At 40.2% G+C, this 144,179-nt stretch overlaps 2 protein-coding genes and 1 pseudogene across 4 annotated transcripts; 2 read left to right on the top strand and 1 right to left on the bottom strand.

Moving 5' to 3' along the window:
* Positions 1–28,624: 28,624 nt before the first annotated feature.
* LOC103108646 (large ribosomal subunit protein uL14-like) lies at positions 28,625–33,913 on the top strand (annotated as a pseudogene).
* Positions 33,914–37,470: 3,557 nt separating this feature from the next.
* On the bottom strand, positions 37,471–42,777 carry OXSM (3-oxoacyl-ACP synthase, mitochondrial). Of its 2 annotated transcripts, none has more exons than XM_060180443.1 (3): positions 42,409–42,777; positions 40,790–42,009; positions 37,471–39,723 (listed from the first exon to the last, which is right to left on the bottom strand). In XM_060180443.1, the coding sequence occupies exons 2-3, from the start codon at positions 41,767–41,769 to the stop codon at positions 39,321–39,323; spliced, it is 1,383 nt and encodes a 460-aa protein (XP_060036426.1). In that variant the 5' UTR covers positions 41,770–42,009; positions 42,409–42,777; the 3' UTR covers positions 37,471–39,320. The 2 variants fall into 2 exon arrangements, with proteins under 2 accessions (XP_060036426.1, XP_007517150.1); XM_007517088.3 differs by having other exon boundaries at positions 40,790–41,909.
* A 10,326-nt stretch (positions 42,778–53,103) lies between these two features.
* On the top strand, positions 53,104–133,042 carry NGLY1 (N-glycanase 1). 2 transcript variants are annotated; one of them, XM_060180441.1, is made up of 12 exons: positions 53,105–53,382; positions 66,342–66,456; positions 75,046–75,291; positions 84,072–84,237; positions 97,406–97,628; positions 100,895–101,016; positions 103,219–103,364; positions 105,736–105,846; positions 107,250–107,414; positions 117,557–117,742; positions 131,562–131,739; positions 132,645–133,042. In XM_060180441.1, the coding sequence occupies exons 1-12, from the start codon at positions 53,252–53,254 to the stop codon at positions 132,815–132,817; spliced, it is 1,962 nt and encodes a 653-aa protein (XP_060036424.1). In that variant the 5' UTR covers positions 53,105–53,251; the 3' UTR covers positions 132,818–133,042. The 2 variants fall into 2 exon arrangements, with proteins under 2 accessions (XP_060036425.1, XP_060036424.1); XM_060180442.1 differs by lacking the exon at positions 107,250–107,414 and having other exon boundaries at positions 53,104–53,382.
* Positions 133,043–144,179: the final 11,137 nt, after the last annotated feature.

Raw genomic sequence — 144,179 nt, 5'->3', positions numbered from 1 at the left:
AGGTTGGACCAATTGACATTCCCACCAGCAGTGCAGGAGGGTTCCTTTGACCCCACACCCTCTCCAGCATTTGCTGCTGTTACCTTTTCTGATGTGTGACATTCTCACAGGAGTGAAGTGATATCTCATTGTTGTCTTGATTTGCATTACTCTGACAATCAGAGACTTGGAGCATTTTTTCATGTGTTTCTCGGCCTTTTGGATCTCTTCTGTGGTGAATATTCTGTCCAAGTCCTCCCCCCATTTTTGGATGGGGTTATTTGTTGTCTTGTTGTTGAGTCTGGTAAGCTCTTTATATATGTTGGTTATTAAACTCTTATCTGATGTATGGCATGTAAAGATCTTCTCCCATTCTGTGAGGGGTCTCTTGATTTGGGTAGTGGTTTCTTTTGCTGTGAAGAAGCTTTTTAATTTGATGTAGTCCCATAGGTTTATACTTGCCTTAGTCTTCCTTGTAATTGGATTCGTTTCATTGAAAATGTCTTTAAAATTTATGCGGAAAAAAGTTCTTCCAATATTTTCCTCTAAGTATCTGATAGTTTCTGGTCTAACATCCAAGTCCTTGATCCACTTGGAATTTACTTTTGTATTTGGTGAAATACAGTGATTCAGCTTCATTCTTCTGCATGTTTCAACCCATTGTTTCCAACACCATTTGTTGAAGAGACTCTGCTTTCCCCATGTAATAGTCTGGGCCCCTTTGTCAAAGATTAGATGTCCATAGGTGTGGGGCCTCATTTCTGGGCTCTCAATTCTATTCCACTGGTCAGTGAGTGTGTCTGTTCATGTTCCAGTACCAAGCAGTTTTGATGACAATGGCCCTATAATATAGTTTGAGATCTGGCAGTGTGATGCCTCCGGTTCTGTTCTTTTTTCTCAAGATTGTTTTGGCAATTCTAGGTCTTTTCTGGTTCCAGATAAACATTTGTAGCATTTGTTCTATTCTCCTAAAAAATGTGCTTGGGATCTTGATGGGGATAGCATTAAATTTGTAGATGGCTCTGGGTAATATATTCATTTTGATGATGTTAATTCTTCCAACCCATGAGCATGGAATATCTTTCCATTTCTTTGTGCCTTTTTCAATTTCTTTGAGTAGTGACTCATAATTTTCAGTATACAAGTCTTTCACTTCTTTGGTTAGGTTTATTCCTAGATATTTTATTGTTTTTGTTGCTATAGAAAAAGGAACTGATTTCTGGATTTCAATTTCTTCTAACTTAGTGTTTGCATAGAGGAATGCCACTGACTTTTGAATGTTAATTTTATAACCTGACACATTACTGTATTGCCTGATGATTTCCAAAAGCTTCTTGCTAGATTCCTTAGGTTTTTCCATGTATACTATCAATCATGTCATCTGCAAATAAGGAGAGTTTGACTTCTTCTCTTCCAATCTGTATTCCTTTAATTCCTTGCTCCTGCCTGATTGCTATGGCAAGAACTTCCAACACTATGTTGAATAGTAATGGTGATAGTGGGCAGCCCTGTCTAGTACCTGATCTGAGGGGAAATGCTTCCAGTTTTTCACCATTGAGTATGATGTTGGCTGTAGGTTTGCTATATATAGACTCCACTATCTTCAGGAATTTTCCATCTATTCCTGTTTTTTGTAGTGTTTTGATCATAAAGGGATGTTGTATTTTGTCAAAGGCTTTCTCTGCATCTATTGATATGACCATGTGGTTTTTGGTCTTGCTTTTGTTGATGTGGTGGATCACATTGATTGATTTACGTATATTAAACCAACCTTGCATGCCTGGGATAAACCCCACTTGGTCATGATGGACAATCTTTTTGATATACTGCTGTATCCGGTTGGCTAGAATTTTATTCAATATTTTCGCATCTATGTTCATCAGAGATATTGGTCTGTAGTTTTCTTTTTTGGTTGTGTCCCTGTCTGCTTTTGGTATCAGGGTGATGTTGGCTTCATAGAAGCTGGCAGGGAGTATTCCAGTGTCTTCAATCTTCTGGAAGACTTTTAAAAGTAGAGGTATTAGTTCTTCTTTGAAAGTTTTGTAGAATTCATTTGTAAAACCATCTGGTCCAGGACTTTTATTTTTGGGAAGATTTTTGATAACTGTTTCAATTTCATTAGCTGTGATGGGCCTGTTCATGTTATCCACTTCCTCTTTACTTAGTTTTGGAAGTTGGTAGGTATCTAGGAAATCATTCATTTCTTCCAGGTTCTCTAACTTGGTGGCATATAGTTGTGCATAGAAGCCTCGCATGATATGTTGAATTTCTGCAGTGTCTGTTGTGATATCTCCTCTTTCATTTACTATCCGATTTATTTGGGTCTTCTCCCTTTTTTGTTTTGTGAGTCTGGCTAAAGGTTTGTCGATTTTGTTTACTCTTTCAAAGAACCAACATTTACTTTCATTGATCTTTTGTATGGTTTTCCTATTCTCAATGTTATTTATTTCTGCCCTAACTTTAGTAATTTCTGTCCTTCTGGTTGCTTTAGGGTTCCTTTATTGTTCTTCTTCTAGGTCTTTAAGATGTGCAATCAGGCTGTTTATTTGTGCCTTTTCTTGTTTCCTAATGTGTGCTTGTATAGCTATGAACTTCCCTCTTAGGACTGCTTTAGCTGTGTCCCAAATATTTTGATAGCTTGTGTCTTCATTTTCATTGAACTCTCGAAACATTTTGATTTCTTCCTTGATTTCCTCTTTGACCCAGAAGTTGTTAAGAAGTGTACTGTTGAGCTTCCACATTTTGGCACTGTTACTAATCTTTTGTTGATTGTTAAGTGTTAGTTTAATTCCACTGTGGTCTGAGAAGATGCTTGGGATGATTTCAGTGCTCTTGAATAGGCTGATGCTGTCTTTGTGGCCTAACATATGGTCTATCCTTGAGAATGATCCATGTGGATTTGAGTAAAATGTGTATTCCGGTTTCTTGGGATGAATGACTCTGAAAATGTCCAATAGTTCTAGTTTATCTATCTCTTCATTTAGCTCCCTTATGTCTTTACTGATTTTCTGCCTGGATGATCTGTCAAGTTGAGATAGTGGGGTGTTGAAGTCCCCTACTATGATTGTGTTACTGTTAATATATTGCTGTAGCTCTTTCAGTAGAAGTTTGATGTATTTAGATGGTTTCTCATTGGGTGCATAGATATTAATCATTGTTAAGTCCTCTTGATTGACTGATCCTCTGAGCATTAAGTAGTGTCCATTCCTATCTTTTTTAATCTTATCTATTTTAAAGTCTATCATGTCAGATATGAGAATAGCTGTTCCTGCCCTTTTTTGTGGGCCATTGGCTTGAATGATAGTTTTCCATCCTTTCACTTTAAGTCTGTGTTTGTCTTGTTGCGTTAGGTGAGTTTCAGCAAAAGTCTTTCTATGGAAATCAGTCCCCTTCCTGTTAGAAGGAGCTGCCATGCTCTGAGCAATTACACTGACCCGCTTTTCTTTACAGTAAATCCTGCCAGCTGCAAAACATTCTGTAGAAAGTACAGTATAACATACAAATTAAAACAAATATTTTGATAATTGCTATGCCTTAACTCGGACAGAGAGGATACGCAGTTGACGAAAATTGTAGGTATCCAGGGTCACATTACTTAATTAGCTTAGACAGAATACACTAATAATTTTCCTCTTAACAGGCCGTGCTTTAATTTTTCTCTTACAAATTTATTCTTCTCCCATTCTTGAAGTTAGACTGAATGCTAATTTTCTCCCCAGATTCAAGTGGAAGCTGCAGAATGTGATACCGTTCTTCACAACCAACTGCTGCACATACAACTTCTACTGAAAGGATTTTCCTTATGTCCTTAGAGTTCACCCATTGATTCTAATACACTGCATATTTATTTTATGCATCAAGTACTGCTGATAAAAAGTTTGATGATGGGGGTAGGGCAGTAGCGCAGCAGGGCGCAAAGCCCAAGGACCAGTGTAAGGATCCCTGTTCGAGGTCCCGGCTCCACACCTGCAGCAGGGTCGCTTCACAGTGGTGAAGCAGGTCAGCAGGTGTCTATATTTCTCTCCCCCTCTGTCTTCCCCTCCTCTCTCCATTTCTCTCTGTCCTATCCAACAACAACAGTATCAATAACAACAACAATAATAACTACAACAACAATAAAACAAGGGCAACAAAAAGGAAAATAAATAAATATTTTTTTAAAATTTTTCAAAAGTTTGGTGATGATTGTCTTTCCTTTATGTGTAGTCTTCAGCAATTCTTTTAATCACAGTGCTCTCAAATTTCAATAATGTATTCATCAAAGGTATAAGGTCTAGGTCTAAAGGTTTGATTTTCTTGTTTAGTTTTGCATATAAACTTAGAAATATTCCAGTACCTGTTGAAAGGTGTATTCTTTCTCTATTGAACTCTCCCTATTCCTTTGTCAAATATCTAGACAAGTTTATTTCTGAGCTCCTTCTTCCATTGCACTTGCACATGGTAATCTACGTACCTGATCTGTCCATAATACCATGCTATCAGTTGCAGTGCAAGAGAGATTTACTAATATACATTCCCAACAACACTGTTTTACTTTGGCCTTTTCTCCACATCCAACACTGAATGTTACCTCCGTTTTTTTTTATTGATTTTTACCAGGGGTATAGTTCTGCAATAAATGCAGCAAACTTGAATGCCAGAGGTCCCAGAGACCCCAGTTTCAATTCCTGGAACCATTATTAAGTTAGAGCTAAACAGAACTCTGGCCTCTCTCTCTCCCTCTCTCTCTCTCGTAAATCCTTTATTTTTTGTCATTATCAAGGATTCATCATTCTAGGTTGACTGTTTCAGAAAGAGAGAGAGGCAGGTACAAAGGCAAAAATGAAAGGGTGAAAAAGATCACCGCAACAAAGCTTCCTGAGTCACACATTTGGTAAAGCAGCTCCCTATCAAAGTGAGCTCTTCTGCTGGCTCTAACATAAATAAATCTAAAAAAAAAAAAAAAAAAAAAAAGTCTTATTTAGTATATTAGATTCTGTACCGACTGAGACCAAAACTTTCTATTTTAAAAATACCTGCTCGTGGTCCAGGAGGTAGCACAATGGATAAAGCATTGGACTTTCATGCATCAAGTCTTGAGTTCAATCCCTGGCAGCACACATACCAGAATGATGTCTGGTTCTTTCTTTCTCTCTATCTTTCTAATTAATAAATAAACAAAATTAAAAAAAATAAAATACTATTTTAAAAATACCTTCTCACTGTAATATATTTGGTTGGACATTTTTAATGATTAATCAATATTGTTTATATATCAGACATTAACATTTTGTTACTGATATTGCAAATAGCTCTTTTCAGTTTATTGTATAGAAATTCATTTATATGTAGCCAATGCTGTCTTTCATGATTCATGTATAAAAATCTTACTTCTAGGTATTTTGTTGTTGTTGATGTCGCCATTGTTAGATAGGACAGAGAGAAATCGAGAGAGGAGGGAAAGACAGAGAGGGGGAGAGAAAGACAGACATCTACAGACCTGCTTCACCACATGTGAAGCGACTCCCCTGCAGGTGGGAGTCCAGGGCTTGAACCCACCAGTCCTTGTGTTTTGCAGCATGAGTGCTTAAACCGCTGTGCTACAGCCCGACTCCAAGGTTTTATTTTTAATTTAGAAAAGCCTTTGGCATCTACCAAGTGTCTAAGATTCAAATTATAAATCTAATTATAACAAACACCTGCAACCTATGGTTTACATATTTTCATTTGAAGTTCTCAACATTCTAACTTTCTCGTTGGCTTTTGTGGTGTTGTTTGGATTTTTGTTTGTTTGGTTTTGTTTGGGGGGATTGTTTGTTGTTTGTGTTTTGTTGTTTTTGTTTTGCAATGCCTGAGGCCAAACTTAGGATCTTAAAATATGCTGTACTGCTAATTTACCTCCTGGCCCAATATTGTCTTTCGAGTGGCATATAGAATGAATTAGATGAAGAGCTCAAACCCAGAACTTCAGACATGCAAAATGGACTTTGTCACTGAGCCATCTCCTAGATCCCTAATTTTCTGAATGTGATCAGATACCTAATTATATAGCTAATACATCACCTCATTTCACCTCCACATGTTGTTCTAACTATATGGGAAATATACATCAGAATGAAGTGGAAAAGTTCAAACAAAAATTCATAACTGGGAGTCGGGCGGTAGCACAGCCAGTTTGGCTTTGTATGTTAACTCTTTTCAGCCACCAGGTTCCAGATGCTAGCATGATGCCAACCAGACTTCCCTGGACAGACAACTCCACCAATATGTCCTGGAGCTCCGCTTCCCCAGAGCCCCACCCCACTAGGAAAAGAGAGAGGATCAACCAGTCAACGCCCATGTTCAGTGGGGAAGCAATTACAGAACCCAGACCTTCCACCTTCTGCATCCCACAATGACCTTGGGTACATACTCCCAGAGGGCTAAAGAATAGGAAAGCTATCAGGGGAGGGGAGGGGATATGGTGTTCTGGTGGGGAATTGTGTGGAGTTGTACCCCTCTTATCCTATGGTTTTGTCAATGTTTCCTTTTTATAAATTAAAAAAAAGAAAGAAAATCAATGTAGTAAGGAAAGAATTACAAGAGATAGCATGGAAATGAGAGACAGATAATCTTGTGGGCATTGGTAACGATTAGGATTTTTTTGTTTGTCTTTTTTTAACACAGTACTGTTCTACTCTGATTTATGGCAGTGCTAGAGATTAAGTCAGGGAGCTTAGGAATCTCAGGTATGAAAGTTATTATTATTATTATTTTTTGCATAACCATTATGTTATCTCCTCTGCCCAGTAAGGGTTTTCTTAAAGGGGACTTTTGGCAAAAATCTGCAAAGAGGCTTTAACTATGTCCTGCTTGATTTCTCATTATCTTGAGTGATTCTGACTCAGCGAGTAATCTACTGATTCAGCAGCTTCTTTTGCAACTTGCAGAAACCGCTAAGCCTCACTTCTTATTTTAGTCACTGCCCAGTCTATGCAAGCTCTCATCTCCTTTGTGCTGGGTCATAACTGGTGATAAAATGTACTCCCTGCCTCTGCCCAGAATTCTTTTTGAAGCTGATCTAAGATATTCCCCAAGTATGATTCACACATTTTTATTTTGATAGTTTTATTGGTGATTTTAATGATGGTTTACCAGAGTATATGATTACAGGGGTAAAACTATACACAAAAATAACCACCATAGTTCTTATAAAAATCTCAGAGAGTGTTTGACGCTATTTTTTCCAAGCTAAAGTGTCTTTTTCTTTCTTTATGTCCCCCTGCCCTCTCAATTTCTCTGTTCATGTTTCAGCACTCTACATTGCACATAAGAGTGAAACCACGCAGTAGTTGTTTTTGGCCTATTGCTTTGGTAACATGAACCATTCTCATTGATGTGAGGTAGTATATCATTGTGGTTTTCTCTCTTAACAAGCTAAAAGAAGTATTTCTTCATATGTATATAGGCCGTATGTATTTCTTTGGATATTTTGCCCACCTTTTTGTTTTTTGGGAGGAGGGGGTTGTTGTTTGTTTAGGCTGTTGAACTGTATGAGGCTTTTTTTAAAGTTTATTTATTTTAATTTTTATTTACTTATTGGACAGAGGCAGAGAAAAATTGAGAAGGGACAGACAGAAAGACATCTGCAGCACTGCTTCACCACTTGTGAAGCTTGTGAAGACCAGGGGCTTGAACCCAGCTCCTTGCACATTGTAATGTGTACACTTAACCAGGTGTGCCACCACTTGGTCCCTATGAGTTCTTTATAAATACGTTATAAATTCCTTGTCAGATGTGTAATGTGCAAATATCTCTCCTAGTTGCTAGGTTTCCTGTTCATCCTTAAAAAGAGTTTGCTTTTGATGTGTAGAAGCTTTATATTTGATGTAGTCCTATCCATCTAATCTTCTTGTAGTGTCATTTATCCATAGGAATGAGTTTCTAAATGCATCCTTGACATTCGGGTCTCAAAGGGTCTCACTGCTGTTTTCTTCTGTGTATTTTAGTTTCCCGTCTAATTTCCAGGCCTTCATCCATTCTGACCTAATAGTGATGTATGGTGTCAAGTAGCAGTTCAGTTTTATTTTCCTAATGTGGCTGTCCAGTTTCCCCATCACATTTACTACAGAGACCTTCTTTCTCCCCACTTAATGATTTTGGCCCTTCTGTCATATAAGTAAGCTTACTTCTTTGCCATTTGAAACTGGAGTGCATCCTGTAGTAGTGTTTTCAGGTTTTCCATGTTCCTAGCAAGTGAATATTTAAGGTTATGGGCTTCTAATTTTTCCATGTTGAGTTGAGAGCTTTGTATGTCTTCAAATGTCCAATAATGTACTATCTGAATCCATTCTATGATAGCTCTTCTGATTCTGGAGCACTAGATAGCTAGGTCTTGTGTTGATTTGAGTGGAACTGCTATTTTCCTAGTTTTAACTATTTATTTTGGTTTCTGTTATTGGTCAGCAGGCAGTGCTCAGGTTCTCCACTGAATGTGAGTTGTGTGGGAGGGAAGAATTATTAAGAGGTGTAGTATTATGGTATAGGATGTCCCTTACACAGAGCTCTAGTCTGCAGATGTGAAGGAAGGACTCCAGATTCCTGTTCTTATTAAGGCTGTTTACTGAAAGCGGGAACTCTGCTGTGAATTCAATCACTTTTCTCATTGGAAGAACTGTCCAACCCCATTCACCAGTCTCTAGTGACTGGGACAGGCTGGAGTTTGGTTAATTTTCCAGTGCCTCAAGGAAACAATGTTCAGTTTCCCCAGATGCCCCTCTGTTCACATTCCTGCAGCCTCCATAGATCTGAACTGAGCTACATATTTTGAGCTACATTTCCTGGGCCACAGAGTTTTTGAACACAGCAAATTAAAAGCAATTGCTGGCACAGTGCCTGCCAGCAATGTAACACCTTGTGTTAAGTCTTATGTTCTTCCCTTCCTGTTACCAATGTACACACACCTTCATCCAGTGATGATTTTTTTCCTTATGAGAAATCCCAGCTTGGTGAATTTGTTGAGACATTATATTTTAGTACTTGTGGTGGGGGTAAGCAATTTCCCAGGTCTCCATTACCTTTGTCCTGAAAGTCCACAGATTCACACATTCTTAATTTTTCCACTTAGGGGAGTCAGCATCAGTACAGGCATCCACAAGTATAAGAGGCAGAAGTCAATTAGTAAGTACTCCCCTCTTGCCTCACCCCTAGAATATAATTCTCAAATGCATTTCATAAGGTACATACAAAGTCTCACTGAAGTGTGGTCCGGGAGGTGACACAGTGGACAAAGCACTGGATTCTCAACCATTAGGTCCTGAGTTCAATCCCGAGCAGCACATGTACCAGAGTGATGTCTGGTTCTTTCTCTCCTCCCATCTTTCTCATGAATAAATAAATAAATTCTTATAAAAAAAAGTCTCACTAAATCCAACACAAGATACCTATAGCATTCTGTCAATTCAGTAATGAACCCTGGTATTGGTATTTCTTCTTTCTGTTTCGCTCTTCTATCCTCCATTGTGAACCCCTGATCCCTAGGGTTCCTAAGTAAAAGAAGTATACAAAAATCCATTATCGCCAAGATCTGTTTTAAGGAAAATTCAGCCTGAAATACCTCCCTTCTCATTTTAACTATGTCCTTATTTCTCTAGAGTGGAGTCCTCAGAAAGTGTTGCTTGCCTGAAATTTCACAATTCCTCACACTTGTCTGGACTTGATTGCTATCAATCAATATACCAAGGGCAAACGCTAGAAGAAGAAGAAGTCAATATACCCTAGCTAGCCCTTCAGTCCTTTCCAGTTCCTAGAAATCTTTTATTCACTCTTGGCCCTGTCTGTTCTCCACAGCCAGAAAAACTAGCTTAGAAAATAGGTGGCCAACAGATTATGAAAGATCTTGAGTTTCATGCCCAGAAATTATAGGCAGAAGAGATTCACTGGCTATGTCTTATCAGGGGAGCATTGTGATCACATTTGAGAGTGAGGAACCAGAATCTAGATCGGAGGAAGAAAGCCTGGAGCCATGAACATTAAGAACAAAGAAAGTTGGTAAATAATTTTTCCCTAAAAAATGATCACTTGCAAATAATTCTGGGCATAAAGAACTTGGGGCTAAGAATAAGAACCGTTGAGTCACTTGAGGTCTTATGTAGAGCTTGGTTGCTCTGAAATGAGGGCTGGTGTAAATACAAAGGAAGGAAAATGTGAAAGCTTGATGATGTGAGCAATGTGGCTGAATGGAAGGATTCTGGGTAAAGAGGCGGGTGGGGGTACACAGCATAATGGTTATGCAAAGAAACTCTCCTGCCTGAAGCTCCAAGTCTCAGGTTCAATCCCTTGCACCATCATAAGCCAGACTGAGCAGTGCTTTAAAAAAAAAAAAAAAAGAGGCATGCCAACCAGACTTCCTTGGACAGACAATCCCACCAATGTGTCCTGGAGTTCCCCTTCCCCAGAGCCCCAACCTACTAGGGAAAGAGAGGCAGGCTGGGAGTATGGACCGACCAGTCAACATCCATGTTCAGCGGGGAAGCAATTACAGAGCCAGACCTTCCACCTTCTGCAACCCACAATGACCTTGGGTCCATACTCCCAGAGGGATAAAGAACAGGAAAGCTATCAGGGAGGGGATGGGATACGATGCTCTGGCAGTGGGAACTGTATGGAGTTGCAACTCCCCCCCTTATCCTATGGTCTTGTCCATGTTTCCATTTTATAAATAAATATTTTTAAAAATACGCCAGTCCCATAAAGTTCATAGGAAGTTATCAAAAGTTCAGTCCAATAAAATAAACAATTACCAGCGGAGACATAGGTTACTACTGGCTGTAGAGGATTCTTTTTTTTTTCTTTCTTTTTTTTTTCCTCCAGGGTTATTGCTGGGCTCGGTGCCTGCACCATGAATCCACCGCTCCTGGAGGCCATTTTTCCCCGTTTTTGTTGCCCTAGTTGTTGCAGCCTCGTTGCGGTTATTGTTGCCATTGTTGACACTGCTTTGTTGTTGAATAGAACAGAGAGAAATGGAGAGAGGAGGGGAAGACAGAGAGAGGGGGAGAGAAAGATAGACACCTGCAGATCTGCTTCACCGCCCGTGAAGCGACTCCCCTGCAGGTGGGGAGCCGGGGGCTCGAACCAGGATCCTAACGCCGGTCCCTGCGCTTTGTGCCACGTGCGCTTAACCCACAGCACCACCGCTCGACCCCCTGTAGAGGATTCTTAAAGAGTTTACCAGCTAGTTGAGTCACACGTGTTCAGTTCCCAGGAGCGGCAGCCATGACATGATACCAGGAGCACCTCAGCCAAGGTCTAACCCAGAGAAGAAACAGCAGCCAGAGAGGTGACTTCTGATTGGCTGCGCTTTTAAGTCTAGTCAGTCCACCCACAACAAGTCTAGCAGATGGAGACTTGTCTCAAATGGCCTCCCCCAGGGCTCTGTTCTGGCTCCTACGCTATTTAATATTTACATCAATGACCTCCCAGAAACTTCTTCAAGGAAGTTCATCTATGCCATGACATCTGCTGTGCAACTCAGGCATCCAAGTTTGACATCCTCGAGGAAACACTCACGAAAGACATGTCTCTGATATCTGATTACTGTAAAAAATGGCGACTAATCCCTAGCACTGCAAAAACGGTATCATCTGTTTTCCATCTACACCATGCCTCGGCCTCACGTGAGCTTAATGTGCAGCTTGGCGATACGAGAATCCGGCATGAAGCCCAGCCAGTCTATCTTGGCGTTACTCTCGATCGCACCCTGTCATTTCACGAACATCTCATAAAAACTGCAGCAAAGGTGGGCGCGAGGAATCACATCATTGCAAGACTGGCCAGCTCCTCATGGGGCGCGAGCGCTTCCACACTACGATCATCCTCTCTGGCATTATGCTATTCCACTGCAGAATACTGTGCCCCAGGATGGTTCCGTAGCCCCCATGTCCACTTGGTCGATTCCAAATTATATTCCTCCATGAGGATCATTTCTGGAACCATCCGTTCCACCCCGGTCCCATGGCTGCCAGTTCTTAGCAACATCGCCCCACCAGATATTCGTCGGGATGCGGCATCATCTAAGTTCATTTCCCACGTCTACGCTCGACCGGACCTGCCAATATACACGGATATCTTCGCCCACCCTGTCCAACGCTTGACGTCTTGTCATCCAATCTGGTCCCCTACACCTACACTGAACTTCTCTGTTCCAGTCTCTTGGAAACAGAGCTGGCAGTCAGCTGAGGTCAAGAACAAACACCTCATCACAGACCCCTGCAAGCGTCAACCCGGCTTTGACCTAGCACGTTATGATTGGGCCCTCCTCAATTGCTATCGAACAGGCCATGGCCGTTGCGCCGCTATGTTCCATCGCTGGGGAGCCAGAGACGACCCGAACTGCCCCTGCGGCTCCAGACAGACTATGACCCACATAGTCAACGACTGCCACCTCTCCAGATTCAAAGGAGGTCTCGAAACTTTACATCAGGCTCAACCTGATGCTGTTGACTGGCTACAGAAGAAGGGCAAACGCTAGAAGTTCCCAGGAGCAGCAGCCATGACATGATACCAGGAGCACCTCAGCCAAGGTCTAACCCAGAGAAGAAACAGCAGCCAGAGAGGTGACTTCTGATTGGCTGCACTTTTAAGTCTAGTCAGTTCACCCACAATGCTTTGTGCATTTGCACAAAGGGATCCACCCAGAGTCCACTGTGCGCTTGCACAGATCACTGTCTGCTCTGTGGCCAGGGTGACGTCAGCCAACAGCTGTGTCCTGCTTCCTACGGTTGGCGGGTATACTGCCTCACAACAAGAATGGGTGAAAACTTTCTATTAAGTCAACATAAATATTAAGATGACCCATGGGCACAGGACTAGAAAAGTGAGACAAGAGTTGTGAGAAGGGGGTCCGGCGATAGCGCACGTGGCACAAACTGCAAGGACAGGAACAAGGATTCCAGTTTGAGCCCCCAGCTCCCCACGTGCAGGGGAGTCGCTTCACAGGTGGTGAAGCAGGTCTGCAGGTGTCTATCTTTCTCTCCCCCTCTGTCTTCCCCTCCTCTCTCCATTTCTGCCCTATCCAACAACAACGATAGCAATAACCAATAATAATAACAACAACAATGATGAACAACAAGGGTAACAAAAAAGGGAAAAATAGGGGCCTGGCAGTGGCGCACCTGGTTGAGCGCACAAGTTACAGTGCACAAGGACCCAGGTTCGAGCCACCTGCAGGAGGAAAGCTTTGCAAATGGTGAAGTAGGGCTGCAAGTGTCTCTCTGTCTCTCTCCCTCTCTATCTCCTCTCCTCCTCTCAATTTCTGGCTGTCTCTATGCAATATATAAACAAAGATAATTTTAAAAAAAAAAGGAAAAATAACCTCCAGGAGCAGTGGATTTGAATGCAGGCACCGAGCCCCAGCAATAACCCTGGAGGCAAAAAAAGAAAAAAAAAAGAGTTGTATCTAAATGTACTTACAATATAGTTCACTGTAGTCAGAAACTAAATCACATAGCCTTTTGTAGGATGACAAGCATGTTAAAAAATATCAGTATATCTTTAAGATAATTTAAAAAATGCTATATATATATATATATATATATATATATATATATATATATATAGCACCTGGTTAAGTGCTCACATTACAATGCACAAGGACCCAGGTTCAAGGCCCTGGTCTCCACCTGCAGGGGGAAAGCTTCATGAGTGGTGAAGCAGGTCTGCACGTGTCTCTCTGTCTCTCTCCTTATCTCCTCCCCTTTCATTTTCTCTCTGTCTATATCCAATAATAAAAATAAATAATTAAAAAATACATTTGGTCCAGTGATCCAGGTGCAAAGTATGAGAAATGGCATAAGAATCCCAGTTTGAAAAAACAATCCCAGTTGGAGTCCCCAGCTCCCCACCTGCAGCAGGGTTACTTCACACGTGGTGAAGCAGGTCTGCAGGTGTCTTTCTCTCTCCCTCTCCGCCTTCCCCCCCTCTCAATTTCTCTCTGTCCTATCTAACAATAACAATAATAATAGCAATAAGGGCAACAAAGTGGGATAAATGGCCTCTAGGAAAAGTGGATTCATGATGCAGGCACTGAGCCCCAGCAATAACCCTGGGGGCAAATTAAATGAATAAATAAATTTTGTCCATCATTTTGGTAAGTTTTTTGCACTCATAGTAATATAACTTTTACTTTCTCTTTCTACAATTAAATATGGAAACACCTGAATATTTATTATTTTTATTATTAAAATGTTTTTCATGTATATGAAAGATAGTCAAAATAAATGCAAAAGGCAAAGAAAGATAGGAATGAGGTCTAGAAAGAACCAAAGAGGTTATTGCTTGATTTGTTCTCTTGCTGATAAATAATTACATTGGATATAGATATCCCTTCAGCAAAACTTAGTGTTTTTTTTCTTTTTTTTTTAATTTCTTTATTGGGGAATTAATGTTTCACATTCAACAGTAAATACAATAGCTTGTACATGTATAACATTCCCCAATTTCCCATATAACAATACAGCCCCCACTAGGTCCTCTGTCATCCTTCTTAGACCTTTATTCTCCCCACCCACCCACCCCAGAGTCTTTTACTTTGGTGCAATACGCCAATTCCACTTCAGGTTCGACTTGTGTTTTTTTTTTCCCCATCTTGTTTTTCAACTTCTGCCTGAGAGTGAGATCATCCCATATTCATCCTTCTGTTTCTGACTTATTTCACATAACATGAAATTTTCAAGGTCCATCCAAGATCAGGTGAAAATGGTGAAGTCACCATTTTTTACAGCTGAGTAGTATTCCATTGTGTATATATACCACAACTTGCTCAGCCACTCATCTGTTGTTAGACACATGGGTTGCTTCCAGGTTTTGGCTATTACAAATTATGCTGCCAAGAACATATGTGTACACAGATCTTTTTGGATAGGTGTGTTGGGTTCCTTAGGATATATCCCCAGGAGAGGAATTGTAGGGTCATAGGGTAGGTCCATTTCTAGGCTTCTGAGAGTTCTCCAGACTGTTCTCCACAGAGGTTGGACCAATTTACATTCCCACCAGCAATGTAGGAGGGTTCCTTTGACCCCACACCCTCTCCAGCATTTGCTGCTGTTACCTTTTCTGATGCATGACATTCTCACAGGAGTGAAGTGATATCTCGTTGTTGTCTTTATTTGCATTTCTCTGACAATCAGAGACTTGGAACATTTTTTCATGTGTTTCTTAGCCTTTTGGATCTCTTCTGTGGTGAATATTCTGTCCATGTCCTCCCCCCATTTTTGGATGTGGTTATTGTCTTGTTGAGTTTGGCAAGCTCTTTATATATGTTGGTTATTAAACTCTTGTCTGAGGTATGGCATGTAAAGATCTTCTCCCATTCTGTGAGGGGACTCTTGGTTTGGATAGTGCTTTCTTTTGCTGTGAAGAAGCTTTTTAATTTGATGTAGTCCCATAGGTTTATATTTGCCTTAGTCTTCTTTGTAATAGGATTCATTTCATTGAAGATGTCTTTAAAATTTATGCGGAAAAGAGTCCAATATTTTCCTCTAAGTATCTGATAGTTTGTGGTCTAACCTCCAAGTCCTTGATCCACTGGTTTTTTTTTTTTTCTTTAAGATTTATATACATAATGCGAAAGAGAGACAGAGATATCATACTGGCCATATGCAATGCCAGGAATCAATCTCAGGGTCCCAAGTTTATCACCTTGGCCACTAAAATTAATTTATTGCCTTGAAAAGATCCAGAAAGCTATATCAGAGTTTTATAAACTCTGAATCAATACAAACACCAATAAAAACATGATCAAGTGGTCTGGCTAAGGCACTAGACTCTCAAGCATGGGGTCCTGAGTTCAATCCCCGGCAGCACATGTATCAGAGTGATGTCTGGTTCTTTCTCTCTCTCTCCTATCTTTCTCATTAATAATTAAATAATATCTTTAAAAAAAAAAAAAGGTCAAATTCTACTATACCCTTTTTCTGGTGTCACTTTAATACTATTATACTATTCAGACTCTCTCTCTCTCTCTCTCTCTCTCTCTCACTTTTCCTGGCATACAAAATCAAGTGTTTAATGTTTACTTATCCATGAGCTGGGTGTGTGTTTCCAGTGATCTTGCTGGACTCACATGTCAGTGAGTTGACTGAGTGACTCTGATTTAGTCAATTGGGGATGTTCTGCGTTTACTAAACTAGAACCAACAGGCTTTACTAGGAATGCTCTTGACAACACTAGACACCCATCTGCAAAAGCACTTTTCAAGACTCAACTTGCAGTATACTTTTAACATCCCATCCACCAATGCACGTTATCTTACGTGTGGGCTGGAGACATTACAAATTACTCACAGGGGCCAGGCAGTGGTGCACCTGGTAGAGCACACGCATAACAAATGTTATTACACAGGCATTACAAGGAAACAGTGCTGAAAAGGACAAACTGCAATAAGGAGGAGGGGGTGGGGTCTTTGGTGGATTCCACCACACGTTATTTTTAAGAACTTATACAAGGAAATATTTTGCAAGATAAAAATACAAATTTATGGGAGTTGGGCGGTAGTGCAGCGGGTTAAGCGCAGGTGGCGCAAAGCGTAAGGACTGGCATAAGGATCCCGTTTCCAGCCCCCGGTTCCCCACCTGCAGGGAGTCACTCACAAGCGGTGAAGCAGGTCTGCAGGTGTCTGTCTTTCTCTCCACCTCTCTGTCTTCCCCTCCTCTCTCCATTTCTCTCTGTCCTAACCACAATGACATTAATAACAACAATAATAACTGCAACAACAATAAAAAACAACAAGGGCAACAAAAGGGAAAATAAATAAATATAAATCTAATAAAATATATAATAAAAATAAATTTTAAAATATACGGAAGAAAATAGTAGAATTTGCTATCAGACTTCCCTTGTTTTATTTCAATACACATCTCCAGCAATGCACAATAATGCTACATAGCTTTCTGTCTTGGATTGGTTTTCCTGTATATTAGCTGCCATTGTAAAATTATTTTTTTAATTTTTTATATTTTTTATATTTTTATTTATTTATTTTCCCTTTTGTTGCCCTTGTTTTTTATTGTTGTTGTAGTTATTATTGCTATTGATGTTGTTGTTGGATAGGACAGTGAGAAATGGAGAGAGGAGGGGAAGACAGAGACGGGGAGAGCAAGATAAGACACCTGCAGACCTGCTTCACCGCCTATGAGGCGACTCCCTTGCAGGCGGGGAGCCGGGTCTCAAACTGTGGCCCTTGTGCTTCTGCCATGTGCGCTTAATCCGTTGCGCTACTGCACGACTTCCTATTGTAAAATTATTACGCTTCCCACACAGAGACTAAAATTCCGAACAATGGTACTGACGATTTTCTCTATAACTCACTGGTTCTTCAAAGCAATTGGATTTTCTACCCGAATCAAATTAATTGTTATTGTTACAGAAGTTGGAATGCATCTGGCAGTTTGAACAGAATACACTGTGTGCTTTGCTTTCCTTTTCATATATCACATTCTCCAAAACCAATCAGCATCCTATACTCTTCCTGCAGAAATAGCTACACACTATACTTGTTTACTGTGAAAAAGTCATTGGGCTTACATATCCCTTAGTCACAAAAATCTCATGAACTGTGAGGGTTCAGGTTTGGGGAAGGAGAGAAGTGGGGGTGGTACTTTGTTACCACAGGTCTGCTCCAAGCTCTGTAGGATCTGGGAAAGTAATACTGTGATATAAGGCAGCCCAGGGTGGGCAGTGCCAGATGTAGAAAAAATAAAAATAAAAAGATGCCCTGGCCCTTCAGCTTAAATGTCGATCAACAGATGACTAAATACAGAAGTCGTGGGACTTGTATTCAGTGGAATACTGTTCTGCAATTAAAAATGTGATGTTGTGGGGAGTCGGGCTGTAGTGCAGCGGGCTAAGCGCAGGTGGCGCAAAGCACAAGGACCAGCATAAGGATCCCGGTTCGAACCCGGCTCCCCACCTGCAGGGGAGTGGCTTCACAGGCGGTGAAGCAGGTCTGCAGGTGTCTATCTTTCTCTCCTCGTCTCTGTCTTCCCCTCCTCTCTCCATTTCTCTCTGTCCTATCCAACAACGACAAAAACAATAATAACTACAACAATAAAACAAGGGCAACAAAAGGGAATAAATAAATTAAATAAATATAAAAAAATGTGATATTGTGTTTTCTGGGGACAAAGTGGATGCAACTGGAAGGAATTATACTTAGTGATGTAAGGAGGTGAAAGACAACTGCCATGTGGTTTTGCACATAAGCAGAATATAGGGAATTGACACACATGAACTTGAAAATAAACAAGTGGCCAAACTGCAAAGTCTTTAAGACTTTGTGAGAATTATGGTGGTTATCAGTGGGGGAGGGGCAGAGGGGAGGACAGAACTTTAGTGATTGGTGCAATATGGAATTAGACTCCTTTCATTTTATAACCTTGTGAAACACTATGTTCCTTGGAAAGACGGGAATCCACCATAGGAAATTTTGGTGGTCTGTATGGTGACTTATACAACACACACATGAGTATGAAACTATACCCCTGAAATTAGAACTTTTTAGAGTATTGCTAAATCACTACTAATAAAAAAAATCACAAAAAATAAGACACATGAATGTTTGGTCAGGTGGTGGCACACCCAGTAGAGTCACATATTACCATGCACGAGGACCCAGGTCCAAGTCCCTGGTCCCCACTTGCAGGGAAGAAGCCTCATGATCAGTGAAATAGTGCTACAGGTGTCTCTCTTCTCTCCCTCACTATCTCCCCCTCCCGTCTTAATTTCTCTCTGTCTTATTAAGTAAGAGAAAGAAAGGAAGGAAGGAAGGAAGGAAGGAAGGAAGGAAGGAAGGAAGGGAAGAAGGAAGGAAGGAAGGAAGGAAGGAAGGAAGGAAGGAAGGAAGGAAGGAGGGAGGGAGGAAGGAAGGAAAAAAGTGGCTGCTGAGAGTGGTTAATTTGTCATGTCGGCACCAAGCCACAGCATAATCCTGCTGATAATAAAGTAAAATATTTTAAATGTCCACACTTATGTACTAAGCTTTTGTTATTGCACTTAGGCCACTGACCCAAGGGGAAAAAATGTGCCCTTGGTGAAGAAACTGCCTCTTCGGCATGGAAGAAAACTAACCCAGACAACGTACAGGTATATACAGTAAAAAACCAAGTGCTTAAGAGTTTCCAATTTAACCCTTGTGGTTGCTACACAAAAAAATTTAGGCAAAGTGGCGCAGGCGCCGCCATGCGAGCTGCTTGACATGGTACCAGCTTCGCAGGAAATTCAGCACAGCTGGACTCTCCAGGCCAAACTGAAAACATCTCGCCTTCTGCCATGGGTAGGGCTTGGGATTAAGCTCTGTGTGGTCTTAATAATATTTACCTATGCTCCAGGCTCAGAGCCTGACCAATGACAAAAGTAATGACAAAACCTGCACTGCACTCTGTAAGACTGATCATAATGGAACAAGCAGTATCAGTGATGCAGAATTTTTCAGGAGGCTCCAATAGGAAAGATTGGTTTTCCCCTTTATCTACACCACTTCCTTTAGTATTCCCCCTAAAACATAGAGAAAGATTGTTACTTCCCACAGTGGAGGGACCACTTTATATAACTTAATTAATAAATGGTAAGTTATGGTACCTGCCTAGATACAATGGGCCTTTTAATCTACCACCCACCACTATGCTCCCACTTCCTTATACAGGAAGAATACAAAGAACCTAGGTCCCATAGTGAGCATACAAGGAAGATGGATTCCAGCTAGAGAGCTTAACCTAATGGAGAGGCTGGCCAGGTGAGCACTGCCTTGGTGCCTTCTCAGTAAGGGACAAAACAAAACTGCTTGATCAAACAATGGAACAGATTTAATGAAAAATGGGCTGCTCAATTTGTTTAAGGCCCCTAGAAACATAAAAAGCTTTAACTGTCTATGAACCATGGCTTCTCATCAGAATGCATAGGAACAAGAGAATGGCATAAACATACAGGTAGAATATTAATCTTAATTGAGAGGACATTTGCCTAGCACACAGGTATGGGAATAACAAAAGACATAGAAACTGTGATGTGATCTCTAGGGAGAAAAGTACCCCTGGAATGTGAATGTTCCACAAAGCAGGAGGTGTTCCCTACCTGTGCTGTTCTCACTTGGTGATTTTTGTTTTAATAATCAAAGCCTTGGTGATGTTTGTATTAATAATCAAAGCCTTGGTGATTTTTGTTTTAATGATCTAAGCGTTATGAGACTATAAAAATAAAGTTCTGCTTAAGTATAACAGAGATGTCTGCTGAGCTTGATTCAGCATCAACTCACTGTCTCTCATTCTTCCTCATTCTTCACCGAAGCCCCTCCTCCATCAGGATACCCTAATAACCTGCTGGGGCTGGCCCCCCGGCAACAAAGGAGAGTGCACACACTGCCACATGTGAGGACACTGGTTCATATCCCCAGTCCAAAATGCAGAGAAATCTTCACAAGCACTGCAGGTGTCTCTTTCTCTCTCCTACATCTCTATTTGTCTCTATCAGGAAATGAAAGAAAAAGACCATAAGTAGTACGTGGTTTGTTATTATTATTGTTGTTGTTCTTGTTCTTAGTAATGTCTTTGTTGTTGGATAGGACAGAGAGAAATGGAGAGGGGAAGACAGAGAGGGGGAGAGAAAGATAGACACCTGCAGACCTGCTTCACCGCTTGTGAAGCGACTCCCCTGCAGGTGGGGAACCGGGGGCTCGAACCGGGATCCTTATGCGGGTCCTTGTGCTTTGTGCCACCTGTGCTTAACCCATTGTTACCGCTGGACTCTCCCCATAAGTAGTACATGTTTTACAGGAGTAGATTTCTTGATTAATAGTAGTTGTGCTCATCCATTAGAAGAGAACTTCTAGTTGTTTGTGTTGACACAACAGGATATTTGGGTATTTATTTGAAAACTGTCCTATAATCACCCATCTGTAAAATGAAGATTAACAAACTCAAATGCCTCAGAGGGTTTTGTTTTCTGCAAAGGATAATGGGAAAAATAATTGAAGATACTTACAAAATACAAAATGATATAAACAGTAAATAATAATGACTTGTGAGAATTGAAATCAGAATTGCTTTGTCAAGAATCTGGAGTTAGATTACTGTTTCATTATTTGTGATGAACAGCTAATGAGAACCTTCATTAAAATTTCTAATTTTCAACTGACTGATTCTTTTACCAGATCAAAATTATTAGCAAACCTCTATCAACCATCATGAAACAGCCTGATATTTTGGGCAACCAGCTTAATTTCCTTCTGGGAGATGGTTGGCCAGTTAGCAACAATCACATAGGCATTGCAGAAAGGCATAATATTTCTATTGAGAGAAGACAACACTTACGGCCCCTTAGCAGATAAATCTTCACAAAAATACTATACTTGAGAGTTCTTGAGTAGCATTTAGAAGGCTAACATATTTTTACTAGATTCCAGAAGACTTGTTAGTAATAATAATAACTGCTGCTTAAGGAACAATTACTATGTGCTAAGTATGTATGCACACACACATATGTAGCATGCATATAACCTCATCCACAACACTAACCATAGGCAGTTCTTAATACATGATTGATGCCAATAGATGCTTAATGAATACTTATATGGCAAGTAATTGCTATTTTATGCAGGGGGAAATGGACTCAGAACTTAATTAACTTGAGTAGTAAATGACAGAGTTTGAATTTAAATAAAGTTTTCTCAACTCAAAGCCTAATCTAGGATGCAGGTAGATAGTATAGTGGTTATGCAAAGAGGTTCTCCTTCCTGAGACTCCAAAATCTCACGTTCAATCCCCCGCCCCACCATAATCCAGAGCTGAACAGTGCTCTGGCTAAAAAAAAAAAAAAAAAAAAAAAAAAAAGCCTAATCTATATCACAATTCACTCCTTTTCCAGTACAGTCACAGGAGGCAAACAACAGGAATCCTTTTCTCTAGACAAGTTTTCTCTAAACCATAGCTAATTATTGTAACCCACGTTCAGGTGAGTCCTGCCATGCAATACAGGCAAAGTGAAAGGGCCATAGACCAGATCTGATTTCTCTGAAGCTGTATCCTCTGGAAAATCTGGTGCTGCAAAGCAAAAAATTCACCCAATAGGGTTCCCAGCTTCATCTTTTTCCTAGTTCATCTAATTGTTCTACCTCCCTGAAAAAATAGTGACCTGTGGGGGTCAGGCAGTAGCGCAGCGGGTTAAGCACATGTGGCACAAAGCACAAGGACCAGCATAAGCATCCCAGTTTGAGCCCCCGGCTCCCCACCTGCAGGGGAGTTGCTTCACAGGTGGTGAAACAGGTCTGCAGGTGTCTTTCTCTCCCCATCTCTGTCTCCCCTCCTGTTGTATGCTTTACATTGGGTTCTAGTTCTCCCCCGCCAAGAGAATTAGATCAGTCCAGTTAATTTCGCGGGCCGCTTGGCCCCGCCCCTAGGAACCCGTCAGAGTTCCAGAGTGCCAGAGTTCCTGGGTTCCTGAGTTCGAGAGTAGGAGAGAGTGCTTGTGCCGCTGCAAAGAGACAGCCGAGTTCTGTTTGGTGATTAGTTTGTCTTAGTTTATGAATCGTTGTTACTGAATAAAGAAATACAGCTTCCCTGCCCAGCCGTTGTCTCCGCATCTCCGCGTCTCTGTTACCCGCCCGTGAAGCAAGCCTGGACAGCTGGAACCTCTGAATTTTAACAACACCCTCTTCTCTCCATTTGTCTCTGTCCTATCCAACAATGAACGACATCAATAATAACAATAATAATCACAATAAGGCTACAACAACAAGGGCAACAAAAGGGGGAAAAAATGGCCTCCAGGAGTGGTGGATTCATGGTGCAGGCACTGAGCCCCAGCAATAACCCTGGAGGCAAAAAGCAAATAGTGACCTGTCCAGGGGACAGGTGGTGGTATACCTGGTTGACCACACATGTCACAATGTACAAGGACCTGAGTTCGAGCCCCCAGTCCTCACCTGCAGAGGGAAAGCTTTGCAAGTGGTGAAGCAGTGTTGCAGGTGTCTGTCTCTCTCCCATCTCTACCACCCCCTTCCCTCTTGATTTCTGGCTGTCTCTATCCAATAAATAAATAAATAAAAATAATAAAATTTTAAAAAATGCACAAGGACCCAGGGTTTGAGCTCCCGGTCCCCACCTGCAGGGGGAAGTTTTGTGAGTGGTGAAGAAGTGCTGCAGGTGTCTCTCTATCTCTCTTTCTCTCTATTTCCCCATCCTCTCTTGATTTCTGACTATATCCAAAAAATAAATAAACATAATTTAAAAAATAAACAATTGTGACCTGTCCTGCTTTTATTCCTTCTGTTCTACAAAGATACCCAATACCCAGATCCAGAAAAACACATAGGTAAGTGGGGGTCTCCCAGTTCCTCTTATATACTGTGTAATATTCCTCTTATCTACCAGGCTACTCCAAACACCCCCCCCACCACCCGAATTCAAGTTTGCTCACCATGTTCCTTTCGAGTGCTTACGTAATGTTAGGACCATAACATTTACAACTATAACTATAAATCCAGTTCTGCTATCTACTGACTTTAAAAGTGTCTCATAAACATCTTAGAACTTGGTGTTCTCTGAACCTAAACAGCAGGGAAATGCACTTTAAATTTTTTTAATCTTTATTTATTAGATAGAGACAGCCAGAAACGGAGAGAGAAGGGGGTGACAGAGGGAGAGAGAGAGACAGAGAGACACCTGCAACCCTGCTTCACCACTTGTGAAGCTTTCCCCCTGCAGGTGGGGACCAGGGGCTTGAACCTAGGTCCTTGTGAATTGTAGCATGTGTGCTCAACCAGGTGCGCCACCACCTGGCTCCAAGAAATGCACTTTAATGTAAACAAGTCCTTCAAATCTCTTTGAAGGTATCATTAATCCAGGCACCTCAGATCAAATACCATAACAGGTCGAGATGAGTGGTAGTGATTTTGCATGAGGAGAGCTAATTTATGACCCTAAGTTCTCACTCTCTTGCAGGTTGGCCCTGACTCTACTCTTACACTAGCTCTGAAGTACAGCTTTTAAAAATGGTAGATGTAATGAGTACTTAACAAAGACAAGGATTTTTATTTTCATTCACTAGAATACTCTAAGTTCCTGACTCAAAGTCATTGTTCAGTAATTGTTTAATTAATGATAAAACAACCAAACTTAGAACAATTATATTCACTGCAGAATAGACAGGGGGTTGGGAGGTAGTGCAGTGGGCTAAGCCTACATGGTGCGAAGCACAAGTACCAGCTCAGGGATCCCAGTTTGAGCCCCCAACCCCCCACCTGCAGGGGGGAAGGTCGCTTCACAAGTAGTGAAGTAGGTCTGCAGGTGTCTGTCCTTCTCTCCCCTTCTCTGTCTTCTCCTGTCTCTCTATCCCATCCAACAGCAATGACAGCAGCAACAACAACAATAATAATAACAACAATGACAAGGATAAATAACAAGGGCAACAAGAGTGGGAAAAAAGCCTCTAGGAACAGTGGATTCATAGTGCAGGCACTGAGTCCCAGCAATAACCCTGGAGGCAAAAAGAAGTAATAGACATACTGGCTTTATTTTAGGAGTCTGATGGATTTGAGTTCAGCTTGCTTCTGAATCTCTTTACTACCTGGAGACGGCCATTGTGGAGGTTAGAGAAAAGCCCCGAATATTGAGAACAGCCATTAACCCGAAACCAACTGTTCCTTGTTCCGTGTAAATATTTCTACCTGTACCCAACCCTGTGATAACTATTAAAAGGTGGGATGAAAAATGATCGGGGTTGCAGACTCTCCCGTTTCTCCTTGAATAGAAGGGTGTCGGAGGTCTAAGCTTAAGCTTGCTTGTTGGATAGTATGCCAGCTCCCCCTGGCTTCTGCTTAACCAAGCACCGGTATGCCTGTATAGGGATTGGTTTGATCCCACTCAAAGCTGCTGTGGTCTATTTACGTAAATCACTTTTATATTTACATAAAGCACCACCCTCCCTCCAGGGCACTGGTGGTTCAGTGGTAGAATTCTCGCCTGCTCCGCCCCCTCTCCTTGTCACACCCTGATCTTCCACCAGTCACTTTTCTCTCCACCCTCTCTATGTCACATCCTGTTCCCACCCTACTGGGCAAGTATATATTAAAGACAGCATTGTGAGTTTTACTTTAGTGTTAGTTTTAGCTTAGTTTAGCTCGGCTTAGATTGTGCTGCATCTTGCATGAATAAAGAGATACTGCGTACAGCTCAACCATGAGTCAGTCCCGGGTCGTCTATCTCCCGTCAGTGAAGCTCAGCCTGACACTTGCTAATAAAGGCTCTTGCCATTGCATGTGATTCTGGTCTTCTTTGCGTGAGATCTGGACTCTGGGCATAACGGGTATAAAAGCTGCACCTTGTTTCTAAGGGTTATTTGAAAGATTTAAAGAAATAAGACATAGAAAACATTTAACACGTGGTCTGGAAGGTGGTGCAGTGGATAGAGCATTGGATTCTAGACCATGAGGTCCCAGGTTCGATCCCCGGCAGCACATGCACCAGACTGATGGCTGTTCTTTCTCTTTTCCTATCTTTCTCATGAATAAATGAATAAATAAATTCTTAAAAAAAAAGAAAAAGAAAAGAAAAGAAAAAGAAAACATTTAACAGAATGCTTGGCACACAGACTGATTGCCCCTTAAGGAAAAGGTATTGGGAAGGAGTGGTCATGTACATCAGAGACCTTTTGTTTCATAGAGTGTATTTATGTTTTCTTCATAGGTGTAAATAACAATGATTCAGCCATCCAGTTATTAAGCATGTTTTTAGGCATTTCCCATATGCCAAACATGGGATGGGTAGGATGCTTCAGTTAAAAATACATATACCCTCTTATCTAGAAAATTACAGGAACAAAATGAAAACAAACAGCACTCAAGTACCCAGGTTCAAGTTCTCTCAGTCCTCCTTTTGCAAGGAAGAAGCTTTGCAAGCAATGAAGCAGGGCTACAGGTGTCTCTCTTTCTCACTCCCTCTCTATCTTCTCTGTCCTCTCAATTTCTTCCTGTCTCTATCCGATCAATCAATAAATAAGTAAAATATTTTTTGTAAAGTAATTCCATTTCTATTTGCTTTTTTAAGAGTTTAATTATTTATTAATGAGAAATGATAGGAGAGAGAGAAAGAACCAGATATCACTCTGGTACATGTGCTGCCGGGGATTGAACTCGGGACTTCACGCTTTAGAGTCCAAAGCCTTATCCACTGCACCACTTCCTGGACCACTTTTTGAATTTTTTTTTTTTTTAACCAGAGCAATGCTCAGCTCTGGCTTATGGTGGTGCAAGGGATTGAACCTGGAACTTGACAGAGCCTCAGGCATGAGAGTCTGTTTGCACAACCATTATGCTATCTACCCCCCCCCCCAAGTAAAATATTTATAAAAGGAAAATAAACAATAGGCATAATAGCTACGTGAAGGTGACTAATCCAGTGGAAAATTAAAAAGCAGAACAGCAGGGGTCCGGCGGTAGTACAGTGGGTTAAGTGCACGTGGCACAAAGCCCAAGGACAGGCGTAAGGATCCTGGCTAGAGTCACTGACTCCCCACCTACAGGAGAGTTGCTTCACAGGCGGTGAAGCAGGTCTACAGGTGTCTATCTTTCTCTCCCCATCTTTGTCTTGCCCTCCTCTTTCCATTTCTCTCTGTCCTAGCTAGCCAACAACAACGACATCAATAACAGCGATAATAATGACTACAACGATAAAACAACCAGGGCAACAAAAGGGAAAAAATGGCCTCTAGGAGCAGTGGATTCATAGTGCAGGCACCAAGCCCCAGCAATAATCCTGGAGGTGAAAAAAAAAAAAAAAAAAGCGGAGTAGAGTGAAAGTGCTTAGCTGTATGGAGGTGGAGAGTAGAAAGCAGTATTTCAAAAGAATGATCACACAAGGATTGTAGCACTTGAACAGTCTTGAAGGAAGTGCAGAATTTAATCAGATGGGTATTGAAGGAAGAGCCTGAAAGCAAAGGGAGCAGCCAGGGCAAATGACCTTTCAAAGGACATGACAGACATATTCAAAGGTCTGCAAAGAGATGAACAGGACTAAAGTACATATTATGCTGACTCTAGTGTATCCTTGTAAAAACTTCAGTACTTATTCTGATGAGAAAGGAACAACAGGAGGATTAAGAGCAGAGAGGTCATGTGCACGGCTTGGGTTTTGAAAGTGATATTCTGACTTCTGGGATGAGAACAGGTTGTAGAGAAGCAAATGCAAAAGCCAGGAATTCTGTTAAGACGTTATTGCAGCAGCAGATGTCACTGAAAGGCAGCAGCGTAGCTGAAGAGGCGGAAGTAGATGGATATAGCTAAAAGGTGATTAGAAGCCAGAGGTTTACTATCCCCACCCCAACCCCCAGTGAAGGCTCTGAATCTCCACCTATTGCTTATTGGGTTGTTGGAATGGTCATGACATACTTTTCTGGGTGTGTTTTGCTTTGTTTTGTTTTGTTTTGTTTTGCCAGAGCACTTCTCGGCTCTGGCTTATGGTAGTGTGGGGGGATTGACCCTGGGACCTGGGAATCTCAGGCATGAGAGTCAGTTTGCATAACCATTATGGTATCTCCCCCATCTTATGCTTTTTTATTATTATTATTTTTTACCAGAGCACTGTTCAGCTCTGGCTTATGGTGGTGTGGGGGATTGAACCTGGGACCGGGGACTGGGGACCGGGCACCTGGAAGCCTCAGGCTTGCGAGTTGACTTGCAGAACCATTATGCTTGCTATCTCCCTCACCCTGTGTGTGTGTGTGTGTGTGTGTGTGTGTGTGTGTGTTTGTTTTTTACCAGAACACTGCTCAGCTCTGGCTTATGGTGGTATGGGGGATTGAACCTGGGACTTTGGAGCCTCAGGCATGAGAATCTCTTTGCAGAACCATTATGCTCTCTACCCCCACCCTGTTTTTTGTTTGTTTGTTTTGGGGGGATATAAAAATGCATCATGACTTCTCTGACAACCCAATACTTACAGTTTCCATAACAGTCTGTCAATTAGTATACATTTGAAGGGCTGTGAAAGTGTGCTGGACAAGAGGCCTCAGAATTGATCCCTGGTACCACACGAAAGCAACAAGCATACAACAAATGAAAGCCCATGTGGAGTGGTGCTCTGTGTGTGATCACTCTCTCAGAAAAATAAAATAAAATACTAGATAGGGATGTGACCTCAGATGTTACAGGTTTGAGGTACCAGGTTTGAATCCCAGCACCATCCAGCAGATCAATGTTCTGGCCACCCTCTCTTCTCTCTATCTCTCTCATAAAATAAATAAAAATAAATCTTTTTAAAGGAGCAATAGCAAAAACCAAACAAACTAAAATACAATAATACTTAGAATATTAACCATTACCGACCAGTCAACGCCCATGTTCAGCGGGGAAGCAATTACAGAAGCCAGACCTTCTACCTTCTGCAACCCTCAATGACCCTGGGTCCATGCTCCCAGAGGGATAGAGAATGGGAAAGCTACTGGGGAGGGGGTTGGATATGGAGATTGGGTGGTGGGAATTGTGTGGAGTTGTACCCCTCCTACCCTATGGTTTTGTTAATTAATCCTTTCTTAAAAAATAAAGAAAGAAAGAAAGAAAGAAAGAAAGAAAGAAAGAAAGAAAGAAAGAAAGAAAGAAAGAATATTAACCATTCTTGCTTTTTTCTGTCTCTTTCCGGCGTTCAAGATGTCGAAGTGAGGACGTGGTGGGTCCTCTGGAGCCAAATTCCGAATCTCCTTGGGGCTTCCGGTTGGGGTTGTGATCAACTGTGCTGACAACACAGAAGCCAACAATTTATATATCATCTTCGTGAAGGGTATCAAGGGATGACTGAACAGGCTTCCTGCTGCTGGTGTGGGTGCCATGGTGATGGTCACAGTCAACAAAGGTAAACCAGAGCTCAGAAAGAAGGTATATCCAGCCGTGGTAGTTCGACAACAAAAGTTATACCAGAGAAAAGATGGTATATTTCTATATTTTGAAGACAATGCAGGAGTCATTGTAAACAATAAAGGGGAAATGAAAGGTTCTGCCATCACAGGACCAGTTGCAAAGGAGTGTGCAGACTTATGGGCCAGGATAGCATCCAGTGCTGGAGGTATTGCAGGACTCTTCAGTGTATTTGTAAAAAATAAAAACTTATTTGTTCCCCCCCCAAAAAAAGAATATTAATAATTCTTATTAGATCATTTATATCCTGGACACTGTGCTAACCTCTGTACAAGTATCAACTAATTTAATCTTCAGAATGATCGTAATAAGAGCTACAGTCATCCCTATTTTTGGTCTTTATTTATTTATTCCCTTTTGTTGCCCTTGTTGTTTTGTTGTTGTTGTTGATGTTGTTGTTGGCTAGGACAAAGAGAAATGGAGATAGGAGGGAAAAATAGAGAGGGGGAGAGAAATACAGACAACTGCAGACTGAATTGACTCCCCTGCAGGTGGGGAGGCAGGGGCTCAAACTGGGACCCTTATGCTAGTCCTGCACTTTGCGCCACCTGCACTTAACCCACTGTGCTCTCTCCGACTCCCAGTCACCCCTATTTTACAGAAAAGGAGCAGGAATAAAAAGAGCTTAAATAAATTTTCAAGCTCACAGAACTCCTGTAAGGTCAGAACAAGCATCTGAACACAGGAAGACTAACTCCAGAGGGCATTCTTCTAAAATATTATACAGGTTGCTTATTAGACACATGATACTTACACATTTGGAGAATTCCCAATTCTTTGCTAACAATGACTCTTTTCTAGTTAATATGCTACTCCAGTAATGTCTTGTCTGGGGGGAATTACTTTCCGCATCATTGAATTCTGCATTATTATTCATTCATCTTTCTGAACCTCAATATGATAACTAAGCTTAGATATTAAAATGATCTAAATCCTTCTGCATCTGAATGCATTTTTATCAACCTTTCCCCCTCTTGCTACAGTCCACACTACAGCTACAAAAATTCTTCCTGAAGAGAGAAAATATCCAATGGTTTATATAAAACATGAGCATTTTGAGTCCTGCTAATCTCAAGTATACAGTTTTAACTAGGCAGTCATATTGATTCAGGTCCTGAGCCAGTATTTTTCATCCCACACTGTGTACAAAGGATTTCTTTTCTTTTTTTTTTTTTTGTGTGTGTACAAAGGATTTCACTTGAGCTGTATTAGCATAATCTTTAAACAGACATCAAAACCAAAACCACAGGCTGCAAGGAACCTTGAGAGGTCATTTAATCCCACACAAACACACACAGGGGATGGGTGGGTTGCAGTCAGTCAAGAAAGACAGGTTTCTAGGCTCTCATCTCTTCTGAGGAATTTGATAGATTTCTTTGTTGGTATTTCTTCCCCCCCCCTCTTTTGTTGCCCTTGTTGTAGCTTCGTTGTGGTTATTATTATTGCCCTTGGTGACGCAATTCGTTGTTGGATCAGACAGAGAGAAATGGAGAGAGGAGGGGAAGACAGAGAAGGGAAGAGAAAGATAGACACCTGCAGACCTGCTTCACCGCGTATGAAGCGATTCCCCTGCAGGTGGGGAGCCGGGGGCTGGAACCGGGATCCTTAACGCCGGTCCCTGCGCTTTGCGCCACATGCGCTTAACCCACTGCGCCACCGCCCAACTCTTTGTTGGTATTTCTAAGCTTCACACCATTTATTCTAGGGGAAATGCCTGAATGCTGGATCTAATATTTTTTGCTTTGACAAAGGTTTTCTCTAGTTACTAGTAAGATTTTTTAATGACATCATCATATATCTATAGAGATATAAATATATACCAAGTATAATAAAATCCAAACTCAATCCAATTTTCTGGACTTCGTAATCAAGCTTCTGGAAAAAAATCACTAACATGGAAAAGACCACACTCACTTTTTTAACTTAATAGCTATTCTGTCCAAAGGAGTATATACATCATGCTTTTATTGATCAATTTTATCTGAATCTCAAACTCTTTGTTATACAAATCATATTACTGACAAAATCTGCAGATGAGAAAATCGAGCCCAGTGACAGTGATTTAAAACCAAGTTTATTGAGTCCGAGTCTCCCACATGTTCCATCATGTCATTCAGGGAGCCAAAGAAATCAAGCCCCCAGACCCCAGTCCTTGTGCACTGTAACATGTGTGCTCAACCAGGTGCACCACTACCAGGCCCCTAAAATTTCTTATCCATAAAACAGTAGAGTGGAGAGTCGGGCAGTAGCGCAGCAGGTTAAGCACACGTGGCGCAAAGCTCAAAGACCAGAGAAGGATCCCGGTTCGAGCCCCCGGCTCCCCACCTGAAGGGAAGTCACTTCACAAGCAATGAAGCAGGTCTGCAGGTATCTTTCTTTCCCCCTCTCTGTGTTCTCCTCCTCTCTCCATTTCTCTCTGTCCTATCCAACATGATATCAATAATATTAATAACTACAACAATAAAACAACAAGAGCAACAAAAGGGAATAAATAAATAAATATTTTTAAAAAACAGTAGAGTGACACAACATGAAGACAGAGAGAGAGGTTTTGTGTGTGTGTGTGTGTGTGTGTGTGTGTGCGTGTGCGCGCGCACGCTAAGGATCTAACCCCAGCCCTTATGCATGTGAAACCTGTGCTCAACCATTAAGCTACATCCCCAGTCAGGAAACAACATTAAATTAATCACATATTGAGTGAGAGAGACAACTTAATGGCTGTGGAAAAAGACTCTCATGCCTGGGGCACCAATGTTTTAGGTTTAAGTAAGCCAGAGCTGAGCAGTGTTCCAGTGAAAAGAAAACAAACAAACACAAACTTGTGAGATTAAGTGAGAAGTTACTGAAGTGGCTCAGTGGGGAGAGCACATTCCTTACAAGTACGAGGCCTGGGGCTGGATTTGAAGCATTATAAATGATGGAGTGTGCTCTGCTCTCCCTTCGACTAAAAATAAATAAATCATAAAAATAAATGACCTAGTCCTGACCAGTGGAATAGAATAGACCAGTGGAATAGAGAGCCCAGAAATGAGGCCCCACACCTATGGACATCTAATCTTTGACAAAGGGGCCCAGACTATTCAATGGGGAAAGCAGAGTCTCTTCAACAAATGGTGTTGGAAACAATGGGTTGAAACATGCAGAAGAATGAAACTGAATCACTATATTTCACCAAATACAAAAGTAAATTCCAAGTGGATCAAGGACTTGGATGTTAGACCACAAACTATCAAATACTTAGAGGAAAATATTGGCAGAACTCTTTTCCGCATAAATTTTAAAGACATCTTCAATGAAACGAATCCAATTACAAAGAAGACTAAGGCAAGTATAAACCTATGGGACTACATCAAATTAAAAAGCTTCTTCACAGCAAAAGAAAGCACTACCCAAACCAAGAGACCCCTCACAGAATGGGAGAAGATCTTTACATGCCATACATCAGATAAGAGTTTAATAACCAACATATATAAAGAGCTTGCCAGATTCAACAAGACAACAAATAACCCCATCCAAAAAAGGGGGGAGGACTTGGACAGAATATTCACCACAGAAGAGATCCAAAAGGCCAAGAAACACATGAAAAAATGCTCCAAGTCTCTGATTGTCAGAGAAATGCAAATCAAGACAAGAATGAGATATCACTTCACTCCTGTGAGAATGTCATACATCAGAAAAGGTAACAGCAGCAAATGCTGAAGAGGGTGTGGGGTCAAAGGAACCCTCCTACACTGCTGGTGGGAATATAAACTGGTCCAACCTCTGTGGAGAACAGTCTGGAGAACTCTCAGAAGCCTAGAAATGGACCTACCCTATGATCCTGTAAATCTTCTCCTGGGGATATATCCTAAGGAACCCAACACACCCATCGAAAAAGATCTGTGTACACATATGTTCTTGGCAGCACAATTTGTAATAGCCAAAACCTGGAAGCAACCCAGGTGTCCAACAACAGATGAGTGGCTGAGCAAGTTGTGGTATATATACACAATGGAATACTACTCAGCTGTAAAAAATGGTGACTTCACCGTTTTCAGCCGATCTTGGATGGACCTTGAAAAAATCATGTTGCGTGAAATAAGTCAGAAACAGAAGGATGAATATGTGATGATCTCACTCTCAGACAGAAGTTGAAAAAAAAGATAAGAAAACACAAGTAGAACCTGGAATGAAATGGAATTGGCGTATTGCACCCAAGTAAAAGACTCTGGGGAGAATACAGGTCCATGAAGGATGATAAATGACATAGTGGGGGTTGTATTGTTAAATGGGAAACTGGGGAATGTTATGCATGTACAAACTATTGTATTTACTGTTGAATGTAGAACATTAATTCCCCAATAAAGAAATAAATTTGAATAAATAAAGAAATAAATATTTTTAAAAGAGTCAAAATAAATAAATAAATAAATGACCTAGTCCCTGCTTCATTGAAGGAAGTTTCAGTGTTGTGGTCTCTGTATCTGTCTAATGGAAAAGAAAAAGAAAAAAATATGTAGTGGAAAAGGACTTAAATGGGAGTGAGAGTGTTTTTTATAGACACATTATCAGGGAGAGATGAGAAATTGTAGCCATGTGTCAACACTGAACTATAAACTATTAACATCCCAATAAAGTGATTTGGAAATGTTAGTACTTTAAAAGAGAGATAAAGAGACAGAGATAGAGAGAAGTAAGGTACTTGAAACAATGTTTGTTATATGAGTACTACATAAGCATTAGTTATTGTTATTAGTGTTACTATTCCAATGCTGAAAACCAACTTTCTAGCCTCATACTACAAAAGTTCTAGATACTCCACCGATGCAGAAAAAAAAAAAAATCAGCTCGTCAGACATTTCAGAGACTGTGCTTCCTTGAAAAGTTAAAGCACAGGAATGTCAAACTACAATCTTTTGGATACATTGGCCTTGTCCCACATTAAACCAAATGCGGTGAAGTTATTTAGTTTACGAATTGTTTATGACTCCCTTTACCCTACAGAGCACCATTCAGAACTTGCAACTGAGACCCTACAGCCCATAAAGAAGAAAGATATTTACCTGTTGACCTTCCACAGGAACAAAAAGAATGGTTTAGGGAGTCAGGCAACAACGCAGTGGGTTAAGCACACTTGGCTTGAAGCCCAAGGACCAGATTAAGGATCCTGGTTTGAGGTAGTGGCTCCCCACCAGCAGGGAAGTCGATTCACAGGTGGTGAAGCAGGTCTGCAGGTGTCTATCCTTATCTCCCTCTCTCTGTCTTCCCCTCCTGTCTCCATTTCTCTCTGTCCTATCTAATAACGACAACATCAATAACAACAGTAGTAACTACACAACAATAAAAAAACAAGGGCAACAAAAGGGAATCAATAAAGTTAAAAAAAAATGGCTTAATGCCAAGTTGGAGTCACTTCTGTTCAAAACATTTTAAAATGTTGACTGCCTCATTTGCACAGGTATAATTATCTATTTCAGGTGTGAGTTTGTTTTTCTAGCACAGAGGACCTCCAGCAGTGCCAAATCTGCAGGTGTAGATTATCTCTGATCCACAAGTGTGGAATCCATCCCCCGTGCAACCCAGCATCTGAACACTGAGATCTACTCAGCAACAAAAGAAGTGAGCCGAGGGTGTCGGCCAGTGACATGGGATTCGTGGGGTGGGTTGTTTACTATCCAGAAGCAGCCAACTGCATTTTATTTTATTTTGCCTCCAGGGTTATTGCTGTGGCTGGTGCCTGCACTACAGATCCACTGCTCCTGGAAGCCATCTTGTTCTTCCATTGTTGTTTTGTTGGGAGATAGGACAGAGAGGAGGGAAAAACAGAGCTGGGGAAAATATGCCTACTAGCTATCTACAAAATGGACACACACACACCCTCTTCATCTGCACTATTCCAGCCCTTAGGTCCATGATTGGTCAATAATTTGTTTGGCTTTGTATGTTAACTCTCTTTCCAACCACTAGGTTCCAGATACTATCATGATGTCAACCAGACTTCCCTGGACAAACAACCCCACCAATGTGTCTTGGAGCTCCACTTCCCCACTAGGGCAAGAGAGAGACAGGCTGGGAGTGTGGATAGACCTGTCAACACCCATGTTCAATGGGGAAGCAATTACAGAAGCCAGACCTTCCACCTTCTGCACCCTATAATGACCCTGGGTCCATATTCCCAAAGGGATAAGGAATTAGGAAAGCTATCAGGGGAGGGGATGGGACACGGAATTCTGGTGGTGGGAATTGTGTGGAGTTGTACCCTCTTATCCTATGGTTTAGTCAATGTTTCCTTTTTAAAATAAAAAATTAAAAAAAAATTGAAGCTAGCAGGACTAATCCATTCATGCAGGTGTGGAGCCTCAAAAAAATGGAAGTTTATAGTGAACTACATGGAATGCCCCTAGAACCAGGGGTAACATGTATGAAAGTCTACCTGGGTGCCTACTGGCATTCCCTCCCTTTCTGTGCTCTGTGACACCATCAGTTAACTGCTAACTAAATATGGTATGTGCAGTATGATTGCCAAGGAGTCAGATTCTCAGGAGAGACTATTTGAACTACAGTACTGAGAATGTGCAAGAGCCTGCCAAGATGATAACTGATGTGAAGAGTATTTTATGTTTATTTTTAAATATTTTGTATATATATATATATATATTTATGATAGAGACAGAAATCAAGAGGAAAGGGAAATATAGGAAAGAATTCTGCAGCACTGCTTCGCCGCTCAAGAATTTTCTCCCCAGCAAATGGGGACTGGGTGCATGTGCATTCTAACACATGTACTTTTTAAAAAATTTATTTAATTTCTTTATGTTTTACATTCAGCAGTAAGTACAATAGTTTGTACATGCATAACATTTCTCAGTTTTCCACATAACAATACAACCCCCACTAGATCCGCTGCCATCCTTTTTGGACCTGTACTCTCCCCACCACCCACCCCAGAGTCTTTTTTTTTTTTTTATTGGGGAATTAATGTTTTACATTCAACAGTAAGTACAATGGTTTGCACATGCATAACATTCCCCAGTTTCCCATATAACAATACGACCGCCACTAGGTCCTCTGAATCCTTCTTGGACCTGTATTTTCCCTACCCACCTACCCCAGAGTCTTTTACTTTGGTGCAATACACCAACTCCAGTTCAAGTTCTGCTTGTGTCTAACACTTGTACTTAACCAGGTACCATCATCTGGCCTCACCATCTGGTCTCATGAGGGCAATTTTATTTATTTATCTATTTATTTATTTTTTAAATACTTATTCCCCTTTGTTGCCCTTGTTTTATTGTTGTAGTTATTATTATTGTTCTTGATGTTGTTGTTATTGGATAGGACAGAGAAATGGAGAGAGGAGAGGAAGACGGGGAAAGATAGACCTGCTTCACCGCCTGTGAAGTGACTCCCTTGCAGGTGGGGAGCCGGGTCCTCGAACCGGGATCCTTACTCTTACTCTGGTCCCTGCACTTGGCACCACCTGCGCTTAACCCACTTGCTACCACCCAACTCCCAAGGGCAATTTTAAATAACTAGTGAATGAGGCAGGAGAAGAGGCTCAGCAGGTAGAGCATAGACTGTCAGACCTGAGTCTCCAAGGTTGATCTTTGACACCATATATAGCCAGAGGTGTTCCAGCCTCAGTTTTTCTCGTATTGACTAGACAAATCTTTAAAAATATATCAATAAGATGAAAGTTAGTTGGAAATATAATGTACACCCATGTGAGCATCAATAACCTTCCTATTCTGAATTTTTCACTCCAGGGGCTGGGCAGTAGCACAATTTGTAAAGGGGACATATTACCATGTGCAAGGACCTGGGTGTGAGCCCCTGCTCCCCAACTGCAGTGTCTCTCTCTCTCTCTCTCTTTCCCTCTCCCTCTGTCTCCCCTCCCCTCTCAATTTCTCTCTGTCCTGTCAAATAAAATAAACAGAAAGAGAGGGGGAAAAATGGAAAAATTAGCTGTTGGGAGCAGTGGATTCACGGAGCCGGCACTGAGCCCCAGCAATAACCCTGGTGGCAATAAAAATAAAATAAAATATGAAATGTTCCTTCCAAAAAAGAGGGTCACAGAAGCTATGGAGGAACTTCCCCCCAAAACTTTCAGAATGAAATTGATCTTTGTGATGCAAGGGTAGATTATAGAAGGTATGAAAAATGCACAGCTCAGATTCCCTACTGTTCCCAGGTAACTCCTAAACAATGACCAAGCACTGTGGGGTGACTAATGCAGGACCATTTGTAAGAGCTGTGGAACTCACTGAATGAGAGATTAGGTCAAGGACTTCCTACCAGTCTGACCAGAACTTTCAAGAATACACTTCAGTCTGAGACCCTTGTACAGAATCCTCTCACCCAGACCACCCTCTGCTTCCAGGTGATTCATTACCTCCTGCTTTCTATTCCTTTATCCTTTCCAAGCATTTTCTCAAATAAATTTCTTTCACAGAAAAATCTTTCTTGGCATATGCTTATCAGAAGATGCAAATTATTGTTAAGAATTGTTATTATTTGGTGCAGGGCGCTCCTGGGGTGGGGGGGTACTATCCAGAGCCTCATACATTTGAACCCTATGTTTTAGCACCAATTTACACCTCTGACTCCATTATTATCTTTATTAAGTTCTTAAGTAAAGGCCCTCCCCAAGCAAGACAGTATGGAAGAGATTTAGGTCCAAAAATAGTGACATACTCTTGGCACAGAGACCGCAGGAAATAATTCTTAAATCTCCAGTTTAGTGTTCTCAATACTAAAAGTATACCTATGCATATATGTGGACATGTAGATCAATACAAACATGTGCCCACATGTAATACAGTAAACATATACATATGAAAACATATACAAGTCCATTTAAAAAGAGTTACGCACAGGTTCAATCCCCAACAAAACCATACACCAGAATGAATATCCCCAATGCCATCATCTACTGAGTGGTGCTCTGGTAAGATAAATAGAGTGGAAGAAGGTAAAATGTTCTAAAAATAAGCTAAGTACAGATTGGAAGAGAGTAAAAGGACAGAGAAGGGAAAATGTTATTGAATCAGTTAATGCTGAGTACTTAAGATTGATCTCACAGGAAACCCTCTAAGGAACTGTATAGAATCTTAGACATAGGGGGTAGTGCAGTGGATTAAGCGCACGTGGCACAAAGCACAAGGACCAGTGTAAGGATCCCGGCTTGAGTCCAGGCTCCCCACCTGCAGAGGAGTCACTTCACAGGCGGTGAAGCAGGTCTCCAGGTGTCTACCTCTCCTCTCTTGATTTCTCTCTGTCCTATCCAAAAATGAACAACATCAACAACAACAATAATAACCACAACAAGGCTATAACAAGGGCAACAAAAGGGAAAAAAAAATTAAAAAAAAAGAATCTTAGACATCCCTCTGAAAAGGTCAGGGTGACTCAGTCAGGCTGTAGTGCAGTGGGTTAAGGGAACATGGTGCAAAGCACAAGGACCAGCTTAAGGATCCTGGTTCGAGCCCCGGCTCCCCACCTGTAGTGGAGTCACTTCACAAGCAGTGAAGCAGGTCTGCAGGTGTCTGTCTTTCTCTCCCCCGTCTTCCCCTCCTCTCTCCATTTCTGTCCTATCCAACAACAACAACAATAATAATAATTAAAAAAAAAAGAAACAGAGAGACACCTGTGGCCCTGCTTCACCACTCATGAAGCTCTGTCCCTGCAGGTGGGACCAGGGACTTGAATCCAGGTCCTTGCACATTGTAACATGTGCACTCAACCAGGTGTGCCACTGCCTGGTCCCCCTACTCCCACTCTTCACTGGCTGAGTATCACTTCTAGGAAACTTATTCTTGCTCCCAGTAAGTAAGAAGAGGAACAGATATCACTCTGGTATATGTGCTACCAGGGATTGAACTCAGGAACTCATGCTTGAGAGTCTAGTGCCCTATCCTTTGCACCACCTCCTGGACCAGGTTACAATCTTTTTAAAAAATTTTTTATTTATTACTAGATAGACACAGAGAGAAATTGAGAGGGCAGACAGACAGAGAAGACACCTACAGCTCTATTTAACCACTCGGGAAGCTTTCCCCCTGCAGGTGGGGACTAGGGGCTTGAACCTGGGTCCTTGCACACTGTAATATGTACACTTAACCAGGTATGCCACCACCTGGCCCACTATTGAGATATTTTTTGGTGGGGTGGGGTGTGAAAAAAAAAAAGAGATTTTTGATTTCACAATTGAAGAGGTGCTATTGGATCTTAGCAGAGACCAGGATACTGTTAAGGATCCTTCAGTATATAAGATAGCTATTATTTCTCCAAAAAGAATTACTTCTCAGAATATCAAGTTCCATGGATGTAAATACTCTGACATTGGTAATAAATATCTATGTATTGACATGTAAGTAAATGTATTTTAAAAAGTTCTCCATTTAATATTTTTCTTATATTAAAAAAATCAATGTTTAGTTATAAATGGTCTGTCCTACATGCCAGCAATACAAAGTGTTGCATTAGTACCACCAAAACCAAAAGAGTTGGTAAGTCCAATGCATCTTTTCTCAGTTTTCCATTCCTGTGCCTTTAGTGGAACATAATTGAGATCAAATTCTGGTTCTGTACAATCCAGATTTAAAGTAGGTGGTAGTTTTTGATGATAACAAGCTAGCGCGGTGAAAGCCGCCTCCACAGCTCCTGCAGCTCCCAGCAGATGTCCTGTGGCTCCTTTAGTAGAAGAAACTGCAAGGCTGGGAGCATAGCCTTTGAAAAGATGCTTGATAGCTTTGTTTTCAGCAGCATCTCCCAAGGGCGTGGAAGTAGCGTGGGCATTGATATAAGTTATCTCCTCAGGTTGGACATTTGCATCTCTTAGAGCAGCTGCCATACATCTACAAAATGAAAAGAAAAAAAAAAAGAAGGAATTTTATCAGAAATAAGTTTAATTTCAATATGAGACTATATGTGTAAAAAGAATATGTAAAAAGAATTGTGCAAATATGCCTGCTGAAAAGACCCCTTTACTTTAATAAGCAAACTGCATTTTGGATAACTGTGAGTTAAAATATTATCTGCATGAGACACTGAGTTCTCCTAGTGCCCCAGTGCCATGGACTGAGATAGACATAAAGGCTATGGATTTTATCATTTCATATATATATATATATATATATATATATATATATATATATATATATATATGTACTGCTCAGCTCTAGCTTATGATGGTGTTGGGGACTGAACCTGAGACTCTGGAGCCTCAGGCTTGAAAGACTCTTTACATAATTATTATGCTATCTACCCCGATTTTATCATTTCTTTTTTTAAAAAAATTATTTATTTATTTATTCCCCTTTTGTTGCCCTTGTTGTTTGTATTGTTGTAGTTATTATTGTTGTTGTTACTGATGTCATCGTTGTTGGATAGGACAGAGAGAAATGGAGAGAGGAGGGGAACACTGAGAGGGGAGAGAAAGACAGACACCTACAGACCTGCTTCACCGCCTGTGAAGCGACTCCCTGCAGGTGGGGAGCCGGGGGCTTGAACAAGGATCCTTATGCCGGTCCTTGCACTTGGCACCACCTGCGCTTAACCCGCTGCGCTACCGCCCTACTCCCTGATTTTATCATTTCTAATAAAACATATTTCCATTTACTAACCATAATTTGACCTTTTTTTTTCCATGAGAGAGGAAACATGCCAGCACAAGTCCATAATAATTTTTCTCCTAGGAATTATTTGTATGTGCTAGAGACAGCCAGAAATTGAGAGGAAGGGGGAAATAGAGATAGAGAAGGAGACAGAGAACCTGCACTGCTTCACTTGTGAAACTTTCCGCCTGCAGATGGGAACCAGGGGCTCGAACCGGGTCCTTGACAACTGTAACATGTGCCTGCAACCAGGTGTGCCACCACCCGGCCCCTGAGGAAATGTTTTAATGAAACAACCAATCTTTACCTTAAGGCACCTTCTCCTTCAGGATCAGGTGCTGTCATGTGACCAGCATCACCAGAAAGTCCATAGCCCAAAATTTCTGCATATATCCGGGCTCCTCTTTGAATCGCATGGTCATGTTCTTCCAGCACCAACACAGCTGCTCCTTCTCCCATTACAAAACCATCTCTCTTTGGATGAAATGGTCGACATGCCAACTTAGGATCAGGGTTTGTGCTCAGAGCCCGGGCTCTGGAAAACCCAGCAAGTGATAACGGACTAATGCAAGAATCTGTACCTCCAGCAAGCATCACGTCAGCATCGCCATGGGCTATCCATCTAAAGGAGTCTCCCACGGCATGAGCTCCTGTGGTACAGGCTGTGGAAACCGCATGATTGGGACCCTTGAGTTTATATCGAATGCTAACCTGGCCTGCTGCCATATTGATTAAAATTTTAGGGACAAAGAATGGGCTGACTTTATTGTAGCCTTTTGTCTGAAACATCTGTGCAGTTTCAGAAACAACTTCAAGAGGGACCATTCCCATGCCGATCGCAACTCCCGTGGCCACTTGATCAGCTTCTGATTGAGGATGCCAGTTGGAATCTTTAATGGCTAACTCGGCAGCCCCCATGGCCATAATGGTGGGAGAAGACATGGACTTGATGTCCGATTTGGACACAAAGTTCTGTTCGCTGAACTGCCCTTCATCACAACCTCTTGGCACATAGGCAGCAACACTGCAAGGGATGCTCTTATAGTCTTCGCCCACCAGTGGGACGATTCCACTTTGTCCCCGGATAAGCCGATCCCACACCAGCTGGGTCCCAACACCGAGAGGAGTCACTAAGCCAATGCCCGTGACGACAACCCGCCTACGCAATCTGGGCCTTGGTGCGGTTCCAAAAAAACGTGTGCTTCGTATTAATTTCTGCCATAACCGCGAATACTGGCAGTGAGGGTTTGTAATTTTTAGGAAATTCTGCAAGCAGCTTGACAACATGACTGAGATTCGTCCAAATGGTCAGACACACATTCTTCTACCAGTCCACAACAGGCTTTGCGGATACTCACTGTTGTTGAAGCAGCTTAACAGCCAAAATACGGTAAAACGAGGTGATCTTTTTAGGAGTCTGATGTGAGCTGTTAATAAACACAGGAAAAGAGGGTGTTATGTCCTGTATTAATTGATCAGTCTGCTATTTGGACTTACTTTGGGGCTGTTAAGTGCCTTGAGACATTCCTAGACAAAAAAATAAATAAAACAACTGCTTATTCATCCAACATAGAACAAAAATATACAACGAAAATGTAAAGCCATCATTCTGTTAGCTTGATATTGGCTGCGGGAAGCTTCCTTTTCTCAGGGTTGCTAAGGCCTCCTTCCAAACAGTGTGTGTGTGTCTGAAGCACAGGAACCACATGTCAGTTTCTGCACTTGGAGGACGGGGTATGTGCACTTAGTAACTCTATTGATGGCCCTCACGGAGAGAGAAGCCAGCTTTTCTTTCATCCCCCCACCCCACCACCACAGCACAGCTCTATCTTAATGCCGGTGCCGGGGGTTGAACCTAAGACTTTGGTGCCTCGGGCATGAGAACCTCTGTGGCTAACCACTGTGCAGTCTCCCCCGCCCACCAACCTTTCTCAAAGTCCTCCCGGGACAGGAACCCCGAGCAAGCACGCTCAGCTCTGGAAGTACGATCGCTACTGGGGAAGGAGGACAAGTGTCGAGACTCTCCCCTTCTAGCTTCCTGCAACAGGGTGGCGGGGAAGCGGGTTCAGGGCGGTTCGATTCTCCCAGCCAGCAAAAGGCCCCCGGGACGGGTCGAGGAGGGGCCGTGCGAGGAGGTGTGGCCTTTCCAAGCCCCGCCTCTTAGAGGCGCCACCAAACACAGGAAGAAACTAAGCGAGAGGAACAGAACCCGGGTAGCCGGTGTTCTCACTCCCGGTCCTCCGCCAACATCACTCGTAGGCGGAGGAGCTGGAAACGAAGCGTGGAAGCACGCCGTACGTGCGCTAGGCCCGGCGCGCACCGCGCAGCCGCCGTGACGTCAGTAATTTTGTGCGTGCGCACGCACACGCGCACGCACGCATGCGCGTATGCGTCAGCTCCCAGCCTCCTCCAGCCAGTCGCCCTTCCCTCGTGTCACCTTGACTGAGGTCGGGCGCTGGCAGCTGCTTGCAGTCGCCCTTTCACTAAGGAAGATTCACAGATACAGAGGAAGCTGCACGAAAGGCAATGAGTTGGCGCTTTTGGCCGTTCCATCCAAAGGAATTTTTTTCCCCACGGTATCTACAATGCCCAAGTGTTCCCGTGTACTTGTAGGGGGAAAAGAGCACATCTGAAAAGGACATCAGTGTGTCGTTGAGGTTATTATTGTACCTACCCAGATCATTTATAATACAAAAATGGAACTAGCCAAAATTCCTAACACAGGAAATTTTATTTTAGAATACACCCAAATGCATCTACAGCCTCACACTCTAGAGCTTTGTGAACAAGCAAGTAGAGCAGTTCTGTAGGTAGCTGCTAGCTGTCTCTTTTTGCATACCTCCTTATCTCACCCTTTATCAGAAGAAAAAAAGAAAGAAAAATGGCCTGTGGAAATGGTGAGATTGGGCAGGTGCTGAGCCCCAGCAATAACTGTTGCAAAAAAAAAAGTAAATAAAGGCTGTGTGCCCACTTAAAAAACCTTTTTAAGTGAAGATAATATGGGAAAATAATGGCATCATGTTGGAGAACAGTATATATATATATATATATATATATATATATATATATATATATAATTTATAATATGGAAATATTGACAAGACTATAGAATAAGACGGATACATTTCAACACAGTTCCCACCCCCAGAACTCCCTATCCTTAGATTCAGAGTCCAGAATGCTAACCATTACACCAGCAACCCTACAGAACTCCATATCCCATCCCCCTCCCCTGATAGCTTTCCTATTCTTTGTCCCTCTGGGAGCATGGACCCAGGGTCGTTGTGGGTTGCAGAAGGAGGAAGGTCTGGCTTCTGTAATTGCTTCCCCGCTGAACATGGGCGTTGACTGGTCAATCCATACTCCCAGCCCACTTTATTTTTGATGAAAGAGATACAAAGAGAGCAAAGCACTGATCAGCTCCGGGATTGAACCTGGGAGTTCGGAGCTTCAGGTAAGCAACCATTTGCATAACCATTATGCCATCTCCCCAACCCTTCTTTTTCTTTCATTCTTTCTTTTTTTTTTTTCACTTTTAACATTTTTTTTTTCTGAGAGAAGTCACAGTACTGCATAGCTCTGATGTAAGGAGGTGCAGAGGACTGAATTTGGGGCTAAAAGTATGCAAATCTGGTTCTTTAATGCTGAACACTAAACCTTTTTTGAAAGTATATTAACAAAAATTTACTTTCGTAGTAGTACTTTACTTCTTCAAAAATGTTGCAGGATCTGGCGAAGTAATCAACATAGTAGATCCAATGCATCACATGAATGAAAATAACACTACAGAAGTACAGAGATATCTACTAAATACCTGGGGGTAAAAATCAGTGACTGGAAGTCAGACAGTAGCACAGCAAGTTAAGCGCACATGGCGCAAAGCATAAGGATCCTGGTTGAGCGTCCGGCTCCCCATTTGCAGGACAGTCGCTTCGCAAGCAGTGAAGCAGGTCTGCAGGTGTCTGTCTTTCTCTTCCCCTCTGTCTGCCCCTCCTCTCTCCATTTCTCTCTGTCCTATCCAACGACAACGCCATCAATAACTATAAGGGCAACAAAAGGAAATAAATAAATATATTTTTAAAAGTCCTTATAAAAAAATCAGTGACTGTGTGCTCAACACTATAAATTGTTAAAGGGAAATAAAGCATGAAATGCAAAAAAGTAAGAAGGCAGCAGCTGTGAATTTGTGTCCTTTTTTGTTTTCTTCTTTAGATAAAGGACTACATTTCAGCCTTTTAGCCAGACTTGTTGCTTTTGGGAAAATATCAACTGGCGTGATTGCTTACAAGTCAGTACTCTGCCTTCTATCCCAGTTCTAGGCAAAAATCTGGGTCAATTTAAGGTTTTCCTGGTAATTACTATATTTAATGAGTCTGGAAGTTTATGTTGTCTAAACTTGTTCACAGGTGCCCTGTATGGCCTTCACTCATCTTTGATTCAAGGCTGACTCATTCACTTCCTAGTATGACCTGCATTCAGTGAATGCAGAATTACTTTAAGGGGAATGAAATCAAACACATGTGGTCATAAAAATAATTAAAATATCTCATTTTTAATGATATGCAATGTTTTTGAATCACAGTATGAAAAGACGTGATTATTTTCTTTGAACCAAACTAATATGAAATATAAAACTCTAATGTGTTTTATCGTTATTTTGTAATATCACAAAATTCTTGGGGCCGGGTGGTGACCTGGTTGAACACATGTTACAATGTGCAGGGATGCAGGTACAAGACCCTGGTCCCTATCTGCAGGGGGAAAGCTTCACAAATAGTGAAGCAATGCTGCAGATGTCTCTCTCTTTCCCTTTCTTTCTTGGTTCTTTTTTTTTTTTAAACCAGAGCACTGTTCAGTTTTGGTTTATGGTGGTGTGGGGGATTGAGCCTCAGGCATGAGAGTCTGTTTGCATAACCATTATGGTATCTACCCTCTGCTTTTTTTTTTTTTTTTTTTTTTTTTAACCAGAGCACTGCTCAGCTCTGGCTTATTGAAAGTGGGACTTTGGAGATTGAACAGGTGATTGAACCTGGGACTTTGGAGCCTCAGGCATGAGAGTCTGTTTGCATAAACATTATGCTATCTACCCTCTGCCCTCTTTCCCTTTCTATATCTCTCTTGCTCTCGATTTCTGGCTGTCTCTATCAAATAAATAAAGATAACAAAGGATTTTTTAAAATTATCTTGGATAATAAGTGAAAATTAAAATGTTGTAGAAAGTAAAACCACCAAAATAATTTCAATAAAAAAGGGGGGGAAGTTTTGGGGGGGTAGGTGGTTGCACAGCTGGTTAAGCAGACATAGTACTAAGAACAAGGATCCAGGTTCAAGCCCTCACTCCCCACTTGCAGGGGGAATGATTCACAAGCAATGAAGCAGGTCTGTAGGTTTCTATCTTTCTCTCCCCCTCTCTATCTCCCCTGCTCCTCTCAATTTCTCTGTTCTATTCAATTAAAAAAAATTGCTGGGAGCAGTGGATTCATAATGCAGGCACTGAGCCCCAAAGATAACCATGGAGGCAAAAAAAAAAAAAAAAGAAAGAAAGAAAAGGAAAATTTTTATGTATTGTTAGGGGTTAGACCATAGTACTCAGGTCTGACATATGGTGATGTCAGGGATCAAACCAGAACCCCCTAGGCATTCAGTCCATTGAGCAATGCGTGTTTTTTTTTTAATTTTTTAAAAAATATTTATTTAGTTTCCCTTTTGTTGCATTGTTGTAGTTATTGTTGTTCTTAATGCCATTATTGTTGGATAGGACAAGTGGGGAAGCAATTCCCCTGCAGGTGGGGAGCCAGGGACTCAAACTAGGATCCTTGAGCCAGCCCTTGTGCTTTGTACCACGTGTGCTTAACCCGCTACACTACTGCTGGATTCCCCCCAAGCAATGTCTTTCTTATGCATTGCTGGAAACTGAACCTAGGGTTTCATGCAAATACTCCACCACTGAGTTAGGTCAGTTTATTGTCCTTGGTTTGAACCTCAGCACCCCGTGGGAGTACCACAGTGCCAAGGGGAAGTACTGATACTATGGTGACTCTCCTGTCTGCCTTTCTCTTTGAAATAAAAAGAATGAAAAAGTCACCCTAAGAGCAGTGAAACTACATATGCATAAGGCCCAGGCTCAGCAAAAGAGAAGCAGAAAGGGTAAAAATTTGCCTTAAAAGTTGGGTGAAGGGTGGTGGTAGATAGCATAATAGTTATGCAAAGAGACTCTCATGCCTGAGGCTCCAAATTCCCAGGTTAATCCCTTGCACCACCATAAACCAAAGCTGACCAGTGCTCTGGTAAGAGAAAAAAATAATTGGGTAGGAAAGGGAATCCTGGGTGCTCTGGGAGGTGGGTGACACAGTGGATAAAGCATTGGACTTTTTTTTTTTTTTTAATATTTATTCCCTTTTGTTGTCCTTGTTGTTTTATCATTGTAGTTATTGAGTCGTTGTTGTTGGATAGGACAGAGAAATGGAGAGAGGAGGGGAAGACAGAGAGGGGGAGAGACAGACACCTGCAGACCTGCTTCACCACTTGTGAAGTGACTCCCCTGCAGATGGGGAGCCAGGGCTCAAACCAGGATCCTTATGCTGGTCCTGTGCTTTGCGCCATGTGCACTTAACCCTCTGTGCCATCATCTGACTCCCTCCCCCCCTTTTTTTTTTTAAAGATTTTATTTATTTATAAGAAAGAGGAGAAAGGGCGAGACATCACTCTGCACATGTGCTGCCAGGGATCGAACTCATGACCTCATGCTTGAGAGTCCAAAGCTTTACCACTACACCACCTCCCGGACCACAGCATTGAACTCTTAAGCATGAGGTCCTGAGTTCAATCCTAGGCAACACGTGTACCGGGAAGATGTCTGGTTCTTTCTCTTCTCCTATCTTTCTCATTAGTAAATAAATAAATAAAATATTTTTTAAAAAGGGGGGGAATCCTGGCCAATAGATTAGAACAAATACATGAAAATAGCATTTTCCACACTGCTAACAATTCAGTATGGCCAACTTGGAATTGAGGTATTAGGAGAAAGCAATAATAAAGCATGATAGTAAAGCAGGTCACAAAATTCTTGGCTTTTATACTGAATTTAATCCCATAGTTCTGAGATAATATACTTCTAATTCTGGTTTAATTTGAATTGAAACATTCTTTTATTGATATAAATCCAACTAAGAAGGAAATGCTAAGAGGGAACAGACAGTGACACACTTGGTTAAACGCACACATTATAGTGCACAAGACCATAGGTTGAAGCCCCTGGTCTCTACCTGCAGGGGGGAAGCTTCAGGAATGATGAAGCAGGGCTGCAGGTGCCTATCTCTATCCTCTCACCCTCTATCCCCCCTCTCTCTTTCTGTCTCTATTCAATAATAAATAAAAATATTTTTAAAAAGAAGGAAACGATAAGTTCATCACATTCACCAAGTTCTCTGCTGTTGCTCCTTTTTTTTGTTTTGAACAAAGCAGCTGTATACATTCAAGTCACCTGCCTGACTCCTGACCCCTTATGGCTGTTGAGTGTAGGCAAGAAGAGTAACATGCTGGGATGTATGCTTCAAAAAGGTAACAGGTGGGGGTCGGGCGGTAGGGTAGCAGGTTAAGCACACATGGCATGAAGCGCAAGGATCCGTGTTCGAGCCCCTGGCTCCCCACCTGCAGCGGGGTTGCTTCATAAGTGGTGAAGCAGGTCTGCAGGTGTCTTTATCTACCCCTGTCTCCCCGCCTCTCTCGATTTTTCTGTCCTATCCAACAACAACAGCAGCAATAACAACAACAATAATGACAACAAGGGCAACAAAATGGGAAAAATGGCCTCCAGGAGCAGTGGATTCGTAGTGCAGGCACGGAGCCCCAGCAATAACCCTGGAGGCAAAAAAAAAAAAAAAGTTAACAGCTGGAGCAATGTTTGGGGTGGATTTGAAGGATGTGGAGATGGACACAGGTAAAAGAACTAAGACTAGACAAAAAAAAAAATACCGAGGCAATTAAAGAGAGGTTCATGAGCGGCTGTAGGAGAACATTGCTGGGATGTAGTTTCTCATTAAGTGTGGGGGCTTCTCCCATAGTCAGAAAATTCTCTCCTTTAAAATACTTTTTCTTTTCCTTTCTTTCTTTTCTTTTTTCTTTTTTTGGATAGGACAGAGAGAAATCGAGAGAGGAGGGGAAGACAGAGAGGAGGAAAGATAGACACCTACAGATCTGCTTCCCAGCCTGAGAAACGACCCCCCCCCCCTGCAGTCGGGGAGCTGGAGGGCTTGAACTGGGATCCTTGCACCGGTCCTTTGAGCCGGTCTTTGCGCCAAGTGCACTTAATCCGCTGCACTACCGCCCAGCCCCCCAACATATTTTTTTTCTTCACTAGTGATTTGACACAGCTTTACAGTATTATAAGATTACAGGGCGGAGTCGGGCTGTAGTGCAGCGGGTTAAGCGCAGGTGGCGCAAAGCACAAGGACCGGCATAAGGATCCCGGTTCGAACCCCGGCTCCCCACCTGCAGGGGAGTCGCTTCATAGGCGGTGAAGCAGGTCTGCAGGTGTCTATCTTTCTCTCCCTCTCTCTGTCTTCCCCTCCTCTCTCCATTTCTCTCTGTCCTATCCAACAACAACAATAATAACTACAACAATAAAACAACAAGGGCAACAAAAGGGAATAAATAAATAAAATAAATATAAAAAAATTTAAAAAAAAGATTACAGGGGTGTGGTCCGGGAGGTGGCAGTGATAAAGCTTTGGACTCTCAAGCATGAGGTCCTGAGTTCGATCCCGGGCAGCACATGTACCAGAGTGATGGCTGGTTCTTTCTCTCTCCTCTCTCTTTCTCATAAATAAATAAACTATTTAAAAAAAAGATTACAGGGGTAAGGCCATCAAGATAGTTCACTTAGTGCACCTGCTTTGGCATTGATGTAACTCAAGTTCAAGCCCAGTCCCCACCACACTGAAGGAAGCTCTGGTACTGTGGTATTTCATTTCTCTCTTCTCTCTTTCTCTCTTTCTCTCTCTCTCTCTCTCTCTCTCTCTCCTTTCACACCAGAGTACTGTTTAGCTCTAGTTTATGGTGATACTGAGCACTGAACCTGGGATTTTTGCTACCTCAGACATGAAAGCATTTTTTTTTTTCAGAAACTCCCCAGCCCCTATGATGTTTCCCTGTATCTGTTTCTATCCTCTGCCCAGAAAAAATAATAATAATAATGCCAAAAAATCAGATTATAGAGGTATAGGCCCATACAGATAAATGCATGATGTCAACCTTGAAATTGAGGGGTTTATTTGAAATCCTCTTCCATAAACTGTAGACTAGAGAGAACATGTCTTTTCTCTGAACTAGTAGGTCTCAAAATCTATACGCATCAAAATTACGTGAGGCTTGTTTCTATTTGAATTGTCAGGTCTCACCTTTTTTTTTTTAAAGGGAAATTTCCCTATTCTTTTTTTTTTTTTAAATAATTTATTTATTTATTCATGAGAAAGATAGGAGGAGAGAAAGAACCAGCCATCACTCTGGTACATGTACTGCTGGGGATCGAACTCAGGACCTCATGCTTGAGAGTCTAGTGCCTTAGCCACTGCACCACCTCCCAGACCACAGGTCTCACCTTTAAAAGTAGAGTTTTTGTTTTTATAGCATGTTTTCTGTTGCTACTTCTATTGTTCTTACCGCTGCTATAAACTCAGTCTGACTTCTGTGAAAGTAGGGGTCCTTGTTTACCTCACAGGTGCTGGCATAGTGCTTGGCATGTAGCAGCCACTTCATAAATATTTAGTAAATGAATAAATTATGTAATCAATAAAAAATCACATACCCTAATATTAACAAATATACATGTACAGTCTTCTATATTTCTTGTGAAATAACTTTTGTTTTTCTTTTCATAATAACTTTTTTTCTTTTAATCACTGAAAAGGCTGTGTGTCAGGTAGTATTATTGATAGTTTTCTTTTTCTTTTTTTTTTTTTTAGAGATTTTATTTATTTATTCATAAAAATAGAAGGAGAGAGAGAGAAAGGACCAGACATTACTCTGGTACATGTGCTGTCAGGAATTAAACTCTGGACCTCATGCTTGAGAATCCAATGCTTTATCCACTGTGCCACCTCCCGGACCACTTGATAACTTTATTTTTCCTGCTGTTGTTAAAATTCGGAGCTCCAGCTGGCCGGGCTAGCTTCACGGGTAACAGAGACGACTAGAGACTTACAGCTGGGCAGGGGAGCTGTATTTCTTTATTCAGGAACAACGATTCATAAACTAAACCAAACTAATCACCAAACAGAACTCTGCTGTCTCTTTGCAGCGGCGCAAGCACTCTCTCCAACTCTGCAACTCAGGAACTCAGGAACCCTCTCCAACTCCCGAACTCTCGAACTCTGGTGGGGTTCCTAGGGGCGGGGCCAAGCGGGCCACGAAACTAACTGGACTGATCCAATTCTCTTGGCGGGGGAGAACTAGAACCCAATGTAAAGCATACAACATCCTGCCAGACTACAAGTTTTACAACATCTATCTTTGAAAGCTTTGTATACATCAGGTGTTTAATAACTAGTTGTTGGATAATTACTTAGTACACAATGGTAAAATACCACAATAGTTCCTGAAAGAGTTCAGTCCCTCTCCTTGCTGATGATGGTCTTTGTTGAGGCCATCATTTTCTTTTGTATGACAAAACTGATCCTGGGGGAAATTTAGAGGGCTATTTCTTTAGTCTATTCCATTTAAAAATACATGGAGAAAAGCTGTCTGATAACACATTAGATGTTATTAGATGAACTTTTGAAAGTCTTCTTGTATTCACTCACTGAAATATTTACTTATAGCAACTAGCCATAGAAATTAAAATTAGTTAAAACAAAAATTCTTGGAAGCTAGTCCAAAACCCAGCATTTTATTAAAAACTAGAGAAACAGCATAATGATAATGCTAACGACTTTCATGTCTGAGACTGTAAGGTACTAAGTTCAATCCCCACACCGTGGTGTTCAATCCAAACACCACAGTAAGCTAGCGCTAGCAATGTTCTGGCCTCTCTCCTATTAAAATAAAAACATAAATAAAAATAAAAACCTCGTGTACCTGGCAGATGAATGGTATAGAGATGAGTGATATAGCTCTGGTGCCTGCAGAGAGATAATGGAAGAAAATGTCAAGCTTTATAGAGGTAAACAAAGATAGAACACGAAGAACTTTTGAAAAGGATGTTCAGAATATAAGTTCAAGAAAAATATTTGCTTAAGTCTGGGAAGGAATCTCTACCAAAAAAGCAAGTCTTTGGTAAAACATGCTTTCAAAGGCATTGTGAAACAGGATGTTGAAGTGGTTAAAGATTAATATTTGGGGGCCAAGGAGATGACATGGTTATGTAAACAACTTCCATGCCTGAGGTTCTTAAGTCCCAGGTTCAGTCCCAGGCACTATTAATTCAGAGCTAAGCAGTGCTCTAGTAAAAATAATAAAAAAAAAATTATTCTAAAAAATAAAGGATTACCACATAGTGTACCTATAAAATAAAATCAAAAGTTAATACCCACCCCAACTTTACATTACCTTATCTTAATTTTATTGGCTGCATAATCTTGTCCCTCCCTCCTTTTCCTTCCAGTACCACTATTTTTTAAATATTTATTTCCTTTTTGTTGCCCTTGTTGTTTTATTGTTGTTGTAGTTATTGTTATTATAGTTATTGTTGTTATAGATGTTGTTGTTGGATAGGACTGAGAGAAATGGAGAGAGGAGGGGAAGAGAAAGATAGACACCTACAGACCTGCTTCACCGCCTGTGAAGCGACGCCCCTGCAGGTGGGGAGCCAGGGGCTTGAACCGGGATCCTTACGCAGGTCCTTGCGCTTTGCGTCATGTGCGCTTAACCAGCTGCGCTACCACCGGACTCCCTAGTATTTTGCTCTTATTCTGACCACAGGGGATTCAAAACCGACTAACTGAATTCACAACTCACTTCTTCTTCTTCTTCCATAGCCAGTTAACAGTGTCAGGTTGAGCCTGATGTAAAGTTTCGAGACCTCCTTTGAATCTGGAGAGGTGGCAGTCGTTATACTGCAACTTGCGGTTTAAAAACATTTCTTTATAGAGAGGCATCTTACTGGTTGAGTTAGGATTAAGGAATGAGATTTTGAATCATTCATTTATAGGAAGAATCCAGATACCAGATGGGTTTCTGAACGTTTGCTGCTCCTTCCTTCTGGGGTCTTTTATCCACAGCTATCTGGGGAAGACGAAGCTCTAAGAATGGGGGGTGGGGGGGGTGAGGCTAAGGGAATGATTGACAAGTCATGCAAGATTTGCCCACTTTGATGGATCGATTGAAATGGGATTGGGGCGGGGAGGGACTTGGGTTTCAGTGCTGCATGGCCAGCCCAGACCCTGCTCTCCAAGCTCCATCGCCCTCACCTTCCTGCTCCGAAAGCCAGGCGCCTAAGTGGGGCCTAAGCTCCAGGCCCTGGCACCTGGCGCCTGGCACCTAGTCCCTTCCAGCCGAAGCCCCCAGGCTCAGCCAGCCAGACCTGGCTACCCTCCTCAAAGACTCCCAGCTCCAGCAGCTCCCTTTCCAGTAGCCTCTGGCCCCGCCCTTCCCCACCAGGTCCCCGCCCTCCGGTCCAGACCCCGCCCCTCCCCGCCGAGCCGCAGCCCCTCAAGCAGCCCCCCGCCCAGCCCTCCCTGCCCTGCCCTGCCCGGCCCGGCCCTGCCCGCCAGCTGCGCCGCAGTGGCCCCCGCGGCCGGGCGCCTGCTCAGTGCGGAACCTCGCGCGCTCCACCATGGCGGCTGCGGCCGCGGGCAGCTCCGCTGGGTCTGCGTCCCCGGCGGTAGCCGAGCTCTGCCAGAACACGCCGGAGACCTTCCTGGAGGCCTCCAAGCTGTTGCTCACTTACGCCGACAACATCCTCAGGTGAGGGGACCGCGGGGTGGCCCGGCGGGCCCGGGGCGGGCGGGGCGCTGCGCCTCCCTGGCGGGACTTGGGGGCGCGCAGGACCCTGACCCTGCAGGGCGGTGTCGCCCCCGGGACATTGGAAACTGAAGCTGGCCGAGACTTTGAACTGGCGGCCCGGAGGCCTGGACACCCAGCCAGGCCCCTCCTTTCCCGAAAAGTGGAAGTTTCTTTGCACTGGTGACTTGGCACCTTGTGTCAGCGTGTGCTCCTGGTGAAGCAAGTGGAGGAGCCGGGTCTAGTGCCCCCGACTCGTGCCTCTCACCTCCTGCCTCCTGCTCCCCAGGTCTTGCATGTCAAGACCTGAAGGGCACAGCGTTGCATTCTCACTACAGAACAGGGTGCCTGAACATTTCCATATGCTTATCTGACAGATGTTTTCTTCTCCGCATTTGGTCACTACTCTGGCTCTAAAGCCTGATTCTACTTTGGTGGGCTTCAAAATACTTCATAGTCTTTTTTTTTTTTTCCCTCCTGCCCATTTTTACTGATTGAAATACTGATCATATTCTTTTAAAGCTACATTTTTCCTTTTGGTATCTGTCTCGTACTTTTTAACATAAGCCATTACGAATTAAGAACTTTAACAGCCTTGGCAGGAAGTAGTTTGTTTTTTTCTCTCGAGCAAAAATGACACTTTTGAATCTTTCAGAGACTTCACACATTTGGGGAATTGAGGATGTTTGATTGTTCACTTTGTCATTACTTAAGCCCTCAGACCAGATGATGTGATCTCTTGAAGGACCTGATGGGGCAGGGGAAATGGAACTGAGATGGAACTAGGGGCACTAGTTGCAGATACTTTAGACTTAGCCTCATTGATCTGTGTTCTCTCAGCCCCTGGTACACTTACTCTCTAACTGGTGGGTATATTGGCATGAAAGGAAATGGCTCTCACTTTCAAGAATATAGATTTCATATGAATCAATTTTAGAGACGTCAGTTACAAGAGTAGTGTTTTAAGCCATGACAGTTACAGTATTGTTCATATAATGGCTTTTAAAAGTAAATTGAAGGGAAAGCATACCAAATCCTTACTGTGTACCAGATGCTATTAAAGATGCAGCAGTATGAGCACTACACACAGTGACACAATTGTGACCTAGGTGGGAACCACCTTCTTCCCTTGTGACACCTTCTTAGCTCACCTTTTCTACCTCAAAAGGCCTGGCATTTCTTCCCACCACAAGGATGGCAGTGGCCTCTGCGTGGCTGAACTCATGGGCTAAGTTCTCCAGAGTCCTGCATCCATGACCTCTCACTTGGCCAGCCACCAGGCTTCTTAACCCTCACAATTAAAATAATAATAATAATAGTTAATAATAATGAGGTAGTTCTGTTTTCTAATGGGGATTCATTAGTTTTTAATCTAGTGAAACCAGGAGATTCTAAAACCAAGTTATTTTGAGCATGAAAGCCCTTTGCATGCAAATAACAACTTGGCATCATAATCATCGTGAATAGTTGGCCAAACTCATAGAAGAAATTTGGCATGCTGTCAGTTTATGCCACAGTCTTTACTAAGTCTTACATTTCTGATCTTAGTACATTTTGGTCTTAAAAAGACATTTAAGAGTCTAGAATTCAGGCTGGTAAAATAGCTCATCAGATAGTGTGTCTGCTTTGCCATGAGCACCACCAAGGTTCAAGTTTGGCCTCCACTGCATTGGAGGAAGCTTTGTGCTATATAGTCTCTCTCTCTCTTTTAAAGATTTTATTTATTTATTCGTGAAGATAGAAGGAGAGAGAGAGAGGGAAAGAACCAGATATCACTCTGGTACATGTGCTGCCGGGGATTGAACTCAGGACCTCATGCTTGAGACCAGTGTCTCTCTTTTAGGAAAAAAAAAAATATCAGACTGGAACTGAAACCCTGGTGATGACTTTAAGGAACTCTATCATTGAAGATGGTATGAAAAACTACCTATTTTGTCTTAAAGTAATATTACTTTTTTTTTTACTGTTGTTATTGTTGTTGTTGCTGCCACTGTTGGATAAGACAGAGAGAAATCGAGAGAGGAGGGGAAGACTGAGAGGGAGACACCTGCAGACCTGCTTCACCGCCTATGAAGCGACCCCCCTGCGGGTGGGATCCAGGGGCTCGAACTGGGATCCTTTTGGCTGGTCCTTGCTCTCTGTGCCATGTGCACTTAAGCTGCTGCACCACCACCCAGCCCCCACAGTAATATTACTTTAATATATTATTATAGTATGAGGCCATACTCCCAGTCTTTTTTTAAATAAGTTGTTTTTTAAATATTTTATTTATTAATTAATGAGAAAGGAGAGAGAGAAAGAACCAGACATCACTCTGGTACATGTGCTGCCAGGGATTGAACTCAGGACCTCATGCTTGAGAGTCCAATGCTTTTATCCACTGTACCACCTCCAGGCCCACCATTCTCCCACAGTCTTTAAACTCAAACTACTCAGGTTTCTAGGGGTTAGAAGAAGGACATCTTTTCTAGTGACTTATTACCTCACAATAGAAAAGATTCAGAATGAGGCGGAGGGTAGATAGCATAAAGGTTATGCAAACAGACTCTCATGCCTGAGGCTCCAAAGTCCCAGGTTCAATCCCCTGCACCACCGTAAACCAGAGCTGAACAGTGCTCTGGTTAAAAAAAAAAAAGAAAGAAAGAAAAGAAAACATTCAGACCGCTTCTTAATTCCTTGCCATGGCAGACTAACTTGTCTAATTTTTTTTTTAAGATTTTATTTATTTATTAATGAGAAAGATAGGAGGAGAGAGAAAGAATCAGACATCACTCTGGTACATGTGCTGCCAGGGATTGAACTCAGGACCTCATGCTTGAGAGTCCAAAGCTTTATCACTGCACCACCTCCTGGACCACTAACCTAATTTAAAAGCAGAGAAAACAGCAATTTTGTTCTGTTAGCTGTTTGGGGAGACCTGCTAATGCTAGAGATTAGTGACACTGTAAAGGATAATGTGTTGCTATCCCTTGCTCCGATCTCTGGGTCTGATTCATTACTTTATAGAATGAGTACTGGTGAGGTGGCTCAGTGGTTGAGTGACCTCCTTGCTTGTGTAAGAATTTAGGTTCAATCCCCAGCATCATAGGAGAGCCACAAAGAGGAATGAAACTCCATAGATGGTGAAGCAGTGCTTTGTACTTTTCTCTCTCCCTGTTTGCATACGCAGACACAAGTATATACATTTTTCATTAAAATAGTGTTGAGTGGTCCGGGAGGTGGCACAGTGGTAAAGCTTTGGACTCTCAAGCATGAGGTCCCGAGTTCAATTCCCGGCAGCACATGCCAGAGTGATGTCTGGTCCTTTCTCTTTCCTCCTATCTTTTTCATAAATAAATAAAAATCTTAAAAAAAAAATAGTGTTGAAATGAGAATTTCATTGACTATTCTAAAGTTCCGCCTCAAATGATATTTATTGGGTTGTTGGAAAAGTCATGATGTTATTTTCTCGTTTTCTATGCAAAAATGTGTCCTGACTTTTCTGACAATCCATTAACTTATTCTTGAACTAGTGGTCGTAAGATTAATGAGATTACAGAAAAAAATCCATCCTAATTTGCATGATAATGTTTTTAATGTCAAGTTGGGGAATGAACTCAGTTCTTCACATATCCTCCTCACACATGTATAGTATACCTAAGCTACCTCTCTCACCCAGCCTTTCATTACTTTTTTGAGAGGAGAGGGCAAGTGGAGAGGAGAGACTCCATAACACTGACCCACAATACATGGAGTTTCCCCAGTGTCATCCATTGTGCTTCCTGGTTGTGCTGGTCCTTACTGCCAGAAACTCATAAACAGGAAGATGTGTACACTACCAAGTAAGTTATCACTTGGTTGAGTTCTCTCCTTTCTCTGGATTTGTTTACCTTTTTTTTTTTTTCTCAATTCACTGACTTCTGAATAAAGTGAATGCCCCCCAGTAATATCTGACTTCTCAAAAATTTGTAATGCACTTTTTCAGTGGTTTTCCACAAAAGTCCTTGGAGAATTTGCTTCATTCTAAAAAGCAAAACAAAACAGAAAAGAAAAACACTTGCTATGGAGGGTTCCTGGACCCAGTAGCAGTGTGATTATGTGCAAACTTCCTCATAGCACCAAGAAGCTAATGGATGAGAATTCAATTCATCTCTGACACTGTCTACCCAGAGGTAGCATCAAACTGCACAGATGAAGCACACATGCTACACAGACCACTCTCCACTTCAGATTCCAGCTGAAAGCCCAAACTATTACCAGCCCCCTATAGATTGGATGCTCTTACAAACTTTACTCTTCCTCATATTGGTTAATTAGTTGGATTGGCACACAGAACTCGGGAAATGCTTTTGCTCAGTAGATCATCATTTTATTTATTTAATTAATTCATTTATTACCAGAGCACTGCTCAGCTCTGGTTTATGGCAGTGTGGGGGATTGAACCTGTGACTTGAGAGCCTCAGGCACGAAAGTCTCTGCATAACCATTATACTATACCCCCACCCTATTTTTTTTATTATTATTATTAGTGATTTAATATTGCTTTACAAAGTTACAAGGAGAGGTGAGGTTCCAAGACACATCTGTGAAGTCGTGTCCCCAGGGAAGTCAGGATGAAATCACGATGGCATCTGCAACTTGGTGACTGAAAGGCAGCAAGATATAAACCAGGACAAAATGATTAATGAACATAAAACAAAAAGTAGGAATAGAGCAGATGAGAATAGGGATCTTAAGGCTGAAAGTAGTCCCTTGTAGGCCTGTTCCCAGGGGCCCATGATTATTATAGTTTTTGCTTTGAGTTTGATAGCTAACATGGAGTTAGATAAGAATATTTTCTGAGAAGATGGTGTCAGAGGAGAGAAAAGGGCTAGAAAGTTGGATTAGAGCAAAGAGTAGCTCCCATTCTTGAAAAATATAATTTATGAATAAAAATAACTGTTTACCCCATCCACCTGACCCAAAGCTTATATATATATATATATATATGGCATAGGAACTTCTGTAAATTCTGAGTCTTTTTAAAAAAAATTTTTTATTATCTTTATTTATTTATTAGATAGAGACAACAAGAAATCGAGAGGGGAGGGTTGGATAGAGAGGAAGAGAGACAGAGACACCTGCAGCACTGCTTCGACACTCGTGAAGCTTTCCCCCTGTGGGTGGGGGTTGGGGACTTGAACTTGGGTCCTTGCGCATTGTAGCATGTGCGCTCAACCAGGTGTGCCACTACCCGGCCCCGTAAACTCTTGAGTCTTTATTGGTCTGAGCTCACAGTTCATGGGCACACAGGCTACACTCATTTCAGGACCAGTCTTCCTCTAGTGGCAGGGTAGGAAGACCCCACCATTGCTGCTTTATAATGAAGGCAAGGCCATTGGAAGGCCTGCAAGAGGGCTTATAAAGAAGTGACCATTGATGGTGGAGAGAGGGATCCAGTAGAGGTGTAGACCACCATTTTATAACCAAGGATATAAATCAAGAACTTAAAGAGAAACAGGGCTAAGTCTCAAGCAAAGAAGCTTTTGTCCCTGTGGACTTGGAGTCTGGCAAATTGGCACATGGAACCACTTTGTTTCTCAAGTCTGGAAGCTCTCAGGAGCCCTTCATTGTGGGTTTTCATGGGATCTTTCTTTCTTTTTTTAAACCTATATCTGAGGGGTTGATTAAATCATGGACATTGATAGTTGAACTCAATCTCTAACCCACTTCCCCAGGTCTGAGAATGGGATTGCACTTTCCAACCCTCTGATCACATATTGCATTTCCTGGCAGCCATCCTTCATCCTTAAGTACTTTCTAAAAAGTGACCTCATTAATGTAACAAGAGTCACCTTTATCACTCACTCTCCACACTTAGAAAATGCCAAGATTTTCTATTGCACCAAAATAAAAGACTCTGGGGTGGGTGGGGGGAGAATACAGGTCCAAAAAGGATGACAGAGGACCTAGTGGGGGTTGTTTGTTATACGGAAAACTGGGAAATGTTATGCATGTACAAACTATTGTATTTACTGTCGGATGTAAAACATTAATCCCCCAATACAGAAATTAAAAAAAAAAAAAAAGAAAATGCCAAGACTTTCAGAAGCTATGAGTCAAGCACTGTGGATAATGATCAAATTTGCATGAGGAACATAATTTCATCTCCTAAATGACCAAACTCTATGCATTTCTTATAAATCACACTATCTCACTTGATTCCCCAGTCGCTTACTGTACAAATTACAGTTATTGGTTCCAAATTAAACTAGGTTAGATTAGGAAGGACCAAGATTGAAAAGCGGTTTCTGGAGGGCTCAGGTCCTAGAACTTGATGGCAGAGGACCTAGTGGGGGTTGAATTGTTATGTGGAAAATTGGGAAATGTTAGGCATGCACAAACTATTGTATTTACTGTCGACTGTAAAACATTAATCCCCCAATAAATTTTTAAAAAATTGGTTTCTATAAAGAAAATAATTTTATTTGGAAAAAGACACTAGTTTGGAAAATAGCTACATTGCAAACCATAGCAACACCTGAGAATATTGAGAAATGATGATTAATTGAGTTTTGGTGGGATAGTTGGCAGCTCGCATACTGGAGAGTATGTAAGTTTTGTAATCAGTCCAATGTCAAGCCTCCATTTCCTAAGAGTATAATGTTATGCAGTTTATATCAGTTCTGTTCTAGTTTCTTCATTTATAAAAGCAGCAGTGCTTACATTATAGGACTATCGCAAAAGATAGAAATAAAGGATCTGTTGTTGATGCTGACTATTGCTATTCTTACTCAGGTTTTTTTTTGTTTGTTTATTTATTTATTTGTTCCCTTTTGTTGCCCTTGTTGTTTTCTTGTAGTTATTGTTGTTGTCGTTGTTGGACAGGACAGAGAGAAATAGAGAGAGGAGGGGAAGACAAAGATGGGGAGAGAAAGACAACTGCAGACCTGCTTCACCACCTGTGAAACGACTCCCCTGCAGGTGGGGAACCAGGGGCTCAAACCGGGATCCTTATGCCGGTCCCTGCGCTTTGTGCCACGTGCCGTTAACCTGCTGCGTTACCGCTTGACTCCCTATTTTTTCCTTTTGTTGCCCTTGTTGTTTTTTATCGTTGTGGTTATTATTATTGTTGTTATTGATGTCATTGTTGTTGGATAGGACAGAGAGAAATGGAGAGAGGAGGGGAAGACAGAGAGGGGGAGAGAAAGATAGACACCTGCAGACCTGCTTCACCGCCTGTGAAGTGACTCCCCTGCAGGTGGGAAGCCGGGGCTTAAACCGGGATCCTTATGCTGGTCCTTGTGCTTTGTGCTATCTGCGCTTAACCCACTGCGCTACCGCCCGATCCCAGCTTTCCTATTCTTTATCCCTATGAGAGCATGGACCCAGGATTCTTGTGGGGCGCAGAAGGTGGAAGGTCTGGCGTCTGTAATAGCTTCTCCGCTGAACATGAGCGTTGGCAGATTGGTCCGTACTCCTAGCCTGCCCCTATCTTTCCCTAGTGGGGCAGGGGTCGGGAGAGGTGGGGTTCCAGGAGACACTGGTGAGGTCGTCTGCCAAGTGAAGTAAGGTTGGCGTCATGGTAGCATTTGCAACTTGGTGAGAAGATACTGGAGCTGAAGGGTTGATATCGCAGGCCTGGCTTCTGTGGACATAGTCCGAAGTGAAACATGCTGAGGTGGTACTGGTTGCAGATGCAGTAACAGTATGGTAGGAATTGAGAAAAGCATGCAGGAAAGTGAGCCCCACCCCAGAAGCTCCAGGACTGGGAGAAATAATGAACTTTATAGAGAATGGGGAGGGTTCCTGCTGTCTTAGGGATTAAGAAGGCAGTAGATAGTTATTATTATAACCAAGTTATTTGGAAATTTGGATGACTTTGAAATCTCATTGTTAGGATTTTCTGTATCATACAAGACCTCACCATGATTTATGTCATTTCATATTATTTACATACAGCTGTATCTTATGTAGTAATGCAACCAGTTGTTTTTGGTCTAAGATTATAGGTGAGTTAATATTTCAAAGAAAAAGACATTGTTAGATATATATTACCAATTTAAGTCCATTGTTGAGATTCAATCAGGTTACCAATTTGGAGCCTTGAGTGCTTAGATTAAAGGAATGTATAGAACTGGGGTCTATGTTTCAAAAAGTTTGAGACATTCAATCGATTTTTCCCCCCCTTTTTTTTTTTTCCTCCAGAGTTATTGCTGGGGCTCAGTGCCTGCACCATGAATCCACTGCTCCTGGAGGCCATTTTCCCCCCTTGTTGTTGTAGCCTTGTTGTGGTTATTATTGTCGTTGATGTCGTTCCCTGTTGTATAGGATAGAGAGAAATCAAGAGAGGAGGGGAAGATAGAAAGGGGGAAAGAAAGACACCTGCAGACCTGCTTCACCTCCTGTGAAGCGACTCCCCTGCAGGTGGGGAGCCGGGGCTCGAACCGGGATCCTTACACCTATCCTTGCACTTTGTGCCACGTGCACTTAACCCGCAGCGCTACTGCCCGAACACTCCGTCATATTTTTAAAATACTCATTTGCTTATTTATGTAAGAGAAATGAGGAGAGAGAGAGAGAGATCTCCAGAGTATTATTCTGGCATAAGTATTGCTGAAGATTGAATTCAGGACCTTATGTTTGATTCACTGTGCCATTTCCCCAACTATATGTGGCTTAATTTTTGTTTTTTCCTGTTTAAGTATTAAGAAAGAAGCACACACTTGTGGTGTAGTTTGGCATGAAAACCAGGAATGCTAAACTTTTTGCTCTGCGGAAGTCAACCTTTCCCTCTACCCTCTCACAGGCCTCATATGTCAGTGATGTCAAGATCAGGAAGTTTTGATCTAATAAGCAAATAAGAGCAAAGCACATATTTATCTGTGTTTTCTTAACTATCTGATTCTCAAATGACCCATAACTCTCAAATGCACTTTTTAAAATTTTCAGTCCTTCGCAAACTATAGCATTTCTAAACTATAATGAAAAATTTACAGCATTAGGTAGGGGTAAATAAATGGTCGGGGAAGATGATCAGAGGCCTTTGAACCCCATTTCCACCAGGACCCAAAGCATTTGTCACCAAGCATCTTGTTTTTATACCATCAATGAAAGGGAAATGAATCTGGAAAACACCAATGGAAGTCAGGTACTGTTTCTCTTATTTGAGAAAGAAGAGGAAAAAAAAAAAAAAAGGAAGGATAGGGCAGTTGGAAGTAGAAATTGATGTAGGTGTGACTTTGAAAGGAAGTGAGGGCAGTGTTGTAAAAGGAAAGGAAAAAGAAAAAGATATATGGATAGAAAGTAAACCATTACCTGTGACCTTGGGAGAATTACTAGTTTCCAGTGAAGGGGATTGGGACACAGAACCCTGGTTGTGGGAACTGTATGGAATTATACCCCTATCATTTTTATTAATGATTTGATATTGATTTACAATCCACTAGGGTTCTGTGTCCCAACCCCCTCCATTGGAAACTGCAGTGGTTCTCCCACGGTCACTGACAGGGGCTGATTCTATAACAATCTCTCTCCTTCTCCCTCTCTCCCTATATATATATATATATGTATCCCCCCCATTTTTTCAGTGGTTCTTCCTTCACTTCCTTTCTAAATCACCCCTACACCTATTACACCTATTATTGCTTCCAAGTGGCCTTCCTTTTTCCCCTCTTCTCTCTCAAGCAAAATCATGCTTGGCTTCCTCTGGTGTTTTCTAGTTTCATTTCCTTTTCATTGATGGTATAACAATAAAACTCCTGGGCGACCAATGCTCCAGGTCCTGGTGGAATGGGGATACAAAGCCCTCTGGTTTACTTCCTCCATCATTTGTCCCTCTGGGAGTGTGGACCAAAAAAAAAAAATTTTTTTTTAATATTTATTTATTTCCTTTTGTTGCCTGTGTTGTTTTATTGTTGTAGTGATTGTTGTTGTTATTGATGTCGTTGTTGTTGGATAGGATAGAGAGAAATGGAGAGTGGAGGGGAAGAAAGAGAGGGGGAGAGAAAGATAGACACCTGCAGACCTGCTTCCCCCCCACTTGTGAAGTGATACCCTGCAGGTGGGAAGCCAGGGACTCGAACCGGGATCATTACGCTGGTCCTTGCTTTTTGCGTTGCGTGCGTTTAACCTGCTGCGCTACAGCCGACTCCTCCAAAATTATTTTCTAGGGTTCAGAAGGTAGGGGTTCTGGGATCTTTAATTGCTTCTCTGCCGGATATGAGTGTTGGCAGATCAATCCATAACCCCAGCTAGTAAGAAAAAATTTTATAGCAATAAAAATTGCTGGGCAGGGGTAGATAGCATAATGGTTATGCAAAGAGTCTCTCATTCCTGAGGCTCCGAAGTCCTAGGTTCAATCCTCTGCACCACCATAAGCCAGAGCTGAGTAGTGCTCTGGTTTAGAAAAAAAAAAAATTGCTATAAAAATTACCAAGTACCCTTAATTTCTGGACTCCATGCGAACGGGATATAAGGAGTTCGTAGGTCATCCATTCTGTATATTTTGAGTAGCATTATTATTAGCTTTTATATTTGTATATTTTGTAATAAAGTTCTATATTTTTAAAATTAAGACCAAAAAGTTTAAAATCTTTCTTAGCTATGTTTTTATATCAGAATAGCTAGAACACGCGTAGAATAAGAGCAAAAGATGGTTAATCAATTGTTCGTATATTTTTAGTCCCCCATTCTGCACCCCAGGCAGATAGTCCTAACCCTTCTTTCTGTGAATACGTGACAGTTTCAGAATGTTTAATGTAGTCCTAATAGAAGTCGAAACCATTTTAAGAGAGTTGGCATCAAATATGAAGCCTGCTTACCATCCTAAATAATGCTCTAGAGCTCTTTTTTTAGTACAGTATTGTGATTATCTTAACCTTGTGTTTACTTTCCTATTTTTATCTTTACACTCTTTCTGATTTTCAAGGCTATTAAATATAAACGTGGGGGCTGGGCGGTGGCGCAGTAGGTTAAGCGCAGGCGGCGCAAAGCGCAAGATCCCGGTTCGAGCCCCTGGCTCCCCACCTGCAGCGGGGTCTCTTCACAGGTGGTGAAGCAGGTCTGCAGGTGTCTATCTTTCTCTCCCCCTTTCTGTCTTTCCCTCCTGTCTCGATTTCTCTCTGTCCTATCCAACAACAACAATAGCAGTAACAACAATAACAATGATAAACAACAAGGGCAACAAAAGGGACAAAAATGGCCTCCAGGAGCAGTGGATTCATAGTGCAGGCACCGAGCCCAGTGATAACCCTGGAGGCAAAAAAAAACCTAAACGTTTTCCATGTGCTGGTCTCATTCCATGTTTCTATTTCAAAATAATAATCACTAACCCAGGTTCAAGGCCCTGGTCCCCGGCTACAAAGGGGAGGTTTCATGAGTGGTAAAGCAGTGCTACAGGTGTTTCTCATTCTTTCCTCTCTATCTTTCTTCTCCATTTCTCTCTGTCTCTTTCACACAATAGTTTAAAATTAAAAAAAAAAAACTCATTTTATTGCCATACTGTCCACAAAATGTATCTTGAACCAAAGTATCACAGTAAAAAACAACCACTGGTATAAGAATGAAGAAAATTGAATGGGGCCGGGGCTGGGTGGTGGTGCACCTGGTTGAGTACACATGTTATAATGCACAAAGACCCAGGTTCAAGCCCCCAGTCCTCACCTGCAGGGGGAAAGCTTTGCAAGTGGTGAAGCAGGGCTGCAGATGCCTCTCTGTACTCTTAATATTTTTAAAAAATATTTATTTTCTCTTTGTTGCCCTTGTTTTTTATTGTTGTGGTAGTTATTATTGTTGTTATTGCTGTCGTTGTTGTTAGATAGGACAGAGAGAAATGGAGAGAGGAGGGGAAGACAGAGAAGGGGAGAGAAAGACAGACACCTGCAGACCTGCTTCACCGCCTATGAAGTGACTCCCCTGCAGGTGGGGAGCCGGGGGCTGGAACGGGATCCTTACACCTATCCTTGTGCTTTGTGCCATGTGCGTGCACTTAACCCACTGCACTACCGCCCAACTCCCCTCTCCCCTCAATTTCTGACTGTTTCTAGCCAATAAATAAATAAAAATAAAAATAAAAAGTGACTCAGGAGGTACACTTGAGTTTGTGATTGTCAGAGGCTTTGAGGAACTGTGATAATTTTTGTGTAATTTGTTAGTTTCTTTTATTCTTTTCACAAATACTTTACTGCTCAACCATGTATGCAGCAATTACCAGTAAATTCCCTTATTTTTAAATATTTAGATGAAATTGGCTTATAGCACTATATTAATTCTAGAAAACAGTGTAATTATTCAATGTTCATTTATATTGTGGGGTAATCATCTCAAGAAATGAAGTTAGAATCTACTTTCATTAAAAAAAAAACAAACTTGACATCCTTTAGAACAACATGAACAAGATCTTGTCCCCTGTTTGGAGCTTACGTGGAATTTTTTTCTTAGCAACCTAAAAACTCATAAAGGTATCTGAATTAAAATATCACATGACTTTTTCCTTTGGCGGTGTTAACGTTCTTAACAATGTGATTGAACACTTAGATTATAGTAAATACATCACAGAATTAGTCCAGGTGTCCTTACTAGTTTATAATAATACAGTTGGGGGTCGGGCGGTAGCACAGCGGGTTAAGTGCACATGGATCCTGGTTGGAGCCGACTCCCCACCTGCAGGGGGGGTCACTGCACATGCAGTGAAGCAGGTCTGCAGGTCTCTGTCTTCCCCTCCTCTCTCGATTTATCTCTGTCCTATCCAACAACAGCGACAATAACAACAACAACAATGACAAACAAGAGCAACAAAAGGGGGAAATGGCCTCTAGGAGCAGTGGATTCATAGAGCAGGCACCAAGCCCCAGCTATAACCCTTGGAGACAAAAAAGAATACAGTCAACAGAAAGTGTTCAAAGGGATGCAAAGCCACTGAATATGTAAACTGCTGTACATAATCAAATTTCTCTTTCCTACAGAAACCCTAATGATGAAAAATATAGATCTATCCGGATCGGAAACACTGCTTTTTCTACTAGACTTTTGCCTGTTAGAGGAGCTGTTGAATGTTTATTTGAAATGGGCTTTGAAGAGGTAAGTTGTACAAGGTTTATGTGTATAGAAATCACTGTAGTGTTGGTGGAAAATTATCTCAACACAGTAATATTCTGGGAATGTGGATCTAGTTATTCCTTTAACCTTTAGATATCTAAAAATTCAGTAATGTAAAAATCTAATAAAACTCTTCCACCAGGGAAATTTTTAATTAAAAAAAATTATCTACTTATTCACTGGCTAGAGACAGGGAAAAAAAACAGGTAGAAAGAGGAAAGGGAAGAGTGAGAGAAACACCGGTAGCAATGCTTTCCCAATCATGAACCTTCCCCCTGCAGGTGAGGACCAGGGACTTGAACCTGAGTCCTTGACCGTGGTAATGTAAGCTCAACTAATTGCACCACAACCCAGCCCACCAAGTCTCAACTCTCTAGTGTAGGATGGTCAGGCATGAAACAGAAAGACCAAATTGTGGCACATTTTAGACAAAACCTGACTTGTGAGCACACAGGAATACTAATTTGATCTCTTAGTGTGTACTACTTCACCTACCCTGTGAGAAGTGGAAAGCGTTTAAAGTCAACACAGAGTTTATTTGCCACATCAAAGGGTTTTCTTCTGTGACAAGAAAAAAGCATCTCAGCTCCCCCTCCCTTTGTATTTAGGTCAAAAGAAAAGTGGTATTTTCATCTTCTGAAATACTTGTGGCATAGGTTAATTTTACGACACGATGAAAGTGGTTTTCAGGACTGTGCCTCTTTGTTTATATGCTTAACCATTTCTAGTTTGTAGAATACTGAAAAAGGTTGAACTGGAGACTCAGTAGTGAGTAGCTGTCAGAATTGGTAAGGCTACAGAAATAGATTAAGAGATACACTGAGTTGCTACAAGGCTCACTTTCCTTCCTGCCTGTTGGCTTCCTTCCTCAGATTCTGTTCCAGGACCTAGGATAACAGTAGTAGACCAGATAAATAATTCATCTCATATGAAGCTTGCAACATTCTAATTAGTCAGACATACAGTAGTATGAAGTAGACCTGAAAGCAAAGATGAATGCAAAGAATAAAATAAGAAACAGTAATATAATAAAAAGCAACCATAACAGTTGGTAGCTTTGTAAGGATAAATGGCCAAGGAAGGTATCTGAAGAGGTAATATTTAATCCAAGGCTTAAGTGACCAGAACAGTTCCTGTACCAGAGGCTTTCAGGAACGTGGGGTAGAAAAGGACATCCAGAGCATTGAATTTAGCACAGAAAGTGGCAACAGGGACAGACAAAGGTTAAAGCATGGGGTTTGAGGACTATAAAGCCATAGGCTTTATTTATTATTATTATTATTTTATTTATAAAAAGGAAACACTGACAAAACCATAGGATGAAAGGGGTACAGCTCCACATAATCCCACCACCAGAACTCCGTATCCCATCCCATCCCCTGATAGCTTTCCTATTCTTTAACCCTCTGGGAGTATGGACCCAAGGTCATTGTGGGATGCAGAAGGAGGAAGGTCTGGCTTCTATAATTGCTTCCCCACTGAACATGGGCATTGACAAGTTGATCCATACTCCCAGCCTGCCTCTCTCTTTCCCTAGTGGGGCAGGGTTCTGGGGAAGCGGAGCTCCAGGACATATTGGTGGGGTTGTCTGTCCAGGAAAGTCTGGTTGGCATCATGGTAGCATCTGGAACCTGGTGGCTGAAAAGAGAGTTAACATATAACATAGGCTTTATTCTATGTAATGTGGCCAGTCATTCAAAGGATTTAAGTAGTACTGGAAAAATAAAACTACTGGGGCACTTGCTGGGATTTATAAAAGTGACAGGTTTATTAGGTACACGAAAACCTATGGGAAAATAGGAGAGAAAAGGCTGGCTAGACATGTGACAGGAGCCATGAGTCCTTAACTCTGTTCACCAGCATTCAGCTTTAACACATGTGGATCCCGGGAGAAGAGGACATGGAACAACCACAGTTGAAAGGGAAGTACAGAGAGGGGCGCCTTTATTCTTACCCACAATCCTTTGTGAATTTATGCCATATACTACAGCTCCATGTATGCTCATGATAACAGCCATTTGCTAATTATGTACATAGCTCATAATTCCTTTTGCTTACAGTTAATAAAAAAAAATTTATTCCCAACAAAGCCGGGGAAAATGTTATTACTTTTTAAAAATTTTATATTTTTTACCAGTGCACTGCCCAGCTCTGGCTTATGGTGGTACAGGGTATTGAGCCTGGGACTGTCAAGCCTCAGACATGAGAGTCTCTTTGCATAACCATTATGCTATCTACCCCTGCCTGGGAAAATGTTTTTAAAGATGACTATACCTGTTGAGAATATTCTGGATTTCCTTGGTTGGGAGGAAGGAGGTAGTTAAAAGGCTGGTTATATTAATGAGAAATAGTCTTTTTATATGAATTTCACTAGGGCAGGGCTTCCTATTTAATTCCCTGTATTGCAGGTCCAGGAATAGTGCTGGTACACTTAGGCAGTCTAGTGAACATGTGTTTATTTAAAGACCAGTAGTAGCAGAGTTGGGGCAAAGTGAAGTAATCCAAGTGACTTATTTATTTTATATTCTTCTTCTTATTATTATTAATCTCTATCTGCTGGATAGAGACAGTCAGAAATTGAGAGTGAAGGGGGTGATAGAGAGGGAGAGAGACAGAGAGACACCTGCAGCCCTGCTTCACCACTTGTGAAGCTTTCCCCCTGCAGGTGGGGACTAGGGGTTTGAACCTGGGTCCTTGCACACTGTTAACATGTGCAATCAACCAGGTGCACCACCACCTGGCCCCTCCAAGTGACTTTAAGTACAGGAGGGACCAGGTGGTGGCACAACAGATTAAGTGAACACACTACAGTGCACAGGGACCTGGGTTCAAGCACCCTGATCCCCACCTGCAGGGGGAAAGCTTCATACGTGGTAAAGTAGGGCTGTAGGTGACTCTCTGTCTCTTTCCCTCTGTATCTCCCTCTCCCCTCTCAATTTTTCTGTTTCTATCCAATAATAAATAAAATAAAACTATTTTAAAAAAACAATCTTCAGGACATATTTATGAATTGGCTGTAGGGTATAGAAGAAAGGAAGGATGGACTGGAGGATGGATGGATGGATGGATGAACTTCTAGATTTGGTTTGATCAACTAAGACCTAAAGAGGTTAGGCTAGAGGTATAAATTGTGGTATCCTCTGCTTGTACAGCAGGCATCTGAACACCGAGAATTTAAAACTATAGGGAGAGAAAAAAAATTGAGAATATTGCTGATTTTGTTCAAGAAAAAGGTAAGATTTTTGAGAGTCAGCTGACAGGAAATTGAAGAATATGGCAACTGGAGACAATGCTAATTCCTCACTGTTGAATGTAACAGATCAGAGGAATAAGACTGGCCTTTCACTCAGCAAATGATTGAGTGCCAGGTGATGTGACCAACTGTCCCAGTTTGTCTGTAACTGTCCTGGTTTTGTTACTGAAAGTCCCACATCACAGAAGCCCCTCAATCACAGGCAAACCTGAAGGCCAGTGGTGTCAGAGCCACTGGGCAACCCAAATGGAGATTTGCAGTAGTATGGGAAGCAAATGGAATGAAAAAATGAATGTGTTTTTATAAGACTTCAAGTTTCTCCTGGCCGTAGACGTCACACCTCAGAACCCGTCTGAAGTAAATGTTTTATCAGCATGGTGAAGTTGCAGGAAGAACTAACAGCTAAAACAAAACTAACACCAGAAAGCAACTCAATGGCCTTTGAGATGAAGTGGGTATTTAGGACCTATCCTGAAACTTTAAGCCATATTTTAAAATCCTAGACACTTTGAGGCCTACTTGTCTCTGAAGCCTCATTCTTTTTAAATGAAATTTCTGAGAAGGAGGTTGAGAAAGACTGGGATCCAAATGGATGGATATCTGATCCATCTGGCGAGCTTTGTGAAGTGGTAATTCTCACCAGAAGGAGCTTAAAGGAATCATGTTTAGTGAGATGATCCAAAATGAGAAGGGTAAATACCAGATGCTCTCACTCACAGGTGGAACTTAAGAAACAAGGACAGGAAGGGAAAACACAAAATGAAACTTAGACTGAGTGTGGTGTGTTGCACCAGGGCAAAGAACTCTGGGGCAGGAAGGTAAGGAGGGGGCTTGAGGTGCTTTAAGGTCCTGCTACATGATGGTGGAGAAGGACCCGAGTTGGGGCTGAGAGTGTTTTGCAGATAGCCTAGAGAAATTGTACCCATGTATCAACAACTGTGCTATAATCCCTTAACTACCATCCCCAATAAAGAAAAATAAATAAATCATACCAACCTTTCATCTGTGCTTCCACTGCCGGCATTTAATGAGCAGAGATCCAGTTCCCTTAACATCCAAAACCAAGAATTGTCTCAGCAAAAACATTGAGAAACATAACTTTGTTAACTACTAGAATTTTCCCCAATTTCTGAAAATGTTATTGAATCTCGTGTATTAAGCCTGTGATTTTGTCCTGTCCTTTAACTAAATTAAAGTACTGTTGACTAAGCTTTTTTTCTCTTTTCTTTTTTTTTTTTCTTCTCTTTTCCTTTCTTTCTTTCTTTCTTTTTTTTTTTTTTTTTTTTTGATATATTCGACTATAGTCATCTATTCTTTCAGGACTGATCATGAAAAGGTGGAAGGGAAGGGAACACAGCATGAGCAACATCTTGCTGGTGCCTGAGCCCTTTCTGAGTTGGGGACTAAAGTATAGATCCGGGCACCTGTTTTGCTATTTTTCCATCTCTGTTCATGGTGTCATCTACCTTTCTCAGAGTTCCTTCACTAACAGAATGAAATCAGAAGCCTCCATATTTGTTTTTACACCTAGTATCTGGTTTCTCACCTAATATCTAGTTTCCCAGACCTCATCATATATGTGAATTGATTCCTTTCTAATTTTGGAAAAGTCATGTGTTTCAATCTGTGAACTTATTCATCACTGTAGAAAGAGATCCTTTCTGCTCAGTACTCTCAGCTACATGCCCAGCTTGGAGATGCTGTGAGTTCTGTTCCAGAGTCTTACTCACAGTTAAGCAAGTAAAGGGAGCCCCACAAATCTTCTGGTTTATAGGTTCATGTAAAAGTTAGGTTAATGCTATCCTGTAGTATGTTAAGTGTGCAGTATCAACTTATAATTAGGAAAAAAGTGTGCATATTCTGATAAAATGTGACACAGAGACACAAAGTAAACAAACACCCTTGGGAAAGTACCAGTAGGCTCACACAATGCAAGGTTGCCACGTAACTTAAATTATTATTCTTGTTATTATTATTATTACAAATGTAGTGCTTCAAAGTGCAATAAAATGAGATATGTTTGGGGATTCAGGTGGTAGTGCAGCGGGTTAAACGCACATGGCTCGAAGCGCAAGGACTGGACTAAGGATCCCAGTTCAAGCCCTTGGCTTCCCACCTGCAGGGGAGTTGCTTCACAGGCGGTGAAGCAGGTCTGCAGGTGTCTTTCTCTCCCCCTCTCTGTCTTCCCCTCCTCTCTCCACTTCTCTCTGTCCTATCTAGCAGCGACATCATTAACAATAACTACAACAACAATAAAAAAGGGCAACAAAAGGGAAAATTAAAAAATATAAAAAATGATATATGTTTATATTTGTTAGTCTAAGCAGTTACTTATAATGATAAAGGTCATGTAGTTTGAAACCTTGCTTTGACACATCAAGCAGGTTAATTTTTCTTTTTCTTTTTTTTTCTTTTTAAAATCACTTTATTGGATGGTTAATGGTTTCCTGTACATTTGTTGACACAAGTACAATTTTTTTTCTTTTTTTCACTTTTTTTTTAATTGGGGAATTAATGTTTTATATTCAACAGTAAGTACAATAGTTTGTACATGCATAACATTCCCTAGTTTCCCAAGCAGGTTAATTTTTCTGAGCCTTTGTATTTTCAGATAAAAGAGAGTGCAAGGAGTTGGGAAGATAACATAACAGTTATGCAAAAAGTTTTTCATGCCTGTGGCATGAAAAGGTCCCAGGTTCAATCCCTAGCACCACCCATAAACCAGAGCTGAGCAGTGCTTGGGGCGTGGGGGAGGATAACTCTAATACTTCTGGGTTAGTTGTGAGGATTATTTGAGATAAGGTGTGTAAAATGCTTAGCACAATACTTAGAACAGAAACATAATACATGATAACAGTCTTTTTTACAGCTATTAAGGATAAAATATGGAACTTGCTAGCTTCTTTAAGCATCTTACAAAGGATTCCTATGTAATTGATTTTCACCTCATTATTGAGGAATGTCTTGGTCAGCTGATTCCTGTAAGTCCTACTGTCACCAAGGAAATAATGCTGCTCCCACTGTGGAGTTTAATTTCAGTGCTCACAATCTACAATTCTCTACCATATAATTTTACAGCCATTTTATCTCACTTGTAGTTGATGGAATTTTGTTTTACTATCATTGCTTCTCAGCACTTTGAAACTTGATTTACTGTATTCTTTCAGTTCTTTTAATGTGATTTGCTGGCTGTTTGACATCATGAACTTTGCTGTGATGTTCACTTATTTTAAGTAGTTCTCCCTTTATCTGCAGTTTCAGTTGTCCAAGGTCAACCAGGTCCAAAAATATACATAAGATATTTTTAAAGTTGACAGCATCCATAGGACTCCCCCCCTTCTCCCTTTATTTGATAAGACAGAAAGAAATCAAGAAGGGGAAGAGAGCTAAAGAGGAGGAGGAAAGAGAGACACCTGGAGCAGTACTTGGTGAAGTAGTGAAATATCCTCTCTGCAGGGGCTTGGACCACCACCTGGCCCCACAAGGCTGTTATGATTGTTCTGTTGTACTATTGTTATTGTTGTTAATCTCTTATTGTGCCTATATTATAAGTTCAACCTTATTGGAACAGGGAAGATAGTATAATTGTTATGCAAAGAAACTCATGCCTGAGGCTCTAAAGTCCCAAGTTTTTTTGTTTTTTTAAAGATTTTATTTATTTATTAATGAAGAAGATAAGAGGAGAGAGAAAGAACCAGCCATCACTCTGGCACATGTGCTGCCAGGGATCGAACTCAGGACCTCATGTTTGAGAGTCCAAAGCTTTATCACTGTGCCACCGCCCGGACCACAAGTCCCAAGTCCTATCCCTGAAATCACCATAAGCCAGAGCCGAGAATGCGTCCATTACAAAATATTACTAGTAGTAGTAGTAGTAGTAGTAGTAGTAATTATTATTATAGTTTACTATGGGTATGCACATATGGGAAAAAGCAGAGTATACATACAGCTGAGTACTGTCCTTAACTTTTGGCATTCACTGGGGAATTTGGAACACATCCCCCATGTGTATGATACAAAAATTACATTATGGGTATTTAAGAGAAGAATTGGATTTTTTATTGTTTCACTGTTTGGATCACCTTTGCATTATTGTCTTTTATTTATTTATTTTATTATTACAGACAGAGAGACATTGAGAGGGGAAGGGGAGGTAGGGAGAGAGACAGAGAGACACCTGCAGCCCTACTTTACCACTCGTGAAGCTTTCCCCCTGCAGGTGGGAACCAGGGGCTTGAACCTGGGTCCTTACTCACTGTAATGTGTGCGCTTAACACATTACACACAAGTGTAACACAGGTGCGCCACTGCCTGACCCCTTCCTTTGCATTATTGTTAACAGTGCATATATATATTTTTAATGTTGGAACAGTTAGTGGACCCCATATACAAACCATGTGTCTGTTATAAAGATAAGGGTTTAAGAGATCCAAAGGTGTCTCTCTCTCTCTCTCTCTCTCTCTCTCTCTCTCTCTATATATATATATATATATATATATATATATTTTTTTTTTTTTTTTCCTCCAGAATTATCTCTGAGGCTTAGTGCCTGCACTATGAAGCCATTGCTCCTGAAGGCCATTTTTTCTATTTTGTTGTTGTTGTTGTTATTGCTATTGGATAGGACAGAGAGAAATCAAGAGAGGAGGAATAAGACAAGAGAGAGGGAGAGAAAGACACCTGCAGACCTGCTTCACTGCTTGTGAAGCGACCCCCCCCCCCCCCGCAGGTGGGAAGCCGGGGCCTAGAACCGGGATCCTCACTCCAGTTCTTGTACTTCATGCCACGTGAGCTTAATCAGGTGCACTGCTACCCACCCCCGTCATTGTCATTCTATATCTTAAGGATTTTATGTGACCCATGATGGTTTTGTCTGAATTTTTCTTTGGTGTCATTATTAATTTCATAAAGAATAGTATGATTATATGCTATTGTAGAGAAGATAAGAATGAGTACTTTTGTAAATATTTTGACAGTTTTTGGCTTATTTATGAAAGATGAAATATTTTTCTAAAGGTTTTGAAATCATAAAGTAAGCTCAGCATTGCATACTAACAAGGAGACACATTTTCTGGTTCATGTGTAGGTGTTATTTATAATTGCTATCTTCTCTAAAGGGCCATTATGGTAGGAAAATGGAAAAGTTGCTAGAATATGATGTGTTCTGAAATTCAGTTGATAGACATTTCGTATATGAATGTATTCATGTGTGTACTATGCATGAGTTTTGTATATGCATAGACATATAATTATTTTACTATGCATATGACTCAGTATAAAGCAAAGGTTAACTTTTTCCCTTATTTTATATATTTCAGGGAGAAACACATCTTATCTTTCCTAAAAAAGCTTCAGTGGAACAGCTGCAAAAAATTCGTGACTTGATTGCCACAGAGAGAAGTAGCAGACTGGATGGATCAAATAAGAGCCAGAAAGTGGAATTACCTCAGCAAGCTCCAGTCAGCACTCAGCTTCCTACAACACAGTCTTCAAATCCTAGTGGCTTAACCTGGAATGTAGGGGACAGTGAAGCACAGTCATCAAACCCATTGTCTGCTCCAGTGGTAATATCAGAATTCAGCCATTCTTTATCTTTCCAAGCACTTCAACAGCAAAAGCTTTGAGATATGAACTGATGCTCTAGTCATTCTTGGCTCTTAAAATTCTAACACATTCACGTTTCCTTAGCTCTTTAAAGCATTGTCAAATTTGTAACAATAGTTAAGTAAAATGGCTGTTTCATTAGTACTTTCAAGTCTCCAGGAGTATTGCTCTTGAGATAGCCTAAGTTTTGTTTAACCTGAATATATATTCAGTTACAAAAATTAACATCTGCTTTTAACCTAAAGCAAACTGACTTACTAACAGGAGTATGACCATTGTATTTCCTCTGCTACATTAACACTCAGTGTAAACCTTACTGCTGTCATTCACCGTGGGCATTACTGATGCCAGCTACGAATCCATTATCAGTGCCGCAATTTATAAAGTGTAAAGGTGAAAATGCACAGTAAACCTAAGATGCAACCCAGTTAATCCTTTTGTATCTCTCTTGAACGTCTACATTCTACTTTGAAATACCCGAGTTCTTCATCAATTTTACAGTTTTAGTTACAGAGGCTTATTGACCTCTCAAAATAATTGGCACTGTGTATTATGAGTTTTCTGCCTACATACCTTGTGTGTATCTTAAAATCTCCTACTTTATTTTTTGTTGAATTTCAGTATGAAAAGTACAGCAATAAGTAGTCACACAGGAAAGCGTACAGTGCATGAAAACACGATTTTACAGAATTGTTCTTCCCTTTGCTAATGTTCCTTCTCAGGCATTTCATTTGAAGTTCTACATTTTCTTTCGTGGTGGCTTTTTCTCCTTCTCCTCCTCCTTCTCTTCCTTCTTCTTCTCCTTCTTATTCCTAACCCTACAATTCAGAAATAGCTTATAGAATGTATTTTTGTGTGTTTCTTTCTTTCTTATTCTTTTTTTTTTTTTTAATTATTTTTATTGGATAGAAACAGCCAGAAATTGAGAGGAAGGGGATGATAGGGAGAGAGACACCTGCAATCCTGCTTCACAACTCGTGAAGCCTCCCCCATGCAGGTGGGGACCAGAGGCTCGAACCAGCTTCCTTGCACATTATAACATGTGTGCTCAGCCAGGTGCACCAACACCCAGCTCTTAGAATATATTTTTTTCTTCTAAATCATTTTATTGGAAGAATAGTTTGCAATACAATTATTGACACATGGATACAGTTTTTCTTTTGTCATTTAAGTTTTTGTCACAAGTAGTTGACATACTATAGAATTTAATAGGTATGTTCTCCTGCTCTGCCCATTTTAAATGGGGTTACTAAGTACAAATTAAGATAACTTAAAGTCAAGCAGCAAGAGAAAGAGAGCAAATCACTTGGATCTGAACTGGATAAATCATGAGCTTTAGAATTTAGGTTTAGACTTATCACAGTACTTCTTTTGTTAAAATTGTATCTTGTAAAATTTTCAAGTGCAAGACAAACAGGTGGCCACTGATATTGAAGTTTGTTAACAAAGTTTTCCTTAAGATATAAAACACTAGACTACAATGGTGTTCAGTAACTAGTGATGGGTCTTGCTAGAACTTATTTTGCTGCCTTTCCTGGACACTTATGCATAGTCTTACCTGGCTTTTTCTACTTTGTATGTTTTAGAAATTCATATTATAGGATAGATCACCTGCAGGGGAGTCACTTCATACATAGGCGGTGAAGCAGGTCTGCAGGTATCTGTCTTTCTCTCCACTTCTCTGTCTTCCCCTCCTCTCTCCATTTCTCTCAGTCCTATCCAACAACGACGACATCAATAACAACAATAACTACAACAGCAATATGAAACAAGGTCGTGGTCAGGGAGGTGGCGCAGTGATAAATCTTTGGACTCCCAAGCATGAGATCCTGAGTTCGATCCCTGACAGCACATGTGCCAGAGTGATGTCTGGTTCTTTCTCTCTCCTGCTATCTTCCTCGTTAATAAATAAATGAAATCTTGAAAAAAAAGGCAACAAAAGGGAAAATAAATTAAATATTTTTAAAACTATTTTAGCAGATATAGAAAATAAATAGAATAAAATAAAATAAACATTTTTTAAAAACTCATTTTATTATTTTTAAAAATTTCTTTATTGGGGAATTAATGTTTACATTCAACAGTAAATACAGTAGTTTGTACATGCATAACATTTCTCAGTTTTTCATGTAACAGTACAACCCCTACTAGGTCCTCTGTAAAATACTATCATTTTGGTGACTATTGAGAGTATTATTTAACTGTGGCTTTAGTTTACATTTCTATAATGACCCAACTGATGTTTAAATTTTCTGGCTTTACATGCTGACCACACTGTATACCTATAGGAAATAACTTCCTGGTATGTGGATGTTTATAGGATTTTTTAAAGTTTAAATATGTTAGAGCAGTCAGTGCACTGCTCTGGGGCATGCAGCTCTGCTGTCCTTTGCTCTGCCAGCTGTTTCCTTGGCTGAAGGCCATTACATATTTGTATGCCTGTCTCCTTCTAAAATAAGATTCAAGAGTGCAAAGACAGCTTTTGTGATGGCACAGGAGATTAAAATGTTAGATACCTTGTTTTCAATTTTGCAGCTTTATTTAGGTTAAAAGCATGATTCCGAAATATGCAGTTAGTCTGTTTTTATTTGGCAGATGACTAATTTTGTTTTAAATTGTTAAGGACTTATCAACGTATGATTAAAAAAAAATTAAAAGAAAGAAAGAAAGAAACTTTAAGGGGGCCGGGTGGTGGCACACCTGGTTGAGCACACATACTACAGTGTAAAAGGACCCGGGTTCGAGCCCCCGTCCCCACCTGCAGGGGAAAGCTTTTCAGTTGGTGAAGCAGGTTTACAGGTGTCTCTCTGTCTCTCACCCTCTCTATCTCCCCATCTCCTCTCAATTTCTGGCCGTCTCTATCCAATAAATAAATGAATAAATATAATAAAGAGATAAGAAAAGGGGCTGGGGGTGGGTTAAGGGCACGTAGTGCAAATTGCAATAAGGATCCCAGTTCGAGCCCTTAGCTCCCCAACTTCAGGGGAGCCTCCTCACAGGCGGTGAAGCAGGTCTGCAGATGTCTTTCTCTTCCCCTCTCTGCCTTCCCCATCTCTCTCCATTTCTCTCTGTCCTATCCAACGATGACATCAATAACAACAACAATAATAACTATAGCAACAATAAAACAACCAGGGCAACAAAAGGGGGGAAAAGCAAATAAAAAATAAAATGAAAAATAAGAAAAAAGGACTTACCAACTCTTTTATCACTAAAAGTGTTATTACCCATTGTGTATATAGATGTTTCTATAAGAGAATTACCATTTGAAATGATCTCATTAAGATTGTAAAGAATTTTTTTCTTATAATAAAGAGTCTTAACTACATGCATATTAGAAACCAAAATAATTGGAGTTCAAGTATGATTAATGAAGAAAAAAATGTTGCTGATCTAAAAGAGATTTCACATTTTAAACTTCATTTGTACTCCAAATAAATTTTCCTCTCTCAGGCAATTAGCTGCTGCCTTATGTACATGGTTACCCAGCTGCTGAAACTTCCATGCAGTCAGCAAACTGCAATTTTTATGACTTAGTTTTTTGGGAGTTGCGCCAGTGAATATGTAGAGAAATAAGGCAAGAAAGTAAACTTTATTGTTCAGGATCATTTGAGTGCTATTAAGACCATAATGAATGAGGTGATTGCCAGATTGCAAAGTGTTCAGTTGAAAACTAAAGTTCCCTGGGTGAGCGCTTACCCTTTTGGTAAATAAAAAATCGGTGTTTAAGTTAAAAAGTTGTCTATGTGAATGCTTCATTTTTATAAGAATGCTTTCACATAAAAGGGACTTCATTTTTTTTTTTTTATGTTTCTATATCAGTTCTGGTAAACGTATGCATTCCTCCTCCTTTGTGAGATCTGGAATATTCCATCACCAATTCTTATTTCTCTAGTTATTTATTACATTCACTAGTGGAGGTACAATTTTTTATCTCCCCATGATATGAATTTGCAAAACACTCTCATTTCTATCTTAGACCTGTTTTCTACCATCAGATACCACAACCCAGTCCTTTTCTAGCCTTCCTTTCCTTTTCTTCCCTACAATCCTTTGCTTCGGTGCAGTGTACCACGCCCAGCCTAAGTTTCACTTTGTGTTTTCCCTTTCTGTTCGGTTCCTTTTTTTTTTTTTTTAATTTTTTATTAAAGAAAGGATTAATTAACAAAACCATAGGGTAGGAGGGGTACAACTCCACACAATTCCCACCGCCCAATCTCCATATCCCACCCCCTCCCCTGATAGCTTTCCCATTCTCTATCCCTCTGGGAGCATGGACCCAGGGTCATTGAGGGTTGCAGAAGGTAGAAGGTCTGGCTTCTGTAATTGCTTCCTTGCTGAACATGGGTGTTGACTGGTCAGTCCATACTCCCAGTCTGCCTCTCTCTTTCCCTAGTAGGATGGGTCTCTGGGGAAGCTGAGCTCCAGGACACATTGGTGGTGTCTTCAATCCAGGGAAGTCTGGCCGGCATCCTGATGACACCTGGAACCTGGTGACTGAAAAGAGAGTTAACATACAAAGCCAAACAAATTGTTGAGCAATCCTGGTCCCAAAGCTTGGAAAAGTGGAGAGGAAGTATTAGGGAGGTACTCACTGCAAACTCTAGTGTACTTCTGCTTTCTTACTTTGGTGCCATACTCCAAACTCAGTCAATTTCTGCTTTGCGTTTCTACTTCTTTTTTTTTTTTTTTTTTTTTTTACATGCATAACATTCCCCAGATTCCCATTCAACAATACAACCCCCACTATTTCATTCATCATTTTTCATGGACCTGTATTCTCACCCACCCCAGAGTCTTTTACTTTGGTGTAATACTCCAATTCCATTTCAGGTTCGACTTGTGTTTTCTTTTCTAATCTTGTTTTTCAACTTCGGCCTGAGAGTGAGATCATCCCATATTCATACTTCTGTTTCTGACTTATTTCACTCAACATGATTTTTTCAAGGTCCATCCAAGATTGGCTGAAAACGGTGAAGTCACCATTTTTTACAGCTGAGTAGTATTCCATTGTGTATATATACCACAACTTGCTCAGCCACTCATCTGTTGTTGGACACCTGGGTTGCTTCCAGGTTTTGACTATTACAAATTGTGCTGCCAAGAACATATGTGTACACAGATTTTTTTTGGATAGATATGTTGTGTTCCTTAGGATATATCCCCAGGAGAGGAATTGCAGGATCATAGGGTAGTCTATCATGTCAGATATGAGAATAGCTGTTCCTGCCCTTTTTTGTGGGCCATTGGCTTGAATGATAGTTTTCCATCCTTTCACTTTAAGTCTGTGTTTGTTGTTACGTTAGGTGAGTTTCCTGTAGACAACATATTGTTGGGTTGTGTTTTCTGATCCATCTTCCTACTCTGTGTCTTTTAATAGGTGAATTCAGGCCATTCACATTTATTGATATCAAAGATTGAAGATATTTTGACGCCATTCTTGTAGAGTTTTAGAGTGTTTTGATATGTGTTCTATTTGTGGTGGTCTGGTTGTTTATAGGAAACCTTTCAGAACTTCTTTCAAGGCAGGCTTGGTGATGGTTGCTTCCTTCAACTGTTGCTTGTCTGAGAAGGTTTTGATGCTTCCATCTAGTCTGAATGACAATCTAGCAGGATATAGTATTCTTGGCTGAAAGCCTTTCTCATTGAGCACTCGATAGATATCTTGCCATTCTCTTCTGGCCTGTAGTGTTTGTATGGAGAAGTCTGCTGCTAATCTTATGGGTTTTCCTTTGTAGGTGACTCTTTGTTTTTCTCTTGCAGCCTTGAGGATCCTTTCTTTATCCTTATTCCTTTCCAATCTAAGTATGACATGTCTTGGTGTCTTTAGGTCTGGGTTAATTCTGTTTGGGACCCTCTGGGCTTCTTGAATCTTTATGTCTTTGGTGTTGTCTAGACTAGAGAAATTTTCAGCTATTATGGCCTGGAGAATGCTTTCTTCCTCCCCTTCTCTTTCTTCCTCTGGTAAGCCAATAATGCGTATATTGTTTCTTTTGAAGTCATCCCATAGGACTCTGTTGTTGTTTTCAGCATCTCTTAATCTCTTTTTGAGATCTCTTACTTCTTCTTTAGTTGTCTCTAATTCATCCTCAATCTTGCTAATTCTGTCTTCAGCCTCATTGATTCTATTCTCTCTGCCCTCTACTGCTTTCTGGAGTTCATCTATTTTGTTGCCCTGCTCTGATACTGTTTTAGCTTGTTCAGCTAGTTGCCTTCTTAGCTCAGCAATTTCAGCTTTCAGCTCTCTAATAACCATGAGATTATTAGAATTTTCTTCCATATTCTCATTTGTTGTTCCTGCAGTTCTGATTACAATTTTTTCAAATTCTTTACTCACTCCTGTTATTATTTCCTTAGCTAATGTTTGGATGTTGAACTCGTTGTTTTGTGCTTCGCCCTCTGGAGGACTTTTAGCTGGACTCTTGTCCTGGTTCGAGTCTCCATTATTTTTTCTTGTTGTTTTAACCATTTTATATAAGTTAACAGTTTTTTCAATCCCTGAGTTGGAGTTCAGTGGTGTAAAAGCCTTTTTTTTTTTTTCCCCTGTAGGCTATGGTAGCCTGAGGGCTTTTAAACTATCAATAGGCTTCTTGGCTTAATCAATGACTCCTGACCAAGAGATAAAGCAGGGTGTGGCAGAGATAATCCAGTGGTTATGCAAAGAGACTTTCACAGCCCTTCAGCTATGCCACCGAGGTATAGGTCTTCTCCTGAGTTTCCCGGTTAGATCTCTGTGCCCTGGTGTCCCTCCCTGTTGCTGCTCCAGATTCTGAGGGTAGTAGCAATGGAGACTCAGAATTGTACTTGGTGAGTCTCTGGGGAGTCCTTTCCTCCCTTCAGCTGTCCCCTTGTTGGTGGAGCAGACTGGAGGTGGTGTCTCCACTGACAGACTGTCGAACTGTTAGCAGTCACTTAATCTCTCCTTAGGCCCCTCTCTCCTCTCTGTCACCAGCCACGCGTGTTTGTACTCACGGGTGATTTACTGGGTTTCTGTGGTCATTCTAGTCCTGTCTTGTTTCGGTCCGGGTGGTCTCCTTTGGTATTCCTAGTTGATCCGGGAGAGGAGAGGAGAGGAGAGAAAGCGATCTGCTGCTAGTAGCTCCGCCTCCGGAAGTCCGGTTCCTTTTTTTTTTTTAAAGTTCTACCTATAAGTGAACTGACCTGGTATTTGTCCCGTTTTTGGCTTATCTCATTTAATATGATGTCTTCAAGTTCCATCAAGTTGAGGCAAAGGGCCACTCTAAAAACTCCCTATCTCATCAAGATTTGGCAAAGGAAATACCTTCACCATTTTTAACAGCTAAGTAGTATTCCTTTGTGTATATATGCCCCAACTTCCTTAGTACTCATCTGTAGTTGGGCATCTGGATTGTTTCCACATTTTGGCTATTATGAATTATGCTATGACAATAGGTACACATAAATCTCTTTGGGAGAGTCTTTTTGTCTTCTTTTTAAAAAAAATTTATTTATTTTCCCTTTTGTTGCCCTTGTCTTTTTATTGTTGTTGTAGTTATTGTTGTTATTGATGTCGTCGTTGTTAGATAGGACAGAGAGAACTGGAGAGAGGAGGGGAAGACAGAGAGGGGGAGAGAAAGATAGACACCTGCATACCTGCTTCACCGCCAGTGAAGCGACCCCCCTGCAGGTGGGGAGCCAGGGGCTCGAACCGGGATTCTTAAGCCGGTGCTTGTGCTTTGTGCCGCTTGTGCTTAACCTGCTGCACTACCACCTTTTTGTTTTCTTTGGATAAATCCCTGGGAGGGAAATTGCTGGGTCTTAGGTTAGGTCCATTACTAGTGTTCTGAAAATGCTCCAGACTATTTTCCACATTGGTTGGACCAATTTACATTCTCACCAACATGTAGAAAGGTTCCTTTTTTCCCACATCCTCTCCAATATTTATTTCTGTCCTGTCTAATCTATGACATTCTCCCAGGTTTAAAGTGGATTCTCACCCCTCTTATCCTATGATCTTGTCAGTGTTTCCATTTTATAAGTAAATAAATGAAATATATAAAAAATAAATAAATGGATTCTCATTGTTATCTTTATTGGCATGTCACTGATAATATGTCTGTTGGCCTTCTAAATCTCTTCTTGGATGGAGATTCTGTCCATGTCCTCTCCCCATCTTTTAATGAGGTGTTTTTTTTTGTTGTTGTTGTTGTTGCTGAGTTTACTCAATTCTTTATATATTTTGGATAGAGATTCTGTCCATGTCCTCACCCCATCTTTTAGTGAGGTGTTTATTTTGTTGTTGCTGAGTTTACTCAATTCTTTATATATTTTGGATAGAGATTCTGTCCATGTCCTCACCCCATCTTTTAGTGAGGTGTTTTTGTTGTCATTGTTGCTGCTGACCTTATTCAATTCTTTCTATACTTTGGTTATTAGCCCTCCATCTGTTGTATGGCCTGTAAAAATCTTCTCCCATTCTGTTAGGCTTTTTTCTGTTTTGCTGATGGTTCCTTTTGCCGTGAAGCATTGTTCAACTTTGACTTTTGGTGGCACTGGGAGTTGAACCTGGGACTTGAGAGCCTCAGACATGAAAGCCTTTCATGTAACCATCATGCTATCTCCCTAACTCCTGAATACCAATTTTGTAAACATTTTAGTGTGAATGTTATATTTCATGTTAAGCTACATACTCCTTTTTATACATTTATAGGCCAAGGGTTTTTATTGTCATTTTTACAGCATCTGAAGGAAAGCTGATCTTTTTTTGTTTTCCAATTAGGTTACCAGTGGTCCACTCGTTCTAAAAGTTCTTCAGTCCAATCTTCAGCATGTGCTGGTCTATGAGAACCTTGCTCTCCAGGAGAAAGCGTTGGCTTGTATTCCTGTGCAAGAACTAAAAAGGAGAGCAAAAGAAAAGTTGTCTCGAGCTAGAAAACTGGATAGAGGTAATGGGTTTGCATAACTATTCAGTGCTAAATATATATCAGAATGGTATTTTTTGCTGTGTATATTATAACTGTCTGATATGTTTCTATCAGGATTTTTAATAAGTGCAACAATAGTATAATTATATTGTATATACCTCATGAACATGTTTGTTCCCATTAAAATATTTTGCTTGAATAAGTATGTATACTTAATCATTAGTTATGTGGATATTTTAGTGGTGGTATAATAGGAGTTTAACCTTGGAATATATGGTGGCATCCTAAAAGTAAATTTTAATAAAAGTCTGACAGAAGCTGCATTCTAAATATATGTGTTTAGATCATTAACTTTTTTTTTTTTTTTTTTTGGTTAATCAAGAGACACTATTTACTGATGAAGAGTGTAGATTCTGAAGCCAGCTTCCTGGGTATAAGTTCAGTGCCTTTATTTACTATGCATTACTGAACAAGTGATTTACGTCCATGGCTCTGTTCTGAACATTGAAATAATAGGTAACTAATGAAATTAGTAGGACGTTACGTGTCAGTGGTTCAGAGCAAAGTTTGCCACATTGAGCAACCATAATTCTTTGTTGATTTTATTAACAGTCTTAAAATTTTAGTTGTTGAGTGCAAGTAGTGGCCATGCACAAGGAACTGGCGGGTTCAGGCCCCTGGTCCTTAACTGCAGGCAGGAAGCTTCATGAGTGGTGACGCATTGCTGCAGATTTCTCTTATACTCTCTCCCCTCTCTCCTCTCAATTTGTTTCTACCCAAAATAAATTATATGTATACATATATATATATATATATATATATAAATTTTTAGTTATAACCTTCTTAAATTATTGTAACCTCTGCAGCTTTACTCTGTTTTACTTAATTGATTTTTATCTATAAAATCATTTCTTAGAGTCATAATTTCTAGGAGGTTGTTGAATTTTGGGGGGGGGTGGGGCACTGATTACTTTGTAATAAACATTTTAGATTAATCAAAATTTACCTTCAAAAGCACTGTACTGCTTCACATGTCATGCAAATACCTTTTGACAAACTATCTCAGTTGTTTCTTCCCTCTGTGACATTTGCTGTCATTCATTTCACATGACTATACATAACCCAAGACATTGCTATTGTTACTTTTTAGACCAAGTAAGAATAAGAAAAAATTAAAGATCTTTCATTTATTTCCTTCTCTAATGTTTTTCCTTTATGTAAATCAATATTTCTGAACTTCATTATTTTTCTTCTTTCTGAAGAACTTTTATTTCAGACCAGTTTTACTAGAGGTGAATTTCCTCAATTTTTGTTTGCTTGAGAAAGTCTGTTTTTTTCACTTTGGAAGTATAGTGTCACTGAAACACAGCATTCTAGGTTCATAGGTTTATTTTATTTTATTTTCCCTTTTGTTGCCCTTGTTTTTATTGTCGTTGTTATTAATGTCGTCGTTGTTGGATAGGACAGAGAAAAATGGAGAGAGGAGGGGAAGACTGGGGGAGAGAAAGATAAGACACCTGCACATCTGCTTCGCTGCTTGTGAGGCCACTCCCCTGCAGGTGGGGAGTGGGGGGCTCCAACCAGTGTCCTTCCGCCGGCCGTTGCGCTTTGTGCCACGTACGCTTAGCCTGCTGCGCTATCACCCGACTCCTGGTTTTGTTTTGTTTTTAACACTCTAAATAGTTCACACTGGTTTCTTATTCCCTATGTTATTTATTATAAATCTACGGTAATCCTTATTCTACTATATGAAAGATTTTCCTCTACCTTAGCCCCACCTTTAGTTCTTTTTAAACTTTTCTTTGTGATTGTCTACATTTTGAATATGGCTTGGCTAGGTGTAATTTTGGGTATTTACCCTGGCGGATGTTCTAAGCTTCCTACATCTGTGATTTGGTATCCCATTAAATTAAAAAATATATTATAGGGAGTGGTACAGTAGCACAGCGGGTTAAGCACATGTGGAGCGAAGCGCAAGGACCTTTATAAGGGTCACGGTTCGAGCCCTAGGCCCCCAGCCTGCAGGGGAGTCGCTTCACAGTCGGTGAAGCAGGTCTGCAGGTGTCTATCTTTCTCTCTACTTCTCTGTCTCCCCCTCCTCTCTCCATTTCTCTCTATCCTATCTAACAATGATGACATCAATAATAATAACTACAACAACAATAAAAAACAAGGGCAACAAAAGGGAAAATAAATAAAATATAAAAAAGTTTTTTTTTAATTTCTTTATTGGGGAATTAATGTTTTACATTCAACAGTAAATACAATAGTTTGTACATGCATAACATTCCCCAGTTTCCCATTTAACAATACAACCCCCACTATGTCATTTATCATCCTTCATGGACCTGTATTCTCCCCACCCACCCACCCCAGAGTCTTTTACTTTGGTGTGATATGCCAATTCCATTTCAGGTTCTACTTGTGTTTTATTTTCTGATCTTGTTTTTCAACTTCGGCCTGAGAGTGAGATCATCCCATATTCATCCTTCTGTTTCTGACTTATTTCACTTAACATGAATTTTTCAAGGTCCATCCAAGATCGGCTGAAAACGGTGAAGTCACCATTTTTTACAGCTGAGTAGTATTCCATTGTGTATATATACCACAACTTGCTCAGCCACTCATCTGTTCTTGGACACCTGGGTTGCTTCCAGGTTTTGGCTATTACAAATTGTGCTGCCAAGAACATATGTGTACACAGATCTTTTTGGATGGATATGTTGGGTTCCTTAGGATATATCCCCAGGAGAGGAATTGCAGGATCATAGGGTAGGTCCATTTCTGGCAAAAGTTTTTAAAATAAAATAAAAACATATTAGTTCAAGTAATTTTGTCAAATTTTCATTATGTTACTCTAAAATGAAGATATTCTGTTTTACCTTCATTTAGCCCTATGCCTCAAGTTTTCCGCAGTTCTTAAATGTTTTGTTCCACTTTTCCTTGACATTCTGCTTCTTTCTCTTTTTTTTAAAATTCATGTTCCTCTAAATTTCAGTTTAATCTCTGTTGACCTGTCTTTAAATTCACTGGTTCTTTCCTTGACGGTGTAATGTGTGAGCTAGAAACTGATTCTTTATTTCTGTTAGTATTTTTTTTATTGCTAGTATTTCCTTTAGATTTTTTGAGTTTCTATCCCTCTACTTATATTACTTCTCTATTCCTACACGAGAGCTCCTTTTTTCATTAAAAGCACAATGATAGTTACTTTAAATACACTCTTGATTCCAAAATATGTGTCATAAGGGAATGGTCCTGAGGCTTACTTGGCTTGTTCAGACATTTCTCTTGCCTTTTGACAAGTTTTGTAATTTTTGTTAAAAGTTGGACATGATGGATTTGGTAATAGAAACTGAGATAAACAGATAGTTTATTTTTAAAGTTTTATTTTCTGGGGCTGGGTGGTGGCACACCTGGTTGAGCACACATGTCGCAATGCTCAAGAACCAGGGTTCGAGCCCCAGGTTTCCACTTGCAGGGGGAAAGCTTTGTGAGTGGTGAAAGGAGCTGTAGTGCTCACTCTCCCTCCCTGTCTCTCCCTTCCCTCTTGATTTCTGACGGTCTCTATTCAATAAATAAAGATTTCAAATGTTTAAAAAATCTTTAAAAAAAATACCTGTAAAGTTTCATTTTTATAGAAACCAAGCCATCCTTAATACTGACTGTATGTGTCCAAGGATCCAAATTCCTCTGGTGTCCCTGCTCATCTCTCTTGTTTTGTCTCCCCCCCCACCACAATTCCTTAAAGTCTGTTATAAACAGATTTTTAGCTGTAGCCCATCTTTGTTAAGAATAGCCCAGAAGAGCCATGCTGGTATGTTGGGAAGGTTTGCGAGAAGAGAAATGGTATTTAATCTATGATTAAATCTCAATGTTTCAGTGAGCCTGTCTTCTTACCTCTCTGGTCTCTGTCAGGCTTCATTACCCTTCCACTGACTACCCAGGTGTGAGACAGAAGGCTGAGAAGGGAGAGGAGGCTGGAGTCAGTGGAAATGGCTGTCCAGATAAGACTGCTAAAATCTTTTCCCCTGGAGTAAGGAAGGTTTTTTTTTTGTCTGTCTGTTTTTGTTTTTGTCATCAGGGTTATTGCTGGGGCTCGGTGCCTACACAATGAATCCACTACTCCTGGAGGCCATTTTCCCCCTATTTTGTTGCCCTTGTTGTAGTTATTATTGTTATTATTGATGTCATAGTTGTTGGCTAGGACAGAGAGAAATGGAGAGAGGAGGGGAAGACAGAGAGGGGGAGAGAAAGATGTGAAGTGACTCCCCTGCAGGTGGGGAGCCGGGGGACTCGAACTGGGATTGTTATGCTGGTCCTTGTGATTAACCTGTTGCGCTACCACCCGACTCTCATATTTAACATTTTTTTAATATTTAACATTTTTAATTCTTTCATATCTCATATTTTTAATTCTTTCAACCCCTCTTAGAACCACAGGGTGCCATCTTTGTTTCTTCTTCATTGGTAGGATCCTTGGGGGTTAAAAATGAGTAAGGGTGAGTAAGGATGAATAGGGTATTGTGGTTGCAAAGGAGAAGAGAGCTCTTAGGATGATAGAATGTATTTGCAGCTGATGAGTGGAACTATATGATAAGGAGCTGTGTATGCATAAGGAAGTTGTCAAGCAGGACCGCCTGGTTTTGAATCCGAACAACCAGAAGAATTGACTCTTATAGAGTCAATAGAAATGAGCTTTGGAAAGAATTGGAAGAGCCTAATTTAAATTAGCCAATGGTTTTGGTTAAGAGGTCATGATTTGAAATATCCTTTGTGGCAGGGAGGATCAGTAAGGTCAAGCAAGTGCGTAAGATTGCCAAGGTTGAAAAGATAAGGGAGGTGGAAGAAGCTCTAAAGGCTCTTGGTAGTGTTACCCATGCGTGAGGATTTGCATTTAAATTATAATCCTAAAACCAAGTTCTTCAGTTATAGGCAATACTAATCAACTACTCCATAACTATAGGTGGGTAGTTTTAACACTATTTGCCAGTGTAAATATGAATAACTTCCATTATTGCTTAAAGTTTTATTGGATGATGTTCTAGCAAACCAGTGGGATATTAAAAATATGAATAGTAATGAAAAAGGTAATGAAAGAAGTAGTGTGGTATATCTCACAGATATATCAGTTAAGGTTCAGCAGGATTATGAATAATAATAACCCTGCAGGCTTTGGATTTATTCTCTCATGTGATAGGTTACTAAGGACGGACAGCTTGGTGTCAGTGGTAAGTTGTAAGACATCAGAGTTCTAGGTGCTTCTTTCTCTTGGTTCTGTCACACCTGGTTTTCATCCTCCCAAGTTACCATATCGTCCAGGGTGTCTGATGAGAGCCCCATCCATTTCATCTACAGATGAACATCCGGGAGAAGAAAGGGAGGAAAAACAAAGATTATACATATAAAGCGTGTGTGTGTGTATGTATATATGTATGTATGTATGTATGTATGTATGTATGTATGTATGTGTCTGATTCCAGGGTCTTCCACATGCATAGTATCACTGATTGTGGATCGGCTTTCCCATTCTTTTTATTTTGGGTAAAGAGAAATAGAAAGGAGGTGAGGGCCTAGGCAGTCATGCCCCCGGTTATTTCGTCATGCACAAGGACCCAGGTTCGAGCCCCCACTCCCCACCTTTTACTGGGGACTGGTTTTGTGGGCGGTGAAGCAGGTCTGCAGGTGCTTTCTTTTTCTCTACCTCTCTGTCACCCCTCCCCTCTCAATTTCTCTTTGTCCTGTCAAATACAATAGAAATAGTGCTGGCATTAAGCCCCAGCAATAACCCTGGTGGCAATAAAAAAAAAAAAAAAAGAATAAGAAAGACGGAGGAGGAGAAAAGGAAAGAAAGGAAGGACGAAAAATATTGTGGTTTGAAAAATAAGTGGGACAGTAGAGCCCTGCCTGACAATCTAGCCAGAGAGAGTTACGGCTCAGCAGAGCAGGCTCCGCTAATTCTGGACTGAAAGCCAGAAGGTTTGTCTTAATTAAGTGTCTCAAATACAGGTGAAATGGCCAACTAACTTGACTATGAAGACATAGATGCAGAATATTGAGTGTATATGGTCTGAGAATGAGGCAGCCTCTCCTGGTCTCCACTCCCCAAGCCACCCCACCAACTCCCCATGCCAAGGCCCTCCATCCCCCCAACACATACCAACCCCCATACACATAAGGGTTTTCTTCTCATTGCCCCCCCTTCACTTATGTCTGTGATTTTAGTAGGATAGAATTAAGACCCAAATATGTTGATTTTCTTTATTTATTTTACTTTTTTAATATTTATTTATTTTTCCTTTTGTTGCCCTTGTTTTTCTTTGTTGTTATTATTGTTGTTGTTATTGATGTTGTCGTTAGATAGGACAGAGAGAAATGGAGAGGGGAGGGGAAGACAGAGGAGGAGAGAAAGACACCTGCAAACCTGCTTCACCGCCTGTGAAACGGAGCCGGGGGCTCCAACTGGGATCCTTATGCGGGTCCTTGCGTTTCGCCACGTGCGCTTAACCCATTGTGTTACCGCTGGACTCCCTGATTTTATTTTTATCACTAAAAAGTCACTAGAAATCTTTTTATATTTATGTGGTATTTTTAGAGCTGCTAAATTTATTAGTTTGAAGTTATGGCTATAACCTAAAATATACCCTCTATGATTAAATGCTATCTTCACAGTGTTTAGCATCCAAATTCAGTCTCCTTTTAGCCCTCTAACCTTTCTGACTTATTTTCCTATGTAGACAGCATCACTCTGAGCCACGGGTAGTGATACTGCTGTAACTGGGGGCACTGATGCACTCTGAGGCAGCCATACTCATAGAGCTGGGAGCTAACGGATGCATACCTGAGTGTGCAGAGCAGAGAGGTACAAGTATGCTGTCCCCTTTTGTCCCGTCTTGTTTAAGAATGGTGAACACTACAGTATTTATTCGAAGTAATATGAATAATGTCTATCATTGGATAAGAGATTTAAAACAGGTGGTCCGGCGGTAGCACGGCGGGTTGAGCGCACATGGTGCAAAGCGCGGGGACGGGCGTAAGGTTTCTGGTTCGAGCCCCCAGCCCCCCACCTGCAGGAGAGTCGCTTCACAGATGGTGAAGCAGGTCTACAAGTGTCTTTCTCCCTCTCTGCCTTCCCCTCCTCTCTCCGTTTCTCACTGTCCTATCCAAAAACGAATGACATCAACAACAATAATAGCCACAATAAGGCTACAACAACAAGGACAACAAAAGGGGGGAAAAGGGCCTCTAGGAGCAGTGGACTAATGGTGCAGGCACTGAGCCCCAGCAATAACCCTGGAGGCAAAAATAAAAAGATTAAAAAAACCCAAATACAGCAAGTAAGGGATACATGCAGGAGGATGAACAAATTAGAATAGAATCAAGTGGTTGGGAAGGTTGCATTTGGTATAGTGACAGAAGATTCTCTGGGGAAGGCTCATAGGCAGGGCCTTGGGACTTCAAATGAGCAGGGTAGAGGTCATTCCAGCTTCTTTATTGCCTCAGTGGAGGAGGACAGCAGTACTAAAAATATTTGTTTTTAACCTAAAACTTATGGATATCTCCTTGTCAGAAAACTATCATATTATGCATGAAAATCTAAACTCTTGCTGCCTACTGCGCCTTTTTCTTCCATAAATAACTACAGTGTGATATTTTCCTTTAATATATATTTCTATTAATTTAAACCATGGGTAGCAAATTTTTTTTTTTTTTTTTGCTAAGGGTTATTTGGATATTTATAACATCATTCGTGGGCACATAAGATTATCTTAAAAATTAGCACAAATGTTGCTATGAAAAATTACACTTACCTTTACAGGGGCAGACCAGATGATTTTGCAGACTGTATATGACCCACAAGCTGGATATTTTCTACCCCTTATTTAGGCTCATTGCTATCTGTCAAGATATATACAATCGTGGATTTGCATAAGGTGCATCGCTACACATCCAGACATTTGGTATTTTTTCATTTATATGGACATTGAGACTGCTTTTCTATTTTTTAATGCCTTGATTCTATTTTTCTTTTTTTAATATTTATTTATTTCCCTTTTGTTGCCTTTATTGTTTTTTTATTGTTGTTGTAGTTGTTGTTGTTGTTATTGATGTAATTGTTGTTGGATAGGACAGAGAGAAATGGAGAGAAGAGGGGAAGACAAAGATGGGGAGAAAAAGACACCTGCAGACCTGCATTACCGCCTGTGAAGTGACTCCCCTGCAGGTGGGGAGCTGGGGGGCTCAAACCAGGATCTTTAGGCCGGTCCTTGCGCTTTGCGCCACGTGCGTTTAACCCTCTGTGCTACCGCCCCACTCCCCATTTTCCTTTTTTTATTGACTTTATATTGATTTACCAAATTATAAGATATTAGGGGTATAGTTCCATAATATTCCCACCACCAGAATTTTGTGTCCTCCTCCCCTGTGTTGGAGACTGCAGTGGTTCTCCCAAAGTCACAGATTCTGAGTTGACTTTATATCTGTTACATCTGTCTGTATCTGGTGTGGTGACACGGTATATCGGCGACCATGGATGGAAGTCCCAGCACAGTGCTGAGACGTCAGCCTTGGTGACGGAGCATGCAGTGATCTGCAGGGGCACATGGTGGACTGTGGGTGGATCCAGTCTGTGCTGGTATGCAAAGCATTGTGGGTGGGCTGAATAGACCTCAAAGTACAGCCAGACAGAAGTCACTGTCTTCTGCTGACTTCTTCAGGCTGCTTCTGCTTCTCTATTTTTTGCTTTGTTTTTGGCCGTTTTCTTTACAGTTCTGCCTTCACTCTGTAAGTCATTCCTACTCCTATTACTACTTTTGAGTGTCCTTTCTTTTTCCATTTCTCTCTCAGATAAGAAACACAGTGCCTTAAAAGGCACAGGAAAGTGAACAAAAAAAAAAGAAAAGAAAAGAAACACAGTGCCTGGCTTCCTCTGGTGTTTTCCAGAATCTCTCCTCTTTCTTCCTTTCTTTCTTTCTTTCTTTCTTTCTTTCTTTCTTTCTTTCTTTCTTTCTTTCTATTTACTTATTTATTTAATTTTCCCTTTTGTTGCCCTTGTTGTTTAATGTTGTTGTGGTTATTGTTTAATGTTGTGGTTATTGATGTCGTCGTTGTTGGATGGGACAGATAGAAATGGAGGAGGGGAAGACAGGGGGAGAGAAAGAGACACCTGAAGACCTTACTTCACCGCTTGTGAAGTAACTCCCCTGCAGGTGGGGAGCCGGGGAGTTACTTTGCACATGTGCGCTTAACCCTCTGTGCCACCGCCCGACTCCCATCACTTCCCTTTCATTGCTGATATACAAACAGGATTCCTGGTGACAAATGATTCAGGTCTTGATGGAATTGGAATTCAGAACCCTCAGGACTTCTTCCCCTCTCCTTTACCCCTCTGGGAGTATGGACCAAAGTTCTATTTGAGGTGCAGAAAGTGGGAGTTCTGACTTCTGTAATTGCTCCTCTGCTGGACTCCCACCTGGGGTCTATGCATGGCAAAGGAGCATACTATCTAAGAGAACTATTTCAGCATACTTAGTGTGTCTTCTAGAATCTAAAAATGATACATTTTAATGTAAAAACATTTAGTGTTTTCCCATTATTGATTTTATAGTTTGTGTCTTGCTTAATAAGGCCTTTTAGGGTCAAGAGCTAGTTCATCAGGTAGAGTGCACCTTACCCTATGCGGGTCTGTGTTCAAGTTTGAACATCTCTAAGAGCCCTGTGAATGATAGAGTGGTGATGTGGTGTGTGTCCTATCTCTTACCACTCTCCCCTCCTTTCTCTAAAATAAAGAATGAAAAGGGCAGAGGGTAGATAGCTTAATGGTTATGCAAATAGACTCTCATGCCTGAGGCTTCAAAATCCCAGGTTCAGTCCCCCGTACCACCATAAGCCAGAGCTGAACAGTGCTCTGGTTTTAAAAAAAAGGAAAGAAAGAAAGGAAGAAAGAAAAAGGCATGCAGTGCAGCTATGATATTTTGCATGAATAATGCCCTGGGTTTATTCTCCAGCACAGCATTTAAAAAAAAAAAAGCCACCTTCTAGATCAAAGTCATAAACATGTGCTCCTGTGACTTTATGGTATTTTTCTACTCTGTAATAATAGAACAAGGGTGTATGATGTGTATGATATTTTGGGAGCCACTCACTACTTGTCCCATCACCATTTATTTTGAATAGTTTATCCTTTAAAGAACAGTTTCTTCCAAAGTCCCAGGTTCAATCCCCTGTACCACCATAAGCCAGAGCTGAGCAGTGCTCTGGTAAAATAAATAAATAAATAAATAAATAAATAAATAAATAAATAAATAAATAAATAAAAGAAAAAGAAAAAGAACTATTTCAAAAGATTAATTTTTCTAAATAATAAGCATTACTTCATAATATCTTCTAGGATTCTTATTTATTTATTTATTTTTTCTCCAGGGTTATCACTGGGGTTCGGTGCCTATGCTATGAATCCACTGCTCCTGGAAGCTTTTTCCTCCCCCCCTTTTGTTGCCTTTTTTTATCATCGACGTTGTTATTATTATTGTTGCTGTCATTGTTGTTGGATAAGACAGAGAGAAATCAAGAGAGGAGGGGAAGACAGAGAGGGGGAGAGAAAGACACCTGCAGACCTGCTTCATTGCTTGTAAAGTGACTCCCCTGCAGGTGGGGAGCTGGGGGGCTTGAACCAGGATCCTTATGCCGGTCCTTGCACTTTGCACCATGTGCGTTTAACCCGCTGCGCTACCACCCAACCCCTATCTTCTAGGATTCTTATTTCATTCCTTGATTTATGTATTCAATATAAAAATATTTTAATAATCACAATTTGCAGTGTATTTTGACATATAGATGAGTTCATTTCATGGTTCCAAGTTGTGTTGACAGTTTTGCCAGTCTTCCTCTTTGACACGAATTTTGCAGTGGTTAGATTTTATGACAGATTATTTTGTAATTGAATTGTGGCTGGGGAGATAACACAGTGGCTATTTAAAAGGTTTGCATGCCTGAGACTCTGAGGTCCCAGTTCAGTCCTTAGCAATGCCAAAGTTAAGTAGTGACCTGGGGGGTGAGAGGGAAGCGTCAATAATTTAATTGGGATTACATTAAATTAAAGATTAATTTGTGAAGAATTAACTTTAGAATACTGAGATTTCTCATTCTGGGGTAATGGATCAACCTGCCAATGCCCATATCCAACAAAGAAGCCACTACTGAAGACAGAATTCTCATTTTCTGTATCCTCCCCAAAATTTTTGGTCTATGCTTCCAGCAGGGTAAATAATAGGGGAAGTAAACCTGAGGGCTCTGTACCCTCATTCCACCAGGATCCAAAGCACTGGTCACCAGAAATCTTGTTTTTATACTAGCAATGTAGGGGAAGCAAATCTGGAGACATTAGAGGAAACCAGGCACTGTTTTTCTTATCTGAGAGAGGAAAGGAAAAAAAGGAAAGACACCTGGAAGTAGTAATAGGTATAGGTGTGACTTAGAAAGGAAGTGAAGGCAGGCAGGACCATTAAAAAATTGGAAGTATATATAGATATATATGTACATGTGTATGTATATATATTTATATGTAGATTTTAAAAAAGAATACTGACGGGAGTCGGGTAGTAGCGCAGTGGGTTAAGCGCACGTGCCGCAAAGCGCAAGGATCAGCATAAGGATCCCAGTTGGAGCCCCTGGCTTCCCAGCTGAGGGGGGTCGCTTCACAAGCAGTGAAGCAGGTCTGCAGGTGTCTATCTTTCTCTTCCCCTCTCTATCTTTCCCTCCTCTCTCCATTTCTCTCTGTCCTATCTTAACAATGACGACATTAATAACAACAACGACTACAAAAAAACAAAACAAAAAAAAAGACATTGCTCTCATAGGAATATATATATTTCTGATCTTTTTGTATTCTCTCATTTTATATAATTTTAAAATTTTGAAATGTATGAAACATAAATGTGAAAACATAGTGCAATCTATCAAATGCCATGACCAGTAATGAACTATTAGATCTTAATGCTATACCATTTATTTCTTCTTATGTGTTTTATTACTACTTTTTAATAAGTACTAGAACTATAGATTCTCTATGCTATGTGTGTCTCCAAGGTTTTATTTTATCTTATTTTGAGAGAGAGAGAGATTGAGAGAGAGATACAGAGAAAGACACAGGGAAAAAGAACCAGACCACTGCTCAGCTCTGGCTTATGGTGATGCTGGAGATTGAACCTGTGACCTCAGAGCCTCAGGTATGAAAGTCTCTTGCATAACCATGAGGCTGCCTCTCCAGCCCATATCTCAGATTCTTTTCTTCTCTCTTTCCTTTCTTTGAAGAGATGTTGCAGTCTTTAATGTCAAGAGATAAAGTGGAGGTAATATTTTATTTAATTTTTTTAGGGTTGTTATAAGCCTGATTGTGTGTTCATATGGTTCATGGTAGGTATCTGTAGGCAGAGTATACTGGAACAGTTAACGAATTGATAGAAAAACTCTTGGGATAATATACTTAAAAATTTTATTAGTGATTTAGTGATTAACAAAATTGTAAAATATCAGGGGTACATTTCCATATAGTTCCCACCACCAGAATTCTGTGTCCCATCCCCTCCATTGGAAGCTTCCCTATTCTTTACCCCTCTGGGAGTAAGGACCAAAGATCTTTATGGGGTGCTTCTAGAAGGTGAGAGTTCTGGCTTCTATAATTGCTTCTCTGCTGGACATGGACATTGGCAGGTCATTACAGGGCTGGCTAATATTTTTAAATATCTGAAATTCTGTACTTTCTGCTTGTGATTTTTATTATTGCTTCTTGAATGTGTACATGCACTTGATAAACATTTTACTACAGTCATTTGATATATGTCTTAAAGTCACATTTATTTTTTTCCCCAAATGCTTCAGGAGTAGTTCCAAACTGACCTTAGTTTCCTGAGAGGTGGTTATTTTCAGCTCACTTCATAATGTCAGTGGACACTAAATGGTAATTGTTCTACTGTTCTAAATCTGGAGTGTAGTATGTCATTGTATTTCGGCTTAGTTCACAATGTACTGACAATTCTTCCTTGTGAAAATCTTTCAAACCATTTTTATATTTTCATGTTTTATATTTTATATTTTCATATTTTGTACTTCCATACTTGAGAATAAAATAGGGGTGGCTATTTTTAGTTTTTATCCTGTTACAGTCTCAGCTCTTTTTTATTTAACTTCTCAGGTATTAATGTAAGTGATGAAGATTTTCTTTTGCTGGAGCTTTTACACTGGTTTAAGGAAGACTTTTTTCACTGGGTGAATGACATTCCGTGTACCAAGTGTGGTGGCCACACTAAGTCTAGAGGTGAAACACTGTTCCCCAATGATGATGAGCTGAAGTGGGGTGCAAACAGAGTAGAGGATCATTACTGTGACACATGCCAACTCAGCAATCGGTTTCCAAGGTGGGTATTAACTAGACAATAAAGTCAAACTGATCTTTTAATGATCATCAGATAATTTTTAAATGCTTATTTTCATGAAAGGGAGAGCTTGGCTCTGAAATTTGGTGGTGCTGGGAATTGAACCTGTGACTTTTAGTGCATTAAGCCCGAGAGTTCGGTGCTCAAGTTCTGTACTATCGCTCCAGTCCCAGAAGAGAATTTTCATTAAATGGCCTTTATTTTAAATTTATTTTTATTGGGGGGGGACTAATGGTTTACTTATAGTAAATACAGCTTTTGATACATGTGTAAAATTTCTCAATTTTCTGCAGAACACTCAATCCCAGCCTCAATCCTTCTCCACCATCACGTACCAGGACCTGACCCTTCTCCCCACCCCTACAGAGTTCTTTACTTTGGTGCAGTAGACCAAATTCAGCCTGAGTTCTAGTTTTAATTTTTTTTTCTTTTTTAAAACGATTTTATTTATTTATTGATGATAAAGATAGGAGCGAGAGAAAGAACCAGACATTACTGTGGTACATGTGCTGCTGGGGATCAAACTCAAGACCTCATGGTTGAGAGTCCAATGCTTTATCCATTGCGCCACCTTCCGGACCACTTTTAATTGTTTCTTTTTTAATTTCACAGCAACATATTTCTCTAGAGCAAAAGTTGATAAAATATGGTTAAATTTAGTTTATTGGGAGTCGGCCGGTAGCGCATCGGGTTAAGTGCACATGGCGCAAAGCACAAGGACCGGCATAAGGATCCCAGTTCAAGCCCCCGGCTCCCCACCTACAGGGGAGTCGCTTCACAGGTGGTGAAGCAGGTCTGCAGGTGTCTATCTTTCTCCCCCTGTCTCTGTCTTCCCCTCCTCTCTCCATTTCTCTCTGTCCTATCCAATAACAATGACATCAGTAACAACAATAATAATAACTACAACAATAAAACAAGGGCAACAAAAGGGAATAAATAAATATTTTTTTAAAATATGGCTAACACATAGGATTAACTTCTTCATCATTTTAATTCATAAGTTTCTTATTAGGTTTTCCTAATTTGCCACAGTTATAAGGTTTGTATCATCATCAGATAAGAGTCGACAACAAATTTTTGGAATATCTAGTTTGAGGGGCTTACAAACTCAATTATGTCCTAAATAGGATCAATCCTGTGATGTACAGAATTTTGAATAAATAGATTTCAATATTCAGTAGGTATGTATAATCAGTGTTAATTCAATTATTTCTTAATTTGACATGCTTTTGCAAAAATACTTTGGAAAGGTTTAAAGATAAAAGTATTTGTAATTAAATGATAATGACAATGGAGTGGCACAGACTAACAGATATTTACGCAAATTGCTTTTTTTTTTCTTTCTACTCATTGCGTTGCTTTACATTAGTTGATCTTGTATGGGAGTAGGATGGTGAGCAGTGTAAGAGCCTAAGCTGATCATCTAATGTGGCACAAGTAGTATATAAAAAGGGAAGTATAGGATATTCTCATGTTAGACTTCTTGGCATTCAAAATCATTTAATCACTTAAGTTCATTTAAATTAGTTTAAGCAAGGCCATTTGTTTAAGGCAAATTTAACCACTGCAGAACTACTTTATTCATAAAACTATGTCCTTTCCTGTCAAACTCAGGGCTGACCCTTCTGCTTAGCTGGGACAATGTTCCAACTTTATCAGCTTAGCATCCATCCCACCACTAGATGAAAGAATCGATGTTTTCCAGTTTTATGATAATTGTTTAATTGCAGAAACTTAAAAAGATGTATCTATTTAGAGACACCCAAGACTAAAGTACTGTTACCATTGTATAGCATGCCAAGGGCTGAATCTAGGGCTTCAGGTTTGCAAAACCTTTGCTCTACCCACTGAGAAGCCTCCCAGCCACTGGAGTAGCATTTAAAAGGATTTTGCAAGCATCTTTTCAAAATACAGTTTATAAATCAGCAGGCACCTTTAGGTATAATTTAGAAGAATAAAATCTACAGATGGCTCCTAGAAAGAAAAGTGTTGTTTTAAGTAAAATTTGTGTTGCATTAAGCTTTACATTTAAAAAAAAATTATTTATTTTAATGAGAAAGAGTAGATACAGAGGGAAAGATACCATGAGAGAGGAAGAGACCAGAACACTGCTCAGTTCTGGCTTGTGGTGGTGCTGGGGATTGAACCTGGGAACTCAGAGCCTCAGGCTTGAAAGGCTCTTGCATAACCATTATGCTATCTCCCCAGCCCAGCTATACATTTTTTTATTGAGTAATTTTTTAAAATTTACTTGTTATTGGATAGAGACAGAGAGAAATTGAGAGAGAAGGGGGAGATAGAGAGGAAGAGAGACAGAGAGACGCCTGCAGACCTGCTTCACTACCTGTGAAGCGACTCCCCTGCAGGTCGGGAGGTGGGGGCTTGAACCAGGATCCTTACGTTGGTCCTTGCGCCACATGTGCTTAACCCACTGCACTACCACCCAACTCCAGAATAATTTATTAATGTGATGAACTACTTACACCATGTGTTAGGATAATACTAATACTTAAAGTAGATTTCCTAGAGAATCTCTGCCTGTACAGATCCTGTCTGTCCTTCAAGACCCATTCAGATAGAAGCTTACCTACCTCCCCGATTGCTTTTCCATAGTGCTAAATCTGATGAAACTATAGAGTCTGTCATATTTTGGAAATGTGTTAAAGTCATTTGTAGTAATTCCTTCTCTCTTAAGACTGCAAACAGCTTGAAGGCTATACCATTGCTAATCATTTTTCACCAAAAGAATTTAGAACAATTCCTTTTATGTTCTAGGCTCTTTACTCATTATTAAGAACATGAAATCATGATATCATTGTTTAGCACAGAAGTAATATAAATTCATTTTTTGTTGCAGACAGAGCCAGGGCTTTGCACATGTGTGATTTTACTGTGCCCAAGCTAATTTTTTCGTTCAAATGCAGTGGGAGGAACACCACCGTCACAGAACTTCCCCTGGTGCTATGACACACTCATGTGCTGTTGATCCTCAAATCTGGGCTGCCCTTTGTGGCAAGGTACAAGACCTACCTGTAAACTATCTTCTGGCCCTTCCTTAAAATTCCTAATGAATTAGCGTTTAAGCAGGTGACACAGTGGTGAAGGACAGATTCTGTTCCAGACGCTGCATTTGCCCGTATGCCAGGAGCCTTTCAATTTCTTTTTCTCTCATGAAGCAAATAAAAAAAGAAAAGAAGAAATAGAAATCTTAATGAACCAAATCTTTTTCTGTTACTGTTTTCAACCAGGTATAATAACCCTGAGAAGCTTTTGGAAACAAGATGTGGACGGTGTGGCGAGTGGGCCAATTGTTTTACTCTGTGCTGCCGGTCCTTAGGGTTTGAAGCTCGCTATGTGTGGGATTACACAGGTACCCAGTGTGGTGTGAGGAGAAAGGAGTAAGGGCTTGAGGCTTTGGATCTAAGCTCATTATTTTCTGTCCATTACTGTCCTTGTCAGTTTGGTTCCATTGCTTTCTGTAAAATTATAGTATCAGTGTCACCAGCTGTTTGTGAGAACCATAAAACTTTTTTGGAATTTCTAATGTATTTCCTTGTTTGTTTTATAGAACATTCTTTATACCCAGAGAATTTTGATAATACTACTTCTCTATGAATTACAACATTTAACAATGAGCTATAGAAATTTTTATTTTTGGGAGTCGGGCAGTAGCACAGCGGGTTAATAAGCACAAGGACCGGTGTAAAGATCCTGGTTCAAGCCCCTGACTCCCCACCTGCAGGGAAGTTGCTTCACAGGTGGTAAAGCAGGTCTGCAGATGTCTATCTTGCTCTCCCCCTCTCTGTCTTCCCCCCTCCTCTCTATTTCTCTCTGTCCTATCCAACAATGATGACATCAATAACTACAACAATAAAACAAGGGCAACAAAAGGGAATAAATAAATATTTAAATTTTTAAAAAAATGTTGTAGTGATTGGTATAAAAGATGTAATGATCTTAAACATTAGTATATAAAACTGATGTAAAAACATGAGATTTATCTTTTATTCATAAATGACTTGTAATCTGCATATTTAAAAATATTTTCTTGTCCTTAGTTTTATTGTGTTTTTATTTTTAGAATGAAATGAAACCAGTACTTAATAGTTAGCATTCTCTCTTTTTAAAATTTCTTTATTGGGGGATTAATGGTTTACAGTAGACATTAAAATACAATAGTTTGAACATGCATAACATTTCCCAGTTTTCCATATAACAGTACAACCCCCACTAGGTCCTCCTCTGCCATCATTTTCCAGGACCTGAACGCTCCGTCCTCTCCACCCCCACCCTAGAGTCTTTTACTTTGGTGCAAACAGCATTCTCCTCTAGTCAAGCACAGAGTATCAGTGACCTGAGATCTGTTCATCTTCTACCCATTCTGGGATTTAAAGTTGAGAAGCTGCAGTGTTGAAAGTGACAGTCATCCCTTCACACTAGCAAACTGACTTCTGCTGTCGGTTTAGTCACCTTTTTTGGAGTTACAGTTCACATTATATTTTACTTTATTTTTATTTACTTATATTTTGTCATAACTGAGACTTCCCTACTCCGACTAGTTTTTCAGAGAACGACATATACAGGAAAGGAACTTTTTCTTTTTTTCCTGATAACAGGTGAGATAAAGAGGCAGGGAAAGGGGCACAGAGAGGAGAGACACCGTAGCGCCACTCCACCATTCATGAAGCTTCCTTTTTGTCATGCCTATAGTGGCTGGGATCATGAGCTGGGGTTCACTGTCACACTCTCTTCTGGCCCCATCCTCATCATCACCTGAGTACTATTTGTCTCTGTCTTATGGCAGTGCCAAGAATAGCACCTGAGATTGTGGAGTCTGAGGCAAGGAAGTTGTTTGCATAACTATTATGTTATCTCCCTGACCCACTAGCATTTTATTTTATTTTATTTCTCCACCAGAGCACTGCTTAGCCCTTGTTTATAGTGGTATAGGGGATTGAACCTTGGGCTTTGGAATCTCATGCATGAAAATATTTTTGCATAATCATTATGCTAACTCTCCCACCATCCCACATCATTTTTTATTAAATGCAGAACTAAATACATTCCTGGAAATGTTACAGAGACTTTTTCAAGGATTTCAAAGACAGAGAAATTCTCATGTTGTGTGTAATGAAATTCCCAGTCTTATTAAGTAAAGCTTCTAGTATTAGAAAATATATATTTTTATTCATTTTTTTAAAAATATTTATTTTATTTATTCCCTTTTGTTGCCCTTGTTTTATTGTTGTAGTTATTATTGTTGTTGTCGTTGTTGGATAGGACAGAGAGAAATGGAGAGAGGAGGGGAAGACAGAGAGGGGGAGAGAAAGATAGACACCTGCAGACCTGCTTCACCGCCTGTGAAGCGACTCCCCTGCAGGTGGGCAGGTGGGGAGCCGGGGTTCGAACCGGGATCCTTATGCCGGTCCTTGTGCTTTGTGCCACCTGCGCTTAATCCGCTGTGCTACAGCCCGACTCCCTAGAAAATATTTTGAGACTCTTAGGAATTAGTATATTCTCGTTTGTTAACTTATTATTTTTTCTTTTGCTTTCATGTGTCTTATGTGGACAGACCATGTCTGGACAGAAGTCTATTCTCCTGCTCAGCAGCGATGGCTGCACTGTGATGCATGTGAAGATGTCTGTGACAAACCACTACTTTATGAAATTGGATGGGGAAAGAAGCTTTCCTATGTCATAGCATTTTCTAAAGATGAGGTATGGCATGAAAGAATCATCTTCTAAGAATAAAGTATTTTTTGATGCCTTTCAAAGACACGACTGACATACAACAACTAGCATGCCTTTAAATTTAATGACATGTGTTATTCATGTCTCCAAGAAGTTGCCTTCACAATATGCGCTACCCTTGGGCGTTTCCTTCGGCCACTCTGTTATCCTTCTTGGCCCTCTTTAGGCAACTACAGATCTACTTTCTTACTCTATATATTGAATTGCATTTCTGTATGAGGAAATGTCAGTACATAGCTGTTTTTTGGCGGAGGGATAGGCTTGGTTTCTTCCTTCCTTTTTTTTTTTTTTAAGATTTTATTTATTTATGAGAAAGATAAGAGGAGAGAGAGAGAGAGAGAGAGAACCAGACATCACTCTGGTACATGTGCTGCCGGGAATTGAACTAAGGACCTCCTGCTTGAGAGTTCAAAGCTTTATCGCTGCGCCACCTCCCGGACCACAGGCTTGGTTTCTTTTTACAGGGATTCTTTTTTTTTTTTTACTTCTTTTTTCTTCTTCTTCTTTTTTACTACAGAGTAACATGACATTGTGTATAAGAACCGTCGTTTATCCACTCACTTGTTGGTGGATATTTGAGTTCTTTGCAGTGTGTTCCACTATTTTAAATAAGCTGCCACAAATATTTAGACATATATTTATACATGGGAATATGCTTTCTTTTGCCCTTTGGTAAAATGTCTATAAGTGGAATGATTTGGATGAAATGATGTTTATGAATTTGATATTTGGAGCAATTGCTACACATTTTTTTTTAAAAGTAAAAGTACCATTTTACATTCTTACAAACACCATGTGAGAGTTCCCAGATTACACAACTCTTTGCTAGCTAATCCTTAATATTGTAGCCCTCTTAATAGTTGTGTAGCATATTTCATTGTGGTTTTCATTTACTGAAAATCTTTGTATGATTTGCTATCCATATGTCCTCAGTGCCTTTTTTTTTTAATTGGATTGTTCTCATGTAGAGTTTTTATTTTTTATTTTTTTATTCTGAATGCAAGTCCACTATCATTACTTGTTTAGCAAATTTTTTTTTCCCTTTTCATTCTTTCTGACCTTTGAAGAGAAGAAATTTGTAAGTTTCAGTTTATCAATTTGTATTTGGAATTCTACTTTCAAACTAATAAAATTTTACCTAGCACAAGCCACAGTTTTATCCTCTGTTTTCTTTTACAAGTTTTTTTTATACTTTTATAATTGGACCTGTGATTCATTTTCAGTTAATATTTTATATTTGAAATTCATTGTTTTCCATGAGGAGGGAACTGTTCTAGCACAATTTGCTTAAGTTTTTCTCCCTTGAAATCTCTTTACTTATTTACTTATAGAGGGTGGAAGACTGAGAAGGGGAGAGAGGAAGAGAGAATCAAAGAAGGAGAGAAATCGGGGGTCGGGCGGTGGCGCAGTGGGTTAAGCGCATGTGGCGCAAAGCGCAGGGACCGGCGTAAGGATCCTGGTTCGAGCGTCCGGCTCCCCACCTGCAGGGGAGTCGCTTCACAGGCGGTGAAGCAGGTCTGCAGGTGTCTATCTTTCTCTCCCCTCTCTCTCTGTCTTCCCCTCCTCTCTCCATTTCTTTCTGTCCTGTCCAACAACAAAGCAACGTCAACAATGGCAATAATAACCTCAACGAGGCTGCAACAACTAGGGCAACAAAAAGGGGGAAAAATGGCCTCCAGGAGCGGTGGATTCAAGGTGCAGGCACCGAGCCCAGCAATAACCCTGGAGGAAAAAAAGAAAAAGGAGAGAAATCTGTGGCCCTATTCTACCACTGACCTGCAGATGGGTAGCAGTGGCTCAAACCCTGGTCCTGCTCTGCCAGATGCACTACCGCCACCCAGCCTATCTCCTTTGAATTGTCTTTGTACCTTTGAGGAAAATCAGATCTTTAGTGTAAATTTAATACAATAAAAACGTGAAACAACTCTTTGGCTGAATTTTGTGAACTGGATTGGATAAGTTATTTAAAGTCCAGTGTACTGACAATTTCATTATTCTAAAATAGTTTTTGAAGTTAGGTTTGTCATTAAGGCTCAGTGTTTCCTCTCTGACTCCATCACTTCTGGAAGCCATTATTTTTCCTTTTTCTTTGATAGAGAGTGAGAAACAGGGAAAGTGACAGAAAGACGAGACACCTGCAAGCCCACCTGTGGGGACCAGGAGCTTGAATGGTAATATTTAAAGAAAGATAATCTCTTAGATTTTCCCATTATTTAAAAATTTTAAACAAAAAATAGCACTTAAAAGTCTTGTTCAGAGATTACAAATATTCTAAGTTGTTAGCAAATTATAATTCATTGCTGTCATCTTGTTAAACACTTGTGTTCTTTAATTTAAGGTGGTTGATGTCACTTGGCGCTATTCTTGTAAACATGAAGAAGTAATCTCCAGAAGAACTGAAGTTAAAGAGGAGATACTTCGAGAAACTATTAATGGACTTAATAAGCAGGTATGTGATAATCATTTGTCATTTTTGAGAGAGCACTTGCAGTTGTTCACGTAATCATCATATATACCCACTTTTTAACCAGTCAAAATTCTTAAAATTGTACGTTACTTTGAAATAAAATATTTCAATATGTCAGATGTACTTTTTTTATTGACAGTGTTGAGTATACATTTTAAATATTGTTTTTATTTTTTTGTTGTTGTTTTTAATTCACCTTTCTTCAAATTGTAGCCAAAAGCACAGAGTATTTATGAAACTCATCACCTTGGGAAGCTTTCATTTCTAATATACATTCTTTCCGGCATAGTATGATTCTGCTGAAATTTTGGCTCTTTTTTAACACTTTAGCCCATTAGTTTGTCTTTGACTTCTTGGTCTCTTCTCAAACTGTGAAACTGGCAAATGATTAGAACAAATAGGAAGAGCAGTGTGTTCACTTAACCTTGATTGATTTCTTCTTCTGGGATATTGACTTTTTAGGTTCTGAGTTCTGGCTACTTTAATAGGTTTTCCTTAAATTTAAACAGAGGGGGCAGCTGTGTGTGCATGTGTGTCTTAAATTTAAACGTACGTGTGTGTGTGTGTGTGTGTGTGTGTGTGTTTCCCTGCTGTTTCAGTTTTTCTCTGTAAGATAATTGGTCTCACTGAAGGTACTATATATTATCTAGGACCCAAAGTTGCTGCCTCCATTCTAAATCTAGGATGGTAAAAGAGTTGAGTAGAGGTGTGTTAAATGACTTTTAATGAAATAAGCTTTCTATGGTATACTTTTTCTTTTCCAGATAATTCTATTTTTGACAATAATTGTCTGGTTCTTTTAAGAACCCCTTAAAATACAAATGTTTTGGGCTGGGGAGACAGCATAATGGTATGCAAAAGACTTTTCATACCTGAGGAGGCTCCAAGGCCCAATGTTCAGTCCCCAGCACCACCATATCCCAGAGTTCAGCAGTGCTCTGGTCTTTTCTCTCTGTGTGCATCTTTCTTTTTTTTCAAGTAAAACAAATATATATTTTTTAAATACAAATATTTTAAGTAGGGGCCAGGTGGTGCTACACCTGGTTGAGTGCACATGTTACCGTGCACAAGGACCCAGGTTCAAGCTCCCAGCCCCCACCTGCAGGAAGAAAGCTTTTCGAGGGGTGAAGCAGTGTTACAGGTGGCTCTCTTTCTCTCAGAAAGCTTTTCGAGGGGTGAAGCAGTGTTGCAGGTGGCTCTCTTTCTCTCTCCCCCTCTCTATCACCCCATTCCCTTCCGATTTCTGGCTGTCTCTATCCAATAAATAAATAAAGGTAATAAAAAAGTAAAAAAAAAAAAAAAAAGACAAATATTTTAAATATATTCTTAATGATCGACCTCAACATTTCCCTAACCTTTGTGATTTTTCAAAATATGAATTACAGAGGCAAATATCTTTGTCAGAAAATAGAAGAAAAGAACTTCTTCAGAGGATCATTGTGGAGCTTGTTGAATTTATATCTCCCAAGACCCCTAAGCCTGGAGAACTTGGTGGAAGAACATCAGGGTCTGTGGCTTGGAGAGTAGCCCGGGGTGAAATGGGTCAAGAGGTATTTACTTCACGTTAGCTTGATGATTTTCTCACGTTCATATTTTAGACTATATTCTTTACATCCTAAAAAAATACATTAGATAAGACCTTTCAATAACTTCTCAGACTATTAAAATCTATATATTTATGAACAGCCAATGATTGTTTGATAATCACCAATTAGTGATAAATATTAAAATCTTTTTTTTGTATTTATTTTATTTATTTTTTCCCTTTTGTTGCCCTTGTTGTTTTATTGTTGTAGTTACTATTGTTGTTGTCATTGTTGGATAGGACAGAGAGTAATGGACAGAGGAGGGGAAGACAGAGAGGAGGAGAGAAAGATAGACACCTGCAGACCTGCTTCACTGCCTGTGAAGCGACTCCCCTGTAGGTGGGGAGCCGGGGTTCAAACCGGCATCCTTATGCCGGTCTTTGTGCTTTGCGCCACCTGCGCTTAGCCCGCTGCACTACAGCCCGACTCCCGATAAATATTAAAATCTTACTAAGTGGGAGTTGGGCGGTAGCGCAGCAGGTTAAATGCAGGTGGTGCAAAGCGCAAGGACCAGCGTAAGGATCCTGGTTCAAGCCCCCCTCTCCCTACCTGCAGGGGAATCACTTCACAGGTGGTGAAGCAGCTCTGCAGGTGTCTGTCTTTCTCTCCCCCTCTCTGTCTTCCCCTCCTCTCTCCTTTACTCTCTGTCCTATCCAACAATGATATCAGTAACTACAATAATAACACAACAAGGGCAACAAAAGGGAATAAATACATAAATAATCTTACTAAGTTTTACTGCAATATATCGTTTACTAAAATATACACACATAGATAAATGCATAAATTGCAGGTGTACAGCTCAACAAATTCAGCATTTAGTGTGGCCAATCAAAATGTGAAGTATACAGTGAGAATATTGAGAGACATGGTGAGCATCCTTTCAACCTCTGCCTTCACCTTCTCAGAGCAACCATCACCTGAGCTTTTGATGTCATAGATATGCTTCTGCAACTGGGATTATATAGTATAGTATTATCTGTCAACTCTTTACTGTGTAATTTTTCATTTTTGTGGATATAATTTACTCATGCTACTATTTGTCAATATTTGTATTAGTTGTAGGTTTTGGCTGTCCTGTTGGTATGGACATTTATATACATGTTTTCAATAATTTTATTTATTTATGGATTTTGGTTGAGTATATACCTAGCAGTGAAATTGCTAGTAATAGAGTATGAATAGGTTCAGCTTGTATAGGTACTGCCAAATAGTTTGTCTAATTGATTGTGCCAGTTTTCTGTCTCACAAACAATGAGAATTTTTCTTTTTTTTTTTAATTTTTATTTATAAAAAGAAAACACTGGCAAAAACCATAGGATAAGAGGGGTACAATTCCACACAATTCCCACCACCAGAACTCAGTATCCCATCCCCTCCCCTGACAGCTTTCCTATTCTTTATCCCTCTGGGAGTATGGACCCAGGGTTATTATGGGGTGCAGAAGGTGGAAGGTCTGGCTTCTGTAATTGCTTCCCCGCTGAACATGGGCGTTGACAGGTCAATCCATACTCCCAGCCTGCCTCTCTCTTTCCCTAATGGGGCAGGACTCTGGGGAAGCGGAGCTCCAGGACACATTGGTGGGGTCATCTGTTCAGGGAAGTCGGGTTGGCATCATAGTAGCATCTGGAACCTGGTGGCTGAAAAAAAGTTAACATACAAAGATAAACAAATTGTTGACTAATGATGAACCTAAAGGCTGGAATAGTTCAGATGCAGAGTTGGGGGTGTCCGTTTTGTAGATAGTAGTTTCTTTGCCTAGTTTGCATTACCTGTCTTTTTCACTCTAGTAGTCCTAGTGGTATGTAATAATAATGTATTGTGATTTTAATTCTCATTTTGGCTATGACTAAAGCTAAGTATTTGTTCTTTAAACTTTTATGAAGTTCAAGTTCAAGTCTTTCAAAATAAGACTTTACTGTGTTTCAAACAGCCCTATATTACTTTTTCTCGGTGTTACTGCTATAATGTTGTCCACCTTATTTTAAGATACTATTACTTGATTAACCTCCCAAAATTAAGTAATAAACAATGGCGATATCACAGCAGTAGTTAGGGACTAAGCAAAAATGACAAAAATTGACAGTCGTGTATAGAACTGAAGCACTCACTGGCAAGTATGTAATTTGCATGTCTAAAGAGATAATTTAATGAGAGGAAAATAATCTACTACAGTATTTAGATGAAAAAAAAAGTTCCAATAAGTCAGGTTTTTTTTTTTTTCATTTTTTTACTTAATTTATTTTTATATTTATTCCCTTTTGTTGCCCTTGTTGTAGCTATTATAGTTGTTATTGATGTCTTTGTTGTTGGATAGGACATAGAGAAATGGACAGAGAGGGGGAGAGGAAGATAGACACCTGCAGACCTGCTTCACCGCTTGTGAAGCGACTCCCCTGCAGGTGGGGAGCAGGGGGCTCGAACCGGGATCCTTAAACCAGTCCTTGCACTTTGCGCCACTTGCGTTTAACCCGCTGCGCTACCACCCGACTCCCTAAGTCAAAGTTTGATACTTGCTTGTGACTGTGCCATTGTTACAGCTGGAAAGGTGGCTCAGCAGGTAAAAGCAGAGGACTTGGCATGGGAGGACGGTTGCACCTGTACTTCCCCTTGCTCTCCAGGGGTGCTCCAGAATATCTCTCATTCTCTCTCACAAAATAACGAATCGTTTAAAAGTAAATTTCTGTTGTTGCAGCTTCTTTCTCTAATTAGGGGATACATTTAAAGGAGGTAAATTACCCCAAATAAATTTTATGCTTCCCTTCTAACATAGCCTGTTTTTACCAGGCAGTTGGAAATGTTGGCTTAGCCATTTAGACTTATAAGCCCTAAATTCAACAGATAATTCCAATCACTGCTGATACACTGCAGCCTACAAGTATAAATCTAAATGAAGCCATCATTTAAAAGAGCTAATTTAATTCACAGCTGTGCGCAGTGCAAAACATCGATATTATTTAAGTCTTCGTTTCTTTTCTTTTTTTGTCTGAGGCTACTTCCTCTTGCATGGCATACAAATGGGTTACATTTTAAAGATAGGAATTGGGTCATGTGCCCAGATTCATTGCCCTTTTAAACATTTTAAAGTTTTAATTTACTAGAAATCATAGGATCATTTATTTTAAAAACCATTTTCCTTCTTAAAATAGATGTTTGTTTTAAAAGTAACTGAAAAATATCATTCCTAAAAAATTATGGAACTAGACCTCAACTGGTTAAAAACAAACAAACAAAAAAGACATATTGGAGATACAAATTCCAGAAAAAATATTTTATGATGTTATAAGCCAGTGTTATGTCATTTTTTAATTTTTTATGAAGTATTAATGATATTGTTGCTCTTTATTGCTTTATTTAGTTGTACATATGATATGTTGGGGGGGAGGGTCCTCCATTTTGTAGATAGCTAGTAGGCATATTTTAGTTATATTCTGAAGGGCCTGTGGCTATACTAGGTTTTTTTTTTTCTTTTTCTTATTTTTCCCCTGAGCCTGAAACCTGATATGCAGGTGGATTCAAGTTATTGTCTGGGGAGATGATGTCATGGCTGGAAAAAGAACCAGAAAGCTGGATCAGGGAAGAGAGTAGCTCCCTAATATGGAGAAGGAGTATAGATATTGTTGACTGTAAACCCCATTGATTTCTTTTTTTTTTTTTATGTTTTTTTTTTTATTAAAGAAAGGATTAATTAACAAAACCATAGGGTAGGAGGGGTACACACAATTCCCGCCACCCAATCTCCATAACCCACCCCCTCCCCTGATAGCTTTCCCATTCTCTATCTCTCTGGGAGCATGGACCCAGGGTCATTGAGGGTTGCAGAAGGTGGAAGGTCTGGCTTCTGTAATTGCTTCCTCGCTGAACATGGGCGTTGACTGGTCGGTCCATACTCCCAGTCTGCCTCTCTCTTTCCCTAGTAGGATGGGTCTCTGGGGAAGCTGAGCTCCAGGACACATTGGTGGTGTCTTCAATCCAGGGAAGTCTGGCCGGCATCCTGATGACACCTGGAACCTGGTGACTGAAAAGAGAGTTAACATACAAAGCCAAACAAATTGTTGAGCAATCATGGACCCAAAGCTTGGAAAAGTGGAGAGGAAGTATTAGGGAGGTACTCACTGCAAACTCTAGTATACTTCTGCTTTCTTACTTTGGTGCCATACTCCAAACTCAGTCAATTTCTGCTTTGCGTTTCTACTTTTTTTTTTTTTTTTTACATGCATAACATTCCCCAGATTCCCATTTAGCAATACAACCCCCACTATTTCATTCATCATTTTTCATGGACCTGTATTCTCCCCACCCACCCACCCACCCCAGAGTCTTTTACTTTGGTGTAATACTCCAATTCCATTTCAGGTTCGACTAACCCCATTGATTTCATGTGATCTGGGGCCCATCTTCAGCTTAGGAGCCTATGTGACCTCTGCATCCCTGTAGATCTGAGCTCACACTCTGTGGTCATGAGTAGGAACATTCCAAGCTGCCCCAATATCGACCCATTTTCCTCAGGTGTAGCACAGAGTATGTTCCATCCCTTCGGAGGATGGAACATTCTCTACTGTTGTTGATCCAAGTTGAGGGCAAGGTCCTATGGGGTCCACAAAGGGTTCTATTTTGTTGTTCCTGATAGAAATGACCAGTAACAATGGAGAGGGATTTATTCATGGTCTGGGCCCATCATGTCTGTTTGGGAATCTCAGGACTCCCCAAATAGGACCCCAGCTGATGGGGTGGCCTGATAGTGACTAAAGAGTCATCTTAAAGTATGCCAGTCTCTTGCCCTTGTTCAGCTTTTGCAGTCCTTGCTTTGCTAAGCTTAGCTTTGGAGTGAATGAGAGTACTGTAATAGGAAGTAGGTGAGGAGGGTATCTATGTCTAAGTAGACACTATTTCATTACAAACTTTATACTGACTCACTACAGACTATTGTGTATTTTTGCTTTCAGGTATATATTTTGACCTAATTTATGGATACATGTGAACATATGCTCTATCTTACGGAACCTGGTCTATATATAGATTTTGGGACTTTTGTTAGGAAGTGAACCTTCTGGAATGGAATTAGAGAATACTATGAAAGGAAAGGTCTCACCAGAGTAATGAGGCTGAAGGGTTGACATTCCATGCCTGACGTCTCTGGACATAGTCTGAAGTGAAGCATGCTGAGGTGGTACTCGTTGCGTTGATTAGGTTAGGATCGGTGGATGCAATATCATTTGGTATGAATTGAGAGAAGCATGCAGGAAAGTGAGCCTAACCCTAGAGGTTCCAGGACTGGAGGAAATATAGGCAGGCTCTGTAGAGGAAGCGGGAGGCTCCTGCTGTCTTAGGGTTTAAGTAGACAATAGATAGTTATTGCTGTAATCACATTATTTGGCAATTGGGTTAACTTTGAAATATCCCTTTGTTAGGATTTGCTGTATCATACACAACATCACCCTAATTTATGTCCTTTGACATTATTTGTATATAGCTGTGTCACTGGTTGCTTCTTTTCTCCTTGGTCTAGGCTTTTGAGAGAGTCAACATATCAAAGACTCAGCCTATGTATTAAAAAGACTCAGTCTGTGCTTTAAAAAGTTTGAGACATTCAATCAGTTTTTCCCCTCTCATATTACTTAGTGATTTATCTGACTACGAATTAGTAGGAGTGGACATACACACCATTCCCACCACCAAAAGACTGTGTCCCATCTCATCCTCCCCCCAAGCCGACCATCCAACCTCACCCTCAACCCAGGGTTTTTACTTTGGTGCCCTACTAAACTTTTCTCTCTTTCTATCCAACAAAAAAGTAAGTTAAAATTAAAAAGAGAGAAGGAAAGAATTGGGAATTAGTGACTTGAATTATCTAGACCTAAGAGATCCCAATTCAATCCCAAGGGCCTCTCCACTGAGCAAGCATTCTTTTTTTTTTTTTTTTTAATATTTATTCCCTTTTGCTGCCCTTGTTATCTTTTTATTGTTGTAGTTATTATTATTGTTATTAATGTTGTAGTTGTTGGATAGGACAGAGAGAAATGGAGCGAGGAGGGGAGGACAGAGAGTGGGAGAGAAAGACAGACACCTGTAGACCTGCTTCACCGCCTGTGAAGCGACTCCCCTACAGGTGGGGAGCCTGGGGTTCAAACTCAGATCCTTATGCTCATCCTTGTGCTTTGTGCCACCTGTGCTTAACCCACTGTGCTACGGCCTGACTCCCCACTACCTCCTTTTTTTTTTTTGCCTCCAGGGTTATTGCTGGGGCTCAGTGCCTGCACCATGAATCCACTGCTCCTGGAGGCCTTTTTTTTTTTTGCCTCCAGGGTTATTGCTGGGGCTCAGTGCCTGCACCATGAATCCACTGCTCCTGGAGGCCTTTTTTTTTTTTTTTTTTTTTTTTTACCCCTTTTGTTGCCCTTGTTGTAGCCTTGTTGTGGCTATTATTGTTGTTGATGTAGATGTCGTTCATTGTTGAATAGGACAGAGAGAAATCGAGAGAGGGGGAGAGATAGACACCTGCAGACCTGCTTCACCACCTGTAAAGAGACTCCCCTGCAGGTGGGGAGCCAGGGGCTGGAGCCGGGATTCTTTTGCTGGTCCTTCCACTTTGCGCCAAGTGCACTTACCAGCTGCGCTACCACCCGACCCCCCTCCCTCATTCTTACACTCATTCTCTCTCTCTTTTTCTCTCTCTCTCTTTTTCCTCTCTCTCGTCTCTTCTTCCCTCCCTCCCTGTCTTTCTCTCTCTCATAAAAATAAGTCATTCTACTGTGCCATTTAAAAAGATAATATATCCTTTGGGACAAAATGAATGGAACTGGGTGTGATTATGCTTAGTGAATTAAATAAAGAGGTAAAAGACTATTATTGGATAAGTTCACTCATATGGAATTAGAGAATAAAATTGGAAAAAGAAGAAGAAAAAGAAGTTGCTGCCACCAAACTCTTTTTTTGGTTAATTTTTTTTTTTAGTCTATAAAAATTGGAAATTAGAAAAAAGAAAGTTTTTTTTTGAAGTTTGTCTTTCTTTAAAAACATTTTTATTTGGAATTTTATAATGGTTTACAGTACCATAGTAATTACGGGAGAATGGTTCTACTCTGCACTCCCCACTAGAGTTCTGTGTCCTACCTTCAACAACAATCACTATAGTTCTTCCTAAATCTTGGAAATAGTTGGCTGCTTTTTTTTTTTTACCCCTCAATTTCCTGTGTTTCAATTTATATTTCACATATGAGTGAAGTCATCCAGTAGTTGTTTTAAACCTCCTTCCTTACTTCATTAAGCATAATCCATCAACTTTGTCCCAAAAGACACAATGTCTTTTTCTAATTTAGAGTATTATTCCACATTGTATATATTCTGTAACTTCTTTACCCACTTATGTTTACGGGCATGTAGGTTGCTTCCACTCATTTGCTATTGTGAGTAATTCAGCTATGAACATAGGGGTGTGTATGTCCCTTTGAATTAGGGTATTTTCATGTCATTGGCATATATGTCTAGCAGTGGCATTGCTGAATCATAAGGTCTTTCCATGTGTATTTGTTTGAGAGTTCTCTATACTGTTTTCCATAGGGACTATAGCTGTTTGCATTCATACCAACGGTGTACCAGAGTTCTTTTCTGCCACATCCTCACCAATACTTGTCATCTTTTGATTTGTGCAGAACTTTGCATCCGAAAAGAAACAAATGAGCATTCTTCTCAAGTGCACATGGAACATTCACAAGGATTGACCATGTGCCTTAGTAAATATGTGAATATTGAAATTATGAAAAGTATCTTTTAGATGATGATAGTGTGGAGCTAAAATCAACTCAAGAAAAAGAAATTCTGCCGAAATGTGCAGACTAAACAATATACTTCTGAATAATAAATACATAGGTTAGTGAAAAAAAAAATTGAAACTTTTTTGCAGAGCCAAAAGGAACCACTTATCAGGCCCTGCAGGATGCAGCAAAAGCAGTCACAAGAGGGAAGTTGATAGCAGTTCAGGCCAACAATAACAAAGAAGAGAAATCTCAAATGAACTGTTTAACACTACAGTTGAAGCAACTAGAAAAGGAACTACAAAGAGAACCAGTAGTCAGCAGAAGAAGGGAAATCATCAAAATCAGAGCAAAAGTCAGTGACATAAAAAACAGTTTAAAATTTCACTGAAATCAAGAGCTAGTGCCTCAGAAATATAATAGATAAACCACTGGCTAGATTCACCAACAGAAAACTGATAAAACAACAATCAAAAATGAGAAAGAGGCACATCTGGTTGAGCACACATGTTTCAATGCGCAAGGACCTGGGTTCAAGCCCCTGGTCCCCACCTGCAGGAGGAAAGCTTCACAAGTGGTGAAGCAGGGCTGCAGGAGTCTCTCTCTCTCTCTCTCTCTCTCTCTACACATCTCCTTTCCTCTCATTTCTCGCTACTCTATAAAATAAATAAAAGATAAAAAACATGAGAAAGGTGAAATTACAACTGAAGAAGCATATATACAAAAAATCATATGAGAATCTTATGGACTTCTTTATACAAACAAATTGGAAAACCTAGAGGAACTAGATGCATTTTTAGAATCATGCCACTTGCTGCAAATCCTGACCCAAGAGTGAAATAGCCTGAACAGGCCTATCACTAGTACAGAAATTGATATAGTGAACTTTTATAGTAACTTCCCCTGTGTAGAAGATTATCCCAGAGATTCTTCTAGCTTTGAATGTCAGCAAAGGACCTTAGAATGAAAGGCTTTAAGTTGGATCTTGAAGGATGAGAAAGAATCAAGGATAGGGGGAAAAGTAAGGATAGCATTCCCGAGAGAGAGAACATCATAGATCAGGGCCTTGAAGTAGGAATAAACCTGAGATTTTTTGAGAAACAAAAAGGAGAGTAACATGACAAAAGCGTAGAAGTAAGGGAAGAGGTTTGTTGTTGTTGTTGTTTGTTTTTTACTGAGAGGACGAGTGATTTGCAGTGTATACAATTGTTGATACATGTGTAAGATTTCTCAGTTTTCTGCAAAACACTCACCCTCTGCCTAGGTCCTCCTCCGTGATCATGCACCAGGACCTGTAAGTCCCACCCCTGCCACCAAGTCCTTTAATTTGATGCACTACACCAAACCTAGTCGAAGTTCTACCTTGTTTTTCCCCTTGCTGTTCTTATTTCTCATCTTCTGTCTAGGAGTGAGATCATCCCATATTCATCCTTCTCTTTCTGGCTTATCTCACTTCACATGATTCCTTCAAACTTTATCCAAGATGATATGAGGAAGATGAATCCTTCATTTTTAATAGATGAGTAGTATTCTATTTTGTATATATACCACAACTTTCTCAGCTACCCACCTGTTGTTGGGCACCTAGGTTGCTTCCAAGTTCTGGCTATTAAAAATTGTGCTGCTGGGAGTCGGGCGGTAGTGCAGTGGGTTAAGCACACATGGCATAAACCGCAAGGACGGGTTTAAGGATCCCAGTTCGAGCCCCTGGCTCCCCACCTGTAGGGGAGTTGCTTCACAGGCAGTGAAGCAGGTCTACAGGTATCTATCTTTCTTTCCCCCTCTCTGTGATCCCCTCCTTTCTCCATTTCTCTCTGTCCTATCCAACAATAATGACATCAGTAATAACTACAACAATAAAACAACAAGAGCAACAAAAGGGAATAAATAAATAAATAAATTTTTTAAAATTGTGCTGTTGTGAATATAGGTGTACATAGTGGAGTATCTGACACTGTATAGCAGTCTCTCTTTTAAACATGCTGTAAATATACATTAACATAGAACCTGCCAGCCTTTGTGGGAGGGAAGGAAATGTGTATCCTTTTTCTTCTCTTTCTCTTCCTCCTCCTCCTCCTTCTTCTTTTCTAAAATAAGGAGGGCTTAGTGTGTGTGTGTGTGTGTGTGTGTGTGTATGTGTGTGTGTGATGTAAACATAGTATAAATATTTGTTTATTAATGAGAGAGAACTAGAGCATCATTCTGGCATGTGGAATGCCAGGGATTGAGATTAGGACCTCATGCTTGAGAGTCCACTGCCTTATTCACTGCACCATCTCCTGGACTTCTATAAATATGCTTAATATGTATACCTTCCATTGTGTTGCAAACTAATTCTGTTTTCTTTTTAAGAGCAAAGAAGCCGTGTTTATTCCCTGTGAAAATGAGAAGATTTCTAAACAGCTCCGCCTTTGCTACAATATTGTGAAAGATCAATATGTTCGGGTTTCAAATAATAATCAAATGATTTCTGGATGGGAGAATGGTGTATGGAAAATGGACTCCATATTCCGAAAAGTTGAAACAGATTGGAACATGGTAATATAATGCGTGAAACTGTGTAGAACTTTTGTCATTGTTTAAACAAGTATAGATGAACTTTATTATTTTAGTAACATCATACCAAAATTGCTTTTAGTTTTTTAGCTAGTAAGAAAGTATACTATTGATATTTAATTAGGTATCCATTAGAAATCTATGCATTTATATCAAGGATATACCCATTTTTATCAGAGACTGAATTTTACACATTCCAGGAAAGAACTTATGAAGTGATGACCAACTTATATGGCTAGTGCTTATACGAATATGTGAAGCATATTACTATTTATTTCTTGTATAGATATATACGAATTATCTGAATAATTCTGTTGGGAAGTATAGTTTGGGTCTGGGTAGTGGCACAGCTGGTTGAGCACACATGTTAACATTGCACAAGGAACCCATGTTCCCTTGGTCCCCACTTGCAGAAGAAAGCTTTGTGAGTGATGAAGGTATCTCTCTGTCTCTCTCCCTCACTATCTTCTCCTCCCCTCTTAATTTCTGGATGTCTCTATCCAAAGAATAAATAAAGTTAATTAAAAAAATTAAAAAGAAAAATGTTTCTTTAAAAAAGAAAAGGAAGTATAATTTTAGTCCAAAGATCTCAAAGCTAACCGTCTGACATACTTTCATTTCATAGAATGTGGAAAAAGGAGCAGCTACATTGGTATTTATTCTGTTAATCCTTAAAAATAAAGAAATGTGTGCTAGAATTATGGCACTTTTCATTTTTAATACATTTTATCACATGTTATCTATTACAAGGGATTTTGCTTTTCAGCTACACTACTCCTTAGACATATAAAGATAAAATCAGAGCTATTCATATTATCTTAGTCGATCTAACTATACTACTGATAGATTTTCATAGGGATTAATAATCTTGTGAGGAGTATTTCAGGTTAATTTGCCAAGATGTACAAGTTGGAAGGGAAGTAGTTCACATAGAAGACAAATTGGGTAGATTGAAAATGAGAGCCACAGGGCTGGGGAGATAGCATAATGGTTATACAAAAGACTCATGCCTGAGACTCTGAAGCCCTAAATTCAGTCTCCGTCACCACTATAAGCCATAGCTGAGCGGTGGTCTGGTCTCTTTCATTTAAATAAGTAATATTTTAAAGTAAAAAACAATTTTTAAAAAGAGAGCCACGAATTAGCACCTGCTAATCTTTATGAACATCTTTTACATGCTTATGAGTGTTAAATAGAATACAAATGAGAGAGAGATAACTAGTCCCAGGAGTTTTCTCCTCCCAATCATAAAGTTTTATTCTAAAACATATATTGGTAATCTTTCTGTATTAAACCAAAAATAACTTACAAGGTTATTGAAACTATAGATCTAGGAACTTCCTTCTTTAAGAAAAGTAATAAAAGCAAGATAAAAAATTTAAATGCTAAGATATATGTATCTGTAATTATTTACTTGCTGAGAGAAGGTGAATAGTTTCAGGAAGACAATTGTTAGCCTAAAAAATGCTCTGAACAGAAAACAAATGCAGACATGTAATTCCTCCGAAGAACTAGTCTTTATGTGCTGAGCTAAAGCAAACAGTCTGCTTTTCCTCATAACCAGACGTGTTAGTGGAGAAAGCAGTGGACTGAGGAGAATAAGCTGTGCTAAGAAAGTCTGCTCCGCAGCATTGCTTGCTGCTTTAACTTACCAGTTCTTTTGCTTATCAACACACTGATTGTCTTTTTGTGTCAGACATTGTCCTCAGCTACATGAATAAAAAGATATCACTGTAATTTCTGCACTTACTCTCAGCAGAGAAAACCAAAGCATAAACAGTCATCTTCACCATGATATAGAGTGCTATAATAAGGATATCAGCACATTGCTATGGAAACACCGAGGAGGGAGTAATTAGCTCTGGCTGTGGGTGTTGGGCAAAGCTCCACAGAGCAGGTGACATTTGAGCTGGACGCTTAAGAATGAGTAGGTGTTCACAGGCAAGAGAAAACAGTAGGAAAGAAGCACAGAGTACACGACATATTTTGAGATTGCTAAATAAAACATTGTGGCCAGAAGGCTATAGTGTGTGAAAATAGCTGAAATAATGTAAATGAATAAGAAACAGACCCCTATTCAAAGTTTATGACTTGATTTTATGTAGTACTTAGTAATCTTAATTGCCATATGAAGTAAAATGTTACTCAGAAATAATGTTTTGCCACTAAAACTTGAATTTTTCCAGCTAACACAGTATTTTAATTATTTTTTAATATTTTATTTATTTATTTTCCTTTTTTGTTGCCCTTGTTTTTTTTTTTTTTAATTTTGTATTTAAGAAAGGATTAGTGAACAAAAGCATAAGGTAGGGGGGGTACAACTCCACACAATTCCCAACACCCAATCCCCATAACCCACCCCCTCCCATGGTAGCTTTCCCATTCTCTATCCCTCTGGGAGCATGGACCCAGGGTCGTTGAGGGTTACAGAAGGTAGAAGGTCTGGCTTCTGTAATTGCTTCCCCGCTGAACATGGGCGTTGACTGGTCGGTCCATACCCCCAGTCTGCCTCTCTTTCCCTAGTAGGGTGTGTCTCTGGGGAAGCTGAGCTCCAGGACACATTGGTGGGGTCTTCAATCCAGGGAAGCCTAGCCAGCATCCTGGTGGCATCTGGAACCTGGTGATTGAAAAGAGAGTTAACATATGAAACCAAACAATTTGTTGAGCAATCATGGATCCCAAGCTTGGAATAGTGGAGAGGAAGTGTTAGGGAGGTACTCACTGCAAACTCTAGTGTAATCCTGCTTTCAGGTATATATTTTGCAGTAGTTTATGGATACGTGTGCACATAAGCTCTCTCTCACAGAAACTGGTGTGTATCTAGGTTATGGGACTTTGTTAGAAAGTGAACTACCTGAGATGAAATTAGAGTGTACTATTAAAGGAAAGGTCTCACCCGAGTAATGAAGCTGAAGGGTTGTCATTCCACACGTGAAGTCTCTGGATACAGTCTGAGGTGAAGCATGTTGAGGTGGCAATCGTTGCTTTGGTTAGGTTGTGATCGGCGGATGCAATATTATTTGGTTTGGATTGGGAGATGCATACGGGAAAGTGGGCCCTATCCAAGGGTTCCAGGACTGGGGGGAGTAGGGGCTCTAGAGTGAAGATGTGAGGTTCCTGCTGTCTTAGGGTTCAAAAAGACAATCAATAGTTAATATTATCATCACATTATTTGTTAATTGGGTTAACTTTGAAAAGTCCCTTTGTTATGGTTTGCTGTACAGTACCCAGTATCTTGTATATAGCTGTGCTATTGGAAGCTTCTTTTCTAATCTTGTTTTTCAACTTCGGCCTGAGAGTGAGATCATCCCATATTCATCCTTCTGTTTCTGACTTATTTCACTCAACATGATTTTTTCAAGGTCCATCCAAGATCGGCTGAAAACGGTGAAGTCACCATTTTTTACAGCTGAGTAGTATTCCATTGTGTATATATACCACAACTTGCTCAGCCACTCATCTGTTGTTGGACACCAGGGTTGCTTCCAGGTTTTGGCTATTACAAATTGTGCTGCCAAGAACATATGTGTACACAGATCTTTTTGGATGGATGTGTTGGGTTCCTTAGGATATATCCCCAGGAGGGGAATTGCAGGGTCATAGGGTAGGTCCATTTCTAGCCTTCTGAGAGTTCTCCAGACTGTTCTCCACAGAGGTTGGACCAATTGACATTCCCACCAGCAGTGCAGGAGGGTTCCTTTGACCCCACACCCTCTCCAGCATTTGCTGCTGTTACCTTTTCTGATGTGTGACATTCTCACAGGAGTGAAGTGATATCTCATTCTTGTCTTGATTTGCATTTCTCTGACAATCAGAGACTTGGAGCATTTTTTCATGTGTTTCTCGGCCTTTTGGATCTCTTCTGTGGTGAATATTCTGTCCAATTCCTCCCCCCATTTTTGGATGGGGTTATTTGTTGTCTTGTTGTTGAGTCTGGTAAGCTCTTTATATATGTTGGTTATTAAACTCTTATCTGATGTATGGCATGTAAAGATCTTCTCCCATTCTGTGAGGGGTCTCTTGATTTGGGTAGTGGTTTCTTTTGCTGTGAAGAAGCTTTTTAATTTGATGTAGTCCCATAGGTTTATACTTGCCTTAGTCTTCCTTGTAATTGGATTCGTTTCATTGAAAATGTCTTTAAAATTTATGCAGAAAAAAGTTCTTCCAATATGTTCCTCTAAGTATCTGATAGTTTCTGGTCTAACATCCAAGTCCTTGATCCACTTGGAATTTACTTTTGTATTTGGTGAAATACAGTGATTCAGCTTCATTCTTCTGCATGTTTCAACCCATTGTTTCCAACACCATTTGTTGAAGAGACTCTGCTTCCCCCATATAATAGTCTGGGCCCCTTTGTCAAAGACTAGATGTCCATAGGTGTGGGGCCTCATTTCTGGGCTCTCAATTCTATTCCACTGGTCAGTGTGTCTGTTCATGTTCCAGTACCAAGCAGTTTTGATGACAATGGCCCTATAATATAGTTTGAGATCTGGCAGTGTGATGCCTCCGGTTCTGTTCTTTTTTCTCAAGATTTTTTTGGCAATTCTAGGTCTTTTCTGGTTCCAGATAAACATTTGTAGCATTTGTTCTATTCTCCTAAAAAATGTGCTTGGGATCTTGATGGGGATAGCATTAAATTTGTAGATGGCTCTGGGTAATATATTCATTTTGATGATGTTAATTCTTCCAACCCATGAGCATGGAATATCTTTCCACTTCTTTGTGTCTTTTTCAATTTCTTTGAGTAGTGACTCATAATTTTCAGTATACAAGTCTTTCACTTCTTTGGTTAGGTTTACTCCTAGATATTTTATTGTTTTTGTTGCTATAGAAAAAGGAACTGATTTCTGGATTTCAATTTCTTCTAACTTAGTGTTTGCATAGAGGAATGCCACTGACTTTTGAATGTTAATTTTATAGCCTGACACATTACTGTATTGCCTGATGATTTCCAAAAGCTTCTTGCTAGATTCCTTAGGTTTTTCCATGTATACTATCATGTCATCTGCAAATAAGGAGAGTTTGACTTCTTCTCTTCCAATCTGTATTCCTTTAATTCCTTGCTCCTGCCTGATTGCTATGGCAAGAACTTCCAACACTATGTTGAATAGTAATGGTGATAGTGGGCAGCCCTGTCTAGTACCTGATCTGAGGGGAAATGCTTCCAGTTTTTCACCGTTGAGTATGATGTTGGCTGTAGGTTTGCTATATATAGACTCCACTATCTTCAGGAATTTTCCATCTATTCCTATTTTCTGTAGTGTTTTGATCATAAAGGGATGTTGTATTTTGTCAAAGGCTTTCTCTGCATCTATTGATATGACCATGTGGTTTTTGGTCTTGCTTTTGTTGATGTGGTGGATCACATTGATTGATTTACGTATATTAAACCAACCTTGCATGCCTGGGATAAACCCCACTTGGTCATGATGAACAATCTTTTTGATATACTGCTGTATCCGGTTGGCTAGAATTTTGTTCAATATTTTCGCATCTATGTTCATCAGAGATATTGGTCTGTAGTTTTCTTTTTTGGTTGTGTCCCTGTCTGCTTTTGGTATCAGGGTGATGTTGGCTTCATAGAAGCTGGCAGGGAGTATTCCAGTGTCTTCAATCTTCTGGAAGACTTTTAAAAGTAGAGGTATTAGTTCTTCTTTGAAAGTTTTGTAGAATTCATTTGTAAAACCATCTGGTCCAGGACTTTTATTTTTGGGAAGATTTTTGATAACTGTTTCAATTTCATTAGCTGTGATGGGCCTGTTCATGTTATCCACTTCCTCTTTACTTAGTTTTGGAAGTTGGTAGGTATCTAGGAAATCATTCATTTCTTCCAGGTTCTCTAACTTGGTGGCATATAGTTGTTCATAGAAGCCTCGCATGATATGTTGAATTTCTGCAGTGTCTGTTGTGATATCTCCTCTTTCATTTACTATCCGATTTATTTGGGTCTTCTCCCTTTTTTGTTTTGTGAGTCTGGCTAAAGGTTTGTCGATTTTGTTTACTCTTTCGAAGAACCAACATTTACTTTCATTGATCTTTTGTATGGTTTTCCTATTCTCAATGTTATTTATTTCTGCCCTAACTTTAGTAATTTCTGTCCTTCTGGTTGCTTTAGGGTTCCTTTGTTGTTCTTCTTCTAGGTCTTTAAGATGTGCAATCAGGCTGTTTATTTGTGCCTTTTCTTGTTTCCTAATGTGTGCTTGTATAGCTATGAACTTCCCTCTTAGGACTGCTTTAGCTGTGTCCCAAATATTTTGATAGCTTGTGTCTTCATTTTCATTGAACTCTCGAAACATTTTGATTTCTTCCTTGATTTCCTCTTTGACCCAGAAGTTGTTAAGAAGTGTACTGTTGAGCTTCCACATTTTGGCACTGTTACTAATCTTTTGTTGATTGTTAAGTGTTAGTTTAATTCCACTGTGGTCTGAGAAGATGCTTGGGATGATTTCAGTGCTCTTGAATAGGCTGATGCTGTCTTTGTGGCCTAACATATGGTCTATCCTTGAGAATGATCCATGTGGATTTGAGTAAAATGTGTATTCCAGTTTCTTGGGATGAATGACTCTGAAAATGTCCAATAGTTCTAGTTTATCTATCTCTTCATTTAGCTCCCTTATGTCTTTACTGATTTTCTTCCTGGATGATCTGTCAAGTTGAGATAGTGGGGTGTTGAAGTCCCCTACTATGATTGTGTTACTGTTAATATATTGCTGTAGCTCTTTCAGTAGAAGTTTGATGTATTTAGATGGCTTCTCATTGGGTGCATAGATATTAATAATTGTTAATTCCTCTTGATTGACTGATCCTCTGAGCATTAAGTAGTGTCCATTCCTATCTTTTTTAATCTTATCTATTTTAAAGTCTATCGTGTCAGATATGAGAATAGCTGTTCCTGCCCTTTTTTGTGGGCCATTGGCTTGAATGATAGTTTTCCATCCTTTCACTTTAAGTCTGTGTTTGTCTTGTTGCGTTAGGTGAGTTTCCTGTAGACAACATATTGTTGGGTTGTGTTTTCTGATCCATCTTCCTACTCTGTGTCTTTTAATAGGTGAATTCAGGCCATTGACATTTATTGATATCAAAGATTGAAGATATTTTAACGCCATTCTTGTAGAGTTTTAGAGTGTTTTGATATATATTCTATTTGTGGTGGTCTGGTTGTTTATAGGAAACCTTTCAGAACTTCTTTCAAGGCAGGCTTGGTGATGGTTGCTTCCTTCAACTGTTGCTTGTCTGAGAAGGTTTTGATGCTTCCATCTAGTCTGAATGACAATCTAGCAGGATATAGTATTCTTGGCTGAAAGCCTTTCTCATGGAGCACTCGATAGATATCTTGCCATTCTCTTCTGGCCTGTAGTGTTTGTATGGAGAAGTCTGCTGCTAATCTTATGGGTTTTCCTTTGTAGGTGACTCTTTGTTTTTCTCTTGCAGCCTTGAGGATCCTTTCTTTATCCTTATTCCTTTCCAATCTAAGTATGACATGTCTTGGTGTCTTTAGGTCTGGGTTAATTCTGTTTGGGACCCTCTGGGCTTCTTGAATCTTTATGTCTTTGGTGTTGTCTAGACTAGAGAAATTTTCAGCTATTATGGCCTGGAGAACGCTTTCTTCCTCCCCTTCTCTTTCTTCCTCTGGTAAGCCAATAATGCGTATATTGTTTCTTTTGAAGTCATCCCATAGGACTCTGTTGTTGTTTTCAGCATCTCTTAATCTCTTTTTGAGATCTCTTACTTCTTTTTTAGTTGTCTCTAATTCATCCTCAATCTTGCTAATTCTGTCTTCAGCCTCATTGATTCTATTCTCTCTGCCCTCTACTGCTTTCTGGAGTTCATCTATTTTGTTGCCCTGCTCTGATACTGTTTTAGCTTGTTCAGCTAGTTGCCTTCTTAGCTCAGCAATTTCAGCTTTCAGCTCTCTAATAACCATGCGATTATTAGAATTTTCTTCCATATTCTCATTTGTTGTTCCTGCAGTTCTGATTACAATTTTTTCAAATTCTTTACTCACTCCTGTTATTATTTCCTTAGCTAATGTTTGGATGTTGAACTCGTTGTTTTGTGCTTCGCCCTCTGGAGGACTTTTAGCTGGACTCTTGTCCTGGTTCGAGTCTCCATTATTTTTTCTTGTTGTGTTAACCATTTTATATAAGTTAACAGTTTTTTCAATCCCTGAGTTGGAGTTCAGTGGTGTAAAAGCCTTTTTTTTTTCCCCTGTAGGCTATGGTAGCCTGAGGGCTTTTAAACTATCAATAGGCTTCTTGGCTTAATCAATGACTCCTGACCAAGAGATAAAGCAGGGTGTGGCAGAGATAATCCAGTGGTTATGCAAAGAGACTTTCACAGCCCTTCAGCTATGCCACCGAGGTATAGGTCTTCTCCTGAGTTTCCCGGTTAGATCTCTGTGCCCTGGTGTCCCTCCCTGTTGCTGCTCCAGATTCTGAGGGTAGTAGCAATGGAGACTCAGAGTTGTACTTGGTGAGTCTCTGGGGAGTCCTTTCCTCCCTTCAGCTGTCCCCTTGTTGGTGGAGCAAACTGGAGGTGGTGTCTCCACTGACAAACTGTCGAACTGTTAGCAGTCACTTAATCTCTCCTTAGGCCCCTCTCTCCTCTCTCTCACCAGCCACACGTGTTTGTACTCACAGGTGATTTACTGGGTTTCTGTGGTCATTCTGGTCCTGTCTTGTTTCGGTCCGGGTGGTCTCCTTTGGTATTCCTAGTTGATCCGGGAGAGGAGAGGAGAGGAGAGAAAGCGATCTACTGCTCGTAGCTCCGCCTCCGGAAGTCGAATCAAAATAAATGATTTCTGTTTGGACATTGCTGCTCCTGCCCTTGTTTTTTTAATCATTGTTGTGGTTTTTTGATTATTATTATTATTGTTGTTGATGATGGATAGGACAGAGAGAAATGGAGAGCAGAGGGAAAGGTAGAGAGGGGGAGAGAAAGATAGACACCTGCAGACCTGCTTCACTGTTTGTGAGGCGAGTCCCCTGCAGGTGGGGAGCCAGGGGCTCAAACTGGAATCCTTACACCAGTCCTTGCGTTTTGTGCCATGTGCACTTAACCCGCTGTGCTACTGCCTGACCTCCAGTATTTTAATTCTGAACTACCATGTCCCAAAATAGGAATTTTCTAGCTCTATTCAGTTATAGAAGCCTATTTCCTGGTATAACTTTCCTGAAAAATCTCAAACCTGGAATTGGGCACATCACATGTACATTGCTCTCCGATATTGAATGAATATCTCTCTCTCTTTATATATCTCTATATATATATCTATATATAGATGTATATATAGATATAGGTATATATAAGTATATCCTCTCAAAGAATTATCCTTCCAATAGCACAGAGATTCACTAAATTTCACTGTTTAGTTAAATCATTGTTCAATGAGTGTCGGACTGAAAAGAATATAAAAAGCTGTACCAGGAAGACCTGCACTGTTTTGGGAGACAAGTGATAACACCTTGATAAAAGTGAAGTTGATAGATTATTAATTAGTCTCTCTCCCTGCATCTGTTCTGATACTTTCTTTTTAAGCTGTATTTATTTATTGGATAGAGATAGCCAGAAATTGAGAGGAAGGGAGAAATAGGGAGACAGACAGAGACACCTGCGACACTGCTTCACCACTCGTGAAGCTGTCCCCCTGCAGGTGGGGACTGTAGACTTGAACCCAGGTCCTTGAGCACTGTAATGCAAGGGGAGTCGCTTCACAAACAGTGAAGCAGGTCTGCAGTTGTCTTTCTTTCTCTCCCCCTCTCTGTCTTCCCATCCTCTCTCCATTTCTCTCTGTCCTATCCAACAACAATAACAATAACCACAACAACGATAACACAACAAGGGCAACAAAAGGGAAAAAACAGCCTCCAGGAGCAGTGGATTCCTGGTGCAGGCACCAAGCCCCAGCAATAACCCTGGAGACAAAAAAAAAAAAAAATACTCTTCCTTCATACTAAAACATTGCCTAAACCTCACTTGTTACTAAGAGGTGAGGGTTTGAAAGAAAAGACCACGTCTCTAGCCTTCCTACCAGGTCTTCTTTGTACCGAGATGCCTACCCCCTTGCTCTCTCTATGTAGTGACTGCACTTCCCTTTCCCCCTCTCTGCAGAACCTCTTTACTTGCCTTTTGGTTAGATAAATCTATTCTGATCTTTAGAATTTAACTGAATCCATTTCACCTTTACCCACCTGCTGTCTGTCTATATAGTCTTCATGATATCAAGTCAGCAAACGTGTGAGAATACTTTTCTCTCTTACTAGATAATTACTATCCCTTTGGCCAATACCTCAGCCCTTTTCTACTCATATTTGAATTTTCAGCATCCATGTATCTAGCATGATCCCTAATGTGTAGTTTGATAAAGGTTGCTAAATACAAGAATGATTAGATATATGGGCAAAAAAAATTGTACCATAGTATTTTTATACAGGATAGAAAAATTCAAAACAAAACAGATTAGCATAGATACTTTAGATTCAGATGCTGTTCCTTGAATGTTCTTAGGAGGTTTCATTCTTGAGAAGTTCTAACATTCTCTTTGTCTCATCTTCTCTGAATGGTTCCCTTTCACAGTAACCCCCTTTGCAGGACTAATTAAATTATGAGTAACTCCTAGATACCCAATAATTTAGGATAACTTAGTAATTTAGGATAGATTAGATTTAGTCATTAGAAAATGACTCCCAGGAATATTTATGTTATCCTGGGCCTCACTTTTTTCTTATAGACAGTTATAAGAGGAACATGCAGTAAAAACAAGTGAAAATCTTTTAGTAAAGATGCTCTGAAATCTAGTGAATTGTTGCCCACATCTAAGTTTGCCATTTGGAACAGTAGTTGACTATACATACCTAGTGTGAGAAGTTACAGTCATTTTTCTTGAAGAATGGTTGTTTTACTCCTACTCACTGAATTTTCAAAACATTCAAACTAAATTTAATGTCATATTAACCTAGAGATAGTATAGCTTTTGGTTGCCAAATATAGAATATCAGTAAAATGCTAGCATTGATTTTTTTTTTTTACTTGATGACTAAATGCTGCTGTAGGCTAGTTAGATAGAAGATGTATTTTATGTGCTATTTTCATTTATTGTCCCTGAGACTGTCAGATATTTCTGTAGAAAAAAAAAAAGTATGACAGAGCCAGGTGGTGGTGCACCTGGTTAAGCACATATTATAGTGTGTGACAACCCAGGTTCAAGCCCCTTGTCCCCATCTGCAGGGGGGAAAGCTCATGAATGGTGAAGCAGGGCTGAGGGTGTCTCTCTGTCTTTCTCCCTCTCTCTATCCCCCCTTCTCAGTTTTTCTCTGTCTACATCCAGTAATAAATAAATAAAAATATTAAAGAAAAAGAGAAAAGCATATACATGTATAAATACCAAATCTGTGCTCCAAGCAGCTTACAGTTTTCTTTCTTTTTCTTTTTTTTAATATTTCAACTTAATGACTTATATCCCCAGATCCCAGGCATACATTTTCACAAATACACAATAAAATATATAAGAAATGCACAGTTGAAAATATGTTCTGAAAGTTAAGGAGTTGTTATAGCTCTTATTTTTATTACTTGGCAGAATAACTCTAAACTGTTTCTTAAACCACTAACTAATTCTCCCCCCACACCTTGTTTTGAAGCAGGCCTAAGAAATTATTCAAACTATCAGCAAAAAAAATATTCTTTGTCCATATCTCCAAAGTTCAGTTGTTCTTCAGAGTTCCAGATATTGCCTTGGAATTTTTTAAATCAAATTTAAATATTTATGGCATATAGAAATATAACAATGCATTTCCCATGTTTTCATCATAAAGATCAACATTATAACAGTATTGAAGCTTATAATTTTCTTACATGCACTTGAATTGAAAACTGCTTTGAAGAAGAGCAGGTTGGCAGTTCAAGGTTGGATTAAATTCCAGAGAACCATCATAGCAAAAAAAAAAAAAATTGTTTAGGTTTGATGCAAGAGTGAGACACTGGACATTAGGAACCAAGCAAGTGATATGCATAGAATGGTTTTTGAAAAATACTAATTAGATAGTCTCAAAGAGATAAGTATATAATCATGACTATAGTGGAAAGTGTAGTATAAATGAGGAATAGGATATTTTTAAGGCATTTGTTTTTCCCCCAAAGAAATGCATTGTTTATAGGAATTTGAGCATAGAAATGATTAAAGAGGGGTCTGAGCGGTAGCACTGTGGGTTAAGCACATATGGCACGAAGCGCAAGGACCAGCTCAAGGATCCCAGTTAGAGCCCCCAGTTCCCCACGTACAGGGGGGTCGCTTTACAAGCGTTGAAGCAGGTCTGCAGGTATCTTTCTCTTCCCCTCTCTGTCTTCCCCTTCTCTCTCCATTTCTCTCTGTCCTATATCAGCTACAACAACAGCAATAACAACTACAACAAGGGCAACAAAATGGAAAAAAAAAATGGCCTCCAGGAGCAGTGGATTCATAGTGCAGGCACTGAGCCCTAGTGATAACCCTGGAGGCAAAAATAAAAAATAAATGATTAAAGAGTAAGATTCTTATGAGTTCCAGACTGTGAAAGACCAATACTGTGAGTGTTGGTAACTGAGAAGAGGTGAGTATGAGCAGTCAGTGACCAAGGGTGATTTCAACAGTGTACACACTGCAAGTGGTAAGAGCAGGATACTTAATACTTTGATGATGCATGGTTATTCTGGTTTAAGTAATTAGTGCTGACTGGGGCATCCTGATTTAGAGGCTCAGCCATCTCGCTCTAGGACCGCTTACCTGGTAGTGAAGACTTGACAAAGTGTGTAAATTCAGGAGTAATCACATGCTTGTTGTTGTAGGTGCTTCACCACTCTAAGCCAACTTTTGCAGATAAAGACAGGGAGAGAGAGAACAAGTTGCATTTAAAAGGCTTCTTCAAGGGGCTGGGCTGGTGGTGTACTCCAATAGACGCACATTACCATGATCAAGGATCTGGGTTCGAGACCCTGCTCCCCACCTGAGGGAGGACACTTCAGGAGTGGTGAAGCAGGTCTGCAGGTGTCTGTCTTTCTCTCTATCTCCCTTGCCCTCTCAATTTCTCTCTGTCCTGTCAAATAAAAATAAAGTAGAAAGAAAGAAGAAAAAAAAAAAAAGGCCATCAGGAGCCATGGATTCATACATAATGCCGGCACCGAACCTCAGCAATAACCCTGGTGGCAGTAAGAATCATATTTATCTGGCATCTTAAAGCTGAATATTTACAAAAAAAAAAAAAGTAGCAAAATCTGGCTAATATGCAGCCTTTTAAAGTTGTACATACTAGGATACTTTGCTTTATTTTATTTTTAGTCTGGTTTTTAATCTTTTGTTTATTTGATAGAGACAGCCAGAAGTTGAGAGGAAAGGGGATGACAGAGAGGGAGGGAAACAGAGAGACACCTATTGCCCTGCTTCACCACTCGCAAAACTTTCCCCCTTGCTGTGGGGACTGGGGGCTTGAACCTGGGTCCTTGCACATTGTAACATGTGCTCAACCAGGTGGCCACCACCTGACTCCCTTACTAGGATACTTGTATTCAAATAATGTCTTTTTTTCCAGAAAAGAATATGCTGAAGGAGGAACTCCTTTATTGGTTAACTCCTTTATTGGTTAACATTCATACAATGAATGTTAACCAATAAAAATCGTCATTAGTGAAAATGTTGGTATTTAATAGCCATTTGTACATAATATTCTTTGACACGAGGGTTTAGCTCTGTTTTACATTACACTACTTATAGTGTACGAATATTTACACTGTTATTTCCGATCATTCTTTTCCCCCTCCTATTTTGTAGGTGTATTTAGCTCGAAAGGAGGGATCTTCTTTAGCTTTTATTTCCTGGAAGTTTGAGTGTGGATCAGTTGGCCTGAAAATAGATAGCATTTCCATTAGGACAAGCAGTCAAACCTTTCAGACCGGAATAATACAGTGGAAATTGAAGTCTGATGCAGTACAAGTTGAACCAATAGGAGGTAAGCATTTGTCTGGAAAATTAACCATAATTTAACCATATACTTAATACTGAACTTGTTCTTATATTTCTTTATTTTAAATATACATTTTAAGATACAGTTCTGAGCTTTTCATACTTAACTCAGATTTTTGCAAAAAAAAAAAGAAAATCCATACTGCTGGTATTATAATAAAAGGACTTGTGTTTTTTTTACTGTGAAACACAGAGTCAAAATTATTTCTTTTTTCTTTTTCTTTTTTTAAATATTTATTTATTCATTCCTTTTTGTTGCCCTTGTTTTACTGTTGTAGTTATTATTGTTGTTGTTATTGATGTCCTTGTTGGATAGAACAGAGAGAAATGGAGAGAGGAAGGGAAGACACAGGGAGAGAGAAAAATACACCTGCAGACCTGCTTCACCACCTGTGAAGTGACTCCCCTGCAGGTGGGGAGCTGGGGGCTCGAACCGGGATCCTTATGCTGATCACCTACACTTAACCCGCTGAGCTACCGCCCAACTCCCTATTTCTTTTTTTCAAAGGACTTGTTTCTTTTGCTGGTAACAATTTTTATTTTTATGGGTTGATTTTTAAAAATTATTTTATTATCTTTATTTATTTATTGGATAGAGAGAGTTAGAAATGGAGATGGGAGAGTTAAAGAGGGAGAGAGACAGAGAGACTCCTGCAACGCTGCTTCACCACTTGCAAAGCTTTCCCCTTGCAGGTGGGGACCAGGGGTTCAAACCTAGATCCTTGCCTATTGTAGCATGTGCGCTCAACCAGGTGCGCCACCACCTGGCCCCATTTTATGGGTTGATTTTTACCTACAAGTCAGATAGATAAAATGCATTGCAGATTGTTTCTTTACATTCTTTAACTCGCCAAAAGCAACATGTTCACTTAACTATTTTTCCTCCAACAGATAAAACTCTTCGCTCTTATGATTTTTCTGGTGCCACTGAAGTTATTTTGGAAGCAGAACTAAGCAGAGGCGATGGTGTTGTTGCTTGGCAACACACCCAGCTGTTTAGACAAAGCTTAAGTGACCATGAGGAAAACTGTCTGGAGATAATTATAAAATTCAGTGACCTTTGAAAACCTGAGCATTATAGAAAAGCTGGCAGTAATCAAGGTCTTACGATGTTCTAAAGTGATCTGTCAGTTCAGCGCATGCTTATTTGGCAATTTACAGTCCTCTGCTAGCGTATTTCGTTTGTTTTTCAGTTTTTAATCTATCCATCATGTAATCTTCATGAAAATGTATCTTTGTACTGTGAACCATAATGAAACCATAAATTAAAAGTTCCCTTCCATATGTGACTCACCTGGAGTAAAGTCTTATTGTCTCAATACAAGATTTTCATCTAAAAATTGATAGTGTGGTTTTAAAGGTAAAGTGAAGCAATTGAATAAATACTATTCATGATTGGGATAAAATTTTAAATAGTATAGTAGTCATCTGACATTATCCGATCAGTCATTGATTTTTTTTATAAGTAGCTTTCCTAAGATTTTAATTTTTAATAAATGTGAAGTAGTTTCTAAGTTATATAATGTATGGACATTTTTATGGTTGTAAATATATAGGCATTTAAGAAATAAAACATTATTTTTGCTTTACCTTTTTTTAAAAATATTTTTATGAGAAACCAAAGCCCTGTTTTGCATATGGTGGTGCCAGGGACAGAACCTGGCCCCTCACACATGCAGGTCCTGTGCCCGAGTATCGAGCTGTCTCCCAGCTCTTTGGCCTAATTAGTTGGCCAACTAATCTTTAATAACTATCCTAAACATTGAAAACTGCCTTATTAGACAAGACATGAAAATGGTTTGCGTTGCGTAAGTTCAGCTACATTATGACTCTATGTGAACACATCAGAAAATGTTTCACATTTTAGTTTACTTTTAAATACTTTTATCTACCTCATTGAATAAAATTATTTTTTTGAAACTGTGTAACTATTTTATGCAGTGTTTATATACTGTGTCAAAGTTGCTGTGTGTACATCCCATGTAAACCTCTCCAGTGAAATCTAACAATTTGCTAGTCAGTTGTATCCAAGAGGACTGTGATAGTTTTGTGAAGAAAATGGTGAAAATGACATATACCTCCTGTCTTTTAATTAACATAGTGATGCTCTGCAAAGTAAATTGTCAACTCTGTGCAAGAAAAGTACATTCTTTTTTTAATTTTTTTTTTAATTTTTTTTTATTTAAGACAAGATTAATTAACAAAACCATAGGGTAGGAGGGGTACAACTCCACACAATTCCCACCGCCCAATCTCCATATCCCACCCCCTCCCCCGATAGCTTTCCCATTCTCTGTCCCTCTGGGAGCATGGACCCAGGGTCATTGAGGGTTGCAGAAGGTAGAAGGTCTGGCTTCTGTAATTGCTTCCCCGCTGAACATGGGCGTTGACTGGTTGGTCCATACTCCCAGTCTGCCTCTCTCTTTCCCTCGTAGGGTGTGTCTCTGGGGAAGCTGAGCTCCAGGACACATTGGTGGGGTCTTCAATCCAGGGAAGCCTGGCTAGCATCCTGATGGCATCTGGAACCTGGTGATTGAAAAGAGAGTTAACATACAAAGCCAAACAAATTGTTGAGCAATCATGGACCCAAAGCTTGGAATAGTGGAAAGGAAGTGTTAGGGAGGTACTCACTGCAAATACTAGTGTACTTCTGCTTTCAGGTATATATTTTGCAGTAGTTTATGGATATGTGTGAACATAAGCTCTCTCTCACAGAAACTGGTGTATATCTAGGTTTTGGGACTTTGTTAGAAAGTGAACGACCTGAGATGAAATTAGAGTATACTATAAAAGGAAAGGGCTCACCTAAGTAATGAAGCTGAAGGGTTGTCATTCCACATGTGAAGTCTCTGGACACAGTCTGAGGTGAAGCATGTTGAGGTGGCAATCGTTGCATTGGTTAGGTTGTGGTCAGCGGATGCAATATTATTTGATATGGATTGGGAGATGCATACGGGAAAGTGGGCCCTATCCAAGGGTTCCAGGACTGGGGGAAGTAGGGGCTAATTTGGTCAGGTCCTGCTTTTAGTTTCCCTTTCAGATCTTCTTACTCAACTTCTGTTGATGAGTGGGATCATCCCATACTCATCTTTATCTTTCTGACTTAGCTCACTTAACATAGTTCCTTCTAGCTCTGTCCAAGATGGGTCAGAGAAGGTGGGTTCATTGTTCTTGATAGCTGGATAGTATTCCATTGTATATATATACTACAGCTTTCTCAGCCACTCATCTGTTGTTGGGCACCTGGGTTGCTTCCAGGTTTTAGCTATTATGAATTGTGCTGCTATGAACATAGGAGTACACACCTCTTTTTGGTTGGGTGTTATGGAGTCCTTGGGATATAACCCCAGGAGAGGAATTACTGGATCATATGGAAGGTCCATGTCTAGCCTTCTGAGAGTTTTCCAGACTGCTCTCCACAGAGGCTGTACCAATTTACATTCCCACCAGCAATGTAAAAGGGTTCCTCTGTCCCCACATCCTCTCCAGCATTTGTTGCTGCTGTCCTTTTTGATGTATGCCATTCTTACAGGAGTGAGGTGGTATCTTAGTGTTGTCTTAATTTGCATTTCTCTGACAATCAGTGACCTAGAGCAGTTTTTCATATGTTTGTTAGCCTTTTGGATCTCCTTTGTAGTGAATGTTTTGTTTATATCCTCTGCCCATTTTTGGATGGGGTCATTTGCTTTTTTGGTGCTAAGTTTTCTGAGCTCTTTATATATTTTGGTGATTAGTTTCTTGTCTGATGTCTGGCATGTGAAGATCTTCTCCCATTCTGTGAGGGGTCTCTCTGTTTAATAGTTTCTTTGTATGTGCAGAAGCTTTTCAATTTGATGTAGTCCCATTGGTTTGTTTCTGCTTTAGTCTTCCTTGCAATTGGGTTTGATTCATCAAAGATGTCCTTGAGGTGTAGGTGGGAAACTGTTTTACCAATGTTTTCCTCTAAGTATTTGATTGTTTCTGGTCTGACATCTAGGTCTTTGATCCATTTGGAGTTGATTTTTGTTTCTGGTGAGATAAAGTGGTTCAATTTCATTCTGCTGCATGTTTCAACCCAGTTTTCCCAGCACCATTTATTGAAGAGAGCCTCCTTCTTCCATTTAATCCTTTGGGCCCCCTTATCAAAGATTAGATGTCCATAGGTGTGGGGATTTATTTCTGGGCTTTCAATTCTGTTCCACTGGTCTGTGTGCCTATTTTTGTTCCAGTACCATGCTGTTTTTATGATGATGGCTTTATAATATATTTTAAGGTCTGGGAGTGTGATGCCTCCATTTCTGTTTCTTTTCCTTAAGATGGTTTTGGCAATTCTAGGTGTTTTCAGGTTCCAGATAAATGATTGTAGTGTTTGTTCTATTCTCTTAAAGAAGCTTGGTGGAACTTTGATGGGTATTGCATTAAATTTGTATATGGCTCTGGGGAGAATAATCATTTTGATGATATTTATCCTTCCAATCCATGAGCATGGGATATCTCCATTTCTTGGTAATCAGTTTCTATTTCCTTGAGTAGGGACTCATAGTTTTCAGCATACAAGTCTTTCACTTCTTTGGTCAACTTTATTCCTAGGTATTTGATTGATTTTGCTGAAACAGTAAATGGGAGTGATTTCTGGATGTCTTCTTCTTCAGATTTAGTGTTTGCATAAAGAAATGCCACTGATTTTTGTACATTGATTTTGTAGCCTGATACCTTGCTATATTGCCTAATAACTTCCAGTAATTTTCTGCTGGATTCTTTAGGTCTTTCTATGTATACTATCATATCATCTGCAAATAGTGAGAGCTTGACTTCTTCCCTTCCAATCTGTATTCCTTTGATTTCTTTCTCTTGCCTGATTGCTATGGCAAGAACTTCCAATACTATGTTGAAGAGTAACGGTGACAGTGGACAGCCCTGTCTAGTCCCCGATCTGAGGGAATGCTTTCAGCTTCTGTCCATTGAGTATGATGTTGGCTGTAGGTTTGCTATATATAGACTCCACTATCTTGAGGAATTACCTATCTATTCCCATTTTTTGTAGAGTTTTGAGCATGAATGGGTGTTGGATTTTGTCAAAGGCTTTCTCTGCATCTATTGAGATAATCATGTGGTTTTTGGCTTTGCTTTTATTGATGTGGTGAATGACATGAATTGACTTACGGATGTTGAACCAACCTTGCATTCCTGGGATGAATCCCACTTGGTCATGATGAACAATCTTTTCGATATGTTGCTGTATCTGGTTGGCCAAGATCTTGTTTAATATTTTGGCATCTATGTTCATCAGAGATATTGGTCTGTAGTTTTCCTTTTTTGTTCTGTCCCTATCAGCTTTTGGTATCAGGGTGATGTTGGCTTCATAGAAGGTGGAAGGGAGTATTCCTGTTTCTTCAATCTTATGGAAAAGCTTAGGAAGTATGGGTACTAACTGTTTCCTGAAAGTTTTGTAGAATTCGTTTGTGAAGCCATCTGGTCCAGGACTTTTGTTGTTGGGGAGATTCTTAATAATGGTTTCAATTTATTTGTCTGTGATTGGTGCATTTAGATTTTGTAGTTCTTCTTGGTTCAGTTTTGGAAGGGCATATGCTTCTAGGAATTGTTCCATTTCTTCCAGATTCTCTAGCTTGGTGGTGTATAGTTCTTTATAGAAGTTTCGCAGGATTCTCTGGATTTCTGTGGTGTCAGTTGTGATATCTCCTCCATCGTTTACAATTCTATTAACTTGAGTCTTCTCTCTTTTTTGTTTGGTGAGTCTGGCTAGGGGTTTGTCAGTTTTGTTTAATCTTTCAAAGAACCAACATTTGGCTTCATTGATCTTTTGTATGGTTCTTTTATTTTCGATGTTGTTTATTTCTGCTCTAACTTTAGTGATTTCTGTCCTTCTGGTTGCTTTAGGGTACCTTTGTTCCTCTTCCTCTAAGTCCTTGAGGTGTTCAGTAAGGTCATTCATTTGAGCTTCTTCTTGGTGTTTAATATGTGATTGTATGGCTATAAGTTTCCCTCTCAGTACTGCGTTAGCTGTGTCCCAAATATTTTGATAGGTTGTGTCTTCATTTTCATTTGTTTCCAGGAACATTTGAATTTCCTGCTTGAGTGAATCTCTGACCCAGTGGTTCTTAAGCAGTATGTTGTTTAGTTTCCAAATTCTGTGACTTTTAATAATTTTCTGTTTGTTGTTAAATGTTAGTTTTACTCCACTGTGGTCTGAGAAGATACTTGGGATGATTTCAGTGCTCTTGAATTTATTGATGCTGTCTTTGTGGCCTAAGATGTGGTCCATCCTTGAGTATGTGTTATGTGGATTTGAAAAGAAGGTGTATTCCAGTTTTTTGGGTGAAGGAGTCTGAAAATGTCCAAGAGGTCTAGTCTGTCAATCTCTTCATTCAATTCTCTTGTATCTTTATTGGTTCTCTGCTTTGTTGATCTGTCTAAGTGTGAGAGTGGGGTGTTGAAGTCTCCCACTACTATTGTATTACTATTGATGTAGTTTTGAAATTCTTTCAGTAGGTGCTTGATGTATTTAGATGGTCCCTCATTGGGTGCATTTATGTTAATAATTGTTAAGTCTTCTTGGCTGATTGATCCTCTAATCATTATGTAATGTCCTTGCCTATCTTATATTACTTTATTTAATTTAAAATCTATCGTGTCTGAGATGAGAATGGCTATTCCTGCCCTTTTTTGTGGTCCGTTAGCCTGTATGATAGTTTTCCATCCTTTCACTTTAAGTCTGTGTTTATCTTGTTGTGACAGATGGGATTCTTGCAAGCAGCATATGGTTGGGTTATGTTTTCTGATCCATCCCCCCACTCTGTGCCTTTTGATGGGTGAGTTTAAGCCATTGACGTTTATTGATATTATGGATTTAATGTATTCTAGTGCCATTGTTCAAAAAACTTTTTTTTGTTTGCTCTGATATATTGCCAGTGTTGTATTGATGTTCTTGTTTATAAGAGGTCTTTTAGAACCTCTTTCAGGGCCGGCTTGGTGATGGTTGCCTCCTTTAATTGTTGTTTGTCTAAGAAGGTTTTGATCCCTCCATCTAGTTTGAATGAAAGTCTAGCAGGATATATTATCCTTGGTTGAAACCCTTTTTCATTCAGGGCTCCATAGATATCTTGCCATTCCCTTCTGGCTTTTAGAGTTTGAGTGGAGAAGTCTGCAGATAATCTTATGGGTTTTCCCCTGTATGTGACTTTTTGTTTCTCTCTTGCAGCCTTTAGGATCCTTTCTTTATCCTTACTTCTTCTCATTGTGACTATGATGTGTCTTGGTGTCTTCAGGTCTGGGTTGATTCTGTTTGGTACTCTCTGGGCCTCTTGAATCTTAATGTCCTTTCTGTTATTCAGGTTTGGAAAGTTTTCTTCTATTATTTCCTCTAGAATGTTTGCTTCCCCTTCCTCTCTTTCTTCCTCTGGCAGGCCAATTATACGAATGTTACTTCTGTTGAGATCATCCCATATGTCTCTGTTGTTGTTGTCAGTGTCTCTCAATCTCTTTTTAAGCTCTTTCACCTCTTTCTTCGTTTTCTCTAACTCATCCTCTGTCTGACTAATTCTGTTTTCTGCTTCTGTTAGTCTGCTTTCCCTTGCCCCAGCTTCTTTCTTCATTACAGCTATTTCAGCTTTCAGTTCTCTAATTGCCTCAAGATAATCAGTATTTTCCTTGGGGGTCTCAACTGTTGTTTCCCTAATACTGCCATTCCTTTCCTCCAATGTTGTTTTCATTTCTGTGATTAATAAGTTTATTATTGCTTGCATACTTTTCTTATCTATGGTTACTTCTGGCTGATTTGTAGTTTCTTCTGGGCTCCTGTCTTCATTCATTGGAGTAGCAGTTTTATTTGTTTTTATCTACCCATTTTTTTGATTTATGTGTTTTTTTTTATGCTCTGTTGTTCCTCAGTTGTTGTGTCTTGAGTACAAGTAACACTGTACTAAATACCTTTATGACAAATGCACTCACCAACCTCAGGAATTACAGTAGCAACTGAAGCAAGTATTGAAGCAGTTTAATCGTTACTAGTTAGCCAAACAATTTCTCCAGTCCGTGAATAAATAGTAACCAAATCCCAGTAAAGAAGAAAGAGAAAAAAAAGAAAGGATAGCAAGAATAGACAGTTATGCAAATCTACTATCCACTGTATATTCTAGGGGTAACAAGAGGGGAAAGGGAACTAGAGCAGGGATACACACATAGAGAGTCCACTCTGAGTCAGATTTCTTCCCCAAAATAATTCACAAATTCAGAAAGGCAAAGAAGAAGGAAGAAGTGTATGACAAAAAAAAAAAAAAAAAAAAAGAGGCAAGAGAGAAAAGGGAAAAGATAAGAAAAAGAGCTGTAACTAAAGAGCAGTGAAAGGAAATTCCCAAATGTGTATCAGTGAAGTAAAAAAAAGCACAGTTTGTTGGTGTGGGGGCTGGGGGCTGTGACTTTGGAAGTTGAAGGATTAAGGAAGAAAGGATGACAATAATGAAAAAAAGAAAAAGATAAGAAAAAGAACAGTCATAAAAGGGCAGTGAAAGGAAAGGGTTTTTTTATGTATTTATTTTTAATTATTTAGCTATGCAGGGTGAGGTGGGGGGGTTGGCTACTTAGAAAGAAAAAAGGCCAGAGGTTTCAGAAGGGTATAGACTTAGAATTAATGATACTCCCTGATGGGACAGGAATTTGGTAAAGAAAAGGAGCTCCTAGCAGGGGATCCTGCTAGGAGGTGGTCCCCAGGGACAGGTTATGGGGGGGGGGAGGGGGGCGGGGAGGGAGGTATGCTTAGAAATTAAAAGGAAGAAAAAAAAATTTTCCCCCTTTTTTCCTACTCTAATTCTTAACCCAAATTAAGTTATAGTCACCTCCTTGGTGTCATCGCTAGGACCCCTTATTGGCTGGCCTACTAAATGCAGAAAATCCTACCATTTCCAGGAGATGTGGTCAGAGCTCAGCCACTAGCAGCTTCTCAGTCCGCCATCTTCCGGGAACCTCCAGAAAAGTACATTCTTAAAGAGAGGTTCCCAGCCTGAGAAATTCAGACCATATAGATGCTTATCTGTTAAAGGGATACAGTCTAATTTAGGCAGAATAGTGATTATTAAGACATTCAAATCTCCTATGTTTTTCTAGAATTTAATTGTTGAAGAGAAAAAGCAGTTACAAATTTTTTTCATTTTTTTTTTTTTGCCTCCAGGTTTATCGCTGGGGCTCAGTACCTACACAATGAACCCGGTATTCCCCATTTAGTTGTTATTGCTATTGTAGTCATAGCTGTTGTCATTGTTGTTGGATAGGACAGAGAGAAATTTAGTTATTATTGTTATTTAGTTGTTATTTAGTTGTTATTGCTATTGTAGTCATAGCTGTTGTCGTTGTTGTTGGATAGGACAGAGAGAAATTGAATGAGGAGGGGACCATAGAGGGGGAGAGAAAGACAGACACATGCAGACCAGCTTCACCGCTTGTGAAGCAACCCCCCCCTGCAGGTAAGGAGTTGGGGGCTCAAACTGGGATCCTTACACCGGCCCTTGCGCTTTGCTGCATGTGCGCTTAACCCGCTGTGCTACCGCCCATGCCCCCAGCAGTTAGATATTTTTTGTAAATGCATTCTATTAGTTTCAGCCCTTGAGCTAGCCAGTACATGCCCCCACTTTGCTTTCATTTGCTTGTTTCTCTTTTTCTTGATAGAGGAAAAGAAATAGAGAGGGGGAGGAGAGACTTCTGCAGCACTGCTCCACTGCTCATGAAGCTACCCTCCTGCAGTGGGGACCTGGGGGACTAAGCCCTGATCCTCATGCACTCTATTGGTGATGCCTCCGTGTTTAAGATGGGTTTACACCTTGGCTTCAGATGAGATCTGCCATGATAAATTATATTTATTAATTTATTAATATTTATTTATTTTCCCTTTTGTTGCCCTTGTTATTTTTTGTTGTTGTTGAAGTTATTATTATTGATGCCGTCATTGTTAGATAGGACAGAGAGAAATGGAGATAGGAGGGGAAGACAGGAAGGGGGAGAGAAAGATAGACACCTGCAGACCTGCTTCACCGCTTGTGAAGTGACTCCCCTGCAGGTGGGGAGCCGGGGCTGGAACCGGGATCCTTAACTCTGGTCCTTGTGCTTTGCGCCACGTGCATTTAACCCGCTGTACCGCCTGACTCCCCCATGATAAATTTTATAGTGTTTTTTTTTTTTCTTAAAGTCCTTTAGCTAGGAATCATTCTCAAAAGGAATGTACAAGTCTAATGCTTTAGTCAACTTACAGGAAAAAAATGTCTTAGAAGGCTAGTGAATGCTTTTTTCATTGCTTTGGGGGAGGGGAGAGCAAATGTTGGAGATAATTTAACCCAGATTCCTCACTTTTTGCTGAGGAAACTCAAGCCCAGAGAAGTTAAATGGCTTGTCTAAACAACTCAGTGGGTTAATGACATATGCAGGATTTATTTATACATTGGTCTTTCAGTTGCAGGCCTCTTAATTTTTTACAGACATGTGCGAATTGCTGTTTTACCAGGTCTTTCATGAACAGATACTTACGTAAGGAATGTTCAAGCTGAGAAGATAGTAAAAATTGATATCAGAGTCAATGACTTTTTAAAAATTTATCTTCATTTATTGGATAGAGATAGTCTGAAATTGAGAGGGAAGGGGAAAACAGAGGGAGAGAGGCAGAAAGACACTTGCATTCCTGCTTCACCACCCATGAAGCTTCTCCCTACAGGTGGGGACTGGGGCTTGAACCTGGCTTCTTGTGTACTGTAACGTGTGCACTCAACCAGGTGCCACCACCCAGCCCCTTGAATTAAAAAAAAAAATTTGTTTAATATTTATTTTCCCTTTTGTTGCCCTTGTTTTTTTTTTATTGTTGTAGTTGTTGTTATTGATGTCGTCGTTGTTGGATAGGACAGAGAGAAATGGAGAGAGATGGGGAAGACAGAGAAAGGGAGAGAAAGACACCGGCAGACCTGTTTCACCGCCTGTGAAGCAACTCCCCTGCAGGTGGGGAGCCGGGGGCTCGAACCAAGATCCTTATTCTGGTCCTTGGGCTTTGTGCCACATGCGCTTATCCCACTGCGCTACCGCCTAACTTACCCCCCTTGAGTATTTTAACTATAACTTTTCTGAAGCTTAAGTGTACTGGCACTGAACTCATAATGACATCAATTAATTAAGCCTTATAGCTATCCTTAAGACGAGACTTTTATGCCTGATTGTTTTTTAAATATTTTATTTTAATGAAAGACAGGGAAAGATTGACTGACTGACTGGCTGACTGACTTGACTACAACACTGATCAGCTCTGGTTTATGGTGGTGCTGGGGACTGAATCTGGGACTTCGGAGCCTTAAGCATTGAAGTCTTTGCATAACCATTATGCTGTCTCCCCAGTCCAATTATTGAGGTTAAGAGGTTCATAAGCCTCCTACTGAGTTCTAGTGCTAAACTTACTAAGTTTACTTTTTGGTTTACTTTTTGTACACTTTTCATTTGAAAGTTATCTGTCTGGGGCAGGTGGTGGCTCACCCAGTTAAGTGCACATAGTACTAAGCACAATGACTCGCACCTTGATCTGGGCTCGAGCCCCCCAGGATCCCCATCTGCAGCGGGGATGCTTCACGAGTAGCGAAGCAGTCTTCAGGTGTCTGTCTTTCTCCCTCTATCTTCCCCGGCCTTTTCTATTTTTCTCTGTCCTATTGAGGAAAATAGAAAACAAATAATGAAAAAGAGGGAAAAATGGCCTCCAGGAGCAGTGGATTCATAGTGACAGCACTTAGTCCCAGCGATAACCCTGGAGGCAAAACTAATAAAATAAAATAAATAAAGTTCTCTCTCTAGGCTGGGGAGACAGCATAATAGTTATGCAAAAGATTTTAATGCCCAAGGCATAAAGGCCCCAAGTTCAGTCCTCGGCACTACCATATGACAGAGCTGAGTAGTGCTCTAGTCAGTCTCTTTCTTTTCGTCCTTCCCTCATTAAAATAAATAAAATATATTTTAAGAAAAAAAACCCTCAGGTGGTGGTGCATGTTAGAATGCTCAAGGACCCAATTTGAGCCCCCAGTCCCCACCTGCAGGGGGAAAGCATTGCAAGTGGTGAAGCGGTGTTGCAGGTGTCTGTCTCTGTCCCTGTCACCCCCTTCCCTCTTGATTTCTGGCTGTCCCTAGCCAATAAATAAATAAAACTTATGAAAAAAAAATAAAAACACCCTCTCTGATTTTGTACAAAAGAAGTTATCTGGCTAAAAAGTTTGAGTTTGTGATTTCTTTAAAGGGATATGTTATTTTATGTATGCATATTCTAAGTAAAGTTTAATTGTTTCACATTACAAATTGTTTAAAGCAAGGTATTTTTTACATTTGAAAATGCTATTTGAAGAGCATTGGGGGAGGTTACTGTCCTTGAACTTTCATATATTCATAAAGAATCACTTGTTACTATACAAAATGTAGTAG

The sequence above is a fragment of the Erinaceus europaeus genome, chromosome 21, assembly GCF_950295315.1.
Source record: "Erinaceus europaeus chromosome 21, mEriEur2.1, whole genome shotgun sequence".
NCBI lineage: Eukaryota > Metazoa > Chordata > Mammalia > Eulipotyphla > Erinaceidae > Erinaceus > Erinaceus europaeus.
The sequence above is the reverse complement of the archived record's forward strand: the minus strand, read 5'-3'. Positions and strand labels throughout refer to the sequence as shown.

Coding starts and splice junctions, on each gene's coding strand:
- OXSM (XM_060180443.1), bottom strand. CDS start 41,769: ATGTTGTCAAGCTGCTTGCAGAATTTCCTAAAAATTACAAACCCTCAC. Junction 39,724..40,789: donor GAAGGAGAAGGTGCCTTAAG/GTAAAGATTGGT, acceptor TTCATTTTGTAG/ATGTATGGCAGCTGCTCTAA.
- NGLY1 (XM_060180441.1), top strand. CDS start 53,252: ATGGCGGCTGCGGCCGCGGGCAGCTCCGCTGGGTCTGCGTCCCCGGCG. Junction 105,847..107,249: donor TTAATGGACTTAATAAGCAG/GTATGTGATAAT, acceptor TATGAATTACAG/AGGCAAATATCTTTGTCAGA. Junction 107,415..117,556: donor GGGGTGAAATGGGTCAAGAG/GTATTTACTTCA, acceptor TTTCTTTTTAAG/AGCAAAGAAGCCGTGTTTAT.